The sequence below is a fragment of the Tympanuchus pallidicinctus genome, unplaced genomic scaffold (genome assembly GCF_026119805.1).
Source record: "Tympanuchus pallidicinctus isolate F22 unplaced genomic scaffold, pur_lepc_1.0 scaffold16, whole genome shotgun sequence".
NCBI lineage: Eukaryota > Metazoa > Chordata > Aves > Galliformes > Phasianidae > Tympanuchus > Tympanuchus pallidicinctus.
Window position 1 is genome coordinate 25,895,816 of NW_026294679.1, and position 135,654 is coordinate 26,031,469.

The 135,654-nt window shown below is 40.7% G+C and overlaps 2 protein-coding genes and 1 long non-coding RNA gene across 9 annotated transcripts in view; all 3 read right to left on the bottom strand.

The window, feature by feature from the left end:
- LOC128078128 (uncharacterized) overlaps positions 1 to 8,137 on the bottom strand; it is a 14,369-nt gene extending 6,232 nt beyond the window's left edge. Inside the window, exon 1 of one of the 2 annotated variants that reach the window (XR_008205302.1) lies at positions 7,814 to 8,137. This is a non-coding gene — a long non-coding RNA (uncharacterized LOC128078128). Of the gene's footprint in view, positions 1 to 5,087; positions 5,162 to 7,813 lie in introns of those variants that run through there. The other variant, XR_008205303.1, reaches the window with a different exon arrangement.
- A 52,552-nt stretch (positions 8,138 to 60,689) lies between these two features.
- LOC128078114 (solute carrier family 22 member 15-like) lies at positions 60,690 to 81,314 on the bottom strand. 6 transcript variants are annotated; one of them, XM_052678035.1, is made up of 12 exons: positions 80,818 to 81,314; positions 80,108 to 80,245; positions 77,607 to 77,739; positions 76,835 to 76,999; positions 75,094 to 75,223; positions 73,084 to 73,305; positions 72,182 to 72,322; positions 71,041 to 71,126; positions 67,695 to 67,803; positions 63,731 to 63,803; positions 63,155 to 63,313; positions 60,690 to 62,149 (listed from the first exon to the last, which is right to left on the bottom strand). In XM_052678035.1, the coding sequence occupies exons 2-12, from the start codon at positions 80,174 to 80,176 to the stop codon at positions 62,123 to 62,125; spliced, it is 1,314 nt and encodes a 437-aa protein (XP_052533995.1). In that variant the 5' UTR covers positions 80,177 to 80,245; positions 80,818 to 81,314; the 3' UTR covers positions 60,690 to 62,122. The 6 variants fall into 6 exon arrangements, with proteins under 6 accessions (XP_052533995.1, XP_052533993.1, XP_052533994.1 ...); XM_052678033.1 differs by lacking the exon at positions 80,818 to 81,314 and adding an exon at positions 80,660 to 80,773; XM_052678034.1 differs by lacking the exon at positions 80,818 to 81,314 and adding an exon at positions 80,660 to 80,773 and having other exon boundaries at positions 63,150 to 63,313.
- A 124-nt stretch (positions 81,315 to 81,438) lies between these two features.
- Positions 81,439 to 118,817, bottom strand: REEP3 (receptor accessory protein 3). Its single transcript, XM_052678057.1, has 8 exons — positions 118,720 to 118,817; positions 103,152 to 103,224; positions 98,922 to 98,998; positions 98,296 to 98,416; positions 96,914 to 97,027; positions 89,459 to 89,606; positions 86,024 to 86,169; positions 81,439 to 85,244 (listed from the first exon to the last, which is right to left on the bottom strand). Exons 1-8 carry the CDS (start codon positions 118,749 to 118,751, stop codon positions 85,188 to 85,190), a joined length of 768 nt encoding a protein of 255 aa, XP_052534017.1. The 5' UTR covers positions 118,752 to 118,817; the 3' UTR covers positions 81,439 to 85,187.
- Positions 118,818 to 135,654: the final 16,837 nt, after the last annotated feature.

Sequence of the window (135,654 nt, forward strand, 5' to 3'; positions counted from 1 at the left end):
AATATAGAACTTCCAAAATGAGTTTTTGACATTTTTGGGAGAATTCTTTTCATGGGTCTGATTTCAAAACAGAGCAGAAGTATATGCTCGATTTTTATCCTAACAAAATAAAACCCATTATACTAAATCATTTCCCCACAGAAAGATTTCAATATATATGAAACTGTCAAAAATCTCCATTATACATATAAAGGGTACTATGTTATATAGCAAAAAAAAAAAAGAAAAGAAAAAAAAAAGGTAATATAAAACCTACAGAGGAATGGGAAAGATAAATGAACATCTACCACAGAGGCTGGGCAATTCCTAAATGGCAAAGGGTCAGAAAAAAAAAATTTGGGTTATATTGTGAAGCACTTCCATTATCTTTGTGACTGAATAGAGCACAGAGACTGCTATCAATAAATGTCCATACATGTTTTATAGTTTGGCTCACACCACAGCCTATTGCAGTTTTCAGTGACTTGAAGAAAAAAAAAACAAACAAAGCAGTCTTACCATCTCTTTAGGAAAACACTACTAAATGGACTATTCTGTACTTTGACTTCAAAAAAGACTGGATTTAAACCTCCTGAAATGTGTATCCACAGAATTACCAGTATCTTCCTTTACGGACTAATAAAGAAACCCAAAGGAAACATAAACCATATGCTAAGTTAAGCACATGCTGAGACATTAGTCACGTATCCGTTTTTCTTCTTAGAATTGCTTTAAAATATTTCTGTCAAATAATCATAAATCATCCTGAATTCAACAGAAGTTGAAAGGAAAAACAACTGATTGTAAAGACTAAATTTCCCATGTCCAAATATAAGCCTGAAGCCACAGGGGTCTGAATTCTTTTGCTAGCTCCAGTGGTCTTTGGCTGATGTACCTATATTAACTGAGATGGTTATCTGAACAAGCACTGATTGAAGACAGCTCACAACATGTTCTGATCTCTTTTCTCCTTTTCCTCCAGTTTATTTCCTCCTACCTGAAATAACATGTGCTTATTACAGGGGCTGAAGAAGCCCCTGAACTTCTGATTCAAGATCTCTTCCAAATCTCAGCCTTTAACACCTTATAAACTTTCTGAAGTCCCTTTCGTAAAGCAATACAGGGATCACTTACACTTATTAGTCTCTTTTTACTGATAAGAATCAGAATTATAGAACACTGACATTGTAATCTATGAAACAGATATGATGTGCACAGACAACTAATGTGAAGTCCATTCTGACAATCCCAAAGTAATTGTGTGATCTCAACCTCAAAATACATGCTTGCTTTGTTTCCTAAGAACATTTGTCAAATGCAGTGGAACACTATTAGCAGATATTTGACTCATGTCACTAGATTTTCTTCACGTCCACTTGTTACTAAACAGCAGGAGAATCAGGCCATCTCCAGAGTCAGCAATAAACACTGCCTTCTCTTCACAACTTAACCAGAGAAACACTGAGCCACTTTGTAGAGACAGTTTACCTTTTGTGCTATTCTATAATAAATCCAATGTCATTTCTGACCAAACTTTTCCAGATGCAATTCTTTAGTAATTCAACCTACCTGCATCTTTGTGAAGCCCCGTTAAGTGCAGTGGCTCATTTAAGTTCAGAAAGATGTGGTCAGGTGGGTGCAAAAACTCACTCCGGCTGTGTGGCAGAAGACATATATACTCTCCAATGCAAAAATAAAGGCAGTGGCTAAGATGATAACCTGTGACTCACAATTCTCTCTTCCATTCTCTGATCTACAACTGACATTCTTTGCTGCACTGGGCTGATTTTTTCCAGCATCTCAGACTGTGAAATGGGAAGACCAGTCCTTGCTTCATCCCACTCCACTATACTCCTCACAGGGCTTGCCTATCACCAGAAATTATGTGACTACATTAATATGATGTTTCTTGTCAATGCCATATTTTGTCATACTGAGATATCATACTACTAGGCACATCAGCAGTCTGCCATCTAATTTAGATAATGGATAGTCCTCTCACATCTAGTACGATAATACACCTATAATTTTTAGAACAGGAGCTTTGAAAAAAAATAAGCGTTTGACTACAAAGCATGAGTGAGGCTTCAACTGCAATGTCACACAGTCACCGAGAAACAATTGCCTCTAAAGCATGGTCAAAAAACACAGACTAGAATGCATTAAAAAAAAAACAGCGGTGGCAAGCAGACATTAAGCTACAGACTAATAACTTGACGTCCATCTCTTCCTGGAAAGTTAGTGTAACAATACATGGGGGAAAGCATCACCTTTTCTCTAGAAAGGAAAATAATCTTTTTGGTTTTAATCCTAGAGTCCCATGAGAGATTATCAAAGTCTACACTATAATGGCTAAATTCAAAAAAGAAAAAGCACAAAATGAGACAAAGAGCATAGTTACAAATATTCTATCCTTGAACTAAAAAAGCACATCTGTCATTTCTCGAAGTTAATGAATATTCCTCATAGACCTCAACAAAAGCGTATAATTGCTTAGATTTCAATGTGTGCTTAAGTGCTGGGTAGAAAATACAGTTTTCAAGGTTGTGCAGAATCAAGAATGACATTTAGAGACCTAGCATATGGCAAGAAACAGAATTTAAACAGGAGCTATTTCACATGTAGCTGATTTTGTGATAAAGTAAATTCTAGAGTTCACTTAGATGCTTTGCTCTTCTCTCATTCTTTTCTGACAAACCAGAAATGTATACAAACATATACAAACTAAATATTTGCTCTTATGTATCACAGAGAATTTACGCTGAAGGAAAAAGGCTTTTCTAAGGGTTGGAAGTGATCTTTTCTTGACCTTACATTATAAACTGAAAATTTTTTACCACTGATTCTCTATATGATTTGTTTTCTAAAAGAAAACTTTTATAAAGAAGAAATAGAAGTTATTCCATTTCTAGACATTAGAGATGAACAGCTTGTATACCAATTCCTTTTCCCACTTACAAGTTTGAGTAGACCTACATGAAGTTCAATAAGGCCACGAACAAGGTGATGCACTTGAGACAGAACAATCCCAAATATGTGCACAGACTGGGAAAAGAACCCTTTGAGGGCAGCCCTGTGCAGAAGAACTTCAGGGTCCTGGTGGATGAAAAGCTGGATATGAGAGAGCAGTGTACTCCTGCAGCCCAGAAGGCCAACTGTGTCCTGTATTGCGTCAAAAGAGGGGTGGGTAGCAAGGAGAGAGAGCAGACTGTCCTCCTCTACTCCACTCTCCTGAGGCCTCATTTAGTGTATTGTGTCTAGGACTGGGGCTCCCAGCCCAAAAAGGCATGGAGCTGTTGGAGTGGGTTCAGAGGAAGGCCACGAAGATGACTGGGGAGCTGAAGCCACTCTACATAGAAAGGCTGAAGCAGCCTGGCTCATTTAGCCTGCAGAGGAGAAGGCTTCAGGGAGACCTAATTTCAGACTTGCAGTTCTAAAAGGGAGTTATTAACACGAGGAAAATCAACCTTTTACATAGTCTGAAAGTTTTAAGACAAGGGGAAAGGGTTTAAAACTAAGAGAAGGAAGATTCAGATTAGATATCAGGAGGAAATTCTTTACTCAGTGGCAGCGAGGCACTGGCATAGGCTGCCAAGAGGATGTGTGCATGTCCCATCCCTTGAGGCACTCAAGGCCTGGTTGGGGGGGCTCTGGGCAGCTTCATCTGGTGGGTGGGTGGTTGGAACTAGGTGATCTTTAAAGTCCCTGCCACGCTAAGCCATTCTGTGATCCTCACTTCATGTCTCATTATTCTGATGCTGAAGTTTCAGACTGCCGAGGAATAACCTAATTTCAGTGTAATTTAACCAAGCCCTGGTAAACATGGAAGAAGATATTGAAATAGATGATTTCCACTACACAATGGGGATAGCATCATATGCTCCTATGATAGATAACTGAAGCGTGCTTTCATCTTAAGAGAAAGTATTCCATGTGCAAAAAAATAACCGACAGTAGCACTATAGCTACTTACTGCTGTGGGTAGAAAAATAAGCCATGTAAAAGCAATGAGCAAAAACAAGAAATAAATCAGTAAATTACACAAAGATGTGCAAAAGAAAGAGAAAAATAGCTACTATTCACTTTTCACATACACAGTAATTTTATTTGGAAGTCTTAAATCTCCACTAATTTCTTGGGGCACAAGAAAGATGATAGATTTAGAATTCGTGTTGGTCTAACCTCTATATCAAATAGATATGCAGACATGAGAAAAGCTACCTTATGACTGCTCTCAGCCTCCCAAATTGCTTGAATTACTTTGTGCTGCAGAATATAGGGGGAAAAAACCTCACACCTTTTTTTTACACACACACACACACACACACACAAATATATATGAATAAATATATAGATGAAGCTAGGAAAAATGTAATGCAGCATTCTTTAAACCCTTTCACGATTCTTTAGACAGTAAAATTAGAAAAGATGACAACAGTAACCTGCATAGATATCTGAAAACACTGAAGTACAAAAGAAGGCACTCTTTGTTTCAAGCTGAGACCAAGGTTGTCTCAAACCAGCCAATAATCACCCAATTCTTATTGTTCTACTTCTTTTTTTTCCACGTGATTGCACACCAATAGTATAGAACTAACACTGTTATAAATCTGGGTAACAGAAGTTGGCTTTAGAGCTTATTGTAGTGAAAGAAACACCTCGTTTCAATATAGCATTTGCAATTACTACATAAACAAAATTATAATTGTGTAACTACTGCTGTTGTGATCTGAAAGGATTTTTTTCTCCCTCCCAGAAGCATCCACAAAGTTAGGTAACTCTAGACATAAACTATCCAAACACTCAAAAACAGTAGCTTATTCAGGAGATTTTTCCAAAAATGTCACATAGGCTCAGATAAAGCTGCCTGGGTATTAGAGAAAATCATGTGTCTGAAAGAGTAAGATGAGTTTTTTTTCCTACCTGATGACTTTACTTGCCTTTTTTTTTTTTTTTTTTTTTTTCTTCCCCTCAGCTAACCTTACTTACTTTCTGAATAAAGTGTTGGTCCTTGGAAACGATGCAATTGTTTCTGATAGGCTATTTGCAATGCCAGGCAAAGTGTTCTTAAGATTATCAACAATCGTATATTTAAAAAGTTTACTCACCCAACTGACTTTAGGGTCTCTAGCTACAGAACACTCCTTCTCAGTAAGCAGGCTTCAACCGATGTCCCTTGGAAGGTTTAGACCCAGTGAGTTCCCTCAAATCATGTGGGAAGCCCAGGTGAATAGCTTGCACCTGTACTCCCTGGGCCAGTCACCCCCTTCACCAGGTGCTCAATCACCATTTCAGGCCATGACATAACTGGGCTCTTACAGACAGGCTTTCATATTTCTTCCTTAGAGATGGAAGAGGCAGGTCCCAGTCACAGCTGCAGAAGTCCATTGCCAGCTGAGAACACTGAAGGATTTCCCAGAGGGCAGAGGAGCACCATTTTCTCCTGTCCCAATGGGATTCTTGCTATCTCTCTCTCTTGGAAAAAGGTTGGGAGGCAGCCTTTGCACCATGAATAGCTCTGAGATACTATTTATGTTTACAAAATAAGCCTTACACCAGACAAGGATAAGAATTTCATACTGTCCAAACAGATCAGTTATTTTCTAGGTTGCTCACAATAGTAAGTATAGCAAAAGCACTTAGGCTGTGTGTCAGACACACCTATATGTCATACTCTCCAAACCAGTGATGTAGAATAACTGGTAGCCAATCACCATCATGTTTTGCAGCAGATTAGAAGTCTTCAAAAGCAGTCCCACATACATGCAAAGCTGGACTAGTTGAGTGAACACATCTCAATCCTAGATAACAGAGGCAAGTACTGCAACAAATCAATCATAAATATTGTGCTGAGCAAAGAAGTGAAGACAGCATGGCAGGCAATTGTAGTTGCCTTCTTGGGAGCACTTGCATTCAACTCTCCCACCCACCACAAGGCAGACTGACTCACATGTGACATAGCTACCATTCCTTAGTAATGGCTCAGCGCCATTCCTTAGCTGACATTTTACTTCAGTGATTTCCTATTTGATAATATCTTTCTTCTTATACTGCTATCCATTCTCAACTTCTTGTTGATTAATTTGCCTTATGGACATGTGCCTTTATTCCTTCTCCCTCTGTCTTATTTACTGAAGCCTCATACTTTATTCTCTCTACCCTCCTCAGTGATCTCTTCCCTCCATGTGCATTCAAAGGGTTTTAACGCTGCCTGGCCCAAGGTTTTTAAAAGATCAAAAAATGAGGCTGCACAGATATTGATTTATAACTTATTTCTGCAGGTGATTGAAATCTAAATTAACCCATAAGCAAATGACAACCATATCTCTATTCAACAGAACCCCTGTTTATCTTCAGATACTAAGAAATACGTGATTTAGTTGTAGAAATCAGTGCTTCCAAAACGTATTTCAGTGTTTACTCTTTAACTATGTTTAACTTTGTCTTTTATTCTAAATCACTTTACTCTTCTTAAAAGTTGGTAATGATTTTACTATTATGAGATAGTCCTCAATTCTTTCTCACACTGGAAATTATCTTGATTCAAGTCTACCTTGTCAAATTAAGTACAAGCATGTTGGAAAACCGCTTCAGAGCAGTTCATTTCCTTCCCTTAAATAAAAACAAAAGAAACAACGGTTTGACATTTCTTATATTTTTGGGGGCCTAGCTACATCATACCCTGGACTTAAAGGTACATTAAAGGTACATTTCCCTTCAAGATGTCCCATTATTTCTCTCCGTCAGACAGACTGTGCCAGCTACTCCAGCTGCCTCTTCAGCCTTCCTCTTCTTCACACTGCATTTCTGCTCAGTAGTTCAACAAAGGCATGATAGTCTATGAAACTGTTATCAATGCAAGAATAGCCTGGCCTTTGCAAATGGCCACCTCAGACAATTGGCTGCCACACATCAAGACCCTCAGCCAAATGGCCCCATGCAGGAGAAATCAATGGCCAGCAACTGCCTCAGACAAACAGCAGTTTGAATTTGCACCCATCTGTGCCCAGGTGCCCTGCAGTATCACAGGTTGCAGACACAATTAAATCAGCCAGCCCAAAAGAGGGAGGTTTCCTTTCACATCTGTATGGCAAGACTTGGCTTCCAGGCCAGGTCCAGGCTAACTCTGCAAATGACCTCTCTGCAGCATGGGCAGAGGGCTCCCCACACACAGGCTTCTCTGGTAGGCTCCTGATTGTAACAGCATCACTGCCTTCCAATTGCCTTGAGGCCTACATCAGCAAGCCTGAAACAAGCCACCCCTGTTCCTGCAAACCCACAGTGTAAACTGGAAACTAAGAGATAAATTGTGGAGGTCAACTCCAATCCCAGAGGCTGAACCCACAGCCATGGCGACCAGAGGGAAGCATAACCCACATCTAAAAGGAGAGAGCCAACAGCACTGTGTACTTCCACAGCTGTTCAATGTAACTTCAAACAAGAAGCACCAGCTCCAAGGACAAGGGGGAACAGGAGGAAATCTCAGTCCTTTCTCAGGACATTTTAGTTAATACCTGCTGTGACTGTAAGTTGGCTCATAAAAACAAATCTCAGCATAAAATATTAAAGTCTTCCCAGGGAAATCTTTAACTCCCCTACTGCACTCAATCTTTTTTGTTCTTTCCATCAGTGCTTTTTAAATAATTAACAGCAGGTAAAAATTATCTTCTGCATTAATAAAATTCCTAGCACTCTTAAAAGAGCAGCTCCACCACTTACGACCAAGTGATGCACTGGGCTGCTTTACCCTTTAAATGTAAACTTGCGGCTAAAGGGCAGTCTTTTCCCCAAGTAAAATTGAAGTTTTCCATCCAAGAAATATCAAGAGACTCACCATTCCCAGGACTAGATCCTGAGGAGATGTGGGCTGCAGCTGGTGCCTCCTCCTGCCACCTCTCCCAGGCATTTTCTGTCCTTCACCTTGCACTCACCTTCCCCTTTTGCCTTGGCAGCTCCCCCAAGCCTTTTGCCATGGGAATCCCCAATTACACACCTCTCCTTGGACTCTCAAGCGCCAGGAACCACCTCCTGAGATCTCCTTTCTTCTAGGAACAACCTCTGTTGAGTCATGTGCACAGATGGCCCAGGCTCCCATGAAGGGGGCACCTTGCCAGCTGCCTCACAGCATCCCTATCAGATCAAGCTGGGTCTCAATTGGTCCCAGTGCTGCTGCAGTGCAAACCCCACAGCATGAGCATACCACAGATCACCACCAAGCACCTTGGTGAATTCCTCATAATTTATGCCAACTGAAACATAGTTAAAAATTTTGGATACATCAATGGAAAAATTGCTCTGGTTCTCCAGTTTGCCAGTGTCCAGTAAATAATATTCAGAGTGCTTACTTAACAACTACAAATTAAGTTGAAACAGGTCATTCTACCATGATAAACTGCAGAAGATTTCTAAACAGAAAAGTACATACCAACTGGTATATTGGTCCTTGAATGTGGACCAAAAGATATTTTCACTGTCAATACACTTCACAGTGATGCCTTTGCAATTTAAGTACCATGCTTAATCTGTTTTCATAGGCCACGTCTTTAATGGCACAGGATGGAAGTGACATTAGGGACATTTTCCTCTCTACATCACAGACAACACAGGCTTAACTATGTCAACTCCAAGATATGGAGATTGTTGGTCTTAGTACTGAGACATTTAGCAGCTGCTGAGGCATAACTATGTATTTAATTTCCCAGCAATGTCATTTCTTACACAGTGATCGGTGATGTTACTATGGATTATAAAGTCATCATAAAATTATTTAACGTAACTCAACTTGAAAAGCTCTCTCTAGTACTGGCTAATAATAATTGACTCCTACACTAAGCGAACTTTTCTTAATAATGGAGGTATTCTTATTTTTCTTAATTACTTTGCAGATAAATACAACTCTTTTTAACCTCTGTGAGAACTTGCTTTAAGAACTAACTTTAAAAGATCACCTTATTTGCCAGTTACAAAAACATTAATTTTTCTTTCTTTTACAGAGAAACACAGAAATTTCCAAGGTGACATAATAATCTAATAGCCATCTAAATGTGAGACACTGTTAAGAGAAAATATCTTTTTGAATTCTGAGAGCAAGTGCCACTGAAAAGCAATGTTACATTCAATTAGGCAAAGAGCAGTGTGCAGGAAAAAATGGTACACTGTCTTGTATTTAAAATCGCGCGGTTCAGTCATACAAAAGAATATGAGCTTGTCAAGCTATTTCATTCACAACAGAAAACAAGGACAAAAAGGAAATCCAGAATAATATATATTTATATAAATAATGATTTCAGAAACTAATTTCTAAAATATATTTCTATGTTTGTTTTATATAAGCTTTCTATTTGGCTGTGTTTTCATAAAACCTGCCTAACTGAAGTTAAAAGTGTTTTAACCAAAAACTATACATTTTCTCCAATTTTATCTTGGTGAAAAAACAAAACAAAACAAAACAAAACAAAATAAGCTACTCAGATTGAATTCTTTGGATTGAAATAATCTTATTCACAAACTGTGTTTAAAAGATGGATGTTTTCATCTTTGAAGAAAACCCTAATACAACATCTTTGCTTCTTATGTGACAGCCCTTTTAGGGGACAGGCAGAGCACAGGAGTTTTACACACCTATCTACTATCCAGAAATAATTAGGTAATTACTGTGACTCAGTAGTTTCCTGGGAAACAGGAATTGGTTTGCAAGCCCTGGCTATGAAAGCACAGAAAACAGCATGGCTGTTTACAACCCCATCTCTTCCAGGCCAGGTATATATTTTTAAGTAAAACAAACAACACTTGCACACCAAACTTACATTGTTCATTTTCCCTTCTCCGAAAAACTACTTTCAAAATTTCAAAGCTCTATACAGGTGCTGTGGTGTAGCAGAAAGGAGAGACAGTTTCCAAAATCCTCCAGATGTGTCACAAGAATGGCTTGACATATATGAGTACATTTCATTTCTGCTTTTGGGAGAAAAGGAGAGCCCACAAAGTCAATAAAGCATCGTCCCTTTGACTTCAGAGGAAGTAGGATTGTGTCCTGCCTCTCATGATCAAGTTCTGGGGATTAAAAATGAATTTTAAAAATGAATTTATACCAAGTAAGCGATACCTTCTCTACATCTTTGCATGGGTGCCTGTCATTTCATACAGTGAAGTTATTAGCAAGTTGAGATGAAGGATATCACAAAACTGTGCTCTAAAATACCCCTTAAGCTGATGTTTGGTTAACATTCTGCAGAAGGTTATCAAACAGGTCAGGAGATTTTCATGGACAAAGTGTCTGCATAGTGATAAGGAGCGTGATGGAAATAGTGACAGAAAAAATTAATCTGCTTGTCACCCTGAATAGCTCTAGAGACATCCTTGTGTAGTTTTACTGTCATGGGATGAGAGATAAATTAGCTATATGGCACAACATCATGCTGATTTTCAGGAGGGCATGGTGAAGGTGAAATGTATACCTTCTGCTCATGAATGTCAATCTAACTGAAGCCTTGGAAGCATATATTGCTGTCAGGCTGCTAAGAAACAAAAACAAGTTGTCTGGGTACTTGCCTTGAGTGAAAACTGAATGAAGTTTCCTGCTCAGAAAATAAAACAATCTGAGATCCCCAAAACATTATATGGTATAACATAACAGAAGTATTTTGAAAGTTTTCCTTCAAGGCTGAAGGAATTCTTTAATGCTGGAAAAAATAAAATCATCACTAGTTAGAACCTGATACCAAATCATAAGGTTAAGGAATAAGCAATTAGAGTAGACTGTGGGATTTGTTTCTTCAAATGCATTATTGGGATATTCCATTTTTTTCTAGGTATTTGCACGCTGAGGGCTTGATGCATTTCCTTAAACGAGCCCAATATTCTATTTCACTCTTGCTTGTTGACTGCTTGTATTTCTCACCATACTGGAATACTAGAATATGAAAAATGCTTCTACAGTTTTGCAATATATAAATAATTAGCACGACAGAAAACGAAGCAAACATAAGCAACTCTGTGGAGGACTGCTTTAACTTCTAACATACAGACATAAAGGTGCACACACACATTTTTCCCTTGAACATCAATAAGTATGTTCTCGGATTACATTCTAGTTCCACAATCATTTCCTCTTACACTAATAATTGTCACTCTACAGCAAACTGGTTTTTGGCCTTGCCAAAATTATTAAGCAACTTCATGGTTTCTAGGCTGAAAGGAAAACCCACATCATAGAGAAGTTGCTGACAGGTCACATGAATTCTGGTGTCAATGACTTCTTATGGCACACATGAGAATAACCAGTACTGCATTGCCTGGTGGGATATAAAGGTACTGTTGTTCATTGCCTGTGACTGGCAGCTGCTACAGAAGTGTGAAAGTCAGCTCTAAGTAACTGTAAGTTGAATATGGCAGCTTGAGAGGTTACTGACCTATATGGGAATCACATACAGAGGTTTCTAACTTAATATCCACTATGCAAATTGAAAACACTTTTCAGCTGAAGCTAAAAGAAACATTTATATTAGTCAGAAAATGAACCAAGACAAAGACTTAGAATATTATAGAATTACAGCTCTAACAAATTTCTAAAATATGCTTGGGATTGAGCTTGTTTTTATCTTTCAAAGCTAATAGGTGCTGATGGCATCATTTCATACTATACTATGTGCAATCAAAAATGTAATTGTTGTATATATGAAGCCAAACATCCCTTAAGAGCATCATCTGACATATGTCACTCATATGAAAGAATTTCATAAAGGACCCACGTTTTAAGCTGTACAAACAGACCTGCAAATGCATTATCATAGGCAAAAGGTCAGGTTTTCCTGCTTGTTGTTCTCTACACTATTTCTGAAAGAGCAGGGCAACCACTTCACTAATGTCAGGACATGTTTGGCATGCAGGTGTTACTACAGAGGAAATTTGATGCCTTTTACCTTTTTCTACAATTAAAAATCCCTCACTCAGAAGATGCCACAGTGCAGTGACAGTATTTGGATGGCTCTGTGGTCTTTCAAACACAACAACAGTTCAAAAACCACCTTCTCAAAACACTGCATGTGCTTGATTCTCTCATGCAATGCACAAAACAAGACTTAGCTACTACTGAAAAAAAAACCAACGTCCGATTGCTCACTGAAAAACAAGAATGTTGCCATTTATGATTGAAGAAAAGGCACTGGTAAATGTTACGGACTGACCTGCCCACAAGAAAGCTGTTGTAAAAAATCAAGAAGTAGAAATGGAATTCTAAATGTAACTGAAAAATCATGCTTTTAATGTGTTCTTGAAGAATACATGCCAGTGCATAAAACCAAAGTGAAATGTTTCTGCTCCTTCAGTTATAAGAACATTATGCTCCTTTTCATAATAAAGGGAGAAAAAAGTAACATTGCGCTCCTCCATTACAGTACTTCACAAGACTGAAAGTATTTCAGTTTTCTAATTCCTTGTCAGTTGGAAATGTAAATGAAGTACAAGAAATATTCAGACCCCTAAGAAAAAGATTGCATCTGTCTTCTGTCTTACTTGTATCAGGTCACATAAATTAAAGCAGAAAAAGGGTAGTGGATTGCTTATTTGTTTGGAACCCAACATCCCTCTAGTTTTTGCTCCTTAGAATGCTCCAGTACTATGATGGTACCTTACTGCTCTTCTCAGATGTTATTTCAGTACAGTCCCTTCCTTTCCCTTAATTGTGATACGCTAACATTAAAACAAAGCTCCTTGGACTGCATAACTGAAGTCTTTCCTTCTGGGTGAAGTCTGCTGGGATTTTCTACCATTCACCCCACAAAGCATCTCACATGGCAGAGTACTCACCCTGGCTTCATCAAGGTGTGGCCTACCCTTCAGTTAAAAACTGTGATGAGCATTGTATAGGATCAAACTCTTCAAGTCCTCTCCCTGAGTACGTTTTCAGTGTTCTAGCTGGAACAGCCATCCCACAGATGAAAGACCTCAAGTGAAGAAAAGCTATCAGAGCATCAAAAGAATAACAGATCTGGAAAGGGAGACACTAATGTAGACTTAAATCCATATAAGGAGTTCAGACTGCTAAGTGATTTTATACAAAAGATTTTAAAAGAAAAATAAAGTCTATTTTCCTAATAGAGCAAGGGAAGAAATCAATCACAGAAAAATTGTGTCAGACTGATAGTATCAAGGCACTACTTTTCAGTCTTGTGTGGTTATGTGCATCCTAACTCCCATTTCTAAAAAATATTTGGCCAGTTTTCTCGTAAACATCTCCAGAAAAAAGAAGCTTCCTTTTCACATAACTTGTTACAAGGTTTTTCTAGCCTTCAACCTGGATTTTCTTCCACATCAAAATGTTTTGTTATTCTGCCCAAAGTATAAAGAACTGTTTGCTATCACCATCTGCATGAAAGATGCTGCAAATAGGAGTACAATTATGTTGTCTATTTTTTCTTCTATATTAAACATAACTAATTCTTTCAACATCATTTATATTCTATGTTTGTAAATTCTTATCTCCCTTGTCATTCTTTCTCTGAATTCCTCCAACTTATGTACATTCTTATTACATGACAAAAACAGGTGGTTTTATAAGAATACCACATTGTTGACCTATATTCAGTCACTGTCCACTCCAAAATCTTGACTCAACGTTCACAGTGTGCAAGCAGTTATTACTCTCCATTTTTCACTCCTGCTCATCCCTTATCCCTCCCTAGTATAGAGCTATGAAAAGCTGAACTTGGTCTTGTTGATTTAGGACTTACCTTCAAAGTAAGATGTCCATTATGAATTCCAATTTTGTCTTCTCTTGTCCCTACAGCATAACAGCCTGATGTCTTCTCTACATTTGACCAATTCAACCTCTATTTCATTATCCAAGTCCTTAATGAAAATACTTAATAGAAGTGGAGGTTCAGCCTTACTTTAAATAATCTTTCACTCTGTCACTAAACCACAACCACATGAGAGTAGGTTTTAATTCACTGTGTGCAGTGTTTTCATGCTGGATATATTTCCCTGTGCTGTACATAAAGATGTGAAAAATGTCAAAAGCTTTACAGAAGTCAAATTGTCAAATCACATGTATATATACATATACACACACGGTGTCCATTGTCCTGCCAAAAAAAGAAATCAGAATCATAGAATGGTTTGGGTTGGAAAAGACCTTTATGATCATCTAAGTTCCAAGCCCCTGCTATAGGCAGGGACACCTCCCACTAGACCAGGTTGCTCACAGCCCCATCAAGCCTGGTTTTGTACACCTCCAGAGAGGAGGCATCCACAACCTCTCTAGGCAATCTGTTCGAGTCTTGCTACCCTCACAGTAAAGAATTTCTTCCTAATATCTAGTCTAAATCAGGTTAGTTTGACACAATTTGTTTTTCACAAATCCATACAGTGTTTTGTGGTTCAGTGCTTTGTTGTTTGTTTGTTTTTAATAACTTCCTCATCTTCTGCAGGTGATAAACTGTCTGATGAATAACTTTTCCCAGAACATTTCCTGGGGCTGAAGTTAACCACTCCAAAATTTTACCACATATGTCATTTTCCTTTCTTTTTTTCACACCTTAAAATTTTAAGTAGTAACTTTATGAAACTTTATCTAGTAATAGAACCTATTCTCAAAAAAAACATGACTGAAGTCCCAGAAAGTGATCTGTATATAAAGTACTATTTACCTGAACAATCCCAGGAGTCTCATAAGGGTCCATGGCTCATCTAGTGAAATTGCCAGAAAAAAGATATAGAACAATAGGGATTGCTTATTCTAGTAAGAATATGAATTAGAAGGGACATGCTGGAAGGATACAAATGAGTGCACAGCATAAAGAAGTTAAGACAACTGCTCCAATTAATCCTCCTGTGATGCAAAACAAGCAATCGAGCATTAAAACTGAGAAACATACCTCTTAATGATTAAAAAAATAAAAATTCTGCTCAACTTAAAAGGACAGCGTAGGACTCTTGCGAAGTATTGCCAATAATAGTGGAAAGTGCCTACAAGAAAGGATTAGACATTTCTGTAGCATATCTGTTTGCTTCCATAGCCAGAAGCAAATTCTAACCCCTCCAAAACAGATCAGCACAAGATCAGTTTGACTTCTTAATCCAAACCCAGGTCACGGCCACAGGAAACTGTAGTTAACTTCAGGGTCTCAGCACTGTCCTTAATGCTCCAAGAGCTGACCGTGACCACAACTGGCCTCCTCACTCTCCCAGCACATTCCTATACTCAGGCTTACTGGACACCTGTGGCTGCTGGCTGTGCTAATCTTCCTCTCTCCTTCTTCCCAGTAGTTTTATTGCATTTTGCTTTCGCTTTCTCTTCTTAACCACTTTGAAGCACCTGATTAGCCTTCACAGCTCTGGAGTAAATCCTTCCTCCAAGATCAGAACATCAGTTACATGATTGATCAGCAGAGCAGTGTTTAAAAGCTGCCAAATCTTTACTTTCCTCACAGCTTCCATGTCTGCTCTGCTGTTCTCATTTCCATGCATTCACTTCCACAACCCTTTTTCCCTTCTACAGTGTTAATCTCTTAACTGACAAACTGTGGGGAAGGACCTATTTAGCCTGGGACCACACATCAATCAACATATAACTTGCTCCCCTCTTTCTCTATAGCAGTCCACTTTTTTTTCTTTTTTTTTTTTTAACTAAACCTAAACAGCCTTACACTCTTTGTTTTAATATCACTGCAGTGTCCATTTCAGTCCAACTTCTATTTAAGTTCTCACTGTACCCCTATCCTTCTTGTCCACCAAGCCATAATTTACTGCACACTGTTCAAAATTTGCCCTCAAGATAGAATTATTAATTTCCTCGGGGTTTTCTATAGCACCTGCCAGGATGATATTAGTACTTCATAAATATTAGAGGCACTGTGAAATAAATGCCATTTTCTTAAGGAGGAATGACTTTCCTCGCTACAGACACTTCTAGGCAAAGAACCAGGGCTAGGGGAAGATTATGCCAGTACTGCACAGGTATTGGGTGTGCCCACACAGAGTATCTCACACTTAGCTTACTGAACCAAATAATGCAACCCTGTTGTCATCCATTCAAAGAACATCTACTACTGATCTGATGCACAGCTACAACTCAGCACTTCTGCAGCAAATCAAACCCCAGGGTCCATAATGCTGAAAGATCACAGAAGCAACCACAAGTGCTTGGTTCCTCCAGAACTCCTCCAGAAGAATATGCTGACAAAGGTACTGTGCAAAGCAACACACCAGTGCACCATTCAGGTGATCCTGCAGCAGTAAGACATCCCTTTGGCCTGTAGTCTCGGGCCATGTACACTACCCAGGCTACTAGTCCACTCAACACATTGTTCTCTTTTGACTGAACATTTATTTCTTGGTTTTCCAATATCTGCTCAAGAAACGGCTTTCAGTCCACATCTATCCTTTATTCTTCCCACTCTGTACTTCCCTCTGGTCTGTGGTTATGTAATTAAGAGCACTTTCTCAATGCCATGCACATAGAGGGCTGTATTAAGGTTGCACAAGTATATTGAGGGGCCAACATTGCAAACGAAAACAACTTCTGAAAAATCTGTGATCACATATACCAATAACAGCAGAAGTAATATATACTAATTCTTCACACATTTTTACTTAGTGCCTTATAAGAGTCATGGGAAGAACAGAAGGAATCCTAGGGCCCTACCCAGTAGGTGCTGTTTGCACACTGATTTTCTGCCCAGCAGTGGGTACTAACCAGCTGGGACAGCTAAGCCAGTCAAGTAGAAGCACTCTTGGAACAGCAGTTCACTGCCATAGTTGAATGTGTGAGGATGGGCATGTTCCAAAGGATCCCAACTTTTTTTCCTGCAAATAGTCACACTATCCCTGTGCGCCCCACTACAGCTGGGCAGTTAATTCTATCTGCCCACAGCGGAACAAGCTACAGCATTTAACCCCAAAGTTTCCTTGTCTGCTGAATTTTCCATACTACGCTTTTCCTCCAACTCTCTGCTGCAGGATCTCAGATGTACTACTGAGCAGAGAGACCTAAAAGTATCTAAGATCATCTAGAAAATAAAGTACAGCTTGGATGGTGCCATTACATTCAGTGACGCCTATACAGAAAAGACTCTTTGCAATCACTAAAACAAAATCTTTTCTCTGCTGCGGCAGAATTCTGAACTAGCAGGGAAAAATACTAAAAGAGATTTTATTTTTTTTAAAGGCATGAAGAACTAAAAGAAAAAAAAATATGGAAAGAAAGTGAGTGCAAATTACGTTTATGTAGATAGCAATTTATACCAAAACTTGTAGTGGAAACAATACACTGCATCAAGAGCACAGATTCATTATTAAGACTGTGTGTCACTGGGACCTTTGTGGGGTGAATGCAAGAGGCAGTTTGTGCTTCAGCTGGAGTTAAACATGCCTGTCAGTGACTGAGATCATTTTGTCAGATAATCAGCCATTGGTATCTGCTGAAAAGGGGACACTACAGTTTCTATTTGTTTTGCTTTCAATACATTGACCTAATGTCAATGTATTGCAACCAGTTAATTTATTTAGAGATTTGCAGACTGACAAGATTTCATCTTTTTAGTGCCACAGTTCTGGCTAGAAAGACATGTGGGGGAGCAACTGGCTTTTTCAAAAAGCCCTGTGGATTTTGTTATCAAGGTTTAAGTACAGGTTTTATTTTTTTTGAAATGGATTTATTTTGCTAGAGGAAAGGGGGATTTCTCTGTGTGGCTTTCAATAGAGTGTGCCCTTGAAAGATTAATGTTTGCCCAAGGACTTTTTCTGTTCCTCAGCTTGAGTCTTTGCTGCTTTACCGAAGTTCACTTTCTGTGATGCACAGGAGGGCTTGCATCAGCCCTCTTCTCCCTTTTCCCCTGTTGCTGCCAACTTGAGCTCCTGAGGAAGACACTGAGGCAGCTGGGGTGTTCCCCTCATCCCCAGGGACAACTTCAACCCCTCTACACCAGAAAGAAGCTAGACCAGGGCATAGCAGTGAGAAGCTGGGCCCTCCTTGTCAGCTGGAACACATTAGGGACCAGGGCCCAGGGAGATGCTGCTCAGGGAGTTGTGCTGTTGGCCAGGTGGGCAGCCTCAGGCAGCTACCAGAGATATATAAGTCAAGGCTGCTTGTTTCATCTACAACCTTAACTGTTCAAACCTTATTCAAAATAGTCAAAATAAAGGATTACAGAATGCAGTAAACAATCTCTCATGATGATCAGCACTTGTTAAAACTGACCAGTCATCTCCCATACACCTTTACCACTACATTTGCTGTCCATCTCCCCACACTTTAATCCTACCTTAATCTATAAATTATAGTTTTAACACTAGGGTTTTCCAGGCAGCAGCTGCATGGCTATCCCCAGTGTCTCCACACAGGTGGTCCAGACCCTTAAGCATGATGAGAGAGTGGATGTCTTGTGGTACACAGTGAGTAAAGCAGCAGATGCCACCAAACTTCCCGTATCTGAACAGAATCCAATTCACCATCAATGCAGTGCTTACCCAGCCAATGCTGGGCAATGCAATCTGTCTGGGAACTTTGAGTGTGCTACAGCCCTGCAATACTCTCTGGTATCGGGGGTTTCTGATGAAAATCAGATAGCGTGAGAATTTCCCTGTTTTCAACTGATTACACTTCAATAAATTCATTGAGGATTGCTTCCCAAGGAGATGAAATGCTGGTGACAGTAATGGTAAACTATACTACCTGAATAGCACTGTTCCCAAAATGCTCATTAAGAGAGCTGGTCACTTTGAGAAAATTAAAAACAAACCAAAAAACATTTACCACAGAAAAAACTAGTGCTGACTGACAAGCACCTGCCTTCTACTAAGGATTTCTAGGAAAGCAGAAAGTTATTTTAGTGAGCAAGTAGAGACATCACCCTATTAATACACCAATAACTAGCAAGTTCCTGAAAATACAGAAAGATGAGTAATAATCCCTCACACAGTGATCTTCAGGATCTTATGAACCACCTGCTTTGAATGAAGAAAGCAAGGCACCTGAGGTAGGCAGTCCACCCAAAATCTCACACTAATTGCAGGTGCTGAATAACCAGACAGCAGACATACTTAAAAGTAAGTCTGTAAGTACATCTTCTCTACAGTTTGTTTTTTGTGAACATAGTGTTTAGTTAGCAAAAATGTATTTTCTACTTACTGGAAGGATACGTGACTATTCAGCAATCTTGCATCATGCACTTGCATCATGATGTGTTTTTACTATTCATTTCAGTTGCACAAGTTGCAAAAGCCATTGCTTTTGTCTAGTCAGTAAAAAAAGCTTCCATCGTTCACAGGTTCAGCCTCCGTGTTTGTCAAATCTGTTACAAGAAAGATTCTGTCATTTACAGCATTTTTCATCTTGCTTAGCTCTAAACATCAGCAACTAGATTGAGACCCTTTTCAGAGTTCACAGGGGACTTTTACTGCTGTCAGACTTAAATAAGACTTGAAAATTATTTCTCGAAGCAAGATTTATTGGGAGGGTTAACATTGAATGACAAATTTTGAAGGAATAACAAAAATTTTGTATTGTGGGTTTTCTTGACCTGCCTGTTTATTTATGCTCACCTTTCTTCATAACTCAAAGGCACAGCTCTTGATGCACCATTATGAAAACAAATAAAATGGTGCTGATGCTTCTGCTTACCCACATAAGAAAAATCAGCTCATGAAAAAGGCCAATAACTACATTGCACTGCTTTACCTATTCAGACTTGACAATGAATGCCTACCAGCTCCACAGCATAAAAAAAAAAAAAGTACATGTGTTCCAGTAGTAAAAAGATGACGTATCTTGTACATACATCAGCCAGTATTTAAAAGCTCTGACTTTCTTGTCACAAAGAGTGACCACACAGAGCTCATAACTACTGTCATTTCAGTGCAAGTTCTAAATCAGAGGGAATCTGATGTGCTAAACATGCTCAAGATTACTACTGTTAGCAACAGCGCCTATTCCCCAACGTTCTCCAGCTCCACTAGAAGAAAAACTGCAAGAGGCTTTATCCTAGTGTGTTTCAGAGATCCATGTAGAGCAATACATTTGTAGTCCAAAAGGTAGCCAAAATCCAATCGCTTCCTTGTATGCCCGTCTCCTTTCTATGCATTCAGGTGACTGCTTCCAGTGTTCTACGTAAGGACCACCCATGACACCCACACTGGGGAGGTAGAGCACAGCCTTGGAGCAGCCCTTTGCTTACATACACTGTGCCCAACACGACTGCTTGCTTCCAGACCATGGCCTGAGCAGCGATTTATAGCCTCCTAGACTCCAGTGATTAAATTAGAAGACAAAGCTAAATTATACCTTCTCAAAACCAGCTAATACAAGCACTCTGTTGTACTACATCATTCTTGAAGTTCCTCTTGTTCCGTGAATATCTTACTGGAAATAATTCATCTGAATAATACCACAGATCCAATCACAATTAATCCCTTTTATAACACAAGCACGCAGTGAAATCTTCCATTATCTCTGTGTCCTTACATTAGCATCAGCTGGAGCTGCTCTGCTGCAGCACTTCAGCTCCGACTACCTCACTGCTAACTCTGAGTGTTAATTGGTTGCACAATACAATACAATTGCAATATAGCAATCACCTTCACAGGCTCCATGTTGCTAGAGAAGTAAATGTCACAGCATTAAAAAGAAAACAATCAAAACTGCCCAGAATCCCCATCTTTTGTTTGCAGCTAACAGCTGTACTCTTGCACTTCCATGAACGTCTCCCAGATTAATTTACTGGCTGACACATCCTCAGAAGCAGCTAATTCTAACTAAACTACACATCATACTTAGGGAAGTAAAACCTATATTGCAACCAGAACCTGATGCAATAAAATAATGTTATTCACTGCCAGCAACCAAAAAGAACACATCAAAAGAGATCAACACAATCTGATAGTGAGAGCATTGCAACAGGTTATTTTCAGGCAACCTGTTCTACAAACAGATGCACCTAATTAATGCCCTGAAATTAATCCCTGTGTTTCCAAGCAGATATTGCAAAATCAGACCTTCGTCTTGGGCCAGTATTTCACAGGTAGTCTGTAGTGGAACTCAGCATAAAACTTAATGCTGGTACAAGTTCTGCAATACTAACTCCTCACACTGAGAAATCAGATGCGTGATTTGAGGCAACAGCATTGTACACATCAGTTTCTGGATGGGCTTAGACGAAATCCAGTATAATGAATCCCCAGTCTGGGTCTTCGTAAGACAAATCCAGATGTGAACTCAGAAAGAAGACTAAAATCTGATTGCTCGATTATATGGTGGAAAAAGCACATCTTCCTAGAACCTCATAAATCCCTAACAATAAAGGGCTTTAATTATTTGTTAATTATTTGTAGTAATTATTGAGTAATTCCTCATGCATTAGATGGCAAAGAAATTTTGAAAAATATAATAAACAAAAAAACTCAGTTACTACCAGGGAATTTGTCAGTATGAGGAAATAAATTTACCAAAAAACTATTTTGTATGAATCATTTGAGTAGCACTGGTAAATATACAACCTCTTCCCAATTTCATTAGCTGCTGCCCAGCTCTCACACACAAAATGCCAGCGACTGCATGTGCAATAAATATTAATGGTTCATAAATTAAAGAGCATTATTCTTCTTGACATAACAACACTTTGCAAGGCCCCACGGAAAAATTACAGACAGTTTGTTGAGCAAGCTCTAATAGAAGAAAAATACGCCTTTGTTTCCACTTTTAAATGCATTTGTCAGGATTTATAGGGTATATCCAGAAGGCAATTAAGGAAACGTTTTACAGAAAGCTACCATATGCCCTCAAATAACAAAGAGCGAAAAAAGGAAAGTGCGATCTGAAGTTGATTTGATTTATAGATTTACATTTATAAAATAGATACTTTCAGTCTAAACAACTTGCATGGGGGGAGCTTGTGCACACATATCTCAGGGTCTTCGCAGGAAGCAGGCTACATTACTCACATTGTAGAACTGTACTGCTACTAAGGCGTCGTTCTTAGTTAGCAAGGACAAGGTGCACTGTCCCCTCAAATACCACTGGCTGCAAAATTGCAGCACTGGGGAGTGTGTACAAACCCAAACAAGGCAGTAAACTGTGGTCTCTGCTGTCAAAATTCATACAGGCATTACTGCCAAGGGGAACTTCAGGGTACCCAGGAGGAACCCAAGACCTGTCCTCGTGCAGTTACCCCTGACAAGCAACGTAACAAAAAGTCAAACAGAAAGGCTGGGAGGACTGGCAACATTGTCAGGGCAGAAACAGGAGCCAACAGCTTCTTAGCCTCATGGGGCTGGCCTAGAAGGGTCCTATTGTGTGAAGAATTACAGCATGTAGGAGAGAAAAAAGTAAGCCTGTGGAGAACTACATGGTGATAAAATGCTTTAATTAACAATGCTAGAACTAAATCTTGGTAAGAATCTTTTAAACACATATTAATATGAGTGTTCTCCTTGGTAATTCTGAACAGGTAAGGAAACATAAGAATTTCAGTTGTACAGACACAAAGATGCTGCACGGAATGAAACAGCAGAGTATAGACCTCCTGGACAAAGGATGTGAAGATGAAGGGATGCCAAAACAACCCTTACATCACAGTTTAAGCCAAAGCAAAGATAGTGATCTTCATGGTCTGCAGGAAAAATTGGAGGAATTGCCCTTTAGTGAGAAAAGGGTAAGAGATTGATTTATTTATTTTTAAACTGCATCTTCAACAGTGCTGTCCAAAATGTTACAATATTTGCTTATATTTGCTAACTGCATCATCACTGAATCTGAGCCCACAGATATTTCTGGAGATAGCACATTACAGGAAAAAATAAAAGACAATTTAGTTAACTCTCCAGCAAAGGTCTGTCTCTGGTAAAGGCAGTTCAGTTTAACAATAAGGATCAACTGGAGAGTATCAACAATACGATACTGAAAGCAGTTCATTTAGCTTCAGGATGAAAAAAGAGGACATGGAGAAAGGGAAAAGGATTGAAGGATGGTTGGTTTATTTTAAGGTGTTTTACAGTGAGTTCAAAGTTTATAAGACAACGACTGCAAAATGATGCTGGTTAAGAAAAAGAGTATGGAAGAAATTGCAGACTGAGAAGTACGAGGGACTGAGAGGCCATATAGCATGTCCTGAAGTTAGGCTTCAGTCACTGCTTTCAATCACTATAAAGGTAAGCTCAGGGCTGCTAAGAGGACAGAGATTGCTAAACGTACAGGTAGATGAACTCAGAAGCTCAGACAAGGGAAATGCTGAATACCCTGAATTATCTGTCAATACCTGAAGCACAGTTTTCTGACAGGGTGGATCAAGCTGGGTCCCTGTGGAAGGACCCGGACACCAGCAAATAGATTTGATGCAGCCAGCTTTTAAGTTGTCCGTTCCTCATTTTAGATGGGACTTGAGCCAACTGGAAAGGATGTGATTTGAGTTAATGCAGAGTAATACAGACATGGAGATATAGCTTCTTTCTCTGTGTTTAGTACACACAATATAGGATGGCATTTGCTTTGTCTCTCTCAAACACTGATTCACTACAGACAAGCTGAGGTGGGGATCAACACACTTAGGAATGTGTAAAGAAAAAACATTTCTCACTTTGGGGAAATAGACAGGGGTATTAGATGTAGAAAGCATACAATGACAGAGAAAACCCAGAGATACAGAGCCCAAAGACACCTTGCAAGCACAATCTCATCACCTGCATTCACCGTAAGGACACAACACACTTTCCCTGGTGTTTAAATGACTTCTGGCTGTGCAAATCAGTAAAGTTAAAAGCCTCATCATTTCCCAGTAGGATAACGGATGAGAAAATATAGGTTCCTGAGGAAACACTAAGGAGCTTAAAGCGTAGCAGTCCAAAACTGAAGAATACTCACACCGTCTGTTTTTATAAAGCAAAGCTGTTTCTTCTGCTCACTTAATGGAAGTCCAGAAATCTCTTAGAGCAAAAAGAAGACACCACCTTAAGGGGCAAATAGAAACATTAAGCAGCATTGTTACTTGGACTTCATTTAGTTTCAGGTACTCAAAAGTAAATGACAGAACTCTCTTCAGGGCTCTGTTTCTGCAGTTTTACAGTGACCTCAGACTGGGCTTCAGTGCTGCTACTTCAGCAATTAATGTCTTTATGACTACAACATTTGCATTTGCATTCACCATCTGGGTCAGAGGAGTCATGCATTCAGCATCCAAAGAATCCCATGTGCCCATCATTTTTTTAAGATCAGCAAAAAATACCATCTCTCCATTGAAAGCAAAGAGTACAAAAGTGCAGAACACCTGCTTGCTACAACTGCAGCTACTGCCTGCCTCTGAACTGATGAAATGTGGCAACGTGGATTAATTTATAGAGCAACAAAGACAAAAGAGTAGGAGATAGCACTTTGATGACCAAAAAAACAATTTAAAAAACAACAAATGAGGTCAGGGAATGTGATCTGAGGTACTCAGACCAAAAGGGATATAGATATTTCTTCTTCCTGCAGTAAATAAAACATGCCGTATCAGTTGGAAAAAAAAGCACTCCAGCAGCACTGTCCATCTTCCAAGAGAGACAGCAGTGAAGGAAGGTCATCTGCCACAGCTTCAGCATGTTTAATGCCGCTCTAGTTCTTAAGAGCAGGCTGGTACCAAGACAGGTAGGGCCTGGTTAGCCACAGAAGCTACTCTCCACAACAGTCTTGCCAGGAACTCAAGGACAGAGTTTGAGGCTGGACTTGAGAGAAACCAGATTCAACCCATGTTTTAGAAAATCACAAGATTTTGCTTCCCTATGTCACAGTAACCTGTTTCTAGGCTCAGGGTTGAAAAAGACAAGAATTAACTTTTTGTAATGCGTCTCTGTTGCCCTGTTCATCACAATATATTTACGTAAACACATACCTTGCAGATGAAAGCATTTTTTCCCTCACATTAAGCTTTGTTGCTATATGTCTAGAAACATTTTCCACCCCACAGCACAGACAGAAGTCTATTGACTTTACGGGCTTTCACCAATTCACAAGTTCAGCTACAAGTCACTCTCAGTTTTGTTTGAGGAAAGATTTTAAGAACAGCGCATACAATTTCAACGTAACGAAAACAGATTGATGCAGCCAATACCTTGTGGTTTCTTCCAGACAACCAGAACTGTAGTACTCGTCCAGAAGAGATACTGCGCCGCTTGGCCTGCTCCATCACATCAACAAGGAAGGTAACTATTTTACAGCCAAGGAGTAACAAATTAAGAAAGTGACAAGCAGCCACTTGAAGGTGCCCAGCCTTTGCTACAGCCAGGACCTTCCACTGTTTAAATTATCTAAGGCTCACCAGTCTAACCTTGAATTTTATCCAGACAGTGATTTGAAACCAGTGGAAAACAAGCAAACAAATAATGAACTCACAAATTTCCTGAAGCTATGAAAAAAATCAGTATTATTTGCACAATATTTATCCTGGTTCAATTACAGTCCAGTACAGCCAGAATAGTCTTAAAATGAAAATAGATCTCTTTCCTCTGGGGTTGAAAATAAATAAGAAACTATAATTATTTTCCCTGCTCATTTGTATTATAGTTGAAGTTAAGTTGAAAAAGACAGTGTTCAACATTAAAATAATACATCAATTTTCAAGAGGCTGGAAAGTTCCACACACTATGCTGCCAAAATTTGTTTGTTGCCCCTAACGCTTAATAATTATTATCCAAAAGTAGTACTGCTGCTTAGACTATCAACAGTTCTCCTGTCACAGTATTACACCCTGAGAACATTAATAAAAACCTACTGCAATTGTGATGAGGTCCATGTTCAATAAGAGGTCTTTATTATTTTTCCATACTATCTAAGGGTTGTTTCATAAATGACATTTACATGTGAGAAGCCCACAGGATCATTACACCATGCATTCTGAAACCTGCAGATGACTTTTTCCAAGAAATTGCACAAATAAATCAACTGAAAGCAATAACAGTGTAGGAAAATTGTACAGCTCCAGACAATGTGCAATCAGCTAGTGTGCACTGTGCACATTCCTTTGGCTTTACCACATCTGACGTGCGTAGGGTTTGAAAATGATACAGAGATGGTCTGTTCATCAGCAACAGGGCAGAAGTTATAGAAAAACCTCTCTAGGCACTCCAGCTGGAATGCCTGATCTCTATGGCATCTCCAGACCAATAAATAATTTGTTCTCTATTTTCTAGTAAAGAAACCTTTTCTTATAAGAATATAGAAAGAACTTTTAGAAATGAGTGTAAATGCTTAAGTTGTAGTACTTCTAGTAAGAAGATAAGTACAACTAAGAGGAGGACAGGCACTGATGAGTCAGGATATAGCAAAGTAAACAGAAGTGCCCTTCAGCACTAAGTCACTATGTCAGACATGGATAGCTAACTAGCCTTTTTGCTTCTAATACAGTCCAGTTCCTGATTTAGAAGAACAACATATTTTATTCTCTCTGGTGTACTACCTAGAAAACACCAACTAAATCAGTGAAGGAAGTGTCCAGCTTTTTATTCAATCTATTCATTTAGCACAAACCCACCACTTTCACTATCCCACTGGAAATTCAGATGCTCAGCTGAGAGGCCAGGCCCTGCTTTCACATTCATTGCAGTAGTGTCTCCCAGGCATCATCTGCACACTGCAGAAAACCTCATAGCCCTCACGTGCATTGTAGGTATCAGCTTTTCCAGTGGGTGAAGTTGCATATTGAGGAGGATATAAGAAGGAAGTCTGTCCTGTCTCTGCATACCAATACTGCCATGGTGCAAGGTCTCCCAGGGTCTCAGCATTTCGGGTGGATTTCTACTACTGCAAAATGACTTGTCAGGCAGAGACAAATCTCTCTCTGAGCTCTTAATTTCCTCTATATCACACAATCATAAGGGTATTATCAGAAAGAGGCACAGCACCCACGCTACTTCTCCGTAGGTTCTCCAGGGTGCAGGTAATATGCATTAAACATTTGGGAACATAAAGGGAATTTGTCCCTTTGCCAGAAGAAGTGACAAAATTCAAGATGTGACCTTCACCTCAGATAACTTAGCATCACAAGAGCTTTCTGCAGCAAGTTGTTTCCGTGCTACCCTGATCAGGAAAAGGTTCATAGGCAGCAAGCTCAGATTAATCAGGTTTGAACAGGAGATGCTGAGAGTACATATAAATATATATGTTGTGGGTCAAGTCCTGAGATGTCATCACACCACAAGTGGTTCAGGGGCATGCAGCAGCCTGCTGATGAAGGACATAACAGTGGGTAAGCCAAAGAGCCTTCTGAGGAGATTCAATTCCAACCTATTTGCAGACATCCTGTAGGCAAGGTCAGATGTCATTTGCAGGCGACGTGGAAGAACGGCCTCTGCAGACACTCTATCAGAGGGAAGGATCCACCCCCCAGGGCACATAGCATGCCCCATCACATCTGCCACCATGACCTCTTCAAAATATCTTTATAGCTATGACACTGACAGATGGAAAAGCAAGAATTTATAGGCCTCAGGATAAGACCTCAGACTGATCCATGAAAAACCATAGAAAATCACCTTAAAATTCAGCAATTGGAATCGATAACCTATCAGCACTACAGAGAAGAGGGGAAAAAAATCTCAGTTCTCTTGGTGTTTCTGCTTACTAACTTGAGCTATTCGAGATTTTTGCAAACCACCATATTGGTAATTGATGCATGAGTACAGCATGGATTGCAAGTGGTGGAGGATGAAGGGAGAAAACAGAACAAAAAATGTCTGGACCAGTATTTGAAATGGTTCTGGAGCATCTCCACCACATCATTCATTTTGTTTCTCTGTAGCAGCCCAGAAAAAAAAAGCGGATGTCACAAGGTGAACTGTACTCCCAAGAAGATAAAGAAGAGTTGTTACTGTTACTGTTAAGTGAAGAGTGGCTAGAAAAATTCCAAGTTTTGCCTCTCTTTCTTGCAATTACTGTAACTTCCCATGTGTCACTTGATTTTTATAGATATTATGCTGCATCTGCTTTGAGAAGAATTTATCTGGCATGCTTCAAAAGCACAAACTCATAGAGAATTGTTTTTTAAAGGAGTAAATAGGGTCTGAAAATTGTTTCATTCATAGTCAAAAGGCAAAACAAATACTTTATCAACACTCAAACTACATGCAATTTGATACACCAGTGTCAAGTTAAAAACTAATACTTCCATGCTTAAAGTAGATAATGCTCATTGTACTTTATCTTGAGCGTCATTTATGTTGCATTTACTCAGATAAGGAGAGAGCATAATACATACATGCTTGAAAAAAAAAATCTTTATAATTCTGTCCAATTTTCATAATCTCATGCAGTCAAATTGGTTCAGCTTTCCTGAGAAAAGCAGACTCAGAGAAAAGGGGGAAAAAAAGAAACAAAAAATCCTGCAAACAGAGCATCCTAGACTGAAGCTGTGAGGGGGAGTCAGAATATTTTGGTAGAGGTTTACACGCTGTTGTGCTGCAACGTGTGAGAAAGGAGACTACACAGCTTGTACTGAGAATACTGCACACCTTCACAAGAAGCACATGGCACATGTCAGCTGCAGCACTCCTGCTGATGGAGACTGCAGTGAGTGAACCTGGGGCGAGCCATTCTGTCACGAGCCCTGTAGGATGGTAGACAGAACTCTCTGAAATCTCCAAGTGTAACTGATTGCAGCAGCAGAGGAAATCACCAGTTGAAAAAAGAACACAGATCATCAGGAACAACTGCTGACCCATCACCACCATGCACACTAAACTATGTCTCTAAGTTACACATCTGCACAATTCTTGTAAACCTCCAGGGATGGTGACTCCACCACTTCCCTGGGCAGCCTGTTCCAGTGCCGTGCCACTATTTCTGAGAATTTTTTTTTTTCCTAATATCCAACCTGAACTTCCCCTGGCATAACTGAAGGTCTTTACCTCTCGTCCTGTCATTAGTCACCTGGCAGAAGAGACAGAGACCCCCAGCTCCCTACAACCTCCTTTCAGGTTGTAGAGAGCAATAAAGCCTTCCCGATTCTCCTCTTCTCCAGACCCTTCCTCATCAGCACTAAACCAAAGGGGACATCACCAAACTTTGCCCACCTGCTCAGAGGGTGGTGCTCCTTGTCCTTCCAAGAGCACAAACTCTGGCCAGGAGTGGCCCTAGAGGCCTCGCTCTCAGGATGGGCCCTTGGACCACTTATTCTGCCAAGCACAAGGACACCAAGATTGCCCTTAGGGAACTTCCTCTTGGTGCAAATAGTCACAGTATAACCTCATCTCCTCATCAGACATAAATACTGTGAGCTACTTCTAGAGAAGTTCAAAATTGGTACCTAACACAGATGTTAATACAAAATCTCTTGCACACACCCTTATTAATCTTCTGCTGTGAACAGGGGAGCATACATTGCAAGACATAAAGAAAGCAAATTTCTCCAATGGTGAAAAAATGCTGCCCCCCCCAACATTTAAGATAGCCTAAAGGAAAGCAGTGTCACAGCATTAGATTGCATTTCAATGACAAGATGAATTTGGTGCCCTTGAAATGCATGTCACCTGCAGTTACCTTCATTCTGTCTTGGTGTCTGGCTGTTTTACATCGTGTCACAGCAACTTTAACCAATGGCAAGTACTGGCTCCTGTGAAGAGCCAAGAAGCAAGAGGTATGTGACAAGAAAGAATTCCTAAGTAGCAGCAACTTTGGTATTAGAAATACATCAGAGGTACACAGTGAAGTCTCATTTTCTAAAGTTCAAGCAGTTCACAACCTCCAATGCTTTTAACGTCTCCACAACCATGTAGAAACATAAGTAAGAAAGTACTTTAGAAATGGAAAATGAGTCACAGGACTGTTGTTAACTCAGTGCATCTATGTGTATCTTATTGCCATGAAAATTCTTTTCAGATATGGTCCTGCTTTACACCGTTATGCTGGGCATGAACTGTTGCTGCTATCTTTTCCCAAAACTTGCCTCTTCTTTCCACCACGAGCCTATAGGCAAAGAATCATGTTTTAAGGCAAAATAGACCTCCTTACACTCATTCATATAAGGGCTGCTACCCACTTGAACATGGCTACTTCACTCAGATTTATCCATTTATTCATTCTGAGATCATAACATTTTGGGAAAAAAAAAATATGAACAACAAAACAAAAACAGAAAACCCACCTTCCAGCCTGAAAACCAGATCCAAATCAGAGCCCAAGGGGCCCAGATGCCCAGAGCATCTCAGCCACAGGCTCCCAAGGCTCACCATGCATCTATGGCAGCCTTCAGCAAGTATTGACCAATACTCAGGATATTTGGCCTTCAGTTCATCTTCTATAAAATGACAATAAAACGTGGTTCTTTCATCATAAGAATTTTTCAGCTGGGTCAGGCCTACAAAATATTTGTACTAAAAAGCCAAGCCACTATGTATTCAGTAAGAGTGCTGCGTCCATATCACACCATGTGTGAGAGGGGTGCCAGAAAGGGAGCAGAGAAGGTCTTCTGTGTTTGGCTGCAGATTTTTCTCTGTTCTGAGCATCCCACCACATAGAGGGTCTGCATAAAAACACGACACGTGGCAACAAAATGGGCTGGGTTGTTTGAAACAACTTAATCGTTGGCCATGAAAATAAACAAAGAAGTACTGTACTGGAGGAATGCCTGTTTGTCAACTCAATTCTTACAATGCAGTCAGATCAGTCAACTGCAGGCAGTTACAGATCTCTGTAATAAAATATTAACAGTTCTGGCATTCTGCAGGGTAATGTAGTAAAAATGAATGTAGCTCAAACATTTCCATATTTCAGAAAAGTTTTCAGAAAAACTGTTTACTGCAGCATTATTTCTTTTCTCTTCTCCTCTTTTCTTTTTTTCCAGTGGGTATTTTTCCTTTAAAACTCAGAGAATAATTTAAATTCCTTGCACAGGACAATAGTAAGTAAGATTAGGGTCTGCATTTGAAATGCAGCATACTAATGGCATTTTTGGCCTCCACAATAAATCATCTCTGTGTAACGTAAGCAACAGAGTAAATGTTGAAAATCTGTAAAATCCCCATATATAAATTCCATACCTTCACTCTAATATTGCCTTTTCACATCTGACATATCCTGACACTTTAATGGAGATACAACATTGGCTTTTTTTTTTTTTTTATACATCTCAACAATCCAATAAACTCATTAACTGCAACTATGGTAGGAAGACAGCAGCCTGCTGATAGCCACCAAATCACCTACAGCCTTCACCAAGGCAGCACACAGTGACAGACAGGCAGCCAAACACACATTTGCTCTGGTTCACTTTAGCATTCCTTTTTATAGTTTCCATTTAGCACTGAACTGACAGGAGGGAACTGTTTTAACATTCAATATGAGGACCACTTATTTAAATATGCCGAAGCTGCTTTGTTTTTGTACCTAACCTTTAGGTGATCTCATCTCTCCCACAGGTTTTTGACATTTATATTTGTTCTGAGTACCTGCAGTTTACCCTGCTGCAAACAGTAAGATCACAACTGGATATTCCATTACCTGGAAATATCTGGTTCTTTCTCAGCTTGCTTTTGTTCTTCCTTCTGCATATAAAGTAATACTAGCACAGAGCATTCCTGTGATTTAGTCTCCCCTGTGCTATATCACAAGGTATCTATTGAGACAACTACAAATCTTGTTTCCTGGTTTTGGACAAATCCAGTTCTCCTGATTCAGCCTTGAGTTCAGGTAAATCTCAACCCTCTATTAAACCATGGGAGAGTGAAATGGCCGGGCTCATGCTATGCCTGATAAAAGTCCTGTCCTAGTTTGAAAGAAATCCTGCTGGTTTGCCACCTTTGAGATTTCTTAATGTTTCTTTCCTCTAGGAAGTCCTTTGGCTAAACAAGAAAAACGGATTTGTTTTCTAGTTTTCAGAACTAGCAAAAGAAAAAAAATAATCAGAAAGTATAAAAGACTAGGGAACACAGAATTCAGAAGTTTGTTTTCAGTTTGTTTGCATAGATAAAACAGAACTGTTTTCTTCAAACAAACATTCTCCCAAATCCCCTTTAAATTCATTTTTCTGCTTTCCTTCTCAGATAAGCATTCCTGGTTTTAGATCATGCCATCAATTTAAATAGGAACTGTTACTCTCCAAATGCTAATGATGCTTCAGCAACTTAAGGCTAGAGAAAGTACTCCTTACATTGGTTACTATTTGGATCTTCACAAGGATAAATTCTTTACCACAAACTTTTGCTGCTTTACAGTCTTTGCTGCTGACGTGCAGATTCATGAGGGCAATGGAAAGGCTGAGACTTCAGGGCCAGCCTTCAGGAAACTTGAGATTAATTACAGGATGAGCTAAGCATGCCAGCTGACTCTCTCATTTGTATTTGTGAGAAGGCTCCTTATCTGTACGGAGGGCATCACCAGCATCACACTCACCATCACAGCCTAAGAGCAGGAGCAGCACTCAGTGAGGCCAGCATTACTGTTGGCTTAGCTCCCTAAAGCTAGTGCCAAGTATGCAACTGGAAGCAGTGAAGATTAGCTGGAAATTCTGATGGAAGTTGCCAAAAAGACAGCTAAAAGCTGCTGAATTGCCTCCACTAGGGACTTGTAAGTTCTACTTATAGAACAGAAAGCTTAGAAATGAACCCAGAAATCTAGGATCTGAAGATTTTGACAATGTGATTGCTGAGTTTTGGTTGTAACAACTGTATATGAGGCCACATTCACTTTCCTGATTACCTCAAGTATTCTGGGCATGGCTGGTCAGGAGGAGGAGGACTTGGCATCACTCCTGAAGCTAACAACTCTCCATAAGCTCTTAAAAACAAGAGACATCTCCAGATTTCATCAACCACCCATAACTTCCCTATTTTGTGTTTCACACTAATGCATCTTCCAGCTACAGCACATTTTTACAACTAGAATCCATTTAAGTACAAAACACAAATCCAAACCACTTCCATTTTTTTTCCACAGATTTTCTTCTGACAACATACCTACATCAGGGGGATCAGAAAAGACAGGAATGGAAAAAAAAAAAAAAAAAAAACCCATGCAGAAATAGACTCTTCTCAAAAAAACAAATGGCTGCATTTTTTCCAAATATTTCAAATGTTGCCATTCTCTTTCTGCTAGACATCCTGCTCACCTCCTCCTCTATGCAAGGGTACAGGTCTCAGAGGTATTGCACATAGCACCACTTCATAGCCATCATTCCTGATTAAAAGCTGCATGTGTATCCCACTCAAGCAAAGCTAGATTGCACTCCAGGACTGCCATCAGTACACATAAAGCCACTACAGAAAACATACACACAAAAAAATGAAGTGCTGCAGCACTTTGTGTTCATCTGGCTCATCACTAAGCTTAAATATAAAATGTTTTTTTTGTCACTTAAGGTGGGCTCTGGATCCCAAGCCAACAAGTTGGCATCCTGCAAAGCCAGGCATGTATTTGCAATTATTATCATCCAACATTTGCACTGTTGTAAACAAGATTTAATAGTTACACTTTGTATCTATTACCTGCTTAAACCTCTCTTCCAGTATGAATATTAATCACTAGGAGAGGCAGAGGAACATCTGTACAAAACTGCTTAGGAAAAGATTCAAATGAACACTGTTCTAATAAAATGTTTAGTGGAATCAATTGCACTTGTTAAGTTTCTTTATAGAGGCTTGCATGATGCCATATTTTGGATTTTTTTTTAAATGAAAATAGTGATGGTAACGCCAGTGGTTTTAGTTGTTGCAGAGCAGTGCTTGCACAGAGCCAAGGACTTATTTTGTTTCTGCCCTGCCAGTGAAGAGCTGGATGCTCACAAGGAGCTGGGAGAGGACACTGATCCAGGCTGGCCACAAGGATATCCCATGCTATATGGCATCATGCTCAGCAAGTAAAGCTGGGATAATGAAGGAGCAAAGGAAGGATGTTCAGAGCAATAGTGTTGGTCTTCCCAATAAAGTGTTACATGTAATGGGACCCCTGCTTTCCTGGAAGTGGCTGAAAACCTGCCTGAAAGTGGGAGGTAGTGAATAAATCTTTGTTTGGCTTTGTTTGCATGCACAGCTTTTTCTTTACCTTTTAGGCTGTCTTTATTTCAACCTATGAGTTCTTGCACTTTTACCTTTACAGTTCTCTTCCCCCTCACCAGGGGAGAGCGAGGGAGCAGCTGCCCAGTGCTGAGCTGCTTGCCCAGTTATACCACAACGGGAACTCAACATAACAGAAAGCTGTCTCAGAACTTTTCTTCATAAGTTTTATTTTGAATTCAAATGACACCATTGTAGGCAGCATTCAACACTGTCTGATCATGTCTTTTATACCATGCCATTTAAATTCTCTGTCAAAAATTACTACACTGTAATTACCCACCATTTTTCTATTTCCTTTTGCTGTAACTTCTTGGGTGGAGACACCCAGCTATAGCTCTGTTCTTTCTTCCTTAGCACAACACCTGTGTTTTTGTTGCAGCCAGCTCTATGGAGCTCTTTGGCAGCAGAAGTAATGCCCAGCCATAGAAGACAAGTCTACGGCTCCCAGCCAAAGGATGTTGTAAGGGCAACAGGCTGCCAGTGTTCATTCCCATCAGGTAAGGAAGAAAGGCAGAGCAGTGTTACTGTTTGGGGTCCCTTCTGAAGATGAGGATTGAGGTCAGGAGTGTACAAAGGGAACCATGCAAGGGTCCAATACACCTGAAGTGGCCTTCTGGTATGAGCCCTCAAGCACAAACATCCTTTGTTGCACTGAACAGAGGGGGGAGCGATCACCAGTAAGGCACATCTCCTTTCTTCACCTGCAAGCACATCCCTCTGTGGATCCTTTAGCTGCCCAGCTGATCTCTCCTACATACCTGAACTGCTCATCAGGATTTCTATAGCCACTCTTTATTCCCACCTGGCTCTACCCCTGGCTGAGCATCCAGCTCTCGCAGAAAGCACCATGGGACTTCCTGCTGCTTTCCAAAGCAATAATAACCATAAATTGCAACAGATCCCAGAAGTACAGAAAGATAATAGAATTCCCAATGTGACCAAAATGAAAAAAAAATCCTTCAAATCACCAAGCTTTTTTCTGCCTCCCTTATTCAGTTCTCCTAATATAATCATGGGGAAAAAAGAAAAGGGAAGGGGGAGGGGGAGGGGGAGGGGGAGGGGGAGGGGGAGGGGGAGGGGGAGGGGGAGGGGGAGGGGGAGGGGGAGGGGAGGGGGAGGGGGAGGAGAGGAGAGGAGAGGAGAGGAGAGGAGAGGAGAGGAGAGGAGAGGAGAGGAGAGGAGAGGAGAGGAGAGGAGAGGAGAGGAGAGGAGAGGAGAGGAAAGGAAAGGAAAGGAAAGGAAAGGAAAGGAAAGGAAAGGAAAGGAAAGGAAAGGAAAGGAAAGGAAAGGAAAGGAAAGGAAAGGAAAGGAAAGGAAAGGAAAGGAAAGGAAAGGAAAGGAAAGGAAAGGAAAGGAAAGGAAAGGAAAGGAAAGGAAAGGAAAGGAAAGGAAAGGAAAGGAAAGGAAAGGAAAGGAAAGGAAAGGAAAGGAAAGGAAAGGAAAGGAAAGGAAAGGAAAGGAAAGGAAAGGAAAGGAAAGGAAAGGAAAGGAAAGGAAAGGAAAGGAAAGGAAAGGAAAGGAAAGGAAAGGAAAGGAAAGGAAAGGAAAGGAAAGGAAAGGAAAGGAGAGGAGAGGAAAGGAGAGGAGAGGAAAGGAGAGGAAAACCCATAAACAAAGATCCTCACATTCAGTCTGTAGTAAGTAAATAAGGACAGGAAACAAATTATGGGATGGCAGATCATTCACAGGCAGCACATCTGCTGTCTGTTCTCACTGTACTGCTTAGCACGCACTTGCTTCTCCTGACCAGGCAGAAGCTGCTGCTGAGCCACTACTTGTCACTGGGGAATGCTGGCAGCCTCCTGTGGGGCTGAAGGACTGACATGTAATAACACTAATTCCCTTTCTCAGTTACTAATTGAAGCTGGTACTGCAATTTTCCTCTCTGACCTTTGGTGTATCATAACCCATGCATTACTTTAGAGATTTCATAGCAACGTTGTCTGACCTTGCAGGAAAGAAGAGCTACTCTTCTCTTCTACTTTTCTTCTCCTAATCTACTCCCAGTATGGCCCATTGACAATCCTCCTGATGCAGCAAACACCAGAGACATCTGTAGCAGATCCTCCCCAAAGTCAGCAAAGAAGTAAGGGAGTGGATCAGTCTGGGTTGGTGCCAACTACCTACAGCCCTGTCCTGGAGGCGTGGGAAAACACAACAAGTACTGGGACCACCAAGGTTCCCAGATGCTGTGGTACTTCCTCTCAGGTACTGTATAAAAGCAAATCCCTTAACCCCCCTGCTGCATCAATGTAGCCTCTCCACAGCTCCATGCGTCACCTTGTTCTCAGAATTAAATTCAGAGATACTAAATAGCAACACTAGTGACCTCAAAATGGATGACTTTCACGAGGCTTCACTCAGCTTCAATTTCCCCAAGTAGTTAACAGCAACAGCAGGAAAAAAATCTGACACCAGGCAAATCAACCAAAACAGCAGCAGGTTCCTTCTCGGCAAGTCACAATAAAAGCAAAGGCAGCAGGTGTGTTCTCCTACTCCCAAATCTATTTACACAGCACCTCCTCCAGCAGGGAAGACATTATAGTGAATCTACCAAATTGAATTAGCAAGTTTGACAGGAATTTGCTTGAGGTAGCTAAAATTTCAGAATTCCTTCACAATCAATCGAAAACAGAACCCAAAGGTGTTCAGCCAACCATCATAGTCAGAAAAGGGGGTTCTGATGCAATTCCCAACAGTCCTACATGATGGATACAGGCCCAAATATCCTCCGTTTACACAATTGTCACCAACCACGGAGAAGAGAGGCATATACTTAGACAAACATTTTTATCTTCAGTCTAGTCTAGTCTAAGCGCTAACACTTCCAATCAGATATCTCAGAAATTTGGGTTAGAAATAGATACAACTCCACTTTTTCTTCTGAAATAAGTCCAGTCATCTAAACTATTGTTAATGATGTTGGTTTTTTTTTTTACCACTACCAGGTAAATGCCCACAAGATATCTGACACCTACTCTATTACCATTGGCTTACGTTCAACTAAAAATGAGCTGCAACAGTATTTTAAGCTGCAGACAATTCTTCCAGCTGAATTTAAAAAAAAATAAAGACAGTATGAATGAAAAGCAAATATTCATTTTGTTAGCTTATCTCTCAGTTGCTTTCTCTGTCTCACGCCTAAAGGTCTGAATAGGTTGTGTGGGTGCTTCTGAATTCCTGCAGTCTTCTCAGAATTTAAACCTCACATTTACAAGAAAAGATAGATTTGAGCTCCCCAGAACTGCAAGATACAGAGGTAATATGGCATCTGCAGCCACGGCATTTTAATCAATGATATTCCTATTCACTGAAGCAGGTTTATGATCTTCAGCCAAATCGTGCAAAAGAAAATTGCTCTCATACTCCCTGGTACTGCTACCCCCTCAGAAATCCACTACTGCAGTGAAGCAGTTTGAAAACCCTTCCTCAGAGTCATTTCTTCTATCAGATCTTCAGGAGAGGGGCAGAAGGGGCAAACTGCAGCACATCTCCAGCCCCACAGTCCCACCAAGGCTCCTTTTCTCCCAACTGCTGACTCTCACTGGCCTCAGGACATTAGGCAGACAGTGCAACAAAACACTCTGCTGGAAGAAAAGCTTTCTTGCCTCCCCCTAGAGTACTGAAAGATGCCAGTCCTGCAAAAAAACCATCATGTTCTGCAAAGCCCTGAGCATCGTTCTCCACAGAGACAGACTCCGGTCTAGCCACACATGCAGGCACATACAGGGCTTTGCGTCTCAGAAAAGAACACAAGAGCCCTCTCCTCCACCTGCTCTTGACACTCAGCATGATGCTGAGACAATGAAACACCAGACAATGCCTTACAGTCTGAATTGTCTCTGAGAATCAGCAAGTAGCTTTACCTGTGCTTCAAGACAGCAAACAGCTGGCTCCTGCAGCATCCAGGCATTTTCTTGGAAACAAAGTTTCAGAATCCAGAGCATTTACTTCCTATTCAAAACCTAATTTCTTTCCAGCAAGCATATCTAAGTGATGTTACTCCCAGGCAGGTGAACAGCAAGTACCTTTTGGAAGGAAAAAATCCACAATTTGAATGAAATACAGCACAGCTTCATCTGAATTTTTGTGTACTTCGTACTTACTACACTACTGTCATCCAACAATGAGTACTGCTTTGTTTGAGTGATTGAATTTCTTCTCACACTTACATCTGAGAAAACAGTATCTTCTGGAAGCTGCCTTTTCTGTCAGTGAATAATTAAAGAAGTCTTTTTGGCAGGACATGTTCTTCTCCTCCATGATCTTGGATTTTGGTTTTATTTTAGTTTGCATTATTTGCGGAGTGTCTTTTAACGTACACACACACATACACAAACATAACCTCTTGTTTCCAGCTTTTGTACTCACCTGTATTTGCACTGTACTTAATCAATACCAAAGTCCAGACACATATTTGCCATCTTAGCAAGTTTTCTGGGTTCTGATAAAAACGTATCTCACCTTTCAGTGGGATTGTAACCCTCTGCAACCCAAAATCCATGTTATATGCACATCAGCTGAACAGCACTCCACAAAGCACTGTTAGATCTTCCAATTTTCAGGAAATACATACAAATCCTACACCACACCAGAGAGAAAAAGATCTGAGAATAACTGGCCACATGCTGAGAATTGATTTAGGGTTACAGATCAGTAACTGCATCCAAACAAAAAGTCTCTATCAAAAAAAAAAGAAATCTTGGACTTACCAGTAGGTGTGCCACCAAAACAAAGTTCTCAAACCCAACCCCCAAACATAAAAAATGTTTTGGAGAAACTTGTACTTTTACACTTCTGAATGTTGCTCCCTTAAGTTTGCAGTTTTACCCAAATTTTAGCTCTCCTCTTTACCACAAGATAAGCTTGAGAGACACTGATATTCTGACACTCAGATTGCTCCTGGAGACACAGAGTTAGCACCAAATGCCATAAAGCAGTTGAGTTATGAGAGTCAGCAGCACTACTAAGCAGCAAAGATTCCTTAAATTATCTGTCCCCTGCACTCTGAACTCCCTTTCCACACAGAGAATACATGGGGTCACTGTAAAAACAGTCACATTTTCTTCTAATGATAGCAGCCATGGGAGCTGGGGGAGAATGATGCTTCCTGGACGTGTTTCCAGGTCTCACAAATTCACTGCACTTCTACACAGTTGCATGCATTTTAAATTCATGTTTCTCAGGCCAGATGCATTAAAGACAATCTCAGCCTTATTTCAAACTAGATACATCTCCAGAACTTCTGATCGACAGAGAAAGAACTCATAAACACTGGAAATATGCACTTAATAATTTTTAAGACTTACAGTAAATGATGCATCCCTGAAAAATCATGTATAACTGTATGAGATTTTGTACTGGTTATGTTATTTATTTTTTTTTTTTTAATAAGATTGTTTTTGTAAAGGCTGTTAGATCAAAATACCATACAAAGCACTCAGTTTCATTGCGAAGTAGCAGGTCTGTGTAAAGAATAGAAGACAAAGCAAACATCCTTCATTTACTGGATGTGCTGGCAGAAAACTTTGTTCCTGACATAAAATCAATCCTTATATCCTACCTCTAAAGTTGATTCCCTTACAGGCAGCACTTAGAATTAACGTCCCAGTTAAAACCTGTTCTTACAGCTTTTGTTTCCAAGATGTCCCAGCTAAGCTCACCCTAAGCTCTGCTCTATACTTACATAAGCTGTTGCCTGCTGTCTGTCGTGCCCAATGGACATGTCCCATATAAGGGACCCACACACACCTGCAGCAAGGCGGCTGTCTCAGACCCGACCATGTTCATTGAACTTGACAGTTACATTTGCAGCCCTACATATAAGATCCTCAGGGCCAATACTTATAGCAAGAACAGTTCCTTGGCATGTCTTTCCTTCAGAGAAAAGAATTGGGTTTCTCCTTCCTTTTTTCAAATGCTGATGTCATTTGCTTAAAGCTGTTCTTTTTACAATAGTGTTGATCAGCACCCAAATCCTGGTCCTGCAGCTCAGGATTACCAGGATTAATCTGGTGCTGGGAGTGGCCCTGCCAAAGCCAGACTCCACTGGGGCACATCTGCTCATTCAGGACACACTGCCCAGTCTTGTGCAGGCACAGAATGCAAGTACAAACAATCTTTTCCACTCTGTTGCATTCTTCTCAATTTGCTGTAAATTTGAACAACAGTAAGACACTTTTAGCCATCAAGTAATAGAGACTGTGAGCTCCTTGCTAGCATCCTCAGCAAGAGCCGTGTCTGCTACTTGAAGTCAAATTTCTAGCTCCAGCAGGGGGTCCCCAGCTTGCTCTGCTCTGCTGCATCTATACCAAATTACTGTAAATTCAGGTTATTGTAAGACAGTTAAAGCTTTAAAATAGCAACGGTGAGCTCTGCTTCTGACATTTGCTCCAAAAGGCAAGAAAGGCAGCTTACTGCTAGTCTTCACAAGCTCATTTTGCTCAGGTACCATAATGAAGTCAGGAAGCACTGGAGCTAACTTCTTTGTGATACAAAAGCCCACATGTCATTTACTATCAGAAAGCGCGAGGACAGGACTGCCTGCTTTACTACCCTTACACTAAGGAACAGATGATTGAAGAGCAGTGTTTGTCCTCACTCATGCTTCAAGCAAGGTTGTTATGTGACTAACCAAATACAGTGGGTGAATTTGCAAAAGCTCAGTCCTGCCCAGTAGGGGTGACAAAGGGGTGCATTAGATTTCACTGAAATAGAATCTAGGTCATGAACTGGCCTTGAAATGACTTTACATTTTTGCCCGTTCAAATCTAATCCAGACAGACAGGGAAGTTTCTGCTTCATTCAAGTATTTCACTTTGCACAAAACTACCACGATGCCAGTGCTGAGCACACACATCACAGAACATGGGCAGGCCGGCCACGCACAGGCTACTTAGCCCTAAGCACACGACAGCCACAAACTGAGGAAACACAACAGCCACTTCACCACAAGCGAAGAGCATAAAGCCTGATACAGAAAACACTTGTGAGAATAGCAGAGCATTATACGATCCTCTCTCTATGCCATCAAGAGTCTATTAGTGCAGTGTTACCAAGCCTGATCTTGATTTAGTGATGATTATAGATGTTTTTTCCTTATTTGACACCTTGCATTAACTCTGAACAGCCTGCAAAATCCCAAATGTTTCCCCTAGCAGCCTTCTTTGAGCATTTCTTAATTTTTAGAGTCAGTTTGCAACTGGAATGGGTTTAAACATATTTGAAAGCATCACATATAAATATAAGTCATGCATAAATCAGACCACTTTATTCCTCAGTGATTTACGTAAAGAAGAAGGATTGAGCTGCTTTTGGAAAACAGCATTAATGTTGTTCTACTATGCTGTAAGAAAATTAAATAAATACACATCATTTCTATTTTTTACCTTACCCAACTGCCTGTTTCTGTATGGTCCCTAAGGTAACATGGAAGCAGTAATGGGGGAAAAAGAGAAAAAGGTAGGATGAGAGAGAGCGTGCCAAATGACCTTACATTTGTTGTACCATTCACTGATTTTTCATTTCAACACTCTTGTTGCTGTCACATTCTGGTTTTAATTTCTTACCTTTTTTTCTTTTGGCTTTCACAAGCAACCATGAAAGTTTCATTGGTCCCACCATTGCAGCACCACCCAAAAGGTTACACTGCACCCAGCAGCAGGGTGGAAGAAGCTCCATTTGAACAGCAGAACACCGCAGAGACTTTGCTTTATGCGTTTGTAGATCTGAAGGCCTCATTCTCTGTGCTACAGCCACCGGAGAACTGGGCAGCAGTACGTGATGATACTCCCTCTGTACTTTCTCAGCCATGTCAACTAAGTGGATCATTAGGATGTAGAAGCAGCTCCTTCCTGGCCCCAAATCTGGCTGAACCTGATGGAGGGGCATCATGAAGTTCCCTCAATCTACTGGAAAGCCTGGTGCAGCAAGGAGCCAGCAGCACAAACAAACAGTAGAGTAGTGTGGTTGTTTTCTTCCCTTTGACTCCACCATCCCCTGTGGTGCAGCTGCCATCTGCAGGTACCCAATCTCCTCTGAGGAACAGCCTCTCATGGGTATGCAAATAGGAATGTGTCTGACAGAAAAGCTTTTCCTTCCCTTCCACCTTGCTCACTGCTTTTCTGCCTCCCATCTGTTCATCCTTTCCCAGTTCCCAGCCTCTCTGCTTTCTCCATATGTTTGCACCACCAACATCTATACTATTCCTCACCTCCACATATGCCCATCTCTTCAGTGTGACAGAGATGAAGTCTAAGTATTTAACTAGCACCAAGCATCAGAAAAACATAATTCCTCATCTTTCTTTGGCTCTTACCCATCTTCAGAGGCACTATGGAAACCAAATGGCATTGCTGCCCCCTTGACGCTTCTCCTTGGGTGCTCCTGTTTAGCACAGTATCACCACAAAAAAAATCAAAGCCACCTAAATTAATGGGTGATTCCCCCTCTGTCCCTAGCACTGGGAGCTCCTTCCAAGCCCTGCCCCCCCCAATCTGTGGCTGCTCCCTAGCACCCCCAGTCACAGCCAGGAGCAGAAACTTCAGGGGTCCCTGCCCTCTCAGCCTCACCAACCTCCGGGACTGTCCCATGTCTGATGCCTGGATATTTGGTTCTTGCATCCTGCCTACTGCCTCTGCCACTCATTGATTGAAGATTAACCCCTCTCCAAGTATTGGCTCATTAATGGTTCATAGCTCTCTTCTCTCGTTGCTTTTTCCAAAGAGAATATTTTTGAAATTATTCAGCTATCTGTGGAAGCAAAGTGCCTATTTAACAAGGTACACACACCACGCTACCTTTTATCATCTTGTCAGCAAGCTGAGAGTGAAAACCACAAAACATGATTCTATTACAGGGAAGAGCTCATTGTCACAAAATGTATTCGGTTACCTTGCCTCCCTCCTACAAAACTCAGTTACTAACACATGCAGAACCCAAAGGGAAAAGCAGGCCCTCAGCATACCATAAAGAAAACAAGTACTGGCTCTGTTTTTCACTTTTAACATCTTCCTTCACAACCAGCAACATTTTGTGTTTGTTACACACCCAGATTCTCCCTCCCTCAGTGAGGACTGTATGCACAGATAGCTCTACAGACCTGCAGTGTATTTTCATTTTCTGCCTCCCCACCTTACCATGCTCCTCATAAAGCTTTTCTCACAATAAACAACTCAGAAATATAACGTGTGGCTGTTCACACAGTTATCTCAGCCTATTAGCCCAGTTATCCCAGCCCATGGATAGAAATGCTTTCACTCATTTTTGAACTTTGAGTATCAACGACTTTTGAATTAAGAATTGCCAGAGAATGAAAAGAAATGTGTTTAAATGCTTATTCTGTCAGACACACCCAAGATATTACCTCGACTCACTTTCAGCTCCTCTATCCACTGCCTAGAAGCCTAGTGCTGGAGGAGATAACAGAGCTATGTGATATTCGTAACAATGCCTAAGGTCTAGCCCACACTTTGTCCAGGCCAGAAAGAATTTTAACTATTAACAAACAAGTTATGCAGTCTTTGATTACCGTGAATATTCAACGGCAGAAATGTAAAACCACACTCAGCAGTAGCACTGCTGCTCATACCTTACTCTTTGCATAATTCAAGACTTTCCTTTGATAGTGAATTAAGGCACTGTATGGGCACTGAAACAAACATGAGATAGCCTGTGAGCTGGAAATTCATTACCTAATCTAGCACAACAGCAGGCAATATTCCTTTTCTCCCTCCACTATCATAGCTACAAGAGGTAAGGGAGCCACGCTGAACAACAGGCATGGAAGAGATCTGAAGAAATGTGCCCTCCCTGCTGCATCTCCCAGAGCATCTCAGGGTGAGCGCTTCTGTTCATCCATATGAGAATCCAGCAAGATATAAAAGGGAAAAGGACAAAAATAACAGAGATCCCAAAAGTGGGCACAAGAAAGGGAGACGTACACAGCTTCAAAATCATTCTGAGTTCCAGAAACACCACCTGCCATACTAGCTGCATCCCAGCACATCAATGAGAAATAAAGCATCCCACACATTCAGTGTCTACTCCTGCCTGTTGCTGAGCAGGGCACAGCACATTGCAAGCACTGCATCTTCCTTCAGCTCAGTATCAAATCCCTCGTCAAGGGATGGAGACAGTCTCTGCTGGGTAAAGGGAAAAAGAAATGAAAAAGGAATGAAAAAGGAAAAAAAAAAAAAAAAAAAATAAGGAAAAGATCTGCTCCCTAAAGTCTTCTTTGTCCCATGTAGCTTTTACCTTTGCCTTTCAGTTAAAAGCTGAAAATGTACCATTTTAAAGGGATTAAGAAAAATAGCATCTGAAAGCATATCCAGTTTAGAAAATGGTTGCAGTTTTCTTCAATCACTACTACACTTGTACACCAGTATCTGAATCCTCAGAATGCATTGTGGCTCACCACTGACAGCTATGAACCACAGGGAAGCCCTGCAGGAAGGGAGCTGACTTCCATCCCCTGGGGAAGTACTCCCCTCTAGGTTATCTCACACCCCTGTTTCAGTGCAAGCTCATAAGTCCAGCAGAGCTAAAGGGCCTTCTCAGTGAAGCACCCTGCCTGAGCACTGGCTTGTCTGAGAGTGAGATACCTCTCTAATCAGAGTCCTCAGCCACAGCTGCCAGGAAAGCACTAGAGACAAATGTCTTCCTACAGCCACATCAGGCAAGCCAGGCAGAGCCTAAATTGCTCCTGAAGAGCTTTAAGTAATAGCACTGCAGAGAACGCCCTCTCCTAAACCCAGCTGCACTGAGTTGTCACCCAGAAACGTTCGCTCTGGCTCAGCAATCAGGTGCTGGAGCCCAGAGGCAGATCCTCAGAGGTGGAAGGAGGCTCAGGGCAGACCCCATCCCATACCACGTATCCTTCACCGCTGCAGCGCCCACGCATGGCAGCTCACTCACTGTCTGTCCCCAGTGCGGTGGCTCTGACAGGTTTATTGCAGTTTAATATTAAAGCCTGGAGGACTATTTGCATAATTAAACATTGATCTGCTCTCCCTCTCTTCATGTGCCTCTCATTCCTGTGAAATATATTAATTCTGCCTCTGCTTCAGGACAGAGGTCCTGTTGACAAGATGTGGTGCCTGTCTCCTATGGAAAATTATTTTTAAAATGCCAAAAAATCCTTAAAAAACAAAACTTCTAGGACACAAAGCCAAGGTGATGGGCCAGGGACACTGTCCTTTCTATCAGGGAACAAGGTAAGGAAAGTAAAGGACTGTGGGGATTTTCCTGCAGGCTGAAACAGAAAAGGGGATGGAACTGGTGAGTTTTGCTACCCACTGCACAGCACCTTCAGCTGAGGTTTTTCACACAGGTCAGCAACTACACAAAACCTCCAAGCCAGAGGAACATTACAGAGCTGCTTTACAATATGCCTCATAACCATGAGTTCATGGCTAGTGATAGGCAGCACTAAGCACACTTTGGCCAAACAGCATTCCGGGAATTGGAAAGCAATCTGAAAGTAATACTTAAATCTACGTAGCAGAGGCAACATTTTGATTTTTGTCACTTTGTTACTAAAGCACATCAAATGGTGACACACGTACACAAGATCTGTGCTGTGACAACTGCAACTGATGGATGCAATTTGATACGATCTCTCTCGTACATATAAATGTTCAGGGAGACAAGACTAAGCAAACCTGTACAACCGAATCATCCAGCACAAACAAACCTGGAAGCATTGCTCATGGCATCAGAGGCATTCTGAGCAACTTTCTCCATTTGGGAAGTGCAAACCCAACCTGCAGAAGCTCAGAAATTCCCACACTCAGTTGGGCATCAATAACAGTGCAGCACTGCTAGGCCTCAGCTGCACACAGGACCTCTAGCAGTTTTCAGATGCCTGAATCGCTCAAGTTCCACACTCACCCATGGCAAAAGCACAGCACTTCTGAGGCACGCGCTGATCCAAATGGGGACTGAAAGGGCTGGGGTACCTACAGACATTGCACCCAGCTTCTTCCCTTACACTTCGAACAACTGTAACAGGAGAGGATTTCTGGATGCACTGGGAGAGGCTGCAAATGCAGGCTTCACATGGAGCACTTCAACAGGCAACACCAGCAGTGGGGAAACGTCTTCAGCATTTGAGATGTAATTTTAAAATGAGTAATTTCTCTACATAAATTGCATAAAAGCATCCAATAGAACGCATGAAAATACCTGAGTACTCAAATTGATTACATGCACAGGAGGCAACCAGTAGATAAATAACCGACATTAATATTCTGAGTTCCAATTTCTATCTTGTGCTACCATAAATTATTTTCACATTTAAATAACAAACTTATATTTAAGCTAATTTGAGTTTAACAGTAGAGTCAAAATTGAAAAATACCAGGAGAATTTCATCTTGTTGCCAGCACTCATTCTGTATTTTCAAAAGAAGAATGCAACCCCCTCTTGCTATTATAGAAGAAAATTACCTTAAAAAATAATAATAATAAAATCACTTTGTCTTAATTTTTTACTGAGACCTATCAGCGCATTTCTGCTCATGTTGCAGAATCACAAGATGGCTTAGGTTGGAAGGGATCTTAAAAATTATCTAGTTCCTATTTCCTGTTGTGGGCAGCCTTATGTACTGAGACCCTGGCACATAAATGAGGGGTTTGTTCTGCCTAACATTTGGGAAACACATTCTGCCTGTCATATGGCCCCTTTCTTAAAGGCCAGCAATATCACACCTAATTGGACTTGTAATTATTCTAGTAAGCATGGCTTGAATAGATAAATGCCAATGCATTTACATATATAATATTAAATGCCCCATCTTCTGATTCCTAATGTACCAGGTAACAGTATCAGCAAAAGTCTGTGTGCCTTCCAGCAGGTTGGAAAGGCCTTTTTATCTCTGCCAAACACTCTGGTTACTCCTCCCCGCTGCTCCTCATGAGCTGTTAGAGGAGAGAACCAAATAGCTGTTCTGCACAAGCAAATAGTGTAAGGTGCAGCAGGGCAGCTCATAATCCAGTACTCCTGGCATACCAGCTTCAAGGGCCCACTGGAATTTCAGTGGCTGCACCTTATGCTGACCAGGTTACCAGGTGACAAGATACGCAGGGGAACACTTCAGAAGTGCCCAAAGCAGCAAAGACATCAGCATCACATCCAGCCAGAGAGCACAGTGCAGCCCAAGGACAGGCTCACTCTATCCTTGCAGTTAGCAATGATACATTCATAAATGTATCTTACTGGATTAGAGTAAACAACAAAGGGAAACCGTAGCTGTGCTTGCTGAGCACAAGGAAGCTGATGGGGTTTTTCCCCAGTACCAGCGCATGTCTGCACAAGAGGTGAGAGCCATTAAGGGAAAGTCATAGGGAGCTCTGGTTTGCAGCCCACAGGGTCACTAAGTCCCCTCTGAACTTCGCCCATAGCAAAGCAGACCCAGCAATTACTGCCACAGCAATCCTCCTGTCATGGTTTTATGATTTTTGGTCATCAGTATTCCACACCATAACATCATGTAATGCACTGGGGGTGGGGTTTGATATCTGCCGAATGTTCGTCCGTCGGAGAAGAACTACATTTCCCCAGGAGGCTTTGCGGTCAGCAAGGGGATATAACTCCATGCAAGGTCACCTGAGGCCTCTTCTTTGCCTGCGCTTCGCTGTCTGCGCTTCGCTATCTGCGCTTTGCTATCTGCGCTTCGCCGCCTGCGCTTCGCCGCCTGCGTTTCGCCGCCTGCGTTTCGCCATCTGCACTTCGCCGTCTGTACTTCAGTCACTCAACTGGACTGCACTTCTCACCCCAGGATTGTGGTGAGGTCTATACAATTCAAACAGACTCTCTCTCTCTCTCTTTGTATTTTACTAATACTATATTTAGTAAAATCATTTGTTCCACCTCAGATCAGTGCTGTTGTTTTTTTCAAGTATTTTGGGGTCCCCTGCTTCCCCTTTTCCAGAGGCGCGGATCCGCAGATCCCTCCGCCCTGCTGGTCATGGAACTGGGCCGGACCAGCCCATAAACCGTTGACACCTCCTCAACCAACTCAGGCGCAGCGCTGCCTGTCCAGCTGCTTCTGCCTGCTGGGGACCAGAGCCACATCTGCGTTCCTCCACATCCAGCCAACTCACAGCCTGTTTTTCCCCCATCAACCCCAAAATCTCAGTAACCTTGGGGCTCCATCCCCTGCAGCTGCTGACAGAGCCAGGGCACAAAGCCCAGCATGTGGGGTTGCTGGGGGTCCTCCTTACCAAAGCTTCCGCATGTCACTGCTCTGGCAGCAGTGCAGTGGAGCATGACTGCCACACAAGAGCACATCAAGCAAAGAGCAGACAAATCTAACTTCTTTTGCAATGCTTCCTCTCTATCTTTGTAATCAAAATATAATTTTTCTGTAGCATTTGCATTTCTCTTTTGAGAAGGAAGCATAGGAGCAATTCAAAGCCTTAACAAAAGGAACCACAGGTTTCTGTGTAAAAGCTAAATGGCTCTCATCCAACTAAACGCCATAGCTACTGCAAATCACTTGATAAAATATTTAATACAAACACCAGATTCCAGACCCTTACTGAGTCAGGATTAAGAACCAATTTTAAAAAATAAAATAAATATTTACTATCCCACGTGTCAGTATTAACTGAAATGAAATAACAGGAGGAAATCATAATTTCTAATCTGTAACTCTTGTCAGAGCCTACACTAAGAAAACCATCAGCCATTATTTGACTAACACTCATATTAATTTTATTGAGCCCACTGAGGACAGCTGTAAAAAAAGTGATAATATCCACACCGCTGCCACACACTGGGATAGATCCAGCTAAATCAGATCAGGACTGGTATGCTGTAAGCAAGGAAGGCCATCTGTAAATCCAAAAGAACACAGTGCCGTCCTCACAAATACATCACATACATGGAAGAGGTGCAGCGAAACAGGAGGGACACTGACTTAAAGCATCAGGTTGGCACAGATTCACCACTCTCACTACACAGCTGCGTTAGCTCAGCACAGATGTGAACCCCGAAGGGCTGCAATGTGCCTGAGCTGCAGCAAAGGCTCCCAGAGCATGGTGTGGCCAAACCTTGGCATCTGCTAACAGACCTATACCTTCTATGAAGCCACAATAAGTCAGGTTCACCATTTCCTGTATCATTCTTTAAAAGACTGCAGCTCCTGAAGAAGCCTCTGAGTGGGCTGGTGAGCCCAGGAGCAGCTGGAATCCGCACTGGCTCACCCACCTCTCCTCACCTGCAGCACCAGCTGCAACCACAGCTCACAGGGATGGCATCTCTCCCATCTCCATCCCTTGCTGAATGGCATAGTCTGGGGTTACCTTATAAACACAGACATTCTGCATTTAATTTGCTCTAAGCAAGAAATTTTGCCAAAAGGCAGAGTGTTTCCAGCATGACTTCACGAACAGTATCGTGTGGGTTTCTCCACTGCAGGCTTAATCCTAGGCAAATAAGTATTAACCTGTGTACCAAAACTGGAGTTGCACAATTTCCTATCTGACCTCCAAGCCCAAAATGTATTTATTTCCCCATAAGCATCATTCAAATACATCTGCATAGTCTCTGTTCAGCTACACATGCACAACATCTAACTCATATTTTAAGTATGCACATCCAAAATGTGATATTTACACGTTATTTAAGTTTTTACATATCCCTGAGAGCTGAAAAAATTAATACTTTGATTAACTTAGCCATTTGCTCATGTGTGATTATTTTCTAAAATTAATGTATTATTTAAATTTATTCAATAAAATAGCTTCTGGGGTGTTTCTTCTCTGGGTTGATTATGAGTTGTGAAGATCAAACATTCCTCATTTGAGCTGTGTAGCTTTGATTATAATTGTTAAGGTAAACCAGAGGGTGCCACAGCTCTGCCAGCATTGGAGGAGTGCAGATGCACCCACGTTCCCACACACAAACCAAATGCAGCATCCATGGCAGGCAACACAACCATGACATTTGCTTTAATCAAATGTTCGGCCAAATAAATCTGGACAGATGCTTGTGATAAGGAAATAGGAGGGGTCAAGAAGCGCAGCTTAAGCTAATACACTTCAAACTGTTATCGGGTGTGTGCACAGACATCTCTCTCCCTCCCAAGCCCCATCCCACAGGCACACCCCCGACAGCAGCGCACTGCCAGTAAAACTCCACATGTGCACTACTCAGGAACAGTTATTACAGTGCATCTTGTTCTTTGTTTAATTTATAACATGCTCTCTCTCCTACATGCTCTAAATAGTTGTGCTGTGATAGCTAATACAGCTCTACATCACGCTGCGTGTCAGCATTGCCCGTGGGGAGGTCAGGACGCACTCTCTGACAGCACTGGCTCTGAACAGCACTTTGGTCATGCTCTCACTCCAACCAGCACACGTGGACACACAGCTCCTCACCTGCATTTGGCACCCAGCAGGCAATACAGGTGGGAACACAGCACCGGGGTGCTTTGTTCCAGCCACAGCTTTTAAAAAATGGGTGACTACTTTACAGTTCTTCACAAATAAGTTAGGACTATCTGTTGCCATTCTAGCACACATCTGAAAAGATACCAACAAAAACAATTAGCTGTGGAGAAGTATTTAATTCCTGGGAATACACTTAAGTACTTTGCTATCGCTTTTTAATTGGAAAATGCACTACCATGAACTTTTACTGCAGATTTTGAACTGACCCTACCAGAAGCAGAATAAAACCTTCTGGGGTTTCCATCAGCTGTCACTATAATACAGCTGAATCAGTAACAATCAATAACAATAAATATTTTCTAAAACACATTCCTATGGACATTACCTCACCTCAGAGCTCAGAAATAGCTTTGGGTGTTTGAGGAAGTTTCACACTAGCTCAGCTGTGATCCAGGATAGTGAAACTTTGAAAAAAAATAAAAAGGAGGAAAAAAAAGATACTGGCTAACTCCAGTATATATGCATATCATCACACACACACGTTTTTTATCCAGGGAACCACACAAAGCACATGAGCCCACCTCCATTCCAACACATTGTCTATCCTCCAGCATGCCATAAACATGTGTACCTTATACATTCAGAGTGTACCAAATAAATGTCCGTGCTCTGAATGAAAAAGCACTCAATGACAGCAAACAACCAAAAAACACACAGAGCATAGGCCATGTTTTGTTCGCTGTTTCTCTACTAACTTCTAAATTAAAGTTTTCTCAATGACTAGAAACCAAATGGAGACTGCTGAAGTCCCTTGCGTGTAAGTTCACCAGATCTTTGATGTTTTTCTGTAACAATCATGACACCAAAATCCTGTAGCTAATGTGCAGCCACTCACCAGCCTCTTAAAATGATCTTTATTGTGCTAAATGCAATAGAGAGCCTACTTAAGTACCTTCCCCAGTACAAACAGAAAATAAACGCAGAACTCAATTAACATGTTTAGAATGGTTCCAACACTACGGAACAGAAACCCACTCTTGGGGGAAAGCAGTGAGGGCATCTCAGAAGGAATGCGAAAAGTCATAGCAGTTTCTAAAAATATTTGACCTGAAATGAGCTGAGAAGTCCTTAAAAACACGGACTGTGGGCTGTAAGGGAAGGCTCCTTGTAGAGACTCAGGTTTTTACCGCATGCACAGCTACCGTGGAGAAAGGAAGTTATAACGCGTTTTGTTTGGTATAAGTTAATCCCTACTGCCACCTGCAGTTTCCACACAGCGCTCACTGTCAGCCTGCTGTCTGCAAGCAGAGCTACAAAACCAGGGGGCAACGTCCAGCATCGCCTTTCCCCAGCTAACAGGTGCGTGCTGTACGAGGGGGCTGCACCCACCTCCACACATGCTCTAAATAGCCCACCACCAAGGCCACCACCAGGCAGCAGAAGCAGCCTCTAGGCATGCCCTTATGCCTATGTGACCCATGTATGATGGCTGTGTAGATGCAAACATGCAAATGGTGTGGGAGAACACACTCAGCTTTGCTCCCAGCCTTACCGGACGGGGGACACTGCAGCATGGCCACCAGCTCTCCTCCCACCCTGTGCTCCTCACAGCTCCAGTCAGCTGGGAGATCACTACTGAGTGCCCTCACAGGCAGAGCATTCTCTCAGCTTAAGGGAAAATCATTTCTTGCCATTTTCAATAAGTTCGGATGATGGGAAGGGAAATTAAAATACTTTACCCCAGACTCAGCCTCCCTCCTTCTCTTCCTCTCCTCAGGGCTCACAGCCTCGTGTGGTTTCCCGCCTTTTGTGCAGCTGGATTCTCTCAGGCCATATTCCTCCACCCTAGTGGAGCAAGGGAGGATTTCCGGAACCTTCCAGAACCTTCTGGAACCACCTTCTCCTCAAAGCACCTCTCAATGCATTGCTGCGGCACAGACAGCACAGAGTCACCATTTCACCCTTTACCTCAGCACGGAGAAGTTAGGCAGTAACAACAACTGAACACAAGCTGTCTCAAGGTTGCATTTGTTACTGTGCGTTTGAAGGAGAAAGCAATGCTTCACAAACCTGCTCTTGCATAAACACCCATTTTATGCCCATTTACTTTGTGTTCCCAAGTAATTCTTTTTCCATCTTTTACTTAGACCTGTCATTAAGTGGCTCCAGTGCAGCTTCAAAATGATTTTCATGCATTTTATTGTGCTTTTCTTTCACTGCTTTGAGCAAGCACGAGCTCCTGCTCACCCCAGCACTGAGCAGGGGCCAGAAACCCCAATCCCAAAGGCAGAGACACATCCAAAGGAGCACAGACCTGTTCTGCCAGTGGTTGAAGTAAGGGAATTTATTATTTGTAATCACAAATAGCCACAAATCATGCACTTAGGGGTGTGCATTTACAGAGGTTTTAGCACAGGAAAAGACCTCCGAACAAAAGCCCCCAGGGTCCAGAAGTCACCTTTCTCCCTGCCCAGCTGCTCTGTGCTCTGAAGGTCAGCAAGACTTCTACATCCCTTCTTGACTTTCAAGATCAAAGTTTCACCAACAGATCTCTTAAATCAGAGGGATTTGTTTTGTTTTCCTTCACAGTTTCGTTTAAAGTCTATGCATTTTTACACCCTTCAGCAAAGCCTCCAAGTTATAGATCTGTTTTATTATTACCAGAAGAAAATATTCTTTCTTGCTTTATTGTTGTTCTTACTCCAAATTCATTCAAACTACCTTATTTTATACCATAACCAAAGATAGAGACACCAGCACTGTTCAACAGTAGCTTCCTGCAGCATAAACACATTTGCTAATGGGGTTGTTTGCAAGCTTCAGTGGTCAATTAAATACACAGAAAACATCGTTGGAGTGACAGTGCTGCATCTCACCTTAATCCCACCAAAGCACAGGCAAACAGGCTGATCATGGTTTGCTCCCAGCCCTGCCACCCTCTATAAGCCAGAAAAGCAGGGTGGATTTTCCCCCGCCCTCTCTGAACTGCAGAGCTAACATTGTTTAGAGCACAAGTAGATTGATTAACTTTCAAGAGCACTTAAATAAATACCAGACACTTAGTCAATGTTATTTTGCTCCTTTAGCCTTCTTGTCAGAGGGAAGTATAAAACTGCCTAAAAGGCACAATATAAATTTACTTTCAACTTCTTTTCATTGTCTTTTCATTGGCAACAAGTAACAAAATTTAGGGAAAAAAAAAATTAACATTTTAACACCACTTCAGATCTTCATGGCTAACACAGGCACAAGCAGAGGGACGCAGCGTTCAGCTACCCACAGGTGGGAGCACATGAGCAGGTGCCAGCGCATTCCCCTGCTTTGGGCACACCACAACCCCACAGGAACCCATCACAGCTCATGTGGGCATCCCAGGCAGCCATGCAGGAATGCAAATAAGTTTTTGTCTTAACCATGCTGACAAAGCTGGCTGGCATTCACTGGAGCTCCAAGGTGCTCCCCAACCTGAAGTGAAACCCATTCACAGCACACTGAAGGAAAATCTGAATAGGCAGCTGTCTCCACGGTTGTTAATTTTTTGTTCTGGTTTTTTGCTCACAACAATGTGAAGGTATTTGATGAGCTCTAACCACCCTTATCTCTGTTCTCCCATTTCTGGTTGCCACCCTCAGCAGCACCAATTTAGGAGTGGTACAAGGGCACAATCTCCAATCCAGTACGTTAGCATCCCAGCCAGTGCCACTTGAATCACTAGTTTCTTCCAGTAACTATTTGTCCCCTTGAATTATTTAAACACGAACTATTTTCCTAGCAATCAGTAGGGAAACAAACAAGACCAGGATGGCCAGTGGGCAAAAGCAAATCCTGCTCTATGCAAGGGTTAGGCCTGGAGAATCCAAAGTGAGAGAGAGGTATTTGATTTTATTACGAGCGATTAAGCTAATCCTCACTGATGACTGGGGAGGAAAGGGCATTGTTTCTTACCTGAGATGGCTGACGTTTCTGTAGAATTCCAGTTGCAGAGTTGTATAATTTTATACAGTTAAGGAAGTCACGGACATAGAAATAGACTGGAGTAACTAATGACATCAGCAAAATATCCTCTGCTAAACAAATGTTATAGTGCCATGAACACTCAGTAGCACACAAGAATGAACTCAAAGTTCTCAAAAAAAAAAAAAAAAAAAAAAAAAAAAAAAAAAAAAAAAAAGCCATTCACTGCAAGTCCTACACTCAGATACTGATGAGCTAAGTAACATTCACCCAAATATTGCAAAATCAAAATTACAGTGATAAGTATCGCAGCTTTTGAGACAAGTGAGGCTCTCAGGGACAAGCTGCCCATTCAGAACACAAGTGTGCTGCTCTTTCTGCTGATCTTCCCCTTACCTGTTAGCTGGTGCTGTCTCAACTGTGAGATGACAGGGGATGTGTCTGCCACCTCATCAGCTACAGCCTGTGCATCAGGGGCAAAGGGGTGCTGCTTCCCAACACTCTGAGAATAAGACATTGCAACCCTATCTCTCCAGTAACAGCTCTTTTCCTTGGTCCTTTTAATTGATTTTTCAAATTAAGTTGGGTCTTAATGCAAATCAGATTAGACATTAAAATGTATCATGTTACACGTAAATTGCAGTGCATAGCTTTCCTACAAAAGTATCATTCATAATCAAATTATGCATATCCACAGAGTTTTAGAAAAATATTAGAAAAATATTAGGTGCTAATCCAAAGGATAATAACCACTGAACAAAACAAAACCCAGCACTAAAGATTTAATTCATGCCATATTTTTCATGCTGTAGGCTCGAGGAGAACAATCCTCAGACAAACGGCCTAGCAAGAGAAAGCAGGTGTTATAGTTGAAGGACCAGCAAGAAAATGAAGAATATTTAATCACCCTCTCCTTACTCTCTCCTCTCAGCACTGCACATCCAAGCTGGCCTCCTTCAGCAGAGGTTAAGTTTGTGCCCACACTGACCCGTGTTTTACTGCAGCTGCCATGAGGCGCTGAGCCATTGTCTCAGATTTAATCGCTGTTAGTTACAGACAGCATCCCAGTGAGAGCTTGGACTGCAGAGAAGGATGTCTGGGTGACCTCTTTTTCCCCCCACAACAACAATGGGAGTTTCTCCTCCTTCATGCAAGGCTCACTTTATTCCAGTTCAGAAACTGTAACTTTCCAGCAGACTGCCCACTATCACATTAAATCAGATCTGGAAGTGATAGAGCTCTGGACAGAGTTTGGTTTTTTTTTTCCTCTTTCCTCTCTGTCTCAGCAAGCATAAGTGAATAAGTAATGATGCATTGATCAGTTCATTCAGTAACTCACTACAACTTTTGGTCTAAAAATGCAGCAAAGTGTTTTACCTATAGATTAATGTCGAAATGCAAGGTAGTCATGGGAAGCTGTTTTTCAGAAATTGCACGTATCTGCATGAAGTACACCATCAACCCACTACAAATGTAATTATATATAATTAGTTGTATTTGTAAACCCTGCAGTTTAATCATGTTTAATTAACTGCATTGCAATTGGAACATTTAATAGTTAAATGTTTTCTTGTTAAAGTGAAGAACACCTGGATCACATCATTAGTTCCACCACCAATAAATTAACTTTAACTAAAAATCTGCCATTAATAATTACTTTCCTTCCTTCTTGGTGGTCCGCTAGGGTTAAAGGCAATGAATAGCCAATTCAGATCCACAGCAAATTGCTAAGCCCATGACCATGGGAGCCCTCCTGCCGCCAGTTTTACTTCTTTGTGATACATTCAACAGAAGAGCTGACCATCTCCTGCATAAGTTACTGTTTCTCCTCGCATTTAGTTTTCACTTCCAAAAATTCATTTTTTATCCACATAGAACTGTGTTCATACTTTTGTTGTTGTTGTTTAATCAGTGGTTTGTTTTTTGTTTGTTTTCTTTGTTTTTTGAAGAACTTCTAAGTCAAATGTAAAAGGTTGCCTCTAGGTAAAGACCAAGAGGGAGTATCACTGAGATGCAGACTGAGATGCAGGTTACAAGGCTTCTTTCAACCTGCACACACCTATGCCCTGACAGTCCCTGAGGCAGAGTGGTACGAGGCATTGCTCCAGCAAAAATAGCTCCATTTCTACACTCAGAGGACTCAGACAAAAGGGATAAACTGCACACCACAGCTAGAGTAATCTTCTCTAGAGCTAAATACCAGGAAATTGCTCTGTAAAAGCACATTACCCTGGAAAGCATAGCAACTCCACACAGTAGAGCAAAAAAGCTATGATAAAAAAATACTCTTTGGGCACTGCCACACCAAGGAGCAGTGCCATTGGAAGGGTAACAAGAGCCTTAGCTGGTTTTCAGCTCTCACCTCAACAACCTGAGCCACGATTCCAGAACCAATCATGAAAACAGGAAGTATTCCTCTCAAATTCAAAGCAGCTCAAACATTCAGCACTGGAGTGCCTGTATTTTATTTTATTTATTTATTTATTTATTTTTGGCCAATATTTATTTTATTTAACTTTTTTTTTTAATGCAAAGGTGAGCAATATTTCTTCAGATGTAGTCGGGGACAAACTTCTGTGTATCAGAGTGGTCGCTGTTACTCCTTACCGAGGCTGCAGCTGTTGCTTTATCAGCAGGTCTTAGCATGAGTAAATCTGAGCACATGCTTGGAGAGTTTCCTTATACAAGCTCTTCAAGCCCTGTGCTTACCAATTTCAAGCAGCACACAAAGGCAAATATACAAGTGAGAAGCCCTGGAAGAGCATCCATTCACAGAAATAACTGAACATTTTCAAAAGAAGAGAAACCAGACAATTCAACATATATAACCTTAAATTGCAGGGTGTATCCTTAGGTCAAACACTCCTATTCACTGTTATTATTCTCATTCATTGATATCTCCATTGTAGCCGAGGCACCAAATCTAAAACGATAAAAGAAAACAAATGTAACAGTAACAGACTATTAACTGAACTGAATGTCATACCACAGGCCTTGAAACGAAGAGTTCAAGCCTTTTAAAAGGATTGGACATTTCTACAAACAGCAGAATAAACTACTGTAAGTATTAATTAAGAGTTTGAAAGGGATGAAATGCCCTGAGAGCTGTAGCAGAAACCCTGGTGCAGGGTACCTGTTCAAGCCAGCTGCCATTCAGCAACCACAGCCAGACCAGATCAGCCATGAGAGAGGAGATAATGGAAAAAAACAGTAATTTCTTTCCACCTGGACACATCTGTATCAGCTTCATTCCGCATACTCAAAATTCTACTCTCCCATCTTTGGTGTGTTAGCAAAATACTGTAGTCTCTTTTTACTCCTTCTCATATTGATGCAGAGATGAAAACTTCATTGGGTCTTTGATTACTATACAGAGAATACTAAAAAATATAAAATAAAAACCAAGTACAAAATGATGTGAACAAGGCTGTGACAGACAAGAAATACAGGATATCTTTGAGTTAATAAAACATGCTGTTTTTACCTGGAGCCTTTTATCACATTTCAATACTGCCAGTTCGATGCTGACCACACTGAGACCTGGCAGCCAGAACCCCACTATAGAGAACTTCAGCCCAAGTGACTGAGCTGCTGAAGAAGTGACTCATCAGCCAGTGTACTTAGTCTCACCTGTCATGAACTCATAAAAAGCTTACCAAAACTTCCGTGTGGTTGCTATTACAGGAGAATATGTCACTTCAGCAGTGTTTCTCAATCCCTCCTTCCTCAAGAGAACTGCCACAAAAAGCCATCAGCCTCCACAGCACCACATATATTTGGACTGCTGCCAGAACCCACACTGTCAAACCAGTCCAGGCAAAGATGTACTTTTATAAGCTGCCAAAATTGCTGCAGCGTTTGTTTTCTGATTTATTCATCCTAACACCAGCTTGTTTTCTAAACCAGGAGACTATGCAGAGGAGCAGAAGTGCACCTGGTATAGAAAGTACTGTAAATATTTAACACGAAGCTAAAATGGGTCTAAATATAGCTAAAATAAATTACATAATAATGCAGGATGGCACTCTAAGTGTGCTGGATTTAGAAACAAATAAGTCCCAGTCCTTATCATCTCCTTCTCAGCCTCATTCTCCCTCGCCACCATCACCACCCTCCTCAGGTGGGCACACACAGCACCCCTGCCACAACCACACACATCTTCACAGATTTGGAAGTCTTAGTAGAAAGAAATTGTGCCTCCACAGGAAAATCCCAGTTTGCCTGTAGCTGTACAAACTTCTCTTCTCAAAAATTTAACTCTAATGGATGGACTGCATCTATCAAAAGCTAACTCCAGGAAATCTTACATCTCCCATAGCAAGTGATGGAAAGAAAGATGACCTTTACAATGAACTGCTACTAACTCACTGCATGGAAAAAAAAAATCAGATCTCTTGCATGCTGTAATACACGATACACTTGTTTGCCTCAAGGAAACTAAAATTGAACTGCAGAACCAGCTGGTTACAGACAGCAGTGTGAAAAGTTCACCTCCCCCTTTCTCTGCTGCTTAGCTGGAAGAGTATTAGTCAACAAAGCAAAGGATTATTCGTACTTCACTCTGCTCAGATTAAAAAGGATAAATTCTAAAAATGAATCTATAGCCTTCACTTCAAGAACTAACATACAGTGCTCCAACAAAGGAGAGAAGAGCTTTGATGAAACATCAAATGAGATTAATAAAAAGATCACCGAGATGAGCTTAGAGTGAATGCTGTGCAAAGTTTACTTTTTGGAAAATTGAACACAAGCTCTGTATTTATACCTGACCTGATTTTAAAAATGATGGGGGAAGGGAGAGAGGATGCTCAGATGAATTCTTTCTGACCAGAAAGTAAAGCAGAGGATATTGGCCAGCCAGAACAATACTATTCCATGCCACATTGGTCATCCATAGGACTATGGAATGACAAAAGGTGGCACCAAATTGAAAGGTGGCATGAACTGCTAAAGCAATGGGAAAATACTTGGAAATATTTAAAACTGATAATCTTCCTCTGACGAGTGAAGAAATGGGACCTACCCAAACCTAACTGAGAAATAATTTAAAGATAACTATTGTATAATAACGGGGAAAGGGTATTTAAACATAGCTATCTTAAATGAATGTTCAAGCTCTGCCTTTGCTCAGCATTCTTAGCACTGAATTGAAAAATAGCACTCCTCAAGAAAAAAAAAGTGAAACTCAGAAAGGGATGAAAAAATGTCAAAATCAGACTTCCTTTCTGGACAAACTGCCAGTATCACAGACATTTTTAAGGATAGGGCACACAGTCAATTCTTCCAACATCCCTTCCCCCCAAGTTTAAGATTTTCAGCTGGAGCTCAGCAACAGAAGCAATTTTTTTCCAAGTGATTAAGTAAAAAAGACTTTCAATTAGTTGAAAGACAGGCAAAGAAAGAAAGAAGGGCAATTTCACAACCAGTGCTAAAACACTAAAAACATTGTTCTAACGCAGAAACAGATGAACAGCACAGATGCAATGTTATACTCAAATTTCTACACACAAAGCACAGAGGAAGAGCTAAAAGTGGTACTTAAAGATGGGGTTTGTGACCTAATGAGTGCAATTCAGCCACTTAAATTAACTCAGCTCCCTTTATTTATATATATATATTTATACTATATATATATATTTTTTTTTTTTAATTTTTTTTTTTTACACAGAAACAAAGAAATGGATTCCAATCCCACACTGAGTAAAGAATTTATTAGGGCATTCCTCCCCAAACCTGCTTTGTCTTCATTAGAAATAATGGGAAAAATTTGTTCTAAATGAAGAATTTCTAATTCTGCAAGGCAACAAGCTTTAAAAATATCTACTAAAAAACCCAAACAGTTATTTGACAAAAAAGGCTGCCTTTCCTGATTGTCTGTGACATACACAGTAATGATAAGAAACAGTTGGTTTCTTTAGTGCCCTGTAAGACATAATGCACCAACCATGTTAGTCCAACTGAAATTCCATTTAATAAACCTATAAAAACATTTCTGTTTCTAAACATTCAAATGGAAAAAATTCTCCACAACATCCTCCATGCCAACAGCATCTTTTTATCCAGCAATAGCAAAATGCGGCAAAGATAAATAAACTAAGCTTCAGAATGTAAACCAGTTGTTAAATTGAACTGAACGGATAAGCAGCAAAAAAGGGAGATGATGTTTCCCTTCATATCCTCTTTTGGATGTAAAAGACAAAGTACCACCCAGCTGCCCCAGCGGCCTACACACAACAACTGCAAGTACTGTGCACAGATGAGACCACATCACAGCTGCTGGAAAGATCATTAACTTCTTTTTGAGACGCACAGCTTCCTGGTCACCAACCCACCACATTCACACAAGTCACCTCGAGCAAATAAATCTTTAATTCTGGATCAAATAAAGCAGAAATAAGAATGTTCAAAATGCAAACAAACATTGTTTCCTGGTTGTTGGGCTTTTTTTTTGTTTGGTTTTCTTTTTTCACAGGATGCAAAAAAATGCTCCAGTATAGGCTGATCCTTTTAACATGGCATGAAGGTAATGATTCCTTCCAGATGATCCCCCATGATCCTCCTGTTCCAGCCTTGGGAATACAACTTAATAATGTTCTATTTCATAATAAATTTTATTTATTGTAATTCAGAATGTCAGAAGCTGGTTTTTTTTGTTTGTTTGTTTTTGCTTGCTTTTTTTTTCATCATATCCCTGCTGAATCAATTATCCTTTAAAGAAGTATAATTAGTCGCTATGGTTATAAATGTTACCACAACAGAAGGCATTAATATTATTCAGAACAATTTTCACAAACTCAGTTCTAATTCTCATAGTAACACGTCACAAAAATGTTGAGTAAGTCAACCAGAAGATGAAGGTTTGCAGCACATTCTGTAGGTTGTTTGCCATCAAGTTTCAGCCCCAGAAAATAAATGCACACACAGTCTGCCCTTATGTCAACATTACCTAAGTGTTGGAGAGCATCCAGTCCATATGGGAAATTTATTGGGTTATATGTATTATACAATATATGACACATTTGATCATCTCCAGTTCAACATGTACAGCTAAACCAAATAACCTTTGACTAAAAGACTACTCATCCTCTCCTTTAAATGTACTTGTTCTTCCCCTTAAAGGTTTGATATCACTTTTCCCATGCTGTCTTGTTGTAATTTCACGTGCCTTTTCATGCTCAACCATATAAGAAAATTCTTCCCAGAAGAAAATTCATTTACTCTCTTGTTCAAGCTTCTCATGCTGGACGTACCAAGACCAACAACACATGAAAATCTTTGGTCTCTTCACACCATGAAATATTCTGTAAGTTAAAGGCAAATAAATCTGCAGAGAAAATTAGCATATACAGAGCACATGTACTTTCCACAACTGCAGCTTGTGTGAATATATAATGCCACCTAACTTGGACACCATACGTATTGATTCAATTCAATTGCAGCGTTACAGCTTAATCTGAAGCTAGCAATTATATTCTGTAATATGAATTAATTGAATACTTCAGTTTTAGAAGTCACAGAGAAGTCCAAACATCTGAAGCATGGTTCTGTTACGTCTTTACATTAATGCACAGATTTGTCACCTCTTCCTTCTCAAGCTTTGATCAGCTTTTTCCATCTTCCCAGATTGCCTCCGCATAGAACTGTTCAGTGTGCTACAAACAGCATTATACATCAGTGCTCCAACACTCCTGCTCAGATACATACAACCAGCCTCTGCCCTTCAGCTGTTGCGGCACCTTCTCAATGGAGGCTTCATTTTTCACTACAGAAAGAACTTCTGAAGACTACGTGTTTTCCTCTAGCTGGTTCGCCTGTCACAGGAAAAATAATTATTGAAAAACAGCATACGTGTCTTATTTCTCTTGTCCAATTTTTTATGCTGACATTAAACGTGAAAAACAAAATGTGCTTATTTAAAAAAAAAAAGCTATTAGGTAGCAAAATGATATTCACAAATAATAGAAATTCTTTTCTTTCCCATTTCAACTGAAATGCTATGTATTAAGCTGGATTGTGGGTAGTGGGTAGTAAGATTGAACTCATTAAATACAATAATAACCAGATAATTAACAAGCTGGCACAAAGAAAAATATAAATTAAAACATCTATTATTTCATAGCTGTGTTAAGCTGCTTAGATCTAAGTTAACAATGTCTTTGTTACAGGAAATCTTTTTATTCTTGCAAAAAAACCCCAAAAACCCAGCTTTTCTCAAACATGTTAGATACCCATCACATTTTCTACTCTACAGGTACTCTATATTCTAGCTACTTCCACTCTAACATATTGAAACAAAAAAAACTCATTTTCCTTAAGTCTTATTACTTAGTTTGTTTCTACAGCAGGAGAACACTTTAAGTTGCTCTAACTCAGGGGATCAATAAGGAATTAAACATTTCCTCAAATATCTGTTCATTTTACATTATATCTCGCTGTAAAACACAGCAGAGGAAAAGGCACCATCCCACCATGCTAAAAGAATACGCCTCACAGTTTTGCTGTAAAAGTACAGGCATGGTATTGAAAGTCATGTCCCCATTATTTTACATTGCCTTCCTAAGATTCGTTCCCTTTAAGCAAGCAGAATATTGACTTATATAAAATTTAATACACACAGGTGAAATCATCAAGTCTTTTCATCTCTAAGAGTGAATGAATTTTATCTCCACGTAATGCAAGAGAAGGATGGCTTTAAGAAGTTCATGCACACGTCCAGCCATGCACAGTCTAAGCAACATGCGCTATATCATATCATGGCTCACAAAAGATAAAGGAACAATAATGAAAAGCAACAATAAAAAGAAAAATTACTCTGCCTTCTCGTCTTTAAGCACTCTGTATTTGGGACTCTGGAGCTCTTCAATGCTCTCTGCAATTGGCTTATTTAGTGTCTCTGGGAGGAGGAAGGTCAGGAATCCTGCAGACAGCCCACTGATTCCAAACACCACGAACGGTACAGAAGGACTAAGAGACTTCTGAAATTACAAATCCATAGCAAAAAGTAACACTGCTTGTTGCTCTTAAAATACATGAGCTACGTGAACTTCAGACAAAACTGAAAGGCTACAACTCCTTCATTTGAGAAATTTAATTGCTTACGTGCTATAAGTAGTCAGATAAAGAGCGGGCCTTTGTACCATACTGCATGAAAACCAATTCACTAACACAGAGCACAACACAGAAACTGCAGATTCTTTCCCGAAAGGATACAATACTAGCCACATATAGACATTTTGTTCATTTATTCTGGAAACTGACTGAAGGGAATTTAATTTTTCTTGAAATCATCTTTTTCAAGCAAGATAGGCATGTGTGGTATCACAATCACTAAAATGCCCTTCAGAGACTTTAATACATCTGTTGCTTAAAAAGTAAAAAAGATCTGCTCTTACCATAGTTGGCACAAATGGAGCCAAAATGCCCCCAAATCTGCAAGACATGGAACAGACCCCCAGGCCAGCATTTCTGTTTTAAACAAAGGCAGAAAAATACAAAATTTCAGAATATACAGCTGCAGCGTGTGGTGGCACTGTTAGAAACAGCTTACATGGTTTGTTTTTGTTACCAATTGTCTTCATCAAACAGAAGAAAAAATAAAGAAAAAAAAGATGTTTCCTCCCCCTTCTCTGTGGGATGGGAATTGAAAGGAAAAGAAACAAAAGCAGAACTCGCGGGTTAAGATAAAACTATCTACAAAGATAGGGAAAAAGATAATAGTTACGACAAATATACATATGTATATAACAAGTGACGCACAAGCAATTGCTGACCACTCCATAACCAATTCCCAGCTAGTGCCCCCAGGCAATGAAAGAGAGTGATGAACTCCCACCCCCACTTAGAACACCTTCCACTTGATGTTCTATGGTATGGAATATGCCTTTGGCCAGTTGGGCTCATTGCTGAGAAAGGCCTTGGCTCCGTACAACTCTGCTTAGCAGCAGCTATAAACATCAGTGTGTTACCAGCACTGTTTTTTTCTCCTAGAGCCAAACCAGACACTCATCCAACTGAAGCTAAGACACAGCCATGTAGGGCAACAAAACTGGATGTCCCTGCGCTGGATAGGGAATGATTTCACAACCTGGCTTGATCTTCAGAGAGAACAACCCAAATGGTGCCTCCTGTCCCTTGTGCCATCTCAGGTTACTCAGATGAAAAGTCAGTGCTGATCTCCAAACAGAAAGTAGCTGTCTGTTAGTGTGAGGCTTGAAAGCTTATGGCCAGATGGGGCCCCAGGCACTGCTGAATTCCTCACACCCTCAGTTTTCAGACAAATTTAAATCGACCTCACCTAACCTGAACAGTAAACAAAGCAGGAGTTAGAGCAGCAGGATCCTCTTCAAAGAAAGGTGCAGAAATCCCCATTGTCTTTCATTTCCTGAACAAATGCAAAATTCTTTCCATCTCCATATGACTCCTACAAACACTATCAGTTCCTTCAGAGACCAACACTGGCACTGCTCACAAGCTGGGCAGCAAGAACCACCTCACAGCTGCTCCCCTTCCCACATCTCCAGCTTCTTCCTCTCATTCATCATCACCCTGAATTACTGAGCAGAGCTGCTCCCCCTCAGCCTGTTTTCCTTATCCAAACACAGGAAGGCAGTGACAGGATAAAAGAGGACAAGCCACGGGGTGACATGGGTCACCAGTATGCCAGAACCACCCACATTCACCTCCCTTCCTCATGGCCCTTTGCACGGGTTAAGGGAAACAGATGATGGAAGCAGCTGATGAGAAGCCAGCGACTTTGGTGTAAAAATAAACAGACAAAGCAGCCTATTCTTTCACACGTCCTCTTGGGAAAAGGACGATAGCAACCCGTACTTCCTCTCTTTAAAGCAACATCGATCCAAACCCCATAAGAGAAAGCCAATCACCTCCCCTCTGTCACAATCCCTCAAGAGATGAGAGGCACCTGTTTGTACATGAACCATTCATTTAGAAGCACCCTGACCACAAACCCTATGCCTGTCAACATCCAGAGGTTTGCCAGCTTTTTTCTGACAGAGAGGAAATATGGCAAAAATGTGATTGTAAATGCAAAATATTTTAATTCCAATGCAAAAGGAATGCAGTTCAGACTTCAGAATATAATTAATTCAGAATTCAGCATAGCGTGGGTTGTGCAGAAGAACGTTTGGGTAACCAGGAGGAGGGAGACACTGCTGCTCAGGAGCTGTGAGGAAGCACTCAAGATGTGCTTATTTAAATTTTTGTTTCCCAAAACGTATTTTAAAGACGCATTAAGAAGGAAAAAAAAAAGCTGAAAGCTTGTATACACTGCAGCACACAGCACTTCTTTTCTAGCATGAGTTATGTTGCTCATTCCTCCATGTACTCATTTTCATGAAAAAATAAGCATGCTTTGCACAGTGCTCATGCTCAGGGTAATACGTAGGTTCAAATAAGGAGAAGCACTACTGAAAACATTGAACAGCTCTACAGAACATCCAATTGGAAGAAAAAAAAAACACACATAAAAAACCCAACAGCTTCTCCCGCCTTCCCTCTGCTGCCTTTGAAATGGGACTCCTCTCAGCACAGGGAAAGCTCCTGCTGGATGGAAGCCAGGATCACTACTGAGCTGAACAAAGGCCACCAGATGGTGCTGATGTTTTGCTTTAAAAGTAACCACTTTCCCATCACTGTTTCTCAATATTTGCAACTAATTAAAATATCAGAAAGCTATTAAAAACACATTTAAAAATGTATAAGCTGTTACATATGTGGAATTTTCATACAGTCTAATATAGCAGTTTGTCACATTATTAAGCACGATCTACTAAAGGAAGCTGGTGATTTTTAAACTCCTTACTCTTGCACGTTCTCCACTAACATTCCATACCCTTGACACACAGTTACTACTGTGCCAGAATATTAGTGCAGGTTCTCAAATGAAACAGAGTTCCAACTAAAAACAAAGAATAACAACAAACAATCCAAAAAAAAAAAAAAAAAAGCAACAAAAAAAACCCACTTTCCTAATGACAAACATGTATTTTCAAACATGTTAAGGCACTGCTGTATTTCCTGCTAGGTATGAGCTGTCACAGACTTGGCACTGAACATTAGTGGGGCTTAGGAAGATAATAACATAAATCATGAGAACACAGTGAAACAGTAAAATAGAGCCATTAAAACCTTGTCAGATTTGATTCTCTTGATTCTCAACTCCAGAAAAGCAGAGGGGACAGGGATCCAAAAAAATAAGAAGTACGCACCAAGAAAGAGACCTTGAAGGACACGGAAGTTTGGACCAAATCCCATTTCAGGCAGCATGCTTGTCACTTGCATATCAAACCCCAACAAACAGCCTTCACTTTTCACTTCACTTCACAATTCACTTCCACCCTCACAAATTCTACTGCAAAAACTGTGTTCACAGCCTGGCTTTTGTGCCTCCCTAACATATAGGAAATTGTGAACCTCAAAAGAAACAAAATGCCAATCCAGAGAGTGCCCCACTCCCCTGTTCCTCTCCCTAGAGCCCTTCTCCTGGATTCAAGTGATCCCTATAAATACTTTTGAAATACTGTATCCACCAGTCAGGATGCCTTCCTACTCCACTTCATAGTTTCAGTTCTGTTTTGAGAGCAAAGAAACATTCAACTTCTGAAATGTGTTATGTTTGAATTTGAGCAGCTAGCACAATACGTCTCCAATACCAGGCACATACTTTGGGTACAACTCAAAAAATCACGTGGAGCTGATGGCAGGTGAGGAGAGCAGCATGAGGAGTTATCTGTTCTCCTTTCCAGCCTCAAGGAGTTGGTGAGGGCCATGAAAAATCAACTAAGGCTTCAGCTCACTTGTCTGTGAATTAAATGCTGTAAAACATACCACTGCCTTGTGGGAAACATTAAAATGAGTTGCATTATGAATGTTTAATTAAATAAGAAATACATAAAAGCGTTTTTAAGCAGTAAACAAACATAATTATATTGCAGGTTAAAGTATACAGACACACAGTAAATAGTCCTTACTGCATACTCTATATTTGTAATTAAGTTACCATACACTTCCATCACATCATTATGTTCATTTTTGCAACCTGTAATTTGACTCCCCAAATGAGTACCATAAATGGGAAACACAGCACCTAGCATTGCAGTGCATGAAGGTTGTTTTGCACTGGTTCTGCACTGGTATTCCGACTCAAGCCTAGTGGAAATCGCCACAAACAGCCCTACAGAGAGCACTAGCGCACAGCACTGGCTGCCAGCAGCAGCCCCTCTCATGGCAACCCGTCTCAATTTAAGAAAACTCAACTGATATTTCAGGTAACAATAATTACACCAGCAACTGGGCTCACGGTGCATGAAAGCTGACCCACGAGCCCCCTTAGATTACCTCAGCACCGTTGGGTACAGTTCAGATGTATAAATATAAGCAATGTTGAAAGCAGCGCTGACCATCATTTTTCCACACAAAGCTAACAAGGTGGGACTGAGGAGCAAACCTTTCAAGAAAAAAGAAAATAAACAATAAGTGTAAGTAGTCTGTTTCCTTTTTACACAATGCTGAAAGCATTCTATCCTTTTTTCAAGAGACTTTCACACAACAACAAAGTTTCATCTGTTTCTTCAACTACACACACAAATAAGAACCCCTCGTTGCTTCCTAGCTGTCCTAAAAGCTAGAACAAAAATGAATACATAAAATCACGTTTAAGATCAAGATCGTCTCCTCAATTTTGGGGGGAGTGAACGCTAAAATCATTACAGCTCTGAAACAAGGCGATAAAGCTTCCAGCTCTGCAGTTAGAAAACCTTGCCAGGTAATTGCATCTATTGACAAGCACAAGCAGACAATAAGTGTTCCCTGACTAATTTATTAAATTAATACAGTACAACTTGATTAATCTCAAAAGCTTATTTGCTCCCCAGTGACAACCTGTGCATCCTTTAGATGCAGCAGCTCTGTAATTATGAAGAATGGATGCTAATGCAGCCTGGTTTACTTGTACCTAACCTTCAATTGACTTAATCGGGCTGTGGATCTTTTCAAATCCCAGTTACTTTGACTTTGGATATGGTTCCATTTGCACCATTCTTTTTAATGAGCAGGGAATTTATTTATTTCTGTTAAGCATGAAGAAGGATAAATGCTCCAATTAGGTGCACTTCACCTAAGTAATGCAGAAGTCACATTGCTTCTCAATTACTTCTCTGTAATTTTGCTTTTCAATATTTCCAATTCTATTCCCTTTTCTCTGTAATCCAGAACTGCATTATGGTACACAGTGACCAGATGCAAAGTGTGAGTCTGCCAAGTGCCACCAGGAAGTGGGTACCTCTCTCTTCTTTCATCAACCAAATAAGGAGCAATCAAGAACAGACTCGTAAATGTGTTTTAAAACTTACTGCATCTCTCCCAAAGGGGGCTTAGATTGAATGCTGTATATCCATATGTATTAGAAGAGCATTAGTGCATTTGGGAAGTTCTGGTCTTATTAGCAAAACAGAAGAGTCTGTCTAGACAGAGAAATTGGCACTCAGAAGCTCAGGAGTGAATTTAAAGTGCACTTTCCTCTCCACACTCACTCCCCAAAGGGGAGGCTGCTGGCTGTCTGCTGGGGAATTACTGCAGGATTAGAAGCACACTGCACATCAGCTTCCTGATGTCAGTAAGCTCGGACAGTGATTGCTCCTCCTCAGCCTTGGAGTGTGCATTTACCAACATTCCAATATTTTGTCTTCATCTGTAACAGCATAAAGCAGGAATGCACTTGCTCTCGTGGGGATTCTGGTGACCATTTAAAAGCAATTTGCTAGGTCCACTCAAGTGTTTCAGTGCAGCTTCTTTAACAGTTGCATCTTTATTATTACATTTCATTTAATATCCTTTCACTTGAACTTCCAGCAACAATAGCATGCACACCATTTTGCCTGCTGGGGCAACCATTTTGAACTTTAATAAAAGACCAAGTTGTACGTTCTTATTAAATTCAAGCATTTGCACTTCTTGTTGAGGTATAATTTTACATATATTCTTGCATTAATTGACCTGTGGAACTTAAGATGGTAAAATGGGGCAAAATGGCAAGAACAGTGCTGATATTTAAAAGCTTGTAGAACTGGAGTTAGGCAGTGATTAGCTTTGATGCTACCAGTGTCATTAGGAGCCTAATTTGGAGTGCCATTATGTAGATTCATCTTCTGGCTGTCATCTTCATGAGAAAAAAAGTTCACTTAAGCAGCACGCAAGGAATTAAAGGAACCTTCACATTTACTGCAGAAAAAAGTTCCCACCAAGAAAGGGTAGTTCTCAGCAAAAAGGGAACTATCCAACATCAACCAAAGCTAGGAAAAAACAGGTTTAAGAAGCTGGAAGTTTTCTTCCTTCAGTGGAAAGCTATCATTGAAAAATCACGAGAGGTAACAACTGTACATTCAGTACAGCCAGGTAAATCTAAGTACGTTACCCAGCTAGAAGTTCGCTTTGTTTACTTCACTACAAAAACAGGCACAAAATTAAAGATCCTTCCTGTTGTACAACAACTTCTGAAAGTAGCATTACATCCCCTCACCATCTTCCAGTCTGATGTTCATTTCTATTGAAACCTCACTGCATCCACAGAAGTGCCTCACTGTCATCACTCCCAGAGCTGACTGTCTTTCTGCTTGAGTGACACAGAGCACTCTGTGCCAAGAACCAGCTTTACCACAAAACAAAGTAAGACACTGTAATGGCATTCAAGTAGACTCCCTTAAGAAAGGAGTTTTCCTGAAACTTAGCAACCCTTCAAGAATTACTGCCCCATCCTGATAAGCGATGACTGCTTTTCATCATTTTTTTTCTATAGTGCAAACAGCAAACAAGGAAGAAATGGTCTCAGTACCAGAAACAATGGAGTGTCTGAGGATGTGAATTAACACAAACATGGGAAATAGGATTATAACATATTTTCTCTCTCACTGCTTTTCTTTTGTAGACTTTTCTGAGATCAATTTGAAATGGGTGCCAGACAGCATTCACATCTGCTGAGGATAAACACAACCCACAGATGCATACTTTGTCATCACATCACTGCTGCTCTTGGTTTGAAATACAACTACGACAAAAGCAAGAAAAACAGATGCTGAGTGAATGCTTCTCTTTGTCAGCGTCATTTAGATCTACATTTTCAGTGGCTAAGGTAAATATTGATACAAAAAAAAAAAACCAAACCTCTGCACTTGATGTGGAAATTTATTTATTTATTTTTTAATGAAGAGCTAAACTTTTAATTCAGGAAAATCTCAGTTCCTATTTCTTAAAACACTGTGTGAAACCAAAACGAATATTGAATTCTGCTTTGTGCCTCTCCCTCTGTCAATATCTAAGTGAGGTTACAGCCCTGCAGTTCTGTCATTAAAAGCGGCATTTTAGGATAAATGAATTAATAGTGATGAATGAATGCAGTAACATTACTTGAAACAGAACTTGATAGCTCAATCTGACCACCTGAAAGCCAAGATTTTGGAAGACAGAAAAACGTGGTCATACAACAGGCTCTAGTCAGGGACAAATTGCACCTACAAGAGGTTAGAAGTAATATATATGGTCCCTGGGCTCCTGATGGGCCCTGGAAGAAAAAGACAGAAAGAGAGGGAGGTATAAACTGACAGATCCTGCTAACTGTGGGCGAGAAATACTCTGTTCTGAATAAAAGCTACAAAGCAACATAAAGAGACAAGCAGCACTTCATACCTACCAGCATTTTTTTGCAAGAACATGGTAAATATACAGGCAAATCCTGCAAATATCAGAAACCACATCATAGTTTTACGCCTTCCAGACCTAGAAGGAAAAGAGTTCCAAAGATGAAGACGAAAACAAAGTCCTTCACTGTTTTTTGACTCTCTCAGCAAAATGACAGCTGAAGTATGCAGCAACATTATTAACAGTTATACGCCTATATTACCACAGTGCCTCATACCATTTTACCATAAGTGCCTCAGATCTTACACTCTTCCTAGTTCTGTGCACCAAAGACCTCCTATAAATTCTTCCTATTTCACAAACAAATACATACATGTATATACACACACACACACACACATATACATACATATGTATTTTTAAGCTATTGGATTTGTAGCCTTGAGAAGAATCCATCTACTTCAGAGAAGACAAAATACAGCACGAGTTCTTGCTGTAGTGAGTGAGGCAATGGGCTCTGCCACTGTCACTAAAAGGACATCACAGAGCACGCACACAAACATTAAAGTAATACGAATTAAAAAATATATAGGGCTAACTCTTCTTAATCTGTGCTTCTCTTACAGAACGAGGCATAAAGACAAGCAGTTAAAACACAGTAAAACTTCTTGGTATGCTTTCCCATCTAACAGTATACATATAGAAATAAGCAAAGGTTATTTCAACTGCCTATTGTTCTAAAATAAAAGAGAAGCAGCCAGGATAGAAAAGCACCAACCCAAACAAACAATGCTGGAAAGTGCTTTTCAGTTGCAGTTGGCAGGCAGTACAAAATCAAAGTCACCCTGAATAAAATGGGAGAGATGTACATGCAAGCTGTAGGTATGGAAGTAACTGGGCTACTCATCTTTTTTTTCCTCAAGACTATCAAAACTCTTAGTTTTTAGTCACATTAATCACTAAGAACCTCACACCTTGAATAATTCAAAAGCTGAACAGAACTATAAAAGGAAAAGGTAGAAAACTCTAAGTCCCATTTCTGTACCAACTGCAGAAAACCCTGCAGCTGACCAAACCCCCAATGAACCCAATGGTTTAGAGGAACCACAAAGTACCTTCCCATGAAAAACGTTAATGCTCTTTTAGGCTGTCTACAAATACATGCAGAAAAGTAGGAAATAAGGTTTCCTTACCAAGATTTCTCAATAAAGAACATGCAGAGTGGAAAGGCCGGAACTTCCACAAGACCATAAAGAGCAACATTTAAATAAAGATTTCCTCCTAATTCACCAGCATTTAAAGTTAGCCCATAGTATACAAAGCTGCAGACATACCTATGAATAATCACAGAAGTCACATTATAAGCATAACTAGTCTTCAAAATTAAGAATTAAAAGGTGAATTACGCCAAACTATAGGTTAGCTATATTAAGTTAGTATGTTAAGAGAACTCTTATTTTGCCCAAATGAGAAAAAATGCAGAGAGAATAGTTTCTATTTAAGTAAACTGTATGAAAGGACAAAATAAATGCTCACATTATCAGTTTGGTTTTTGGTGTTTTTTTCCCTAGGTTAGTCAGCTGATTCTTCCCTGCTTTGGGGGCTGATTCTTCTGTTCCAAGTTGCACAATTGTTTAAAACAGCACCAAATGTAACTATGCAAGCATGGACCTACGAGATGTACTTGTCGGCTTTACTCTCATTTCTTACATGTACTCCAATTCTTACTCCAGATCTCTATGACTGCCTCATCCACAAAGCTATTTTCTCCTTAAGACTGGCTCAAGTACACATCCTTTCAACTTCTGCTTCAGCTTCTCTTCCCCTTCAAAGTAAACACTATGTTTTCAGCAGATTTCTTATTACTAGATCTTGAAGGAGCATCTACATAACATACTGAAAATAAAATCCAACAGCAATGATAACGAAATGCTTGATGATAACGAAAAGCTTCACAACACACCACGCTTATTGTTTACAACTGTTAACTGACAAATTTATGATTAGTTTGGGGCAGTATTTTTAAGAGAAAAGGGTAACTATTTTAATAGTTTCCTCACGTCTGACTCATTCACAGCATCTCATTACTACATACCAGATGTACATGAGGACGACGGTTCGCCACCGAAGGACTGGGTGTTTTACTAAGTGTAGGATACCAGGGGGTGATTCGTCCTTCCGCAAAGTTCCTGCGCTTGGTTTTAATTTCAGATTTAATCTTTCTTTTCCATTACCAAGGGCAATATATTGCATCACATCTTCAGCTTCTGCAGTTTTCCCTTGGGAGTACAGCCATCGAGGTGACTCTGGAAGCATGCTAACAGGAAAGAAAAAGAAAAATCAACGGTGACAAGTTCATTCCTCAGTAAAATCAATTCTACTGTTCTGCAAATCAATCACCAAAACAAAAAAAAATAACTGTATTAATGCAAAATTCACAGAACAGTGTTTTATCTGCACTGTTATGCATATAAAATTTAGTGTGCTCTAATAGTAATGTACAGCTAACCTCATAGAAGGTTGGTTGCAAATGTTTGTCAAGCACTTTGAGATTACAGCTACATTGTGAGTTGTGCCAAACTAAGTGAGTTGTGCCAAACTAACTTCCTTGGGAAAACTGCACTGGCATTAACCACAGACCATCTCAATGTTCAATTACTCAAATGGCCAGGACAAAACATGGTTTTCACTGATGTTTATTTCAAACTTCTGGGACATGGGAAAGGCTCTGAGTTGAAGCAGAGAGAAAAGAAACTTCTCTGTGGACTACCTGCTAAGCTTCATGCCATGCTCATGCTAACTGCTGAACTTAAAAGCCCTATTCATAGAATCATAGAATGGCTTGGGTTAGAAGGGAACTTGAAGATCATCAATCTCCAATCCCCCTGCTGCAGGCATGGCAGCCAACCTCCAAATCTAGCAGTAGATACTGATATCTAATATTAGATAAATTCCCAAACACAATCACAATATCCTTGTTTACTACAACTGCAATTCACAATTCCTGCTTTATTCAGCTTGCAGAATGCACTGCTGCTTTTGAAAGAGTCACAGTGCAAAGAGCGGACTGTTTTATTTCGTACCCCTAGCAGAGATATACAGCCTTCAGTACAACGATTATTTCAAAGGATCCCAGGGGTTGTTTTGTTTTTAATACCTGGGAAAAATGGCTCTATATCCTCCAGAAACACAATATCATGGACAAAAACACGGTGTACAACATCTTTCCTCACCCTGAAGCTTTGTTTCCCTAGGCTACAAGAAAAATACTTTTTGTGCATTCTTAAACAGAACTTATTTCAAGAGTAGATTTATCTAATTAATAAAAAAATAGAAGTCAGAAAAGGTTTTTTTCTCTCTATGCTGTGTGCCACAAGTTCCACGCATTACTTTAGATACAACCTATTACACTAATAATTCTTCCATTTCTTCTACAGCTCTAATGTACAAGGAATATCCACTTAGTGTGTTACAAGCACATTTTGTACCAACACAAACCAGACAATGCTAGCACTTTCAGACCTTTAAATCCCATAATTGTTTTTATAATAGTGTTTATGCAGTAATTCTAAATAGGCAGGAGCACCAAATACAATAATGATAGGAACAGAACCAAAACAGATCTGAAAAACATGCAGATCAAAAGTGTATCCAGATAAGAAAGGCAGTTCCAAGTGCTCTGTTATCTCCCTTCGCACTCACGCACGTTGCAAAAAGCAATCCCCAAACCCTTCAAGAGCACTTCCAGAACTTCTCCAGCACTGAAACCCTCCTTTGGCAGCAGGCCGTGTTCCTGGCTGATGTTTCGGTGCACGGCCTCTGGCAGCCCTCTCTGCAATCAGGCTTTATGAGGCAGCTGGCATGCAGCTGCTCTGCACAGTGCTGGCTGTCACAGATGCACAGCAGTGCAGACTTTGCTTCGGGGTAGCCCTGATCTTCTGCTCCACTTGAAACTGATTCCTTCTTCACTATCATTTTCTTTTGCTTGGTTCATAAAAACACCGAAATATCATCCTTATTTATATCACTCTTGAATTATGACAAGAAAAGCTGTCAGATAGATGCCTCTTTTTCCTTCCTGTTATAAGACAAATGGGTCACTTACAAAGAAAGAAGGAAGAAGATGACTCCCAGAGTATTGGACACCAATGCCAGGCAGCGCCACTCTCGTACACAGTAACCCAGTAAAGCATACACAGCTATGCCCACTGCAAACATCAGATTAGTTAACGAACCTGGAAACACAAACAGAAAGGTGACTACAGACACCACTGGCAAGGCAAAAAGAATTAAGTAGAAATTCTAAATTTCAACCCCATGATAAATCTAAAGAAAATAGCAATAAAATCTTAACTTTGGACGTATCCTTATGGCATTTAAGCTGGCTTCAGTGCATTGCACAGTCTTAATGAAGAAGGCCTTTGTACAACAGGGGCAAGGGAAGGTGAGCAGGGCTGGTCCCCCCCTCAAAAACAAAGGATGGTACACAGGACAAACCAAGAGATTAGCAGAAATCCACAGACCAAAGAGAAAATTTAGGGATAGGAAAGGGAAGCATTGTGAGCTATTTAAGTTTAAGGTAATCTTGGGCTGTAACAGACATTGTAAGAAAGCTACAAAAGCACAAGGACTAAGTTCAGCATATAAAGAGCTGCAGCCCAGAGCTACAACTTCAGCAAGCTTCTGATGAACAGGTGTATATAAAGATGGTGAAATACAAAGTCAAATTCCATTCCAGGAGCCTACCAACAAACCTCTGCAGGCTAACACAGGAGGTCCCACACTAACCCACAAGCTCCCAACTACTGCACACGCAGCCTACCCACAGCCAACACCTAGCAGAGCTCCTTGAACACTGCTGGGCAGCTTCCAGCTGCCTCCTCTCCTGCAGCTCCTGATCAGTTGTTCAGCACCTCTTTACCAACAGCTGAGCAGGACTAGAACAAAGCACCTAAAAGTGAGAAGCAGCAGGAAACAGGCATCCTGGTGGTCCGTCTAGGCTGGCCCTGCAGGGAGAGAGGCTGGGAAGTGCAGGGAAGAGCAGAGACAGAAACAGGGAAGGAGGGGTGGGAGAGAAACGATGTGAGTCAAACAAGCAAACCCAGGCAAGAAAATTCAGCACTTGAAAACCACAGCTGAAGCAGAAAGCTATAACCAAACCACCATGGCTTTCTACAACCCTAAGAGTCCCAAGGAAAAATAAGAAAAAGGAGAGTGAAGTACTGGAGAACAGAGAGAAATACGCTCACAGCCACAGCAAGTCAGCAGCTAGACTCAGTTTTTCCCCCTGCTGTGTTGGCCAAATGGGCTTTTGGGTCTGAGCTACTGCCATTCTACAACAGTACAACATGCAAGTGTTACATTTATCTTACGCCTTGGCAGCTGCATATGAAAAAGGACATTTAGAAACACTGGATGGTCAACAAACAGAGATAAAATCCCTGCATCGTGGTGTGGGGCAGGGAAACTTCAAAAAAAAATCTCTTCCCAAGATACCATACAGTACCACTGAGAAGTTGGCAGAATCTGTCAAAACATATTTGTTTTTTTCATTATGTTTTGCAGTGCACAAATAAAGGTATGGTTGTTGTTGTTGTTGTTTTTTCCAATCAGTATATCTATTTAAAAGCCTCAGTTTTGCTATTTATCCAACAAACCCAACCCTGTACTTCTCATTTAGGCAGCACCCCCACAAAACTCAGAATTCAGATGAATCACACCGTATTCATTTGGCATGCCACACACTAACTTCACATTGTCAATGCCCACACCTGCACAAAGCAAGGCACTGGTAGTCAGAACAGCACTCGGCACAGAAATCACAATTAAATATTCTCAAATCCCACCTGTAAATGACCAAAATGATTTTCCTACATATTCTTGTGTCAGGACAAAAGACACAAGAGCCATTCCACCATTCACAATTCCAACAAGAAAACGTGAAACTGCAAATATGCCATAATTTGGAGCTAATGCTGTGACATACCCAAAAATAATATCAAAAAATAGACCTGCAGAGAGAGAAGAAAATATGATTAGTACTTATGCTGTGCAGCACGGTCTCAGAGGAAAGGCAGGGAGCACAGCAAGTTACTGGCTGTAGTGAATAGTATATATAGTATTTTCACTCTTATGTTTGGCTTTCTGAAACTACACCATACTACCATTACACTAATCTCCTATCCCCACAATGACAAATTTAATACTTCCTTGAGACAATCTTATCATTAAAAAAAAAAATCAAACACCCTTTCATTGCATGCACAGCTGGAAAACAAAGCACCAGCTTATGAATAATCCTTTCCAAAAAGGCTGAGGTAAATGATGCTCCTCTCCCCCCTAAAAAGGAGAACATTTTTACAGGCAGTAAAACAGTCAGGCAATACTTGCAGCACTATGCTCAAATAGCAAGTCATAGCAAAACCAGGTTATTTTATATCAGCCCTTGATACTCCAGTGACCACTGTGACGCTTAGCACACTCACAGGAGCCCATTTCAGTGCTGCTTTAGTCTGTGTGAGATGCTGATATAGATCACTGATTCCACATCACTGGTGGGGCAGAAATGGGGATGTTGCTATCCAGTAGAACACTCAAGGAGAACATTTAAAGCCTTACCTGAGATATACACTGGTTTCCTGCCCAGTTTATCTGACAAAGGGCCAAATGTGATATTTCCAATAAGCAATCCAGCAAAAAACAGAGATGATGCAAGGCTCACTTTGTAGGCTTCTTGTTCAATTAGATACCACTATTAAAAAAAAAAATTAAAAAAAAAATCACTTTATGATTATAAATATTAATGACAAATTGCCAGCTTTCTCAAAAACAAAGACATCTGCTAAAACTTTTCCGGGGTCATTTCCCACTGCTTGCTTTATATCCAATTAGAGGTTTGTTCCAAGTTTGATGAGTAACCCAACCCTTCACTTTCTCTCCTCTAGAAATATCATCATCATCTCAGCTTCTGATTTGTGAAGTTTAATGCATTGTCAAGATTTGACAAAGTAACTCACCTGTAAAGTTTGGGAAGTTTGAGTTTTTAACAGCTTGGCCATCTCAACACTGAACAACCTCAGTTATTTCAGTGAACTGATAATAAAACTCATTAACAAGAATTAAGAGTGTTTACTACTACAATACTGAGACAGCTGCTGCTGTGCAGCCACAATTCCTGGGGCTGGTGCTCCTCAGGGTACACACACAGAAGTGTCAAAGAGAAGGATTCTGAGATGTCCAGGTGAAGAGCTGTAAGAAATACTGATGGTTCGGTGATGTTTTTAGTATTTTACTCCATACATGTGGTTATGATCAAACAGAAGTCAGACACAAATTATGCTTTTCTTTATAAAACATACTATGGATCTCATGCAAAAGCCCAACTGAGGCAGCATAAGCAAAAATTATGCTTGTGCAGAAAGGAAGAAAAAGAACTGTGTGCTGCATGCAGTGTGCTGGAAACAGAAAGCACCAAACATTTCCTGACAGGAGGAGGTGGGCAGCCAGCCCACCAAGATCTGCGGTCACAGCAGCACTGCTGGGATTACAGACATAGCTCACATCATGTTGGGAAAGAAGCATGATCAGAACAGCACAAGTGATTTTCCAGGGAAAGAATGTAACTAATTCAATGCAAAGCTCTACCCAAATAAATGATCGAAATGTGCAAGGAAGTTTACTTGGGTATACGTGGATGAGAATTCACACCAAGACAGCATCGTGCTGACTGTGTAAATGACATCTGCAGCGTCTCCTTTCGGGAAAGGAAGAAGGATCCTAATGCCATTTGCTTTTCTTTTATTTTGTTTCTTGGTTTTGAGAAGAGGATTAAAGGGGTTGTGGAAAAGACTTAAGACCAGAATCCTACACTGCACACCACGGCCTCAGCACTGTGGCACCAGACTCAGATTCATACAGATCCCCACAGACTACTAGGAATTTACAGGAGCTTCTCATCACGGCGCTCTGAAGCAACCTGTGCTCTCAGCCAGTGAGTCCTGACCCACATGGGGCAGCGTGCAGAGGAGACACGGCTCCACCCACCGCTGCCCACCAGCCCCCATAGGTTGGCAGGAGCAGGACCTCACTGCTTTCACAGGACACCACTTCACTTCCACGTGCTCCACTTCAGCACTTCAGACCATCGAGGGAGCTGTGGATACTCTGGGATGGTAGCACTCAGCAGTGCAGCTACCTTCTACTACCACACTTTGCAGGGCAGCAGATTCCACCCTATTTTGGCAGACAAAGACATTGCTTACACCTGCTCAGAAAGAGAAGAAAACGTAAGTTTTGGGCATAAATCCTCAGGAAACTTCATTTGGAAAACAAATATCACAGCACGCCCTCTCCGAGGCACAGAGCACTGCTGGAGCAAGGCCTCCGTGCCAGCGCTCCTCAGCACACAAATTGCAAACTCCTGGTTCTCATTTGCAGCGCTCCAGGCTGGTCTGAGACACAACGCAACCTTTCAGGCCCCAGATACGGTTGCAAAACTCGAGTTCTCAAAATTAAAAAGCCATTTTTTCTTTTCCTATAGTTATCTTCTGACCTGCTCTCCTAACACCATACAAGCACAGAGTACGGGAACAAAAATATTTGAATGATCCCCATCTACCTCTGCATCTGAGAGTGGCAAATGACAAGGAAAAGAGCAGGGCAAAAGACAGCCTTTGCAAACTGTTACTTGTGCTGCTTACTGTGCCACTTGAAACGCCCCTTTCTTACCAAGTCTGACAGTCATCAGTGAAGTAACTGTAGTTTAAAAGACCATGTCCATCTATTTTATTTGCATAAAAGGAACTGATTGACTGCAGCTTGCCTACAGAAGCATTGCCCACACTGCCACCACCGTAACAGACATCCCCTGGCTCCTTACATCCGTGCAGCAGTTAGATTTACTTCCAGCTCCGAGCACCCAGCACCGCAGTTTAATGCAAACTAGTATTGGTTTTACATTAGCAAAGCAAAGCTAATAATTTAATTGTATACTTTCAGAATAGAAAATAAGCATAAACTAGCAGAGCTACTGGGTTCTGCTGACGTTTAACAGCACAGCAAAGTGCTGCACTGGCTGCAAAAAGCCCGAAGGAAAGAGAAAGCGGAGCGGCCGTGCTCACCTCGGTCACGATGGAGGTGAAGTTGCTCATGAAGCGGACGCGCTGAGCCCCGCCGGCCGCAGGCGCCATTCGCTCCACGCGGTACTGGGGCACCGCGCCGACCAGCACAACGAGCACGGACTGACACGCCACGTACACCTGGCAACGAGACGCGGCCGCTTAGCAAAACGGTTCCCGTTCCGCCGAGTCCCACACACGACAGCAGTTTCCGTTTACTCGGCACCGCAGCCCGCGGTCGGCACGCGGCGCTCAGCCCCAAGCGCGGACCCGCCAACCCCGGGCGCGGCGCCGGCAGCATCCGGCACCTAGCGCCCTTCTGCCCGCGCTGCTCCGCCGCTCGCTGCGCTCTAGGCAGGAGATACGAACGGCTCCCGCCTCGCTTCCCGGCCAGGAAGAGACACCCTTCAAAAAGTGGAAGCCGAATACGCGCAAATAAGGAAACGGAAAGCGAACGAACTCCGCTAAGCGGAAGCCGCGCGGAGGCCCGAGGGAGCGGCCGGCAGCGGCAGGGCCCCCCGGGGGAAGAGCGGCCCCGACCCGCCGGCTCCCGACCTGCAGCAGCACCAGCAGAGCGGTGAGGCGCCGCTGCGCGCCGCCGAATTCCCCCGCCGCGCCGAAGGCCTCCTCCAACCCCGCCGCCATGGCCCGCCCGCCACGCCGCGCTCAGCTGCGCCCGCCCCGCCCCGCTCCGCGCTCCCCGCCCTCCTCACCTGCGTCCCCCGCACGGCGAGCCGGGCGCTGCCCCGCGAGGCCGCTCAACGAGCTTGCGCTCACCGAGTACGGCTCTAAGGAGGTTTCGCCGTGGGAGCTGCTCAGTCCCTCCATTCAGCTCGGCTTTAGAATAAGCAGCGTGCTTCACGGCGGTCCGCCCAGCTTACCGCAAGCTGCCCGCGGCACACGCCCGGAGCGGCGGCAGGCGTGGCGCACGGCCGGCAGCGCAGAGCCACTGACCGCAGCCACCTGCGGCCGAGAGAGCCGACATCTGCGGGAGCAGCGGTGCGGCACACCGAGAGCCTTCCCGAGGAATCCATACTCTCTTGAGAAATGTTTTCTTGTTCTGACTTTACCTGAGCAGAACACCATGAAAAGATGTGGCTACCGTATTTTCCGTTACCTTGAGCAGGGTGCAGTGAATCCAGCTCTAAACCAAACCGACATCAGGCTCCATGGCAAGACCTCAGGGCAGTTTAGTCATCTCGCAGCTTCAGAAGGCTCTTTAGCGTTCATACGTTGACTCAGAACAGGAATTGTAACAATAAAATGCAATGTAACATGGATTACATGTGTCTACCCACATTACATCACATGTAGGCAATAAAATAGCCACTGCATCCTGCTCAAAGCAGCGTTTATTCAAGGTAGCATCAAGGTAAGTCAATGCATAATGAAACATTCCCTACTACAAACATGTAAACAAATTGACAGCAAAGTTATTATTACAATATAAAAAGTAAAGCTTACATTGCATTTTTAAAGCTACTAACTTCAGTTTCAATGTCTGACAGTCTCTGGTCCGTAGCATTTAAAAATATGAGTTCTTGAAAAATATCAAAGTATTGCCTTTGTGCACATACATTTTTGTACAAAAATACTTTAAAATACCAACTTCCCATTAATAAAAGTAACACCAAAATAAAACACTTTTTTTAGTTATCAACAGCGTGTTCAATGCATTTAGCCCTTACTCCACCATTCTGCTTAACCAAATTATCTTGTATTCATTTTAAAATTCATTATAGCCTGCAAAAAGTACGTTGGATAGCATTCAGTTACTCTGACACAGCTAAGCAATTAGCATTCATTAGCAAATATTGGCAATTACCTTGTAATCACAGTCCAGACAGTGTATTTGCAACTGAGGCCATCAGGTAAATCCTTGTCTCAAACTGTGTATTTGAATATGTACAGCACGCTCTTGCTGAAAAGTCTGAGTCAGTTCAGATATAAAGTTTTGGAGCATTTCCAGAATACATAATTGAGCAGGAAATACATATTCTGTTTTAAACTACCTTTGACCTTTACGTAACCTTTTCTTCACCTGTTTTAGCAGTTCTGTTGGTAGCAGTCAGTCAATTCTCAGGAAAGGTTTTGTTCATAACAATTACACAGTTTCAATTCAAAAATGAAAAAATGTTTAACTTTCTTCCCAGAATTTTACTGGCTAGATCTCAGCAGATGACATCTGCAGTTACCAAGGCAAAACAAAACAAAAAAGATTGAAAATCCACAAAGTTTAAGACACTCCTAAACCAAACTCAACTAAATTCAACAAGAAATATGCATCATCTGGATGAAAGCTAATCAGGCCATTGAGCCCTGTGAAAGATCAGCTGACAACGAACAGGAAAGAAAAACAACTTGAAGATATCAGGAAGTGGTTCCAGGATGAATGCAAAGAGAAGAATCAAGCTGCTGGGGGAGGTGGAACCCAATGCTTTATAGTAGGGCGTTAGACCAAAAGAACAGCTAGGAAATCACTGATGTTTTATCACTTAAGATGATGCCTGAGAGAACATAAATATATTTATATGGAAATAGTAATTAACATGAATAATACTGCTGGCTTTGCTAGTCCCATGTGTATTTCAGGAACAGAAGGGTTTGTGCAGCCTGTCACTACCTAACAGAGAGCTGCATTTGTCAAGAGGTTACAACCCTAAATACGTAACAATGCATAATGCAACTTATTACCACCAGCATGCTAAGGCCTAACCTTCTACTCAAACAACCTCTATCCTTGGAACTAGGAAAAGAATGTAAGCCCAGAAACAGGACTACATGAAACTGTAACAGGAACTAGAATCTGACAGAAGGGCTTTCCCAGCTCTTTCACACAGGATTCTGATTAGTAAAACAATGGCAATTTTGTTGCTTACCAATCAAAATTAGGAGCTAGTGCAAGATGTGGCAGCAAGTGCTCAACTGGAGAATAAGATTTGTACATTCTACTCAATGCCCAGGTTATCCTAATGTTCAAGGAGAGGTGAGATGCAAATACAAAAGCCTCTGTTTCTCCTAACACCTTACACACCTTAATACATAAGCAGCCCTTCCCTTCTTAGGTGATTTCTACATTCAAGGAAGTAGATGAGAACTGCGCTTATGGGACATGAGCTATGAGCCCCACCCCAGGATGCTACCTTGCTAATCATTTCTTATTTGAAACAACATTCTTGAGAAAAGTGGAGGAAAAAAAAGCTTTGGCCTTTTGATGATGTATGGAATGTTGCAGCTTCTTGCTAAAGGCATTTAACTTCCTTGGAGGACGCTAAAAGCACTGTGCCAACAATATTGTTACATCTGTCCAAGGCTTTGCACTTGGCTTATAAAGTACAATAATATCAAGTGAATAACACAATGCCAATACAGACCAGCTGCATTTTTATCCGCATAACTCAAACCCTGGCCCAAAGCAGTCTACAGAAGACTATAGAGAAGACAAAAGGCAGTCTGTATTAACAGGCTATTAGGTGTCCACCAGCAGCGAGACTGCTATGGCTGTAACAGTGTGAAGAAAAACTGCAGCAGGTGTTTAAAAGCATTGCAGTAAACTTGCAGATTACTGTCAAATCTGGGGGCAAGTCTAAGGATCGGAGTCTGAGCATCAAGGATAGGAGGGATAACACATCATTTTCCCTTAAAGAAAATTAATCCTATGTCTACCCATGCCACATAATAAAAAATACTATCTACAAAAGAGGATTTGTCCTCCCCATATCCACACTAGAAAGAGTCAGATAGAAAACTAAAATCAGCCTCCTTCTCAGAATTACAGAAAACAGCATTGAAGGGGATGTCGAGAGGTCACTTTGACAAGTATGGCATTCCAAAATTAATCTCTGTGCAAATAGTTATATCATGGACATTAGATTATGACAAGGCTGATTCAATATGCTAGATTTTTAGAAAAAGCTATTTGTAAGTCAGTATTTTAGTAATAATTTTAGCAATAAAAAACTACATAGCCAGTTGTAGAATCTACACACCATGAGAAATATACACATGTACATGTTCTAAATATATATATATTCTTATAGGTACGCAGAGCAAAACCAAACCAGGGCCTGAATGATCTATCATACATGCTGCCACTTCAGCATGACTTATCCTACGCAGTTGATGGGCTGCTCAGATCCCTGAGGTCTGTCACCAGAATTGTTACAAGTTTCACTTACCACAATTTTAACCAAAAACTGAGTTAAATCTTGTTGCATCTCTCTAGTTGAAGGGGGAAGGAAGAAAAAAAGAGTGAAACAAACAAAAGGCAGATAATACCACAACCCTGTAAGACACAGAAAGGCACCTGATAATATTGTTAAGTGTTAGCTGCGATTATCTACAGCATCCTAAGTGTACCTAAGCAATCAATGTGAGTTATAAAAAGCCTACTATATAAATCTAACCTGCCTAAGAATTAACTAAAATTACATGTGCAGCTGTAATTCAGTAAGTGTGCAAAACTACACAGTTTTGCATAAAGTGCTAAACGTACCCCCATTTTGCACCTATTACTATTATATAAGTTTGTTAAGCTTGGAAATACGTGGTGAAAAGATGAACTTAAGCATATACTATATCTTTGCTTTTTCTTCCTCACTATCACTCACCGTTCCTTAAAATGTACATTTTTAAATTACACGAAGGCCTTTTCAGGAACTGTAGTTCAGAGAAATATTTCAAGTATACCTATTTTTTCCATGTAAACTAGAGGATACTACAGGTTTGACTTTCACAAGCTCCTAACACTTACAGCTTTTCCTAATTTGTTTGGACTTGTAATTATTTCAGTCTGCTCAATACCTCTGGAAAAGTCAAGCTGTTTCCTGTAACTCATTTAATCCTCATTTACAAAGCGTTGAAATTTATCCTATAGCTTCCCCAGATTTAAGTCTAACAAGAAGCAATTACAGAAAAGCAGAGTAATACACTACCCAATCATTTAGGCTCATAAAACCAAGTCCTACTACATCTATTCATATATATTCATTATATGAATCATACACAGATCTTTAACACTTGAAGTATTGAATTCAAGTTGTTATAATACAGCAGTTTGTCTCACAGGCATTGTGCAATAAACTTAAAAGTACACATTGGGTCTCTTCTTTACTCTGTATTTCAGTGATCCGTATCGTATCTGAGGGGGAAAAAGAAAGTAGAACTTAAAAGAGGTAAGATCACACCAGGCAGAAATATTAACCTCTCCACTACTCCTATGTACTAATATCTCTAAGTGTCTTTTAGGCACTCTACAGATTCAGAAGGATCCTCTGCCTACAACTGAATGACATGGATCTTCAACAAAACTGGGCATGAGGGTTAAATCTAAGCTGTTTTCCCAGAATTTTCCATAAGATTTTATGATATTCCATAAGAATTTATTCTGAAACATTATTCTTCAGGTTTGTAACACTTGCAAATACAAAGCACTTTGAATCCTACACAAAATCTTCTCCTCAGGGTTACAAGAGTCACAGCAGGTCGTATGTTTATGGAAACTAAAAAACCTGAATTATCTTCAATCTATTAAACAGCAGATGCTGAAATATGGTCAATGAAGACACTCCAAAGCAGGTGACAACACCATTATTTACATCCCATCCAAAGAAAGCCATTTCTGGAATTTGAGATTGACCAGCCCTTAATACTACAAGCATAGAGTCAATTTCATCTCCTCATTCCTGCATCTACATGTAGTTAATTTCATTAATTAACATAATTTCATTAAGCATCCCAAAATACAAAACTCCAAGCCTAGATATGACCCATTAGTTCTTTGTTCATTCAGTTATTGTTTATTCAGTTATTGTTGATACCCCCTTTAAGTTTAAGAAAAAAGAAAATAATTCAGTTCCCACATTATGAAAACTGCCAGGCTATACTGTTAAAAGTATACTCAATAAAAATTATCCTTGCCTCTTTACGTCCTTTAATAGTTTTCACAGATTTCATACTCTGAGTTCTTCGAAGGCCTCTCTGAGCAAACATTTCATCCTCTGAATGTGTTCCTTCTACCTCTTCATCTGTTTTATCATCTCCAGGATTTTTTTCCAGCGGAAAACCTTTAAAAAACAGTTACATAAAAACTTAAAAAGTAGCTGTAACTTTTACATTTCTAAGAAAGCCATAAGTTTCATCTTTAACACACATCCTTCATTCATTTAAAAGATGTCATTCTTCCATCTGTTTCAAAAACAAAATATCTAGCGTCCTCCCAGGAGCAGCACATCCTGCCATCTGTAAATAACAAGCCATTTAGTTCCATAGGCATGTAATGCAGTAGTCCATTAAATGTCAAACCATCACTTAGCTGCCATATTCTTCTCTACAATGAACCACAAAAATCTCATTCCTCATGTAGAAGTACTTAAGACTTTTTGCAATACTGCTGCTTGAATGCTGTTCTAAGAAAACACGCTAACATCAAAATAGACAAAAATCCATCTTTTTGTTTCCAGTTTATATTTTATTTCATGTACATCCTATATTTTTCCAGAGTCATTAGTAATGTGTTGAATAACACTGATGCCAGGACCAAGCAGCTGGACAAGAATAACCCTTTCATATTCTCATAATTCACAACAGATTATGCTGAAAGACACCCACTTTAAAAGCCTCTAAATGGAGCACCTACTATCCACCATTCTTATTACAAACTACAGAATTGCTGTGTACTTAAGTAAAATTAAGCATAAAAAAAAAAAAAAGGCAAACTTCTTAGAGATAAACTACTTTATACATTTCATAATCTACATTGCATTTTACTTGGTTACTCCTTCCTTCACTGTTTGTTTTACTATCTCACAGCAAAGAACAAGCCAGAAGGTTTCCAGCTGCCCAAGTTTACTTTTCTCCTCCCTCCTCATTGCCACTCCCATTAGAAGTTTATATTGTTTTTCCATTTGCAGAGGACTCCCTGTAAACAAACAGATTTGCTGACATTTCTGAGCAGAAGACATGAAGTTTCAAGTTTCCTTAGAAGAATTCTTAGCTACTGCAATTTGGGAGTAATGTAAAAGATTCAACTCAGGACAAATTCAAAGCAGTCATCAAAATGAGGAAATAATTCTGAGCCTCATGTTATTTCTCACTTTGGAAACATTGTGTAACTGTTCTTCTTGATGATGCTTTTAGTGACTTTGTGTCACTAAAGTGTCTTTAATGCCAGAAGAGACATCGAGAGTAAGAGCGCTACATTCTTCACTCAACTCTACACAAACTTTATCAATATGAAATAATTTTGCTTCTTCCCTCAGCATTCTTGTTCCTTCTGCTTGCTCCCAAGAAACAAACCCTATGTTTTTTACTCCATTTCTCCAATTTATTGCCAAGAGTTTAGTTCTAGATTAATACTTTTCTTCATACTTGCATCTACCTATGCACCTTTAACACTAAAATTCATTTCAGATGAGCAGAATGTCAAAGTAGTAAGGGTTACTAAGCAGTTAGTTACAAGGGGTTGTTCAAACCCTGCGAAACTAAAACCAAGGCTATGAACAAACATTTTCACTAGAGGGAGCAAACTGCTTACAAACATGCGCTGGAAAGATCCTTGGAGTCCAAAAGCCCAGGCACCTCACCACTGACACGTCATAAAGACCCCAAGTGTCACCAGGTCCCCTGGCACAGTCTCTTTTTAGAAAGGCCATTCCATAAGCTACAAGTTGGAACACTCAGGGACATCTTTTAGAGTCCAAACCTTCATTCATAACCAATAAACATTTCATCTTAAATTAATATTTTCTTAAGCCAAAGTAGATAATTTTCTTTCAGTTGTTCCATTTTTTCTTGAAATTAGAATTGAGCTTACCTAACTCCATAGCTAAGCAAGGCATCCCTGCTTCTTCTGCTGTAATAGAGGCAAACCTGTCACTGCCTCTGATAGAGTTTCATACCTTAAGCATGGAAAAATTGAATCATACCTATTACTTACTTACCAGAGATGCTTGTAGTGGCATGAATGCTTCCCTATCTCTATTTGTAACACCTCTTCTGATGAATCAAAGTCATATTTGCCTTCTTAACAAAAACTGTACTGGCAGCTCAGCTATTGTATAGTCAGGGCCCTTCTACATCTGGGTCTAATTGGTTTGTAAAGGAACTCCCAGTGCAAATAATAAAAAAATAACATTCTGCTACGTAGCATTTTTCTTTGTTTGTATAAAACCCTAATGCTGAAAGTTTCAAAGAAAACTGAAAAGGTGCACACCATATTTGAGCCCACAAATAGAAACAGTTAAACTAGCTTTAAGAAAACATTTTCACATGTGATACTGAATCTCACAATCTGATTATTTACACAGTATAACCTGTGGGCAAAACTGAATTTTCAGCATTTTCAAGCTGCTTTAGGGAAATAACTGATGGCCTGTTCCCAAGGAACAGCCTGCCCTGCACAACAGCTGCAGTGACATCATCCCTAACATAACTCCTGATGAATTCACAGGCTTTTTCCCTGGCCAGTACTTTACACTGACTATCACAGAATACCTTCTGGGCTCAATTAGCAATTCAGCTTAAGGCCATTCACTCCTCAGAAATGCTGGGAGCTACCATGTGATTCCTGGAATGCTTTGCTATCCACAACCACCACCTCCTCAGAATGGAGAGGTGAAGAGACAGACTTAAGAAAAAAAAAAAAAAAATAGACCAGAGCTGTTTCTTTTGTGAGAAATGTCAAGCTTTTTTCATTGTAGCCTCTCCAGTCAAAGAAAATAGTGGACAGTCTCTAGGAAGTCTTTTATCAAGCAGCATAGACTCAGGAATACAGTGCATTAATAATAAAGGATCTCCGCAAAAGTATTTCAGTCACTGCACACCATCTTCAGAATGCTGATGTGCACCACCACATTGACTATTTAATGCCTTTGTAATTCCAATCACCACACGATTTTACATTTTGACCAGAACTATCATTGCAGTCCTACTGAATTCACTGCAATTTATTTTCTCTTCCCGTTTATTGAGCTTCCATAAATTTTCATGTTTAATTTTAGTACATTGTCACAGAAACACCACTTAATCACCCTTTTTTTTTTTAAAAAAAAAAAAAAAAAAAAGCTTCCAATTAAGCTTTAATCTGGCATATAACTATTGTTGCTAACTAACAGAGAGAAGAGAAACGAGTATGGTGTGAGTATATTGTTAGCAGCTGGGAGAAAATCTCTGCTGGGGGGCACAACTCGCTAAAGCTGCAATAGATCTTGCTCACATCAATTCTGTTCTAATGTTTAGGAGTCTCTTTCAATTTCTGAATAAGGTAAATATACAGCTGTTCTTTCCAATTTTTGTCTGCTATATATTGCTTTTTCCTTATAAAAGAAAGTTCTTTTATTTTAGATAGGTGCTTACCTGCAGATTCATTTGCAGAGGCTCTGGTTTTCTTTTTTGTTTCAGGCAGTGTCTGATAGGGTCTCTGGCCTACTGGTTCATCTCCTTGTATAGTAGTCAAATCATGCATACTGAAACTTCTCAATTTCTCTGTTATTGCACCCTGACTCTGAAACACAAGAACAGTATATTTGAAATCAAAGCAGAGGTTTTACCTTTGCTGTTAAAGTTGGCTTAAAATGGTTAAGCCCATGCTTCCTCATATCACAAAATTCACAGAATGTAAGCATGCAATAGATCTACATTTGCTTTAAGCATTTCTTTTACCCCGTTTAACTGTATGTTAATCTTAAAGGAAAAAGTTGCAGATAAGCTACTGGCTTCATTACAAGTTTCTCATTTTACTCTCTTTATTTTAGGGAATTAAGGCTTTTTGAGTGTGGGCAAGTGCCTAAAAGAACAAAATCCATCAGAAATGCTCAATTCACTTCAAACATGACATTTTTCCAGCAGCATTAGGTAGCACGACAGTGGGTTTAACCCTTTCATTTTTAAAAGTGTGGTTGAAGATAAAGATTTCTGCTATTTTATATTTTATCCTCACAGATTTTACATACACAAGAAAGCAGGAAAAAAGTGTTAAAAATACATTTTAAAGCATTAACTTAAGTAACTGAGCAGCATCTCAGAGCTGTAGGTGACAGAAATATGAGATCACAAACCAAAGAAGTCGTGCCTGGCTGTACAGGCTAACAGGTTCTGCTACTGATGTATCTTCACTGACTTAATGCCAGCCCTAAAACTAAGGCTACATTTGAGAGTTGTTTACCACATCTGAGTGTTAGTATTTCTTCTCTTATCGCTTTTGTCTTCATCTTTCCTTTTACATGGAAGATACAATAAGATCTCCTTTGGAAAGAATGATTATCAAGCAGCTCTTTTATCTTATATCAAATGATTCCATAATATCGATGATGAATTTCTTATCTAAGCAGCTAAAAGGACAAGCATGTTACTTGACCATGTTAAAACACCATTTAGTTCTCAGGCATACAAGGCAAAGAAAAACAAGCCACACAGTTTCAGAGGATGGTTGACCAGCCTACACGACGAGTCCCATCCTGAACAAGAGATTAAGATTGTTCAGTCCTGCAAATCAAGCTGTTAAATAGAAATACTCAATGGAGCAGCAGCAAATATCCGGGTACAGTTCCGCACAATCTTCTCAGCAACAACATAAAGCAAAAGCAGTTCTTGCACCAATAGCCCCAGCCATTTGTTCCCGCTCTCATGCCAACAACTGTTTGTAGGCCAGCACACTAGATTGTTTCATGTTAAAAATAACTACTTAAAGCGAAGAGACAGAGAAGCAATACTCCTTAAGCTGGCATGCCCTCCAAAGGAAGGGAGAAAATGCAGCTGAAACCTAATATTCATTTTGTAATAGCTCATCACTAGTGCAAAGTGTAAAACTAAGTGTCCTACACAGACAGGTATAACTGATTAAATTCTTAGAACACCACTCATACGCTGCAAATGAACAATACAAAGGACTCTCATGATGGAAGTAGAACTTTTGCTTTTCTAGCTCTTCCTACTGACAATTCTCAAGCTGACAACGACAGCTTGCTTTCAAGTTAAAACTCACTACTGGTGCTGTAGAGTCTGTGTATAATCTATGTTATGTGTTCTGAAGTTATTTTCATTTCCTAAAATAGCAGGTCTGTCACTTGAACAGGAATCATGCCTTTCTACTACTCCAGTGCTTTCACCAAAAAGTATTTGCACAGTGAACTGGATCACAAATCTGCTATGCACGAGAACTGCTGGGCAGCTATAAGGACACAAGAAACGAAGAGACAGGACTGCTTCTTCTGATACAGCAACAGCTTACAGAATCTGCTGCAACACACACAGCAGCTCATCAGTGTGCCCACTGCCCATGTTCAGCCTCAGTAAACAGACATGAAATGAACCCAGACAGTTCTCAGCAGAATCTGCATTAAGTTCAGCACAACTCCTTTGAAATCTGGACAGAATCTACTGTGACAGTGACAAATTCTTGATTTGGCCCTAAGCAAAAATGCAGGAAGAGACACACCTGCTTAAAAGTTGCAAAGTGAGTTCACTCATCATGTAATACAGTACAACACAGTAGCCATTTGGAAAGTACATAGGATTATGCAATTAAGATTATAGTAATTAACATGCTAAGAATTCAAATTACAAGCCCTGATTTATTATTTCTCATGGGAGATAGACAGGACTAGATCCCAGCTGGGAAAAATCCAACCTTGTTTTTCAGTGCAGATTTGGACGCAAGCATTTTGATTTTTAAAGGGGAAAAAAAAGTCAAACAATATGCCCTAAAACAACTTAGTGCCCTAAAGCAAACAGCAGAGTTGATGTGTCCAGAGCTCCCAGGGAAGCACAGCCTCACTGAATGAGGATGCAATGGATTCATACATCAGGTCCTTCAGTGCAACAGCACTTATCAAGATGTGAAGCTTCACTCCAGAGGTGTACAGCAAGTATTAAGAACTGTGGAAAGACAATTAAAAGAAACAGCACGTGCCTGAATCACAGCAGGAACAGGGCTGCTGCTGTGCTGCACAGTCACGGCCACACACCAAACGATTCTGTACTTCCTACCATCCCACCAGTCTCCTACTGCCTGGAAGCAATCTCCAGTCACCCAAGAGCCCAGCCAGTCCAGCCAACTGAGGATCACCACCTACTCCATATCACTGCAAAGTGAAAAGGGTGTGTGCATCGTTATTCTGTGAACATGTTCTGGTTTTATGGGGAATTGTTGTTTTTTTTAGTTTGTTTGGATTTTGGGTGACTTAATCTTTTATTTATTTATTTATTTATTTCCTTCCTTGTGCTGTTGTAGTATGTTATTTGTTAAAGTGCTCATATGGCATTTAAGTTTCAGGAAGATTCTTCAACCACCCATGCTCGAAAGAAACAAATAATTGCTTTTTGCAGAAAGTAGGTGGTTTAAGAAGATCTGTATTATTTCCAGCTAAAAAACAATATCTACCTGAGAAATATTAAATACCTTCTATTATGAGAAATGTGAGAGCAACACTGACATTTGAATTTTTAACACATTAGGAGCTTTGAAAGCAAAGTCTTTGTTCACAGAACAGATGACAGGGCAGTCCAGCTGCAAGCAGGGCTGGAGGGAGACCTCCTGCACGAAAACTCGCAGCATTGGCGGCAGCAGCAGCAGCAAGCACTTCTGCACAGCCATACCCTCAGTGGTGCTGCTCCCAAGGAGACAGGAGAGGAGCTGCCACCTCTGCCTGGTTCTGGGCCAGGCTCTGTGTCAGAGTCAGTCCCATTATTTCAAGGGTTCATGCTGGAAAGGAGGAAAAACTGTGGGCTGCGTCCAGCCCAGCAGTTGCCAACTAGATCACATCACGATGGGAGACCGACACACATGCAGCATAGGCAGAAGCGCACAGGAAACCTTCAATTTTTATGTAAGTGAACGTTAAACAGAGATTAACTGCAAAATTTGTGTAGCCTTAAAAAGCAGGACTTGGAAAACGTGTCTGCTTATTTATTCAACAGTATTTCCTAAGACATATTAAACCTTTTTTAGAGGCTGCAGTCATTACCAGGAACCAATCTCAAGCATTAACTTGTAGCAGGTTTCTAAATTTAGTTTTTGCTAAAGATAACCTACTTCATGGACTGCTTTTTGGGACTATTCAGATTCTAGCAAGCTATTAATGCACAGTCTCATCAGCTGACTCTCGTATATGAAATTCCCTTCTCGGTTTGCCACTGAGCATGTATCTTCATCGTTTCTGGGTTCTGCTTAACCCAGAAAAGCCGCTGTAAACAGATACCACGCTGTATTATCTGCCTCAGGACTTTTTTTTGTTGTTTAAATTGGACTTGCATCCCATCCCAAAGGTAACCATCTCTGAACAAAGCTGCTTGGCTTCACTGGACAAGTTCTCAGTAGATGGTGCATTTAGAGTTGCTTGGAGCCCTGCGATTGCAAAGCCATGGTGTGCAGCACCCACATTCCCAGCTGTTCTGTCCCAGATCTGACCCGGGCTGATGGAGTACGACTTCTGTTCCCTCTCAACCTGCAGAGGGGCTGCTGTCCTGTGGATGACCTCTGCATTGTGCCAGGGAGCAGCAGCAGGGAGGAGGGATGAACGCAGTAAGGCTGGTGAGCTGAGCTGCTAATAGTGATACTGGCTGGGTGCCACAACTGACTGCAGGATACCTTCCTGAATCATGCACTAGGCAGGAAGAAGAGGAAGCTTCAGCAAGGCCAAGAGAAAACAGAAAAGGCAGCAGATTTCTTTTTTTAAAAAAAAACAAACAACCCTCCCCCCCCCCCCCCCCCCAAAAAAAAAAACAATATTTGTTTGACTTATGTTAACGTAAGTACACTTCAGAGCTTAATAGCAATCATGCTGGTGGCAACAAAGAAGCCAGCATTCCCTTGTAGCCCAAGAAGTCAGAGCATACGTGTGGGCAAAAACTGGAAAGTACAGTTAAAATTGCATCTCCAAGATGTGGAAAGCAGATGCACCAAAATGTAATTACTGGTGGAACTTCAGTTATAGACAATTCCAAAAAAGCTATATAAAATGGAGTTGAAACTGCCCTAATCATATGAAACTTCCACATGATTAAATTCATCTTTTGCTGATTCTTTTATACCTTTAAAGTGTTTTGGGGGTGTTTTTTTTATTAGTGAACTGTAAAAATTCAGTCTAGAGTGTTCTTCATCTTGAAGTATTCCAAAATAAGGATTTTTCAAAGAGTTTTATTCTCAAATTAATGGGACAGTAACAATGCACTTTTCTAATGTATGACATTTAGCAGCTTTTGACGCTCTGCATTGCAGCTGGAGTGCATCAACAAATACAGTTAGGGCAAGTAAATCAAATAAACACACTTCCTTATCAGCTGCTTACGAGAAATAGCAGCTTTACAGTCAGCTTATGTTGTCTGGACACGATCTTCATGTGTACAGTGGCTAACAAGTACCAGCTAAAAATATCAGTATAGGAATCTAAACTGTAAGCCACAACTCCTGCCAACTGCAGTTTAACTTTACAGCTCAGCAGGCTTAAATCTAGGTCACAGTTCAGCAGACTGATCTGTCTGCTTCAGCTTCCTTCGTACAGCTAATCGAGCATTTAATATTAAATCCATTCTCCTTTGACAGTCCTTGGAGAAACCACTCTTTCCCACTTTCGTTCTTGAAAACATTCCATAGAGTTTCTAAGGAATTTTACTCAAGTCCAAACAAACTTACTACAGTCAGAGAAAGCAGAGATCCTAGCATCATTCACCTGACTGCTTTACTAAGCAGCTTCCTTCAGACTTTCTCTTGTCTTTAACCTCCCACATTCTCTGCCCCTAATTTGAGAACCAACATTGAGATCCAACGTGTCAGAATAAGCATGCTTGCTCCCTTAAAAAAAGTGATGAAAGTCCATCTCCTTTCCATCAAAACCAATCCCACTAATACACTGCAGAATTCCATCCCTGAAATCCTATAGCATGCTCCACCAGCTCATGCTGAAGGGATAATCTTCCCACCTGCTGGAGGCAGCAGCCAACTCTTCAAAAATAGGGAACAAAATCAAGAACACATGCATTGTCTCCATTTGTCTGCATGGAGTAATCATGCTCAGCTTTTTGGAATGACAAACTGCACAGAGGTTTGACATGCCAAAACAAAGATTTTCAGAGGGTCTCTTCTTTCATGCTGCTTAAACCATATCTATTTTAGGTCTTTGGTATTGTGGTTGTTTTACCCAAACTTCTCATCTGCACTGAAGTAATTCTGTACGAGTGGTCATGAGCATGTTGAATAAGTTTTAACAAATGGAGCAGGCCAGTTACAGCTGAATAGCAACAAAATCCAAACACGGATGACATTTAGGCAGAAGTTACTCATACTTCAGAAGAAACTGGGAGGAGATATTTGTGTCATTTATTTCATAGTATTTCTGTAGCACCATAAGGATCAACAAGGAAATATCCAGTCTTTGCCAGACAGACATACATGGGGAAAATACACAGAGTGTAAGCATCATTACAGGTGCCCGTTATGCTAAGCTATGGCTGCTGTTCAGCAAAGAATTTGCATTTTTAGCATTTTAAAAGTTCTTAGAACTTTTTCCCAGCAGAATATTTCCAAGTTAGATTTGTTGTCACTGTTTTTGTTTGGTTGGTTTGCTTTGTTTTAAACAACCTACTTTCATTCTGGAAATGTTCATTCTAGAAGTGTACTCTATTTCATTCTACATCATGGCAATACTAAGAATTCCAGTCCCCAAAAAAAGAATCAGTGGTCAAACTGAACCACGCTTTGAGCATGTGAGGTTCACTGTTCTTTTTAAGCTGCCACCCACATACATATTCAAAAAGAGAAAGGGAACAAACAAGGTACGCATGGTTGTTTTTCCAGTCCTTTTCGAAATACAGTTTGAAAATGCAGTCCTCAAAAAATGCCTCATTTAGAAAACAAGTTTGCATAAAAGCATGGAAATTAAATGCTAGCTGTACATCCTTAATTGTGGCTGCCTAGGACCACCACCACCATAGTACTTTTTGTCATGTATTAACAGTTCTCAAGTTTTCAGTCCCATTACGATGAACACAGCAGTTCCATTTATTCCCCAGAGGAAATTAATCCCAATGGCCTCAAAACTATAATTTACCTCAGATATACACATCTTTCTTACAACACTTCTTTGTGCTTTTCTTTAAATGGATACACATAGCAAAAAAGTCAACTTGCTAGTCAGTTCTACTTCCTTTTGGTGGCCCTTCAAGTTGCTCAGAAGCTTACTTAAGAGCTTACATTGTATTTTGCTAGACCCAGAATCCTTTGAAATTCGTCTGAAGGTCATGAGGTTTGTTGGAACTTGGATCCAGAACAACCACAGGCTGCTTACTACATGACTTAACCAAAATTAAATAAAGTAAAACAATGCTAAGCAGCAATATGCAAGCCTATGCTTAGTGCATTAATTTAATAATTTAATCAACTAGTTGCAAACAAGTTAATTGTGTCAAGAAACTTATCTGTGGTAGTAATCTTTCATGCCTTACTTCAAATATGCAATTACCTCAAGTTGATTGGAGAAAAACAGCAGAAAGAAGCCAGAAATCCTTTAAATAGTTTGTTTACCAACAAGAAAGCACAACAGAGACAGAAAAGAAACAATGGTCATGTTTACCAAAAGCCTGTATAGAAAAATGCATGGTATCTTCTGAATTACAGTAATTGGATCCCCACCATTTGAAAAAATAAATACAAGTCATCTTAAATAAGCATAGTATGAAGCCCTTGGATTGTGTTCCAGGCTCTCCAAACATTTGCAGAGTTAAAACTTTTTATGTAGGAATGTATAAGCCTGCATATCACATCATACCATTCAACAAGTATATCAAGGACAAAAGCAATCAGTGTAAGCAGGTTACCTTCACAGCTGCTGTCACTGCAGCGGTTGCTGCCAAATTCAACCCCTGTCTTCCAAAATTCACCATGGTCTCATAGCCTCTTTCTTTGGCTTGGACAATGTACTCATCAATCTCCTAAAGCAAAGCATATTTCAGTATTAAAAGGCTGTGCGTATGAGAATCCCATTTCCCCACAGTAATATTTTTGTTCAAATAAAGATGACAGAAGAAGTCTTGAAGGAAATATTTAATGGAACAATTACTCTTAGCTTTGTATACCAATCTTCCGTTCATTTAGAAAAGGATCAAGTCTGGTCAAACAAGAAGATAAAACAGAAGACTTTTATCCCACTCAAAAATCTTGCAGCTACAAAAGTCTCTAGAAGGGAGCAAGCTTAAATTGCCAGCCAAATGCTATATAAGGTAAACAACATGCTTAAGATGAGATTAATTCCTTAGAAAGGTAGAGCCACCTCACAAAATACTTCAGAGACCAGAGCTCTGACACAGGTAAGTATCAAGGACTGTAAAGCCAGGACACTTATTTCCAGTTGTGGTAAATGGCTAGGGTTGGAGGTAAAGGCTTCAAGGTAATACACAATAGATAGCAGACTAGGGAAAAAATACCTTTATGTTACGAAGTTACAAAGATCTGCAGTTCAACCTTCCTAAGGCCAAGATGACATCATTCAAATCATGTCAACTGCCTGTTTGGCCTAGTAAAGGCCAAACCCTGTCCTGACCTATTGCACTGACTGCTTATGCTCCACATGGCAAGGTTTAGCAGCAGTAGTCTTCACAAATTACTCTTTCTGCACATTCAAATACAATACTAAAAAAGAATTAAGCAGAGCTGGGGTCTTTATACTTTGATAAAGCTAAATATTCTTTCAGCTATGTTCTGTTTGCATACTTTTTTTTTTTTTTTTTTTTTTTTTTGCAGACTGGCCCCTTAAAATTCAGTAGAAAGTCTATTTTCGTATCCTTTTCACTTTCCAAACCAGAAAAGTCACCTATATAATTCATTCTGAGAAGTCCTATTTGTAGGATATGCTAGAAAAAATGATGACATGAAGAGCTGTTGCTAAAACTGTACTTTTGCTTCTATACGTACTCTTCCAGCAGAATAATTGACTGCATCACTTCCACTCAGCTGGACTACCAAAGGTATGCTAGGTAGACCAGAAAACACTATGCTAACTCATGTCAGTACAAAGTCTCAGACTGTAAATTAAATGGAAATAAGCATATAGACAGTGATGTGCACTTTCCTAGTCCAAGTTCATGCTGCTTGATGAGCCAGTAACGCACTGATCTGCTTTTATGACTTGTTTAGCAATGGTTAGTATTTCAGCATATAGTATTTCCATATTAGGCATTAAAAATGAGAAGTTATTCCTTACCCTTTCTTTAGAAGAAAGAAGAGGGTGGAGAAATTTCCTGTACATTAAACTTGCCCCTCTAGTATATGGAGAAAGGAGCCAAATAACAAAAGCAATTTTCAGCTCATAATACAGTGGAAACCTAAAGACAAGTTGAAAGTCGCATGAAATTAACAACAGGAATAAAGACACAAGCATTAATTAAATCAAGAAGGTATCTCCAAACAACAACTGTATGTTAGCATTTAATGTTCTACACATGCAATAAGTCAGAAATTAAACAGTTTATAGACGTATTGATTTATTTTCTGAAATGAACACATCATCATATGCAAAAAACAGAAACAAGTAACACAGTTGCTTGCGTTTCAAAATCCTAAACAAAAAAGTCAACCTACACTTCCAAGCATTTCATTCTGCTATTCAGCTTCTACAGCAAAGGTAGATGCTTTGTAGTGTCCACTGTGAGCAGCACTGTACAAGCTTGGAAACATAATCCCTTACACACGCAGAAATCTTCTAGCAGGGTAAAGAGAATTATACTCTCTACAAGCTCAGCCTCTTTTATAGAGGTACATCACTACAAATCAAAGCATGTGAGAATCAAATATCATTGCATCCATTGTTTGTAGAAAGCATGCTCTTACCAAGAGATTGTTAGATCAGTTATTGTTTCGGTAACTGTATAAAGAGCAAATACAATCCAATACATCATCCAGCGAACCTGAAAATTAAAACACCACTATCAGTAAGAATTCATTTCATTTTTCTTTCCTTTACATAGAATACACGATACATTTAACAGTCCATCAGTTCAAATCTGTCAAAGCAAGAATTTCAACAGCATCTCCTTCTGGCTTCAGTTGAAATTATAGAAAGGCCCTGAAGGTTTTGTTTGTAAAAACTGGTGGCGGCAGCCATGAGCTAGATGAAATACCTGGGTCACCAGGGTGACCACCTCACTTAGAGGCAGAATCAAGTCCATGAAGCCAGTCTAATAAGCTTTAATGATGAGGAAAAAGAAAAAACAACACTGTAAGGAGTCAGTAGATTATCGTAAGCATGAAGCGCAACTCCCAGTACAGCACTAAGGAGTATTTCACTCATCTGTATGTTTCCAGCACAGTCAAAATTTTCAGCATTAGTAAGTCAGTAGCCCTTACTTTCACTTCACAACATATTTTATTCAGCTATACTTTGCATTTAGGTTCTCCATATGTACTTGATGTTATGGTACTGACACTGGAGCAAGGCAGAACAAAAGCATTTTCGTGCAACTTGGATGCTATTCACATGCCAAGAACCACAAAATCTGTGCTAATAAAAGAGCTGACATCTATGCACCTCAATGCTTCAGAGTTTATTTGTATTTGTGCGCGTGGAGGTTTTGTTGGTTTGACTTGGAGGGGGTGGTGGGATTGTTTCGGGTTTTGTTTTTTGTTGTTGCTTTAAGATTTACACTATACATCACTCTTTTGGAATCAGACAATGCTCTTAAAAAAAACACCTCAAACCTGTATTTTAGTAGTTAATTACATCTCTAATTTCCTTGAACATCTGTTCAGGCTTTTTTTTCTAGGCAGATTATGTCTCTCAGAAAAAATACTACAGAAGTAGTTCCATGCATGTCTTCTCTAAATCATCAGTGGCCAAGCATAACATATTTCCAAAATAGGTCAGTGCTAATCAGAAACAACTGAACAAGCAGTGCTTAACTGAACACCCACGTTCTTTACATTCTAGTGCCATCTATGCTTTAAAAAAAAAAAATAATTAGCAACTGCTGCTACCAGATGCAGTAAATTCATTTCAGGTCTTAAATTCATGTTAAGTCTCTTTCAAAAGCAGCAGTATACATAGTTTCCCACAAAGCATGTGGCTCAGATTTGATCTATACATTTTTTTTGAAGTGGACTTCAGTAAGTCTTAAAACCTCACGCTATGCTGCTGCCTTTTCCATAACTGTGCATTAAACTTTGAAACTTCTTCCTTTGTCATGAGACCTATTTATCTTAAATACTTTTCTGCATTTCAGTTTGAAAAGAAACTCAGTCATGTGATGACACTTCAGTCTCTCAGAGGATTTAAATATTTCAGGCTTGACTAAGCTAAGACAAACGTACACAACAGCTGAAGTCATCTCTGACAGGCCATGTGACATTTAGACTGGTGACCCTTCCATGAACCAGAGTCAACACCTGAATAAAAATAAAGTTAACATCTACCCTTGCTCCAATTTTGCATGTTTAAAATGCCACTCAGTACTGACTTTTTCCCACATATTTTTCCCAGGCTATTCATTATTTAATCAACATCTATTTATCCAATTAGGGACATTAGGAGGTGAGTTTCTCTCCAGATGCTGTGAAGAAAAGCGAGCGCTCCGCAGAAGGGGACATGACATCTGCCAGGAGTCCTGCTGCTGCTAGGGCAAAGATTCTCAAGGAGGTCAAATTATATCCCAACTGAACTAATGCACTGGGTACGAAAAATATCCCTGATGAGTGAACCCATGCAATTCAATGGCTTCCATACCAGAAACATAAGGAAAAACAAAAGGTGATATTCAATATTTTGATGCTGCCCTACAGACCATTACCAACTCAACTTTTCAAGATAAAAGCTTCAGAAGCTTTGATTGGGTTTTGCTTTTTATGTTAAAAGGGCAACTGCAGATTTATTTTGTCAGGCTTTTCTTTCTTCTGAGTGTTAAGCTCATTTTTGTTGGCTTCAGCTGAAACACACACAGCCTTTCAAGTCAGAATTTTGAAGCCAAGTTGAGAAGTCTGGTTGTTCAGACTTCTAAAAAACTGAAAAACTCCTGAAAGATCTTCAATCATTCCATTAAACCAGGGTAATTAAAAGAACAAATAATTCTCCTCAAAGGAAAAGATCTTAATTTCTAGAACCTAAAGTCCACGCATGCCTTACATTATCAAAAACAGAAGCAATAACCCGTCACTTCTTCAGAAATTATCTGTGCACATTTTGCAGCATCCTGGCCTACACAGTATGTCAAGATACCATTAAAGAAAACAACAAAACAAAACCAAAAACCTGGCAGAAGCAGTGGCTATGTCCAAAATGTCACTGGTATGAAGCTCCTGAAATCCTGTAAACAGAAACAGATGGTCCTGAGCCACACATAGCCCTGGTAAGGAAGCTGGGCTTGGGCCATAACATGACTGGCAGCAGAGCTGGCCACGTGGAACGCTGCGATAACCTACACTCTCTCTGAAGAAAATGACCCAGATGGGAAGATGAAACATGGATCATTCCCAAGATCTATCAGGACATTTATCCCAACTTGCAATGCTGTGGTAACTCACTGAGGAATCACTGTCATTCCCTAGCTGTGAAAAAGTCTTAGAGCTGCACTGAAAAATTAAAGAAGGCTTAGAAACAATGTGATGTTTCTTATTCATCTCAGTCTGGGGAACATTGTGGATGCACCTGCAGATGCAGACACTGGTCAAAGTCCACAGCTGATTCAAAAACCAGATTGAATAAAATTTGAAACAATTGGAAACATTACAATTCGAGGCTCTACTAAAGGTCTGGTGTGACAGGCATCTCAAAAAAGAAAAGCCTCTGCTACTTGGACAATTGAGCGAGAATCTTAGTGTCATAGTATTTCTTCATTTTTTAATTTTTTTTTAGAAAACATACACTTAATCACTTCTTAAGATTATTTCTTGCATTAGAATTGGCAACTGCCATCCTCTATTAACACTATAGATGCCTTTTGAGAGAGCAAGGAGGAAAACTGGATTTATGTTCTTTGCATTATGTACTTCCTGACAGGTAAAGAAAGAACAGTACAGAGTTCCATTTCTTTTGACAATTTTTCCTCCTAGAAGCTCACCTGTGGCAGGCATTAGCTCTATATGCACAAATAAGGTGTGGTTTCCGTGTATAAGCTGATTAGAAGTATGAACACAAGGTCCACTTTGAAGCCTTGATGATGCAACCAAGCTAAATGGAAGACATACAAGAGGAGGAACAACAGCTACTACATTCTGATGCTGCAGCAAAGTACAGAGCAGCACCATTAAACACCCAGACAGCAGCATTAAGTCACAGCTACAACTGCCAAATTAAAATGCCAACAGCACTGACTATCCTAAGTCAAGGAGCCAAGTTGAAGTGCAATAAGTGAGTTGCTAAAATCAAGTTTGGTTGTCTCCTAAAATAGGCAAGTAATTCAGAGACCAAAGCTTCTCACAACTGCATGTCATTTTTACAATAATTAACACTGTTCACTTTGAAACATAAACAGATGGATTCTGAACCGCATAAATGTCTTTCCCTATAGAATCATAGTTTGGGTTATGTTGGCTTGCTTTGCTCTTCTTCACCATCTTAATCAGATCTTCTCCCTCTCTGGTTACATTTGTCCTCATCTTTGAAGAGCTATCCCTTTTCTCGGGTTGAATATCCTCTTGATCTCCGTGCAACAGTTAAACCACTACTACTACTACTGACATGGTCACCAAGAAGTAAATCTGTCACAGCTTACCCAGAGGTGTTGGCAGAATTCAGAAACTTCCTTCCCTCCTCTCTGTCCAGAATTGCATTATTTCAGGTACTTAACTGAAATACAGCTAACATAAATCTTATATTTTAAAATCCTCCTGTTCTTTAGGCAGCACAGTATGTTGGATACATTCCAATATGAAAAGTTTCAGAATCTAAGCTTTATCGTTCAAAACAAAAAACACAGCACTGCCACTACATTCACACAGGTTTTATATCTACTGCCAATATGATCAAACCAAACTTCCATATAATTTATTGCACTACGTAATGAAAATGTCTCTGTTTTATCTCAGCATAGGCATCTAATTAATTAAACAATTAAAAGCAGCGTGACTTACATATTCCTTCACATTTTTTGTCTTCACAGCTTTGTACGAGTAATATGCAGGATACAGCATCCCGAACACCAGCCTATCAGAAAATAAGAAGAGTTTTCAGAATTAGTTGTACCATATACAACAAAGCAGTAACAATACATCATCAGAGCAATCCAACTAACTTATTAACATTCTCTGGTTTGAAACAAACAAACAAACAAAAAAAAACAACCAAGAACAGTGCTACAGTTTGCTTGAAGGGAGTCCTGCAATATGTAAGAATAAAAAAGCACTTGTAACAAAATGAGTTCTGCTATTTGAGTTTGTTTTGCTAGAACTTTTCAAAACCAACATGTGGACATACAGACAAGTGGGAATTAATTCAGTTTTGCTTAGACAGCCAGTTTCTACTAAAGTTCCTCAGAGCGCACAGCAGAGTGAAAGGGTGCTATCCAACCACGGTGAGAGCAGGATCAGAAGAAAAGATCTGCTGTAACAGAAGTTTGTTATTACACAGTGGTTTTACTAAAAATATTGCCCACAAACTGGAGGAACTGTTCTTTATGATAAATTGAACAGCAGGAGTTGCCATCTCCTTGAAAGAGCTCTGCACTCTCTTTCACCCACTTATCACGCTGTGCAAAGCCAGGCACCTGCCCACCCTTACTACCAACCGCCTAAAGCAGCTACAGCAAAGTCTGCAACACCACTGCAACACTGCTTACCAATTGCTGAGGATGGTTACGTGTGGGAGAAATTCACCCTTCCAGGGATACCCAGCCAGCTCCTAAGCAAGCTCAGAACTTAAACTTCTTAAAGCCATGCAAAGAAAGACGCGCATCACATAGTATCTTAAAGGGCCCGTCTGAGTGACGTACATTTTACCTTCAAATGGTCAATATCTACCAAAGTAAATAATCAACTAATATGAACTAATATGTAAATTATAAATTATAAAAAATATTGTAGCTTTAAATAACTGGTAATACTAGGAGTACAAAACAAAAAGTAGCAGCTCATGATTGTTTGTTTGTTTGTTAGTTTTTTAAATGGAAAAGGCCCCGAAGCCTTTACCTTCTTCAGCACACTAACAGCAAAGACTGCCACAGCTTTCCCAATATACAGGGCACATGGTTGGGAGTTTGATGCACTTGATTTTGGGTCAAAACACCCTAAACGTTTTTTGTTTTTTTTTTTTTCCTTCTGACTAAGAGAAGATCCTGACAACATCGGTTCAAAAAATCCTTGGTGTACTCCAACACGAGATGTGGAAACAGAAGGAATACTAGACCTGACACCCTTCATTTGGACCAACTCCTGCAGAGGAGAGCTCTTTCTCTCTTCTTTGTCCCTGTGGAATACTCCATTCAGCAACCCATCAGCTCCGATGGTGCTCACCTTTCCTGCTCCTTAAGGCTGAGACTAGAACCATTGAACACTCCTGATAAAGGAAAGCCTCATTAATCCAATAATTGTAACTGTGACTTCATAAGCATGGAAATTTCTTCGAACAGTAAGGACACAAAAGGGGTCTGTGAACATCATAACCACTGCTAACTGTCAGGTGGCTTCATAATTACATGCCAGTGGTTACTGGTCACTGAAGCACCTCACAATTGTCAAAAATAGTCCAAAGCTATTCATATGGCTGTTTGCAGACTGTACATGCAAGTTTCTTCCTGCAAAGTATACAAAAGAGAAACAGACTCCATCTTTTACTGAATAGACCTTTGATCTGCAGTTTTCCATTTAATCTACTGTCAATTAACACTGCTGTTATTTTAAAAGCTTAGCTTTAAATTCAAACAGCAACTTTTTCCAATCGTAACATCCTCAAAAGTTTGTTAGATCATCTGATATAACGTAACTTCTTTTTGAGAGCACTGCTTTGGGATCAACTGTTCTTGAAGTAGCAGTAAGAAGATCACAAAGCTCAGCTACAGAACACCTCCAGTGAAAAACAGAATGGCACCCAGCACACAGATGTGACCAAGACAGCTTGTTTTACCCAACTAGCAGATCTTTATTCCAGTAAATTAAGCTTTGCCCTCACTCTATAAATCACAGATTAGCGCAGAGCCAAGGGTAAGGCTGCTCACTGCAGCTGACTGAAGACAGAGGCAGAGATCTGCAGAATGGCAGAAGGGAGCTGGGTACAATCCACACTACTGACAAAGCTACACTGACAGCAGAGCATTTCCTGTTCACACCAACACCCCAAACACCTCAGAGTTGTTAGCAGTACCTACTGTCACACATTATAAAGCACATTCTTCCGCTGCTATTTTTACAGTAACTATACAATGCATTTGAAGGTTGCAGTGACTAGCCCAAAGCTTTTCAAACATAAAAGATTGAGTGTTATTTTTAAAACCTACTTTGTACTTCATGGCATACATTAGCACACTGCACTAATGTAGCAGACAAGAACAAAGCCAGCTTCCACAGATGGAAACAGATTTCAGCCGAACGTGATGTCATTTGCTTTATTTCTCCAATAGATCTAGGGGTAATCCTGCTTACCAATGTGATTTCTCTGCCAATCGTACACCTAACTCTTGCTGTTTCCCAGCTGCACTCAGCAGTTAGTGCAGCACTCCTCCTTCGGTACAGCCACCTCCTCCATGGACATTCTGCTCACTCCAAGAGAGATCTTTCTTAAACATATTACGAGATGGAAATCAAAACACAAACTAGAAAAAAAACCACCAATCCAAAAAGGACCAGCAAAGCCTCGAAAACCCAGAACAATGCATTTGTGTATCAATATAACTGTTAAAACACACATGACATGTATTGTCACATAATCAACAGTCCTACACTTTAAATAGCATTACCACACACAACTATTAGAAACAGAAATTTCTGAAGGGAAGCAGCAGAACTCACATCTGACCAATTAATGAGATATTGGCCACAGAACACGTTCAGCCAGTAAACAATACTCATGTTTTCAGGTTTGAATATAACGCAAATAACTATTTTTAGACATATTCCATATTTATACAATGCTATGGAAGTCTCTCAAGTCTCTCAGAAGTACAGCTTGCACCGACACTCCCAAAACACAAAGCCATTAAACCAACAGCATATTTACAACCTCAGTCTAGTGGCATTGCCAAAGAATTGCCAGAAGCACTGGAGGGTGTCTGGAATTTTATTCTTTTGTTTCTCTGAAATGCAGAGACAAAAGCCACAAGTATTCTCTGATAGTACAAGCTGTTCAGGACACTCAGTCAATCTAAGACACTCTGGAGACAATGTCATTTGCTATGCTTGCCCTAACAAGTTTGATAACAGATGAGAGCAATTTGCCCACCCACTGACAGGTTGACAGACTTGGCATAGACTGATAGGGAGCCAAACATTCGTTAATGTGTGCATTTACATTACTAATATGCAGCAACACCCTGAGCAATCACTTGACAGCATTTGTCAGGTTGTAGAACAAAGAAACAAATCTACCCTGTCTGCACAAAGTCATGGAAGTGAATATGAATACCTGACACACTTTCTTACTTTGCTGACTTCATCCAGGTTCCATCCCAATAGCAGTCTTCCACTGTAATTTACAACAGGAGTATCTTCCATTCCCTTCACACACAAGCTTTGTAAGAGCAGGTAATACATGGAAATACCTGCTAGAGGTAATACAGATGACTTCTAGTTGTGTGTGTGTGTGTGTGCGTGTGTTATCAAAGCCATAACTATACTGCAATATCTGTGCATAAACTTGTATATAGTAAGCACTACTTACAATTACTGTTTCGGGTCTTGTTTACATAGTTTAGCTTAAGCAAGATTCCTTTTGAAAGGGAAGCTTGCTAGTGGAAACTAAACAGCAGAATGAAATTTAGTCTGAAGAATGGTTTTGGCTGGCTGGTTTTGGACTTAAAAAGAAATATATGGTCATACCCATTAACAAATATCTCTAGGGTTTGATCAGCACACACTGGAAAAGCAATAACTCACTTGCTCAAACTATGTGTTATTCATGTACTTACAAGTCTGCCCTGTAAAAAGGACTCATCTTCTCGGAGTGGGGGAGGGGGGCTGTAGTGCGTAAAAGATAAGCTCTGAAGTAAGTTGTACCTGTTAAACATCTGTGTGGTATACTCATGATCAACATAAAGCGTAATGAGTGCCTGTAAGAACCCTGTTAAAGGGGAAAAAAAAAAACCTACAACTGAAGGGAAAGTAAGACCTTGAGTCACACCTCACTGGCACCCCCCACCCTGAGGATTACAGCCTGGCACCAACTCCCACACTAAGCCAGCTGCTACCTTAGCTTTTTGTGTTCACACAAACAAAAGCTCGGCCAAACGTTTTTATCCTGAGTGTTTTTGAAAGGCACTATACTAAACTTAGTTGCATTTTGCTATTGGTCAACATTCAGATATGCAACACAAGCCATAATAATCTACATTTAAAGAGTATGTATCCAAGCAATTATAAAAAACAGGCTTAGACAAAAATGGGACAGGGGACATAAGGATAAACTCTTGAATTTCCCACCAAGTTGAGTTCTACTTTTGTTCCTCCCCTCCCCCCCCACCTCTCTGTCCTCATGCAAACATGCTCCTATGTATAATAATAATTGCAAGAAATCTGAAAGAAGACAAAGCATAAATATATATTAGAAAAAAACATCTCCCATAAAGGATGTTCTATACTGGAATCTCACTCATGGCCAAGATACACCAGTAAGATCGATTGCCTATTAGCATGGGCTTGCCAGCTTTCTCTCTGAGAGAACAAGACTTAGATGCCAAGAAAGTACTACTATCTTTAATTAACTTGTTCGTTATGCAGGGAAATTTCTTTTCAAGTCCAAAATGAAGACTTGCTCTTCTATGCCATTATTAAATATAATTTTAATACACTCTTTTAAGAATTACCATAGTTGAAAGCACTAGAAATTCTCACAGTATCTTCTAGGTTGCCTGTTACTCATTCTGTTTGCTACTACAAAGCTCTAGACAACAATATACAATCAGAGAAGTCTTAATCAACAGTTAATTCCATACCCACACACACATTAGATAAGCTACCTCCTTCAGGATGAATCAACTTTGAATTTCCAGCTCAGCCTACATACAGTTTGCAGCCTACTGGGCCTGTTCAGCCAGCCAGCAACGCACCCAGATGCAAGTGCCCCAAGTCCCACTCTCAGCAATGAACATGCTGTATATTCATCGTATCAGCCTTCTCTTAAGGCCCTTTGGAGGTATGAACGCTGTACCAAACTCCCAAAGCAAAGCTACGCTCTTTTACCAGGTCATCATGGACCCTGTAACATGAAGAAGCTGCATCACTACAAGTTTAACACAGCTCTCTCAGGATTTCTCTTTTCTAAGGGCATTACTTGTATGTAAACCCTATAAAGCAACTCACCTCTTGTCACAGGTATAAGCCTGGAGATACCATCACCGCTGAAAAGAAACCTCTCAAATCCTCCTCAAAACAGTCAAAAAAAAAAAAAAAAAAAAAAAGACAGCAGTATGGAAAATTCTAACAAACTAGTATTGGAAAGCACACAGAAAATGCAGTAGGAATAGAAATTGTTACATAAGTGTTAGCCATTCTCTGCATGCCTATTAGTGGATGTAACACGTGCTTGACTTCTACTGTAATAAGTGTCGTGAATATCCTCACACTGTTTCCTGTTTACATACTAAAATCAGCCACGTATACACAACAGTCAGCAGGTGATTTCATAGCTTCCAAGCAACCAAAACAAGATTCTTCTAACATTCCCACGTGATTCATCTCTAGAATCTCCACATGATAAAGAGTCAACACTGAAGGCCTTCAACACCAAGTGGTAATCTGTAAAATCTTTCACTTAAGTCTTCATTCAAGAGCAGAATTTCATCCCTGCTGGAGAAGTACCAATTTCCAAGGCTGCTCACACTTACTCAAAATTCAGATAAACTACCTTCCTTCATATCTACCTTAATACACTCTGAAGTCTCCCATTGCTATGACTATTTGCCACTGGAAGTCCAGTATTCATGGCCACCTGCAGCATTAGACAGGAACGTGACCGAACACCAAGAACCAACCAACAATTATCAATGGTTACATCTACTTCTCATACAGCCCTTGAGAACCTGGCATGCCTCTGGTCAAAGAGCAAGTCCTTGAACCAAACCATGCTTTTCTTTACATGATCAGCAAGGACTGATGGATGGATTGAAGGTGTCAGAAGAGACCAGTTGATCTGATTCATTTTGTTGCTTTTTTGGTTGCTTGTTTATTTTCTTCATACAAGAAAATAGAAAAAAATAAATAAATAAATAAAAAATCAAACACTCAAGTTTTCAACAAGTATTTTATATGTTTAGCACATGTCTCAATAAGCTTATTCCATAGAGCAGATGAACAAGAAAACAATTGAGACTGCAAATATTTTGAGGTTCAGCGAGGAAAGCTGATGCCTACACAGATGTACAAAGAAACATGCAACATAAGATCTAATTTACAAGAGTATATTTTAAAAGAGTTTATATAATCATGGCAAAGTTGACAAAGAAACAAGCAAACGAGCTCACTAGCTTTTGAAACAGTTCTTTACATTTTTACTACCATTGGAGGATCATACTGTTTTCACCAGCAATGTGATCCTGTCAGTTTAGAATACTTCTGATGAGCTCCTAAGACACATCACTAGTTTCATGCAAATGAAATGTTGAACAGAACTAACACAAATACCTCAAATTCCAAAGTGAGGCATTCAATTTTAATCAAGAACTTTAAAATTATATATGCTTTTAACATTTAACTTCCTGACTCTGGTAATTTGAAGTCAAGAACAACTACCTGGCTCTCCCATTTACCTTCTTGTTAATATTAGCTTTACTCAGTGTCTTCAAAATATTATTCAAGGCTCCTACAATTTAAATAGGACTTAATTTATGTGTAAGAGCATTAAGTCCTTTATATTGAGGCCAGACCTTGCAAACACCTTCCATTTCAATTTAATTTGCGCACTGAAAAATTGTTCATTACAGTAACTTGAACCAATTCACATCAAGTCAGTAGCGACTTCTTTTCAGAGGTTTCATGCAACAGAAGTTAATGAAAAATGCAAAAACAGTCAGATGTTTGGAGAGGCAAGGCAAGTATCAGAAGAATAAAACAAATACTATCACCTCAGCACTGCCAACTGCAAGTTTTTAAACTCATTTAATGCTCTTAAATTTCAGATCTTAGAGATCTCAAAGATCCTCACGCTGGCATAATGACCAGACAACATTCAGGTTTGCATAATGAAGATGTTCTTCTAGCCAGTACAAAGTGGTAACTGACACAGTGAGACATCGCAGCTGAACAGAGCCACGCTAAGGCAAGGAACAAAGTTCTGCAGTTGACAGAAACAAAAGCAAATGCTGTGAAAAATACAACCAGGAAAACTCAGGAAGAATGAAAACAAAGCAATCAAAAAAACCCTTTATCTTTACAGCAACTCTATTGAATGTTTAAAGCAGCCTCACTCCATAACATATTTAAGATCCAAAGCAAGATCATTCACTACTTTATGGCAGTTCTTTCTGAGTGCTGGGATAAAGACATTTTTGGTCATCTGGAGTTGTTCTTAAAGCTTTAACTTGGGTTTCTTTACCCCAAGTTATGTTATCTTCAAGATCAAGCTGTGGAAGCCATCACATAAATCCCGTGCGATATTACATAGTGCGTGCGTTCCAGACTCAGCCGCACCAGATGAGGAAAAATTCTTTGTACTGAAGTGTTCAAGCATCTTTTATCCATCACCTCAGGAGCTGCATAAGGAAAAACATGCCTTAACATCCAACGTCAGCTACAGAAGTCCAGCAACACAGTGCCTCCAATATTACTGCCAATATTAGGGGAAAAACATTCAATGTCCTCCTGAAGTTATGTTCATTCTTACTATCTGTGGAACCTAGAGCTTTCTTCAGCTTTGTAAACTGGCTTGAAACTACCCACCGCACTGGAGTTTTGCCCTCCTGGCCTCTGCCTCAACATCACCTGCAGCCTAGGCACAATCCCTCCAATAAAACAGGATGATACATAGTTTAAAAAAAAGAAAAAACAAACAAACAAGAAAAAAAAAAACAACCTTTGCTTTTCACCTGATGTTGGTCAGCTAGAAACTTTGGAGAATCTCACTGCGTTTAGAACTACACATCAGCCACAGATTTCTGCTGCAGCGGAATGTCTTCTGTCAGCATTTCTGGAGCACAACCAACATCAGAATTACCAGTTATAAGAAGCTAACATTTACAATAGGAGAGGTCCCGACTAAGAATTCCTTCTAGTTTTTTTCAAGATAAACCGCATTTTATTTCTAAGCCACATAGAAATGAAAGACAAACCAGACCGCATGTAGCCATACTGAGTCTGGTTGCTTGGCTTTAAATAGGAAAGCATGGTTCATAACTTAAAGGCTCAGAAAGCTCAAGTTTAATCACTGTACATCTTATAACCTATGGAGGCTGATGCAGAACAGCCTAAAGGCCAAACTTCTACTAAGAAAACCCTAAAAAAAAAAAAAAAACTTCAGCAAAGAAAAGTGATGCAGCCTCTGCAGCCACACAACACCAGCTACTGAAATACAAAAAAGCCTTGTTTCTTCCTCATGTGACTATTTTTTGCTTTTGGTCATCACAAGCTACTTACATCTCAATTTTTGCCTTAAGGTTTCTGACTTCCAAACAGCTTTGCTAACGATAAAGACCCAAAAGGACATTTTTAAAGCCTCTTAGAGCATTAAAAAAAAAAAAAAAACAAACTTCCCCATTGTACATAGGAAAAGGATTCTTCTATGAAATTTGTATTTGGCAGATACCACTGAGATAACATCTGGACTTGACATTCCAAAGTACACACATTTCCTCAATTACAGCTTGTGCTTAGAAAAGCTCTGAGTACAGTGCTAGACACCAAGTCAAGAACTGACAGTACGCTGAATCTCTAATAAACTGCAGCCCTCTTCATAACTTAACTTCAGAAATGCCATGCTGAGAAGCAACTTCCCTCCCTTCTGAACCTCATTCTTCAGAGATTCATTCAATAAAGCAGGAGAGGACAGAGAGGGTGGAAGCGGCTGCTGCCCAACCACTTGTGCACGCACACAAATACGAGGTGCTGCTGGGGCAAGTCCCAGGTCTTCAAGGCTATTATTATTATTATTGAGAAACAGCTTCCAGGGATAATTCTATATGTTGAATTGTGAAACCAATGCTGTTTAAACTGCATCTACAGTAAGCTAATAACAGCTAAAGCAGTCACTAAAAATATGTGTTTCTATGGACATAATGTATTCTACACGAACCTTCAGCTTTTCACTGCTGAAAAATGTGAACAAGTCAGCTCCATCGATGGCTTCTAAAGCAACCTACTTGTAAATATGTTTGAGTAGCACTTAGCTTGCTTTTAAACATAAGGGAAACCGTGTGCTCCAAAACAGAGCCCTAGTGTGGAAGGAAAGTTAGCAGATAAAGGTGAGTAATAAGAGCATAGTAACAATTTGTTTTTCTTAAACAATTAGAGCTTAAGGTAATGACATTACCAAAAGTAATCAAGATCTCCCTAAGCTAGAGAGCGCTTTCATTATTCTCCTTTCTGTGCTTTTGATCAGTGTTCTGAGAAGGGAGTTGGGAAGAGGAAATAAGAAAACCAGACTGCAGCTGGAAGACACAAGGACAGACTGTTTTCCAGTGTTCCCTGTCCAGCAATGCAAGTCCCAACAGCTTTATTAGCAAAAGAAAGCAAAACATTATGTCAGAATTCTCACTTCAGGAAAAGTTCTGTCTTTTGCAGATCCTTACATTTTTACACCGAGTTAAAGGTTTTGAAAGAAGTTGCACCATGCTGGTTTTGAGCATCAAATACAAGTTCCAGCAGTCTTTGGGACATTGAACAATATTTTCAAGATGATAACACAGGAAAAACATTCTTGTAAGTAAACCTACATCCACATCAATGTTTGCAGAGTGCCATAGAGCACACAGGAAACTAAGTCCCACCCCATTATTTTGTCAGTGACAAACTGCACTAGGAACTATGTGAGGCTTGGAATGCAGCTAGCCTCCGAGTTACAACTGTTGTGTTAAAGCATGTCAGCACATTGGTTACCATGTTTAAAGCCACACTGATCAGCAGAAGCACGGCAGTCAAACTTTCCTACCTACATCCTTTTATAACTCGCCTCATTTGTTCTGCAGTCAATTACTATAACCTAATCAGGCAAGCCATTAAAATGCGAGAGATCCACAACACAAAGATCATATGGTTTTCTGCTTTTTGTTTTCTAACTACCGAGATGGGCTAAAGAAGGTACTTCCATTCAATAATGCATGTTTTGAAGTTTCAAAAACAGAACAAAGACGACAAATAATCCCAGGAAAAGCTGCTTTGCACATTAAAGACCAGAAGAGAGATTTTTGCATGTCGTGGTTTTAATTTTTATTATATTATATTATATTATATATATATATATATATATTTAAGATTTTCTTACAAAGGCTAAAAGCACTAAGCCAAAGCAGGTTTTATTTTATTTAGATATCAGGATTCCATTTGGGACTTTCCCCAGAGATGTCCTCATAAGTGCCTATCAGGACATGGCTCTACATACAAAATAACCAACGACTGGTTACAGTACAAAGTCACATCTATACTGATCACATCTTGAGATGCTGAGATACACTCTGACAAAGCAGAAGTTGGTTTGCAGAATGTATGACAGTAGATGTTGTTCATTTAATCAGAAGTGTCCTCCTGTGCCAGAGCACGCAGTTCTTGGTATTCCTTTATCTACAGCACATAGAACACAGATGTGGATTTCAGCACGTTTTGTAACACAGCACACGCCAAGACAATTAAGTAAGAATGTCAGACTCCCCAGTACGCCCCTGGTTGTGCTCCATCTGTTTCAGAGCTTTAGTTCACCAGACCGCCCTGGGCTACGAGTGTGGACCACGCATGCTCTGCATCTGCAGAATGCCATCAACACGGGAAAGAAAAGAGCAGCTGGACTGCATAGCAAACATTGACACAAGGAGAGGCGTGTCAGGCAGGCAGTGGGCACGCTCATTTCTGACTCTGCCAGATCCAGTCATCCTGCACTGTAGGAGCTCAGAGTAAGTGTTGCAAGTCAAGCTTAGCCAGCAGACGCTTTTTACTGAACATATGGGTTACCTAACTGCAAAGCTGAACCACGGATAGAAGTGTTTTAATGATTTCATTGCTCAATTATGTAAATGACTTTAAGCCTTCAATAGACAGGACAATATACTTAGTCCCTTGACGTATATATAGTTACAGATTCCCAATTACAAAACTTAAGAGCCTTTAAAAATTGGGAGGCCTTGTTTAATGAGAGCAGCTGCACCACTACTACTGTAACTAGACTCACCACAAGAAGCAATAAGCAGCAACACGTAAGTGAAGGATGTGAACACAGAGCATGCTTTAACCCTGCCTGGCAATATGCTGACACCTAAACCAGTGCCATTTTCTTCCTGCAACTTTTAATTCTCAGCATAGCATTTACACGACACATAGCAACTACATGACAGAAGCAAGAGCTGGTGCACGTCGCTGGAACTAAGCCAAAATGATCCTCTCTAAAGCACGCTTCAGCTGACAAAACAACCTGAATTGTGCTGTGGCCGAACAGCTTGGGGCCCCTCTGGAAAGCTGAGGACTGGGGAAGGGTGAAAGGATGGCTGCTCCCAGCAACATGCCAGTTAGATGCTTAAGAAGAGCATCAGATGTCAAGGATAATTGACACATGATGGCTGACTCTCTTCAGTTCTGTGGGGAGACAGCTATTCCAGCGCATCTCTCCATCTCACTCACCGGGACACCGTCTCCTCTCCCCCACAGGTGCAGCTGCAATTTATGGGTCTTTACAATGGAAGCACATTCTGGATCCGACAGCACTCAACATTCTTCAGGCTTCAGCTGGAAGCATCCAACCACAACAAGAGAAGGCTACAAAGACCTGAAGGAACTCCCCCACAAAGGGCCATTCTGACTTGAAGGTCAGGCTGCATACAGCTATTACTTCCACACACCACATCAGCAGTATTGTTACACTCAATTCTACCTAACAAACAGTGGCTGTTTCAAGAAACATGCTTGACAGTGTTTTGATCAGCAAACAAGAACAAAAGTTTTTTTGTACTCGTTTTTAATAAAAACCTTTATAATTCAAAAGCAGATATAATCCAGGCTCACAAAGTGTACATGCTTACATGGAACTGTAAGGAAACAAACAGTTCTAATGCATAAAGCAGCAAAAGATGAAAGACTAATGCTAATCCCCATCTCCAGGTCAGATCCGATGTACCCCAGACAGTTCTTGTCCAGCTTCACTGGACAAAGCGATAGCCTAGCCCCACAGCTATGGAACACTTGCTGAAAGTTTTATTCATGCACCCTTGTTCTTTGCAAGGCTCTAAGATGGGAGTGGGGAACAGGTATAGGCAGAAAAAAAAAAAAAAACCAGATACCTCAGAAAAATACTTTCTCCTGCAGCTCACCCTTCCAACAGCTGAGACTTTCAAACAACCTTACTGGAAGGAAAACATGCTTAGATACAGGGGTCGAGTGAGCATGCAAAGCAACACAGATGGGGCAGCTTCCATTTTTACGTGAGGAAGGGGGAAAAGTTAACAGATTACAGCAGACAGTCTGCTTTAACAGATTGCAAGAACAAAATGGCCATCTCCTTTTTATTTAGGATGCACATCTTTGCTTGGCACAAGAGAATAGTCTGATCTCATCCATACCAGGCTGTGACTGACAAGTACTCAGTGTGTTTACTACTAAATACAGTGTCTCAGCAACTGATGTGTACACAATTGCTCAGACCCCATAAATGAGAAGAACAAGCAACCAAAGCAGATTAGTCAGATACAGGCTACAAGATAACAAGACAGCCAGACACAAATATAAGAATTCTCACCACTAGAGACTGAGTACTTAAAAAGATTTCTGAGACTGCAACCTTTTTTATTGGCTTTTTGGAAGTGCAAAGAAGGAAAAATGTTGCAGTAATCATTCTTAAAACTGTTGCAATAGCCAGAGTGGAATTACTAACAACCTATAGTTACTTTAAACAGCACCCCATAAACCTTAAAATGAAAAGGCATTCTAATTATGTGCTTCAAATCTTCCGCTTCTCAACAGAAAAGAAGATACACAACTGGTACAATGTATTTCACAAGTCTGTATGCTGAGGTATTGAAAGAAAGAAAGCAAAACTATTCATTAAAGCAAAGTTTTGCCAAAGAACGCAAAGCAGTGAGTTTTAACCACTCCCTGATGATGAGTATAAAGGCCAATTCGCATGCAATTAAGAATTCTAATTCTCTACTACCTCCATTCCCAAGTTCCTTCAAGCTTTAACCAAATTATTTTTAGCTGATGAACTCCAAATTACAAGTTCTCAGACTGAATCAGAAGTTAGTTTGCTTGGGAAGTGCACGTCAGGACAAGTCCTCTGCATGAAAATTCAGAGGGCACTGCAACACACCTACAAATGCATATTTTGCTGGCTTTTTTTTTTTTTTTTTTTTTTACTTTGAAAAAGAGAAGGTCAGTCAGAAGAGGAGGACTGTGTTGCAGCTAGACCAACTGTTGTTCCTTCCAGTCACTCGTGAAGAAACACATCTTCCTGAAAGAGGATAACAGAGCTTTTTGGACTTGCTAAGGACAGCACAGAGTCTGTATGGCTCTCACGTACAAAATAAAGACATCAAACAAAAACTGATATGGTAAATAGGAGAAAACCTCAGATCTTAGCACCTATGTACTGGTTAAGAGTACTTTCATCTTCCTTACAGGCTTTCTTGAAAAGGTAGCATACTTCTAACCAACTGATGATGCACAAGTTAGAGAAATAGCCACTGGAATAGTCTGGAAAGATATCAGGAAGCAAAATAAATCAAGAAAAGGAAGACGGTATAACGAATACTGAGAAAAAGAGGGCAAGGAGGACAGTCTGAAGACTACTTGATTAAAAACATCTTACATCATACCATGTCTATCTCCATGCTACCTCTCACCTTTCCTTTCTATGTGATTTTTACTTTATTAAGTTAAACAATAGTTTCCAAGCTATGCAAGTATTCTGAATGCACTGAACTTCCTACCCAGGAATCTGAGCACTGGCAAGGTTTAAGTCCCACAGCTGGGAAACAAGAACACAAGAAGGTGAAGAGGATTCATAAATAGTATCAAAGACTCCCTTTTTAGCAAAAAATAATGAGCACATGGAAGTGAGTCAGCAACAGGAGGCAGAAAACTAAACTGAGTAATGCACTATCCTTTATTGCAATAGAACCGTGCACTGGAGCAGCTATCACCTTAAATGCCTGTGATATTGGTCAGACCCACAGATGACTTAATCCTCAAAATGCAAGCACACTGTTTAGTAGCTAATTTCAAAGGGGAGGGAAGAGGAGGAGAAACCAGCACAAGCAACTTAACAACAACCTTGTGATTCGAGATAGAGGTGCCCAGCACTGCTGATATTTCCTTTACAACCAGTGCAGTTTAAAACATGGTTAAAGGCAAAATTCTCTGTTTGGCGTTTCTATATGACCAAGCAGAAACTGGTTCAACAGCTAGTTTGACTTACAGAAAACACGGGTATGCATCTTCCTTCTACTGCCCATGGGAAGACCATGCTGACAGAAAGGCAGCAATGCCTCCCACAGCCAACATCATTCTTTTCCAGCCCTGTGACACCCGGCTCTGTTTAGCCATTCTAGTCATCTGACAGGTCTCATGGAGGGCGGCAGAACAGGAGAAGGATGAGGGACTATTGCTTGTGTAGGTTGCTGAGACCACAGCCAACAAACATACTTTGCACAAGAAGACATCTGACAGCACATCAAGTCTCGAGCTGAAATGACACCAGGCAGCTTCAAGGAGCTGCTTATCACCAACAAACTGAGGAAATCCTGTTTATCAGCCCCGCTCCAGATCACACACTCCCGCTGGCACTCGCTCAGGCACTCTCAGGACCGCTCTGCACGCAGGATCAGCTCGTTAGACCGGCAAGAAGTCACGCGCAGCACAATCTCCACTTGAGCAACGCAGCAAATACCGGGCCGGCACAGACAGAGCCGCCACACGCTGCCGACAGTTACCAACCCGCCTTCACGGCTTCATTTGCACCCATTTACGAGCGGCGCTCACCACGCACCGTGACGGCCGACCGCTCCCGGCCCCAGGGGCGGCCCGCACGCGCCGCGAAGAGCTCCGGGGCCCTATGCGCCGCTGCTTCCAGCCGCGCGCCACTCCCTCCGCCTCGCTCCGCCGAGGGCCGCGGACAGAAGCGGTGCTCCGCGTTTCTGTAGGCGGAGGGGTTCGGCGTGGCGAGGCGCGGCCGCTCCGAGCCGGCGGAAAATGCGGCGGCGCCGCGGCGGCCCCGCGACGGCCCCGCGCGGCTCCCAGCCGCCCCCGGCCCACCCGAGCCCGCTCCGGGGCCGATGAGGTCCTCCTCCTCCCTCCAGCCGCCCCCTTCCACGGGAAGCCCCGGAATGGGACGGGACGGACGCACGCTGCGCCGCCCGCTCCCAGCACTCACACGACGGCCCGCGAGATCATCCAGGACACCATCGCGGCGGCCGCGGCGGCGGCACGTCCCCTCGGCGAGCCGGGCCCGAATGGCCGCGCGCCGCGCCGCCCCGCCCCTCGCGCCGCTCCCCTCCGCTCCCCTCCCGCCGCCGGAACCCGGCGGCACCGCGCATGCGCGCCGTGCCGGCTGAGCCTGAGCGCCGAAGTGGTTCGCGCGGCCCGCCCTCGACCCGAGGGCTGCGCTGACGGGCGCGGTGACGGTTTTCTACTCGGCCTGCCGCTGCCCTGCAACCCCCTGTGGGGGGCCGGGCTGTCCCCCGAGGTCGGTGCGGTAACGCGCTGTGCTCACCCGGTGCGCCGGCATTAGTCTCTGTGTGCGCGGCCGTAAAGCGCCGCCTATTTTTAGACCGAAAATCGAAGACGCCCTTTGCTCAACAGTCGTCATGCTGATGCACGAGGAGATAGGAGCAGGTACAGTTTAATTTGATCAGGGAGGAATGTGACACGGCGCCTTTCTCCCCTTCTCATCTCTTCCCTAGGAAGCGCAGGGACCGCTCGCACGGGGCAGGTAGAGCTGCGCAGCCCTATGCGCGCTCTCCCTCGGGTTCCTCGCTGTGCTCCGGGTCAGGGTGCGGCGCCTCAGGCAGAACCCTGTGCACACACGGGCACGGCTGTGCGTGCCAGCATCTGGCTGAGCCGCATCGTGAGCCTGCCAGCCTCCACGGATATGTCCTCAATATCAGCGTAGAAATGCTCAGTGCCAAAGGCTGTGTAAGGGCACGTCCTTATACGGGTCACACAGACTGCTGCCTGCAGCTGATCCAAAGCTCCAGGTGACTGGGCAACGGGAGACACGTCTGCAGCTCGAAGAGCAAATGGTATCCTGGGCTCCATCAGAATACAGGTGGCCAGCAGGGACAGGGAGGTGATTGCCCCTCTCTACTCTGCTCTTGTGAAGCCCCATCTGGAGTACTGTGTCCAGGTCTGGATCCCCCAGTACAAGAAAGACGGAGAGCTGTTGGAGAGGGTCCAGAGGAGAGTCATAGAGATGATCAGAGGACTGGAGCACCTCCCATACCACAGGCTGAGGAAGCTGGGCTTGTTCAGCTTGGAGAAAAGAAGACTGCCTCATTGCAGCCTTTCAGTACCTAAATGTAGCCTACAAGCAGGAGCGGAATCAACTCTTTGAAAGGCTAGATAAACAGCAGGACAAGGGGAAATGGTTTTAAGTTGAGGGAGGGAAGATTTAGGTTGGATGTCAGGGAGAAGTTCTTTACAGAGAGAGTGGTGAGGAACGGGCTGCCCAGAGAGCTTGTGGATGCCCCATCCCTGGAGGTGTTCAAGGCCAGACTGGATGGGGCCCTGGGCAGCCTGGTCTGGTATTAAATGTGGAGGTTGGTGGCCCTGCATGTGTCAGGGAGGTTGGATATTCATGATCCTTTAGGTCCCTTCCAACCCTGGCGATTCTGTGATTCTGCCTAGGAATGACTGCTGTCTGTGTGCCCAGTTCTTTCCCTTGTCACCTGGCTGTCTGAGGCAAGATACCAGGCAGGACAGTTCTTAGCCCAGACACCTTGCTGAGCTTGTGGGCTAGCAGGTCTCACCTGCAAGGGACATGTGGATGAAGCTGGATGCTTCATGGTACACTAGCTCTATAAATCATCTGCAGTGATAATACAGTTTTCCTACCATATAAGGAGTAGGAATGGCTTATTCTCCATACACTGTTGGCTTATTCAGATCAGAGATCCCAGGTCCCTGCAAGACACTTTCTGTTCCATGGGCACATGCCGCAATTCCTCAAGTGCTCAGACCAATGAAGTCCAAACAAAGGCATTTTCACTCTTCTGCAGCCATCAAACACAATTCATGTGGTTAAATGGCTGAAAGTGATTTATGAAAGGAAGAAGTGGAGAAATACACAGAATGTTTCAACAATTACAGTGTTAGAAAACTTTTACTATAGTTGCAGACTGTGACATTTTAAGCTTGAAATAGAAGAGTGTACAACGATGTAAAAACAAATTTTACTTTTTCTGTGCAGGTGTTGAGGTCTTGAAAATAATGATGTTGGCCACATGGGGTGTCTCCTTACCTTGACCTCTACGGAGGGGACCAGGTGCAGAAAATGGTAAAGAGGAATTTGTGGGAAAATTAGAGCACACCGCTCAACAATCTTATTTTAAAAACAGGCCTACCCTGAATATATTCTTTATTGCATTCAGTGAAAGCAGAAATCTGAACCACTGTATTTCCCTTGAATAAAATCCTCTCTGGTGTTAGGCTGCATAAAGCAGCCTTGAACAGCAAAGGATTTGAAATATGAATTAGCTCAGAGAGCTTACATTTTAGACTCTGGTTCTGTAAACCTTTCTGCAGAGGCGGATCCTGCTGCCTGCATAACGCTCCAGTGGAGTTCTGTAGCATTCCAAACCATCTAGAGCAAACTGAGATGAGAGCTCTAGTTTGTATTCTATTACAGAAGTATATAGTAGATTTCTTTTCTATAAGCAATTGCAAAAAGCAGTCATCTCAGAGAACCTTTCTAGGAAGAGAGTGATATTCCTTCTTATGGTTCAAGAGAAATGTATACATCAATTCCATAGCTGTGTATTTTATTTTGTATAAGGTACGTTTGAGAGAAAACCACTATTTTGTGTGAAGGCATTTATTTTTCTTTTGTTTGTTGCCATGGCAATGCTGTCTCTAGTGGAAAGCTGCATTTACATTTAAAGAGGCTTTTTTTTTTTTTTTTTTTTTTTTTCTTTTTAAAGATAAAGGCAGATGGATCCTAAGAGTAATTTATCTTACTAAGAAGGTTGCTTTGTTTAGAACATTTTGAGACTGAATTCAGTGCAACAAACTGGATGAATGTTGGCCCAATCCCCAGCAGACAGGCACGAGGATGCCACATGGACTTCCTTGTTTTCTAGCTTGTATGGAATGATAATCCATTCCCCTGAACTGCAGAAACACAGGGAGTGGTGCAGCAATTAAATCCATACCATGTACTTATTCAGACCTGGGATGTCTCACCCTTACATCTATTTTTATGTAAGGAAGACTTACAGCTATCTCATTATAGGATATTTTTAAGTCCTGCACAAAAGCATAAATATATCTAGAAGTCACTTAAAATAGTTTTAGCAGTATTCGGAAAATCTCTGGTGAAGATCAGCAGCCCTCCATTTCCTTCAAACTACTTTTGTGTAATACAGTGTATGCAAACAAACATTATTGTTTAACTTTCACCTCCTTTAGAAGCAAATAAACATTTTTTCCTATGGTGCGGCTGTGAAAACAGGAATTGAGCAATATTTAGGAAGACACAAACTGCTTTTTGGACTATGGAGTCTATGGGGTTTGGTCCCCATGCTGTAAGGATGAATTCCCTGCAGAGAGCACCGCTTCCACTGCTGCTCCCAAAACATAAGTATGTTAATTGCATTGCTGGATTTTACTGGCGTTGTTTTACATGAGCAAATTCTAAATAAGTATCAGACACAGAACAACCTGAGATTTTCAGTGGGGGCCCTAACAAACAAACAGACAAACAAATCCAACAAGCCATTGTCACAGTCATTGAATCATACCGGAGATGTTTGTTATTTTGGAGGCAGAATATGGATCAGATGATACAACAAAATACAGAATGGATGTACAGATGATTTTTTGTTACATTACTCTAAGTTGATATTGTTTTTACAACTTTCTAACAATGAAAACATGATTGAAATTTGTGGTTTATGCTACCTTCAAATATTTAACTACTCATGTATTTTCCCATATATGAGACTAATAATAAAGGTTAGCTAACTTTCACTATCTGCTGTTCCTTTTACAGCTTTTGCTTCTATATTCATTAGTAAGATTCTTCTCCTGAAGTTTGCAGATGTACCTGCAAATACAAAACCTGTAAGTTCAAATAACAATATGCAGATGATATCCTTATATTTATGCTCTGGGAGGTTTACTAAAATCAGTTTCCTGAATTTTGGGGTGCTGAGAGTTTCAGCTAGTATTAAATTTTAATCAATACAAAAGTTGGAGTTAAAAAAAAAAAAAACAAAAAACAAAACAAAACAAAACAAAAAACCCACCATCTAATGGAGGTTATGGGATGACTGAACTGAACTGCATAATAGAACGTTTTTGCAAGCAGGGAAAAAGTAGCAAGAACAGGATGAGAGATTTCCCTGCCCCCCAAGACTGCAAAAGGATGTCTAGCACCCTTAACTGACCAAAGCAGCCCTCCAGTCAATGAAAAGCCAAAGCATTTTCATCATTTCAGCACAAGCCTGCTTTGATTGCAGCACAATAGAACATAATCTGGCAATTCAGTTAGAATATTATCTGATTAAAAGTGCAAATACTAAATTTCCTCTATGAACTTTTCTTTTACACTAATAATTTACTGTGCTATTAAAAGGCCTGTTGTACAACTGTTGATTAATTGTATCAGTTTTTAAAGACTAAGTGCTAAGGAGGTTGCAATGGGTTAAATAAATGAATGCCTCCAATTCCTTCAATTCCTTGTTTTCTAGCAGAAACAGAAGAGCACTCCTTAGAATCTTTTTTTTTTTTCTTTTTTCTTTCTGTCTTTTTTTTTTTTTTTTTTTTCTTTTTTTTGGGGGGGGGAGGGGAATATGATCGAAGAAGGAAGGGGAAAGTTGAGAAGAGTTCCTTTTGAGATTTGTACTTCTGGCAGCTGTCATATGTCCATCTTACCTTATTGCTTCCATTTGGATTTTAAAACATGCAAGATGCAGCCCTGGAAGGCCAAGCAGAGGCAACAAGGAGGAGCTGATTTCCAAACTGCCGAGAGTATCTGAGAGACTCTTACAAATCAAGAATGCTGCTATCCCTTTCAATTCCCTACTTCAGTATTGATAAGCCATAGATAGAATGGGTTTTGATATGTATTGCATAGAGAGCTGAAAGCATTACCAATTAGGTAAGTGTAAGCACACTCTAGAGTTATACATCAGTGCATCTCAACAGGGTAGTCCACAAGACACATTAGTATGAACTATTTTCCCTGTTTCAGTGTGGAGTGACATTAAAGATGGTAACTTGTTCAAAAGCTGCAGCTGAATGTTACAGTAAATATATGCCTCTCTCATGAAACAAAATCTATTTTAAATAATGAGATACACACTCTGGTATCTGATGATCCACCCTCTCTGTGTACTAAGACATAGACCAAAGCTACATTCTTCCCGTCGAGGTAGTATCATTTCAGCTATATTCCACTGCTAGTTCTGATGCATCAAATTTAATGATTATAGCAATCTGTTGGAGATTTTTTAAAAATACACTTTCTGCATTTGATGTTTCTGATCACTATAGAAAGCTTCTGCTATTTTATAGTCTGCTGACTAAGCTCATCTGTGCACCAGCTGCATTTTATCAAGGCACAATGTTTGCCTTTTGAACTAGCTGATATATTTTACTTTAAATGAAGATGAGATATACATTCTTTGGCAACATTTAGAACCTTGTTCAGCACAATATCCATTTGCAGAAAGTCATAGCCTCCAACTAAATGGTACACCAAGCCATGGCCATCAGCCCAAAAGAGGCAGGGGGTAAAAAATCCTAGAACCAGAAAAAGATGCCAAGTTTATCTGATGGATAACCAAACCAGGATCACTCTTTGTCATTTGGACAACTGTTTGTCCTACTTGACATTGTGCAACTTCTCTAGGCTATTGTTACTAGTCATTATCCTGCTAGAAAGGATTTTTTAGTATCAAATTTAAGCTGAGTCAATGGTGGTCAGAACTTTTTATCCAGTCTCCCCTGAGCATAGAAGGAAGATTGTTATTTTCCTTTTGCAGCAACGTTAAAACTGAAACCAGTACTGAAATGATTGCACCTTTCCTTGAAGGAAAAAAATAGGAATCCCAATTCCTCAGCCTTCTTATGGCACATTTTCTAGACTTCTGTAAGATTTAGTTCTTTCTTGAAGAGCAGAGCCCAAAACCACACTCATAACCCCAGAATAGTCCAGTCAGTACCAAGAGATGAAGAACATACAGCAAGTCAAAAAGCTGCCAGCAAAAGGCACTGAGCTATTGTGAAAAAGAAAAGAAAATCCCTCTTCCAGTGCAAAACAGTGTGATTAGCTAGAAGAGTTATCCAGATGGACATAACTATGAGCCATAGTAGCAATTCCCATGTACAACCTAAAGCTACTCTTAAAATGGAGGAGGTTTTTTTTTAATGTCTGCACTGTTTCTCCTACAACAAACCTAGTCAGAAACTACTTACCACCAAATGCATTTCAGGAAGCTGTTTTATTATGCCAACTTTTTGGTATCCCAAATTTTGTTGGAGCAATGCTTTGTGTCTTCATTCCTCGGGTTCTTTTTGCCCTTAGAACTCTCTGCATTCTCTCCCAGCGTGGGGAAGGAGGTGTGTTTTGTTTTGTTTTACAAATGTTAAAACTATGAATATCCAATCATTTCACCTAATTTAAGCTCAAAACACAGAACTCCTTTATTTATATTTTGAGTCAGATCACCTTTGTTTTCCTGAAGAAGAACTACACATAGAGGATATTGATTTGAAGCCATCAGACCACTGAGATATTCTAATCAGTAAATTATTTTCCTCCCCAGAAGAAACTAAACCTGTTAAACTTTGAATTTGTATTTAGTTCCCAGTCATTGGCTCTTGGTATGATGTAACTGATACATTAAAGAGCTCTTTTGCATCCGTTATTATCTCTCTACAATTATACATGTACTCTTAGGTCAATTTTCAATTTTCTGACAAGGTTAATTTCTACCTTTCAGGAAACAAGTATTTACTTTTTATATAGAAAGCACCTGAGCCCAGTCCTACAGAAAACAAACAAACAAAGGTTATATGGAAATATACTTTATATGTTTTCTTGCTTAGTATTGCTTAAACTAGCAGATATGCATAGTAAAATATACCTTATTTTCTCGCAGGTCCAGTACTTGAAATAGAAATCATTTATTTCTACTTTACCATCCCTTGTGGCAACGAAAACAACTTTTAGTCTTTTTCTCATTATTTTAGTATGACATTACCAGCTAACATGCTAAGTTTGAGCATAATCTTGCATATTTAGAGCACAACTGCAAGCTGTTTTAGACATTAGCAGTAATTGTCAAAGGTTTGAAGCCTGTCTGGGGAGCAGGGGGAAGCTCACGCAGGAATTTCATGCACTGCTGGAAATCCCTACCAGACTGTATTATTTGCTTCAGAAAGCAGCTAGAAGATGTGCCTTGTACTAGGAACTTTGCCACCTTCTTTTTCCAAATAGTCTTTTAGTTCTGGGGAAAGTTGACTGCAGTTCCTCTGTGAAAAATGGAGCACAGACAGTGTCTCAGCCTGTCTAGACATTCTGGATGCTGAGTGTTTAATGTCCTGGTATAACATAGCTGGACTATAGCAGTGGAAAGTGATGCAGGCAGGAAAGACAACAGGCAGAAATTCTGGTTTAGCAGGCATAAATACACTGCTGCTTTAGCTGCTCCATACTAGTAGTCTGCAAGAGACTTAGGAACAATTGCCTAGATTATGTCAAGGAAGATTTGTCTAGAGAAATCACAACTTCTTACCACAGAGATACATCCTTTTTTGTATACCTATTTGCTCCAAGAAATAGCTGGAAAGAACAGTTAGCTATCAAAAATTGACACTAAAATCACAGTCCAACAAGTCCAAAATGTGAAACAGGATCTGGTTTGTTATGTTTTCCTTTTAGCCATATTCCAACATGGATACTGTTCTTTCACATGCTCTTTTTTGTTTTTTTCATACTCAAACATGGTTTTAATGAACAATTCACTAAGATCCAGAAAACTAGGAACAATACACAGGAAAACGTATCTCAGAGGGCAATCCAAAAATGAGGAACCTCAGTAACTGATCTCTGAAGTGTTTGGGAGCTGCACAAATGATTGATGTACAACATTTAAGTGTGTTAATTAGCTGAACGAAGAAACGTGAAATAGCCTTTATGGCTCTGAGTGGCTGTAGAATTTGATTAAGTGGCATTAAATTAATTAATTGGCATTAAATTAATTAATTAAATGGATTTAAGTGGTTGACCCACTTGATTCTCAGGTACAACTCAAGTACCACAGTCCACGAGCACTGTCACTAAGGAAGTTCTGAGCTATTGCAAAAATTGGAAGATATTTTAACTTATTCTATTTCCCTGCAGATGATGTTGCATCACAACTGTAGACACCACTAAGATCTCTTATATTAACGACTTCAGTCTTCAGTTGGACTGGCAGTTACTGAAAGTGTGTGCTTTCATTTTATGTAACAAAGACCACTTAAACAACATGAAACATGAAGTCTTGAACTGCTGAGCCACAGTTTAGGCACAGGGTTCAAAGCAGACTGAAATATGAGAGAATTGGAGATATGAGACTTCAAGTCCTACACAAGGTGCTTTATTATAACCATTTCCTTGAACTTTCATTTCGTCCTTCTGTTGTCACTAATTTTAGAAGGAAAAAGGCAGGGGATTTGCATTACATTAGGGCAGATGGGAGTCTCAAATTACAGATTTAATAAGAGCTGTTTAAGGCTTCTTTCTACAAAGGAACCATCACTCCCCAGTCTGGAACATCAGCATAGCCACCCCAGCTGGCTCACTACCTTCCTTGGAACATTACCTTTCTGAATCATCTCAAGTACAGCTCAGGTACAGTCATGTAAATTCTGATTCAGGTAAATAACTTCACCTGAATTACAAAGCCAGCAGAACCAATTTCCCGGCATTTCCTGAAGTCTAAAGTTACCTACTGAGGTTCTAGATGCAGGCCAAGTTGTTCCAGGGAAGTTTTTGGGTGTTTTGTTCTCTCATTACAGTGAAGATCACTGCTCAGTGTTTTATAATTTGGAGTCATCTTTAGGAGTGTCACCTTTGGATAAAATGATGTTCTCATGTAGTTACTGTTGCAACTCAGTAATACCATGCAAAGTTTTCTCAAAACTGCATTGTGATTGAAATAAAAAGAAATACAAAAGGAAGAGACAAATAGATGTCTAGGACACAAAGATTTTATTTTTAATTTATTATTCATCCTCTTCAACTATTTCTATTACCAGAGCCCACTAGTATTTTGGCCTGTTAGCCTTGGACCATGATCAGTATCTATAAGTAAATGTAGATGTACAAGTTTGCTCAGGGCAACGGATGTGGACAGAAAAGCAAGTATCTCTATCTGGATATTGCCTCCACACCTAGGGAACCCCTCACAAGAACAATGCTGAGCTGTTGGGGTGAGTCCAGTAGAAGGCCATGAAGATGATCAGACAACTGGAGCACCTCTCCTACAAAGAAAGGCTGAAGCAGTTGGTCTTTTTCACTATGGAGAAAGCTCTGAGGAGACCTCATTGCAGTCTTCCAATACTTAAAAGGGGCTTATAAATAGGGAGGATGCCAACTCTTTATACTGTCTGATAGTGACGGGACAAGGGTGAATGTTTTTAAACTAAAAGAGGGGAAATTTCTATTTGACATTAGGACTTTTTTTAAAAAAAAAAAACAAAAAACAAAAAACAAAAAACAAAAAAAAACACTCAGAGGATGGTGAAGCACTGGCACAGGCTGCCCAGAGAAGCTGTGGATGCCCCCATCACTGGAAGCATTCTTGGCCAGTTTGAATGGGGCTCTGGGAAGCCTCATCTGGTGGCTGGCAACCTGCCTGTGACAGGGGATTGGAACTGGGTGACCTTTAAAGACCCAACCACTGTCATTCTATGATATAGACTTGAAGATATTAATACAAATAACAGTAGTTGCTGGAATTTTTAAAGGTGTAGAAAACTGGAATAAAGTAGATGGGCTAGAGAAGAAGGGGTCACTCTTCTCAGTGATGCCCAGTGAAAGGACAAGAGACAGTGGGCACAAACTTAAATATGGGAAATCTTACTTGAGAATAAGACTTCATTGCGTGAGCACTGGAACACTCTGGAACAGGTTGCCCAGAGAGGTTGTGAAGTTTCCAGCCTTGGAGATGTTCAGAACCTGACTGAACAAGTCCCTGAGCAACCTGCTGCAGGCGACTCTGCTCTGAGGACTTGGATTAGACAATTGCCAAAGGTCCTTTCCGACATCAACTAGTCAGTGACTCTGCAGCAATCTCTATTCAATTAAATGACACAGCAACAAACACAATCATCTCCTCTTAAACCCAAGACTACAATCAAGTTCCTTCTCATCTCTGCTCCTGTGGGTCTGTACCTTTCAGACTGTCACTGTACGATGTAATGTTTCATTACCGTTCTTACAGTAAGGAGGGTTTTAAATCAATCCCCCTTCCGGGCTAGTTTTAAGTATAGCCTGAACAAATGTAACAGATAGCTTGGAAGACTCCTAAATGAGAACAGCAAATTAAATGAAGATGTTACTGGCTCACTAGACAATTTCTGATAGTTTTAATTTGGTAACAGGGCCAGGAATAATTAGGAAACCCTATTGCTTAATCAGCGCGAAATCAGTAACATTTTTTGTCTGCATCCTGCATCTGCACCAGGAAATAATAAGAATTTTCACCAAACAAGTAAATATTATTAAATAATGGCCATCATTGTGCTGTAGAACACAACAGTAATTTGTTGCCTTTCCTGACACAGAAACTTAACAAGTCTGGTGGCTGGAATATAAGAAAGCTATGTATCATTTTTAATTCAATCTTGAGCTAATCTGCTGGCAGGAAGAAAGAACTGCCATTTAATGAATAAAAACAGCAATCTGAAGAGTTAGTTAATGGTAGTTACCACATATGACAGTGGTTTGGACAAAGATAATATCAAGAAATTGTCCTTCAGTGATTCATAGATGATGATATAGCAAAAGCAATAGTATTGCATTAAGAAAATGCAAAAGAATTTGTATGACATAGCAATAAAAGTGATATTAAAAGAAAGAGAACAAAGAAACTGAGGAGAAAGATAGTACTGAACCTTTAAAAAAAGGCATTAGCTAGAGGAACGCTTTTCAATGACTGTCTATGAACTTTTCTTTCCACCTTGATAACAGAAAGAAACAACATTTGTTTCCCCTCACCCAACAAGGAAGTACTCATAAGTAATATTTTAAAGTAGTTTTTCATACTTAGCACATAATTAGTGATAACTAAGCTCAGCTACCTCCCATCTTGGATATGGAGTATTCCCAGCCTTCCAAATATCTGGTCAGTCTTTTATAGCTTATCATGCAGTAGTATGCTAAGTTACATTTTTGCTGTAACCATTATCTGTTTTAGTTATGTCAGAGTAATACTAACATCCAAATAATTTCAACTTAAAGCTGCTATCAGCAGGAGCCCTTACCGGCAGAAACATCAAGGCAATTTGCAAGTAAACTGGAGAAATTCAGCAGAGAAGTTACCCGGATGAGAACAATGACACAGTCCTTAATACTGATCTTTTGTTGTTACTTTAAGGTGCATGAGAAGCTTTATTTGAAATTTAAGTAGAGTATTAATCAAGCTTTAAAGATTCTGCCTCCTAAGTTGGAGTTGTTGAAGGTACTTACCACACATCATGCTTTCAATTGAAGCAGAAGGTTTTAGTCAAATATAGCAATTCTTCTTTTCCCTGTATAACCTTTATTAGTTAAGGGTCTCACATAGTGTATTAGCTATCTCCAGTGAGGACAAATGTCCTGGTTTAGCTCCTAATTCAAAGAGAATGGATACACTTATTTTAGCGGTAATTATAAAGTGATTACTTAGGCATCATTAAATCATCACACAAAGAGTCTGAATGACTACTACATACAAAGTTGGGGTGGGTGCTTCCCATACAGAAGTAAGAATTGTTTTCACAAATTTCTTCTTACTGTTGCCCATCTGCTAATTTTCAAAGCCTTGCCACAGTAAAGAGATAACAACAAACAACATTTTAGTGTTATATAATGATAAGTAAAAATACACCCTAGATAACACATAAAGTTGGTGCTTTTAGAGCTTGTACAACACAGGTATTTCTATAGTTATACTGCACTGTTATAAGCAGTGAAACACTGGCCTTAGCTTAGGCTTGAGTAGGCAGATAGAGTGGTTAATACCTTAAGATGTAAAGTAACTTTCTGAGGAAGGGATGCACAGAAGGCTATATTTCAGTTGTAGATGTTTCTACTTACTCAATGGAAGTGTTCAATATCAGGTCAGAGAAGGCTTTGATCAAACGAAAGATGTCTCTGGTCTCAGCAGGGCAGTTAGACTAGATGATCTTTAGGGTCTCTTCCAATCCAATTTATTCTATGATTTATTCATTCATCTTTTGGCTACTCCTTATGTTACGTTCAGAAAGATTAACGCAGCACAAGGACAATACAGGAACATAAGAGCAAAAGGACCAACACAGACAGGACAGTATGTCAAAGGAAAGTAAAGGTGCTCGCCCATCTCCAAAGATGTAGGCTCAGTGAAAAGACTCCACATGGGAGAGATCTCCAACCAGAGATCCTTCCTAGGTGGCTGTCAGCCTTTAAATGAGGGTCTAAGAGTACAGCCAGGCTCCACCCAATTGCCTTCACCTGTGCTACCAGGACTGACCTGGTCCTTTCCACAGATGCTCCATCAGAGCTTCAGGCCGTAACTCAACAATTTCCATACACCTTGTTAACTGGAAGAGAAAGAAATGCTAGAACCAGGGCATATTTTATTTTCATCTCAGTTGCAAATTCACTGTAAAACAACCCCACTGCATTCCATATTGTTCTCAGAACTGATAGAGCAGCACCACGTGAATTACAATGTTTTCTAGTACAGATGTGGTTGGAGTGATTTGCACATGCAATAAGCGGAAATTTTCCTCCTTTGTGTGCTGTAGCCACAGTGAGGACAACATTAAGGAAGTCCTGCAGGCAATAGCTGGGTGTGGGGAGTGGTGGTGTATTTACCTGCAGTGTAAACATTGCAGTAAATTTGCAGCCCTTTTACATGTTAGAAATCTGAGACATGGGAAAGGATCAGGACTGGTCAGCCAGCAGCTCTGAATGGAGCTGCAGCTGTAGACAATCAGAGATAAACAGTAGTGAGTCACTGTATGTTAGCTCCATGAGACTCATCTCTTTTGTGATGTACCTTTGCACTTTTATTTTTTTATTTTTTTACATTTCTGTCTGTACCGGCATTAAATAGATGCCTTTAAATAGCGGTATGTATTTTAACTAGATTTATGTCCCATTCAGTGCTTAAGGATTGCTTCGCTACTCAATTATGTGCTTACAGAAGAAATTTCTCATAGGATGTATTACAAAAAGCTCTTGGTTTCTGTATAGAAGATAATGGGAAGGTAGTAAAAGACCAAAGTTAGTTTTGGAGGGGAAACACTGATATTTGTAGGGGGGAAGCTTTTCTCTTGGCTATGTATTTTCTAGCTGAGAAACACTGAGAAATGAAATGATGAAAATTGTTACTAAGTAGACTCTTAATTTCCTAGTAGTGAGCCTTTGGAAGCAAAATGTGACTTTCCAAATCTCTGGTAAGTTACACATTCAGAGGAAAGTGACATTTATTATTTTCCCAGGAAACATAAAATGGACCTAAAAGTATACGCTATAGAATTCTAGGGAGAGCTGATTCAACATCCATTCCCCTTAAGATTTGTGACTGCAACAAGTCACTTTCCCTTTCTCAGTGAATTTTTTTTGCTGCAAAGTGGAAATAGCCATTTCTAAGTGTAGTGTTTATCTGTACACAGAAGGTACAATTACTGCCAACACAAGCTGTGCTGCACTTCAACTTGAAAGTTAGAAATAGCTCCTTGTAGAGATCTTAATTTTGCAACTGACCTGTGTGTATAGTTTCAGGGATGGGAACTGAAAATATGTGGGTATAAATAAGTGATTTAGCAGTCTGTGACATTTAAAGGATGCCATTAGTAACATTCCATGCATGACAACATTTTCAGGCGACTGAATGTCCATCTGAAGAGGGGTAAATAGTCATAGAATCCACTTGTAGAAGATAGAAATAGCACCATTAATGTCTTTTCAATAACAGCAAAAGATGTAAGATGCTGTGATTTCAGAATCATGGAAATAGCTTTTCTCATTGCTTGAAAGGATAGAAGAAAACTGAATCTTTGTATCCCTCACTTTCCTATTCCTATGGCTTTGTGGCAGGACAGAGTTGCCTCCCTCAGGTGGGCTCAGGTGTTAAATACTGGTTATGTGTGGCTAAGAAAGGATTGACTCAGCAAGCCATATTTAGTATCAGTGTTGCTTTGTTTTTTGTGGGATGGCTGAACTTCTTTTACTTTCCTGGGAATGCTGGTACCTAAGTCACTCAGTTGTGGCATTTAGTACCAAAGCTGTGCTAGGACTGTGGGTGTAAGTACAACAGCAGAGTTTCCCCTAAGAGCAGCCCCCTACCTTGGGGCTCAGCCTCAGGCACTTCAGTCACAGAATGCTGGGGTGGGAAATGGGGAAAGAGGGGTGAAGCACCCACAGATCAAGAGGAAATAGTTCCTGACACCTGAGGCAGGGCAAAGGTTGCATGGAAACGGCAAGAGTTGGAGTGAATTTGAGTTGGACTGTGCAGAGAGGGGCACAGCTGAGCCTATTGGGCTCATAGATCTGATGCTTGGCTCTGAGAAATTTGGGGGAAGAGCGAGCACCTGCCTAAACAAATTGTGATTTATTCATTTGGTAGGGAGAAGCTGCAGAGGCAGTGAAATGCAGTAATAGGAGAGCTTGTCGGGACTCCTTCTGATGTCTGGATTTTGAGACATTTCACTCGGAATTTGTTTGCTATTCTCCAAGCTTGACAATGTTGGCTCTGTTTTGGTGTTGCCTGTCTGAGTGCTGCTGCTCAACTCAGGGAGGATGACTTCTCTGGCACCTTAGAGTAAATTGAGAGGAGGCTTCTTTCTACCATTTTCTTCAGAAGATGAATCAATCCATGCTGTCCTTAATCCTTTCTTTCTACAGACTATACTTAAAATCTTCAAGTATTTGCATAAACAATTGTCAAGGAAGTAGAGGAGGTGCTGCTTTGAAAGGGGGATGGTTATATTAGTCTGACTCCTGGAAAGGCTTCTAAGACAGGAAGAAATCCTACTGCAGTGTGATATGAGGGAACACTGAGCATTTACCAGCTGGTCTCTGCATCTTCAGCGCTTAGGCCCCAGCACAGCTCCATTGCCTTAAGTTCTGCTGCAGCTGGAGACTGAACTGATTTTTCAGGACACCGAGCACTCGACACCTTGCTGTTTCCAACTCCTTGCGGAGATGGACGGTGATAAGGAGGAAGCAAAGAAGGTGCTGGGAGGTGTGGTGGGGAGCTGGACAGAGAATTCATTTGTCATCTGGGAACTGACTGCTGAAATGTAAACCTAAGCATTAATGTAATCAGTTCTGAACTATGCTGGAACTTTATTCAGGTGTCATCGCTTTGTGAGGTGATGACACCAGATTTGTTTGAAACAAGTAAAATAGTATTTGATTCTTAATAGTCTGTGATGATTACTTTGAAAACTAGAATACTTCTATGATAAATTCACAAGCTTATCCAATTAGAATCATGTAACTCAGCTTTTTTGGCATATTTTTATGGTTTGTTGCACATTAGTGTAATCTACTTATGTGTATAATTCAGTAATAATCTCAAATTACTCTTTGGCTAAACAAGAGGGAATCTAATAAAACTATAAAGAGTTTTGATATGATTAACACTTATTTAGTTGTCTTTGTAACTGCTTTTTATACTACTTATTCTTAAAGTGCTCCATTCTTACGTAAGTGTCATTTTGCTCATTGTGCAAGGCTGCTGGTTTTTGGTCAGTGGCAGCATTACCTTGAAATGTGGATGAATGGCCTGTTTTGCTCAAGTGCACTGTGTTTTTCTTCTGCAAGTTCCATGGAACGCATCTCCGTGCATCTCCAGCCAAGGTGATGCCAGGCAGCTCTGGGATCTTACATGAAATATTCTAATACTCTTTGTTATTCTCTTTAATTAACTTCTCTTGTACCAGAAATTATTTCTTCCACTGAAATATATGGGAATGTGCTAGGCTGGCACTTCTGAATTATTGCTCTCGCTTCACAATCTATTTTTCACAAAGTGCACTATTCAAATTTGCTTTCCAGCGTTAGATGAGAGATCATTAACCTGCCCTATTGACAGCAGGCATACCAGTACAGAGAGCAAGAGCTGCGCTGCTCGGTAACAGGATGAAAAATACCTTAAAACTCGGTCTCAGCTTTACTACACAGGCCAAGTAGAACAACAACGGATGGAGGTGAACCAATGCATAATGAGGCCGTGCTCTGGGGCAAAGCCGGAGCTTTGAGCGGAGGCACGCTGTGCTCAGTGCCTAGCGGTGGTGCTGGGTGCTACGGAGTTCGTGCCTTTAACGGCTCGTGAGGGATAAAGATTCCCGTAAAGCTCGGTGCTGGCAGTAAGGAAAGATGGATGCTTGGCCGCTTAGATAGCAAACAGCTAAACTGGAGGGGAGAAGAGGCGGCGCAGCTTGCAGATCCAGTCTCGAACTAGAAGCCGCGAAGCGGCTGTGCCAGCGGCACCCGGACTCCCGGTGCTCAGCCCCCTAGAACGGGCGCGCCCCGGCCCGAGCCCGTGTCTGGGCTCCCCAGCACCGCACCTTCGTAGGACGCAGCGCGGGCAGAGCCTCGGGAAGGGGCTGTGCCCGCGGCCCTTCTGCAGAGCCGGGCGCCGAGTGCGTGTCGGCTCACGGCGGACCCGCGGTCTTCCCGGGGACAGGCACAGAAGCGGGGCGTCGCTTCTCCGCTTCGCTCGGGGGGACCGCGCAAGGCCCGCGCCGGGAGGAGCGGCCGCCACAGCAGCGCCCCGCGCCGCCCAGCCCGTGCCTTCTCCCCGCCGTGCAGTGACGGCCGCCGGGGCCGCTCCCCTCGGCGTCCCCCCGAGATTCGGGGACCCCGACGGGGCCGGGTGCGGCGGCCGAGCTCCTCCGGACT

What these genes read in the sequence shown, in the direction of transcription:
- REEP3 (XM_052678057.1), bottom strand. Translation starts at nt 118,751, where the DNA reads ATGGTGTCCTGGATGATCTCGCGGGCCGTCGT. An exon ending in ATGATCTCGCGGGCCGTCGT is followed by an intron (nt 103,225 to 118,719) that starts GTGAGTGCTGGG and finishes ATTTTCTGATAG; the next exon opens with GCTGGTGTTCGGGATGCTGT. An exon ending in CTCTGCAAATGAATCTGCAG is followed by an intron (nt 86,170 to 89,458) that starts GTAAGCACCTAT and finishes TGTTTTTTAAAG; the next exon opens with GTTTTCCGCTGGAAAAAAAT.
- LOC128078114 (XM_052678033.1), bottom strand. Translation starts at nt 80,749, where the DNA reads ATGGCGGCGGGGTTGGAGGAGGCCTTCGGCGCGGCGGGGGAATTCGGC. An exon ending in GTCGTCCTCATGTACATCTG is followed by an intron (nt 72,323 to 73,083) that starts GTATGTAGTAAT and finishes GATTATTCATAG; the next exon opens with GTATGTCTGCAGCTTTGTAT. An exon ending in GAGTGCTTAAAGACGAGAAG is followed by an intron (nt 62,150 to 63,154) that starts GCAGAGTAATTT and finishes TTCCTGTGACAG; the next exon opens with GCGAACCAGCTAGAGGAAAA.